The sequence below is a fragment of the Dryobates pubescens genome, chromosome 3, assembly GCF_014839835.1.
Source record: "Dryobates pubescens isolate bDryPub1 chromosome 3, bDryPub1.pri, whole genome shotgun sequence".
Taxonomy (NCBI): Eukaryota; Metazoa; Chordata; class Aves; order Piciformes; family Picidae; genus Dryobates; species Dryobates pubescens.
In genome coordinates this window covers 34268327-34407182 of record NC_071614.1, presented here as the reverse complement: position 1 = coordinate 34407182, position 138856 = coordinate 34268327, and the positions used below count along the sequence as shown (strand labels likewise).

The following is a 138856-nucleotide window of genomic DNA, read 5'->3' as shown; positions in this document are numbered from 1 at the left end:
TTTTGCATTGCAAAAGTATGACCAACTGTTTCTAAAAGCACAGGCATCGCCGTGTCTGGTAGCAAGAATTTTGAGTTTAGTAAAAGGATAGCCTGGAGACAGGAACATACCCTCTTGTCCTGGTGAATATCAATTTAATTTCTAAAATGTTGAGAAATGTGATTTTTTTTTAGCTATGTTTTCATCCTTTATGTTTGCCAGAGGCTAACAGCTAAGCAGTTTAATATTCCAGTTGCTCTGAGCAGACTTTGCAAGTTGCTCCAGTATTGGAAACAACACTGAAACCTACATCTGGAGCCCACATAACTCGATTCTGGTCACTGCTCCACAACAAACACTCTCAAAGAGCAAAACTTAGTGAGACACAAGAGTTCTAGAATAAAAATAAAAATTCATCCTTTAGGGCTTCAGACAATCTCTAAGCATTAAGGTTTAGGATGAGACCTCCTTAATAGAGGAATGATCCAACATCTCTCTACTCTAAGGGGCTTTTGCACCTTTGTGTAAAACATCTGGTGCTGGCTACCATCACAGACAGGATGCTGTGCTTCATAGATTACACATCTGATTCATGTGAATTTTATAGTATGAATAGAAAGTTTGCAGACTGCTCATTCACAGAGTGTTATCTGAGGGAATTCAGTTGTACCTGTGGCCTCTTGTTTCTACTAAAACAATGATTTCCATCAAGAGATCATTCAGCTAACATGTATAAGATGCTAATTACAAACATACCAGAACATACCAATTGTACCTGTGGACTTTTTTGTTTCTACAAAAACAATGAGGAGAAGACTCCAGGGAGACATTATGGTGGCCTTCCTGTATCCAAAGAGGGCCTAGAAGAAAGCTGGGGAGGTACTATATACAAAAGCACGTAACACTAGGGTAAGGGGCAATGGTTTTAAACTAGAGAAGTAGATTGGACATTGGGAAGATCTTTACTATGAAGGTGGTGGAATGTTCAAACAGGTTGCCCAGGGAGGTTGTGGAGGCCCACTCCCTGGAGACATTCAAGTTCAGGCTTGATGGGGCTCTGACCAGCCTGATCTGGCTGGGAATGTCCCTGCTTACTGCAGGGGGGTTGGATTAATGACCTCTAAAGGTCCCTACTAGCCCAGTGCATTCTGTGATTCTATGATATCCAGCAAGAGATCATTCAGCTAACATCTATAAGATGCAAATTATGAACATACCAAAATGTGATGATACTGGAATCTTTACCTTGAGCTTGACTGTATCCAGAAAAAAAAATCAAAATGATGAAAGAGAACAGAAATATGTAAAGGGAAAGGTAATTAGGAAATAATCAGCTTTTTAAAGTGTTTTATTGGCAAAAATGTTGAATAGCCAGCCCTGTTTCTTTTAGACAGAAGCAGATACGAAAATGTGGTAGGCAGAGTATAAATTCTCTTGCTGTTTATCTGTGTCGTGACTAGGTTTTATGAATTATCATATTAACTACAAAGAAGCAGATGCAATGCAGAAAACCTTTTAAGAAAACCAAGAAATAACCCTTGTTTTTCATGGTTAGATGTCTGAGTGAATCATTGCTATGGCATTTGAACAGTGATACGGTACAAAAGGAGTAAGATGAGCTCTTTTTAAAGGAGAGATCAAAGCCAGGCTTTAGGAGCAGAGGAACAAGTGGAATCTCCAAAGTTGGAAGCAATATTCTAACCAGAAGGAACAAAATGTTAACACTGATGAATGCTCCACCAAGAAAGGAATTGTGTGGAAAAGGCAAAAACAGTTGAAGTGCCTTTTCTTGTGGAAAACCTGAATCAGTGAGGTAAATTAAGGAGCAGATTCCCCACATGATGAATAATTCACTACTTTTATTCTTGCTAATCCTCTAGTCTGCCCAGGCAGATTTGGGAACCTTCTGAAGAAGCATAAATGGTCTGTTAGGGGTGGTAATTATTATATTATATTATATTATATTATATTATATTATATTATATTATATTATATTATATTATATTATATTATATTATATTATATTATATTATATTATATTATATTATATTATAAATGTGCTTTATCTGGAATGTGTGTGTCATGAGTTCATGTACTGTACTGCTGATACTGTAAACAGATGTGGAATACAGTAACTAATTAAAGAATTAAAGTAATAGGATTTTTTTTTTTCTGAGAATGGGTTTTAACAGTCTTTATGTGTAACACCAATGATTTGGGATTTTCAAAGCACAAACCAATGTGAGAGTCAAAGACGACAATGATCAATGAGATGCACATTCAGGATTAACTGGGCATCACTAAAATAAGTGGTGTATCCTATGTATTATGTAGGCAGTTAAAGAAAAAAAATCAATCAAACAAACAAAAAACCCCAAACCAATAAAAACCCCAAACCCACAAACAATAAAAGCAAAAAGAAAGTGAGGGAAAGTCTTATTTAAGAAAATTAATAAATCTTGCTTAAATAGACTGTGTAGATATTCTAAGAGAAATAAAGGGGTAGGGATATAATTGAAAACATATTTCCTGAGGAATGATATCTAAAACCAGTGATTCAACTTTTAAAAACAAACTGCAAATTATATTCCTATACCATTAAGAAAGGAAATTATTTGATTATTTGTCATCATTGCAAATCAGAAAAGCAGGACTTTTTAAGTAGAGTTAAAATTGAGTATGTCACATTTTTGCCTTATAACATAAAGACAAGGATAAATTTCATGGCAGGCAGAACATTTCAAACTGATAAAAATATTATTACAGTACATATTTAGGCAATTCATAACCAGTAGGGATTATTGTCTTTGCATAAGATATCATGGAAGCAAAGAGCTTAGTTGAATTCTAAGGACTAGTGTCCATAGAAGACAGGTTAATTACATGACAAGTATTTCCCCAGTTGACATTAGTTGGAATTAGAGAGTTTTGCTTAGAAACAAATGTAATTATTCATCACTGCTGAAGTTCTTATAATAATCAATGCATTGCAAATCTTGAGACAGCTTACTTACTAGCTAGACCTAACACCTGCTGTAGTTGTATCTTAATAGGCACATTACATGATAGCTTAATATAATGCTCAGATGTAAACAAAACACATTGTTTGTGCCAATATGTGATGTTATGTTTTTAATGTGAATAATAAATCATAATTTTAAAGGAAGACTTAATTTCTCCCTTTCACAGTGCCATAGCTAGGCCTTTCCATCTCTACCACCGCAAGAGCCAGGGCCATAGACAACAGCTGAAAGGACAATAACCATGACAACTTGGAACACTTGCTCAGCTGTGATTTCGCAAGAGGTAGCATGTCACCTAGCAACAGAAATAAAGAGGTATGAGCAATGATGTCAGAAGACAATAAAGTTGATAGATATGTGGCTCTGGTGAAATGAACTTTCTCCTGAAAGGGTTGCCTAGCAGTCATTACATAAAGAATATCTGGGCAACAAGGGACAACTGACTTCATGTGAGATATGACCCAAGACTTTGATAGCAGCTGTTCATTTCTTTGGGAAGGCTGTGGGATAAGTAAGCAGAACATCCTATTCTTGGTGCCACTTAGTACCCTGGAGAAGTAAGAGAGATGGCTACAGATGGTCATTGGCCTGGCTCCTTTTCTTACCTGTTTTTGGTGCACTGATCTGTACAGACATGTACCATCAAAGTCTGCTGATCTAACTTGCACTGCCTAAACACATTTGCAACATAAGCATCATCTTGGCCACAGAAGCAGAATTAAGGTTGGCCTCAAGGGAGAAAAAACACTTTATTTTCCTCATACAATAAGAAATCCTGAAATCCTCTGTAATGACAAAGTATTTGGTCTTTGTGCAGGCGTTGCGTGTAGGGTCTGGAGGAAGTCAAGTTTCCAGATGTTAAATTTTGCTCTTGGCCTGGCCTACCCTAATATGTCCTCACTGATAGAGGACATAATAGATGCAAAGCTCATCTTTCCATGAAGCACATTACACTGCCACCCATACTTCCTCACTTACTATCCTAAGAATAGGTATAGCATTTAGCACAGGAATTTCCTACATGAAGCTTCTGCAATAGAATACTCTAATATATCTTAAGATTATATCAGTGAACACCCTTGTATCTACCCTGGGAATTGATATTGCTGTCTATCACTACAGTGTTTGAATGCTTTCTATATAAAGTCAGTAACAATAGAAATGTCTCTACTTTGGGAAAAATTAAAGTCCTTTGAGGATGGAGTTTCTTGTTGAGATACAAGATTTTAGTCATTGTTGTTTATGTATATAAACTCACATGTTTATATGAATATGTTCTCAACTACTAACACTGGAAGCACTGCCATGACTGATGGTCTAAGGCTATCCACCAGAAGTTTGTAGGCAGATGCAGTATCTTTAATAAGATTAATCAATATATTCGGAAAAAACCCAAACAAATAGGTAATCCCTTGGGCACAGTAATCCTTCCTAAGTACATCAATCTTTTGCTACAGGGACTGGGAAGTTTACTACTTGAGAGATTATGCTTTTATGAAAGAAGTACATGTCAGGGTTATGAATATTGTTCTGCAGCTGTAAAGCTTCTTTAGAGAAGGTTTTTGTTAGTGGAATGAGAAGTTTAATGTTAGAAGAAACAAAAAACAAACAAACAAACAAACAAACAAACAAATCTGTTTTGTCTAGTCTTACCGGACTATCTCATAAGACAAACATAAAACTTTGTTCCTCTGGAATATGATCCTGTAGATTTCCATGTGTTCCTGTTAATTTAATGCTTTGTATGTACTTTTACAGCTGGATTCATGAGCTGAAGCTGTTAAATTTCATTTCTAGCAAGCTAAATAGCTTATGGTTGAATTTTATTATTCATATTTCTGAAATTTAAGCAATAAGACTTTGCCTGTAGGGATGTGTTAAACCAACACGAGACTAATCTGCCCCATGAGAGCATGAGTAAAGGAGGGGCCATATATCCCCAGCTGATCCCCAATGACTTTTTCTCATTATTCTTGCAGACAAAATAGTATCATTTTTAAATTAGTGCAATAAGAGAGAATAAAGGTTGGTGACTAACCTGATGAACTGTTCAGAAAAATTTAATAAAGCAAAAGAAGACTGAAAGATAAAGTGCAGCAGAAGGAATCCTCTTGGTATCATTCTTTACCTTTAACAGACTTATCTGCTGTGCAAGAAGATAAAGGACATTTCCCACTGAGATATAAAATTTTTAGACCCTGATTCACATGTCACAGAGCTTGGAAACTAGCTCTGAGGTAGGCCTTGATCTCCAACTGGAATCTATTTTAAATAATTCTGGAATATTGCAGACATATACTGGTTTGCATGCTTATATTAATCTTAAGTATATTTTCCCAAATGAAGCAAGCATTCGCTTTAAAGCAAGCATTCTTTCTTTTATATATTTTAACTCTACTTATGTATTTCTCAGCAAAATACAAGTTATGCATGTTTTCCTCATGAAAAACGACAGGCAGACTGCAGTTGTGCTATCTGATGCACAATTTACGCTCCAAATTACAACTGCTTTCAATTTGATCTATTTTGTTTAGGGGATGGCCTCCGTATGGATGAAGCCTCCCTCACATCACATACGTACTTCAGACGCTTGCCGCAAAAGTCTGAGAGCTCGGCGCATTTGGCAGGCTTCTTTCTGGAGAGGCTCAGGCCTGCAATAACCCTGGTGTGGCAGATCAGAAACAAAGTGCAAGAGGAAAATGATACCAGGAATGGTTGCTTAGCACATGTCTGCAATACATTGCTTTATACCAAGGTACAGCTGGTTGTGCAGCATTGTAAACTGGCCTCTTACTGTGAAGCAAAAGCGACAAACCTGAAAACAGCAAACCACCAAAACAGTATAAAATTGATACCAAGCCTGGAAAGTGTATGTTTATTGTTAGCATAATGAAGTGCAACTGTATCACTGTGCTGCTTAAGAACTCTGTTTTGAGAGCTGCTGAGCAGTCTTAAGACATATAATATTTTAAAAAGAGGAGCTGTACAAGGGAAAAAGGAAGGCATTTCATTATGTCTTTAGGTCTGATTACCCAAAATAACAGTGCTTGAGTGAACACCCCGATATCCTGTATGCAAACTTAATATGAAAGCTATTAAAACTTAAAAGCCACAATGAAGTTCATAGATCCCTCAACACTTCCAGTGTCTGAGCAGATTCAGTGTTATTACCATTTTATTCTATAGAACAATGTTAGCCTAAAAGAGCACTAGCTGCTTTGTTTAATGTAAATTCAGAAATCTAAATAAATGTAACAATTCCTACATGGAAAGGATACCTATTGATCCCCACTGGATATTATAAGCATGCACGTTAAAGGATGATACATAATCTATATTAATAATGTATGCCAAGTTGGAAGAAATAGTTCCTTCTCTATGTGTGCAAAAATGTGTTAGATTTGAATTTTCAATAATATATTTTCTAGGGAGAAAATTTGCACACATGCACATGTGCACATACTCACATGCTCAGATGTATATTTATTAATATTGAGACATGAACTTGTACAGCTTTCACAGTATTTAAATATTGATGCATCTACATCTGCTATATCTAAATTACACACAGGATAGTTGCTTACTCATGCAAGCAGCAGTAGACATAACCAGTGAAACATTCTTTATAAATATTTGCAAAGAATGCTTTCCCATATGGCTTCTTCATAATTAGTTCATCTGGGCAGTGATTCAGGTACATAAATATGGGTGATATCTTTAAACACTGTAGTTAATGAGACATTTGTATGAGGCGAACATGAAATAAAAGATTATACATGTTTTGTATGGGACTGGCAGATATATGAGACTGTGACGTATGCCTTTCTAGAATAGCCTGTGCATCTGGGATAATTGCTTAACAAGTAGTTTAAGGTTAAAGTAAAGATAAGCAGCTCCAGGACCTCTGAATTTTAATCTCTGTCTCATGATCTGCCACAACAGCTTCTGTTTTCCTGTTTCTAATGAGCAAGACAGAAAGGAAAGAAAGAGCATCCATATCTATCACCCTATCTTACTTATTCAGTGATGTATTTTGCATAATTCAGCAAGATGAAGCAGCTTTTCTGTCTTGAGATGCCTTCCATGTGTCAGCGGGAAGCACTGAAATCTATAAGCTTCTACAGACTCAGTCTTCCCATTCTGAGAACCATCCCCAGTGGTTTTGTTTACACAAAATTAAAAATGTTGTTTTGCAGTTGTATATTCTGGCCCACACTGCTACATTGAGAACTGATTTTGTTGACTCACAGCAGTTTCAAAATCAAACAAAAAATTACTTTTCCAAATTTAAAAAATATAACCCATAAAAATATTAAAACCTATAGTTTCACTTTTTTTAATCCACTGTTGTTTTTATTTTCACAACAAAGTCCATCTAACATACCGAATTTAACCAGAACTTCAAAAGCCCAAATTTGAAGGACAGCATATACAGCAGCAGAGAGTTCAGAAAGTTGAGCTCTTAAAACATTTCAGAATGGCTGGAAATATCATCTGCCAAAGGCACATGGAACACCTCTTAAACAGACGCAGATCAGTATGCTACAAAGGACACTGAATTCAAGTGCCCTTTAAAACAGTTATCCAGCTTTAAATACAAGCTGAAGTGAAAGCCAAAAGACATTCATGAGACTGACACAACACAGCTTGGACTTCCTCCGAGTGTGTGCTGAAGAAAAAGCTGGATTGTAAAAAAGTCATGAGCTGAGCTTCCATTGACCTTTGCTCTGCCTTCTTAACTCTGAAGAGCACAGTGCTTCAGGACTGTAGATAACCATAATCATGCTTCAAGAAGAGATATTCCAGATTCAGTATACCTGCTAATGTGCATATAAGTAGCAGAGAGGGGAAAAAAATAACATATCCTCAAAGGTAATACAGTTCTACTGGGTAATTAACCATAAAGTGGTTTAGGAATAACATTTCTTTCTGATAACAGAATTTTATTTATTCCCTTATTTATTTATTCCCAGACTCAGTACTAGTTGCTCTTTTCAGTGAGTGTTCTCCTCTGTTGGTTGCACTGAAAAATTACAGGAGGCTTAAAGATGGAAAATTATCCTCATTTTGGCAGTCTAAGCTTTTTACTTTAGGTTGAGAGCAAAATCTTGAGAGCAGAATCTTGTTTTTCCAGAGCTCATTTTGGAAGGAAAAGGGAAAGCATGCTCCACTTCTAACTTCTCCTTTTCCTCCTTTCTTTGCCCTTTTTCAGTCACCAGCCAATCCAAGTTATAGTCACTGCTGAATTATTGTATTCCCTACTGGTTCTTACCAGCAACAGCAGAAACAAACCTGTTATTATGATCTCAACTGAACTACCTAATCAATGACTTGAAATATCTTCTGCTGTAAATGAAGATTTTCAGAAAATCAGGAGAAAAAATATCCAGTACTACTTTCATTCTAGGTTTATTGTTGATACCATCTCACCAGGTGCAAGATGGAGCCTAATATAGGCATATAAACATGGCACATACGTGAAAGAAAGATTGCAGCTTCAGTGTATGCAACTTAAATTAGAACAGAATAGAATAGAATAGAATAGAATAGACCAGGTTAGAAAAGACCTTTGAGATCATCAAGTCCAACCCATCACCCAACACCATCTAAACTAAACCATGGCACCAAGTGCCTCATCCAGTCTCTTCCTAAACACCTCCAGTGATGGTGACTCCACCACCTCCCTGGGCAGCCCATTCCAATGGCCAATCACTCTTTCTGTGAAGAAAGATTTTACCAACTTTTGTGATCATTGCTAAAAAGGCAACTGTCTGCTTTTTTATTGTTGTTGTTGTTGTTGTTGTTGTTGTTGTTGTTGTTGTTGTTATTATTATTATTATTATTATAATAAATTTGGACACCAATCTTTCACAGCTCAAGACATTAAGAGCTGTGAGGAAGGTGTGGAGGCAGGTCAGCCAGTAAAATTATTAGGTAAGAGATAAAAGTCAGACAATGATGAATGCTGTGGCATATCATTATATGAATGCAAGAGAGCAGGTCAGAGCTAGGAATAAGTGACTAGTGTTTCAGAAGAGCTAGGAGGCAAGAATCCCACTGGAGTGAATGTGAGGCACGAATATGATAATTGCATTTATTTTTCAAGGACACACAAGAAATGTTGTGAGATGCTTCAGAGAATACACTGAAGAGAAAATACAGGTAATAAGTTGTTACTGGGAGAAATGTTTTCTCTGCCTGAGACAAGCATCTAAGTAGCACTCAGTCCTGTAAATTCACATCTGGAGCAACTCTGCTGAAATTAATGCCAGCGGCCTTGTTCCAAATCCAGGGAAGCCATAGACTTCAGTGGGCTTTATGTTCTCACTTGAGTGTGAGTTTAGGGGGGCAAAGGGGTGTTGTCAATGTTGGGGCTAGTTCTTTATTTTGTAAGCGGAAGGGTCCTGAGATTTAAATGTTTTTAATTGTGGAAAGATAGAAAGAGGCTCTTTTTCAAAAAGAATCAATTCAATGATATGCATCTCATGTCAGAACATCAGTGAAACTGCGTTTGGTCTCCGGCTAAGTTAGTAGGGGAGATATTGTCAATACACACCAGTCAAGAATTACAAGTATATTTTCTAATTTTCTAAACACAAGAACATATGTGAAACTATCCTGACTTCTTAATGAGGGGTGCGGGGTGTGTGTGTGTGTGTGTGTGTGTGTTTTGGTTTGGTTTAAAATTGTTACCAAGAAGGCAGATCTTTTAAAATGTTCAGAGTTCAGTGAGTTGCCTGTGTATTTTCAGTAAAAATACTCAAAGAGGATATTCCCTTTTCTGTCCTCTCCCAGTGCTACACCTTCCCTAAATTATGTCCCTATGCACGTGAAAGGCTTTCTTCAAGGTTAGATTAAGAGGGTCTGAAGCAACAGTAGGGGAAGGTAAACTCAGTACTCAAAGAGAGTGATAACAGTATCTGCTTTTAACATTCCTCAGCATCCTCTTTTTGCTTGAACCGAGGCACCTCCACTAGTTATTATAGCAAAGTTGTTCTCTTCCTGTAAGCTAAGTGTTTGATTGCTTCACCATACTGAAGGCAAAATGCATACTTTGAAGAAAGCACAGTTCATATTTTAAGGCATTTCATCACTCAAGGACACAAATGGCCAATACCAAACAATCAAGAGAGTAAGGACTGTCAATGAAAGAAGAGCTCTTTACATTACAGAATCAGAAACATTTGCACTCAATTAACACTTTACTTAAAAATAGACAAAGATAAGCCCTAAAGAGTGTGGTGCCCCACAAACCCATCACTATATATACAATAGCAACGCATAGCAGTAGTTATCATCATGCCTTACCACTCCATTTGCTATAGCAACAAAAACGTCCACTATCAATTCCTTATCATGTTTTGGATATATTTAGAGATAGTATCATAAAGCTGTCTCCCTGATATCATTAAAGAGATGATAGTCTAGTCAGTTTTAAAAGTGCAATCTATATAATCTCCTCTTTCACTTAAATTTCTTATTTCAGAATTTAATTCCTTCCTTACTTAGATTAAACTGTCACATATGGCTGTGAGTTTAGTGTTCTTGAGGTTCAGCAGAAACTATTTTGACTGTGGTAGAAGTTAGCTCTGCTTCAAAAATACCCAAATCGATGCATAGACCTCAAGACAGAATAATCCTGACAGAGGAGTGCAGGAATGCTCTGGACTATTGCCTCTTCAGGGAAAGCCCACTTCCTTTTCATGGCCAAAAGTCAGTTGGTATACAGCTATTCAGTCCTCTTCCATCAATGTGACACAGGGATTCATGCACGCAGGAGAATAGAAATCTGCATAGATCAGCTAGTCCTGCAGCTGTTTTGCAGCACCTGAGTAGTGCAAAGCAGAGAGAATTAGGCTGAGAAGAAAACTCATGTTATAGCAGGTCACAATTCAGTAAAGCATTCAGCCTCACCTCAAACGTTTCCATCTGCAAAGCTGTTTCTGGAGAAGGAGTACAGCATTTACAGAGCACTCAACAAAAGAGTAAACTCTGTCATTTTCCATAGCAGCTTTCTAGTGAAGGAAAACACTTGTAGAACAACAGTAATAACTTTCCTTTTGCAGAAGTGTGGTTCACTAGAGATGGTTCCCACATGGAGAAGAAATGCCTCAGATTTTTTTTTTTTTTTAATTTTTTTTAGCATTTACTTGGCACTTGGGGCCTATTTATTACTTCATATACTTGGATGTAATGGCAGTTAACACACAGTTATGATGGGGAAGTGATGTAGGATTCTAAAAGATACAAATTGCAGTACATATTAAACTTTAATTTGCTGCCAGTCTCAAGTTCTTCACTTTTTTAGGACTGCAGGGCCTCTCCAAAAGTGGTGGACCTGAGCTATATTAGCTCTTAGTTAAACAGTTTTGCAAGACTACTCGCTGAGGGAATAATACCAATACGTTCTCGTCTCTCTGTACTTCCCTAATGCTAGGGAGAAGATGTGTGTAAATAATTACAGTTTTTGCAGAAGCCCAAGTGTACAATACCTGGCTTCCATGCTTACCTTACAATATGTTCTTAAAATCCTTACAGTTTTGCTGATTACAGTAAAAGAAGAAAAAAAATCACAATTATTTTTAAAATTGGTGCATGATTATGACACCTGAAATATGTTTCCACACGCAATTGTCTCCTTGTGTGCTACACCCATGAGCTCCAGTGGCAACCAACGAACACAGCCAATGCAGTCCATGGACCTGGAAAAGCCCTTCCCACTCCAGGCACGAAGTGAATTAAAGCACTAGCTAGACTGTAACTACTATCACAGGAGTTCAGATATCTTTTTATGGCACTCAGTTGCCTAAGCATAACATGCCTGCTTATTAAAACCCAATGCCATTTGAGATGACATTGTCCCTAGCTGCCAGTGCAAATGAGTATAGGTCTCTACAGGACCTGTGGTATCTCTCACACATGCTACAGATGTCTTGGACACCCCTGAGCACCTCAAATTAAGTAGAAGAATACCTTCAGCTTCATCTTTTTTTAATTTTTTGTGTATTATTACAGATTAAAAAGATATTTTTCTCTGATGTTGTTTCACAGTTTAGAAACTGGGGGCAATTTTCTTCTTTCAAGAAAGCCAACCAAGTGTGTTCTGTTCAGCCAGTAGTCCAGGGGTAGTGTTTCACATCCTGCCTAAGCAGAGCTGAGTCCTTACATTTAACTGCTGAAGTTCTCATCCCTAGAGGTCTTTAAAAGACACAGAAATGTGGCGTTAGGGGACATGGTTTAGTACCAGACTTGGTAGTCAGATAATGGTTGGACTTGATGATCCTAAAGGTCTTTTCCAACCTAAACAATTCTATAGTAGTTTTCCCAAGAGTAGTAACAGTCAGCAGGCCATGGTGTTTCTGAATTTCTTTATCACAGCCACTGACTAGAAAACATGTAATCAGTCAATGAAAAACTTTAATGAACCAGAAGAAACTGACAGCTCCTGTTCCCTGAAACCTCTGAAGTGTAGTAGTTTAGAAACACTGTTGGATTCAGATTCTTTCAGCCAAAGGATGGTATTGAAAACACATTTACCATCAGTGAAATTCTGGAATTCAAGATTAAATCTCTCTCTAATCACTAAGACCGAGTCATCTGTGGATACGCTAAGAAATAAAATTTGCAATACATGAGCAACTTTGAAATCACAAACTTGAACACAGAGGAATTGTACAGTCTGCAGTTATCCAAGCAAGGAGTCAGAAAACCTGTGCTTGAGAGTTAGCCTTCTAAAGGGGCATTTAGGTGCATAAATTCTGCTTTAATCTCAGTTATCCTAGATCTCAAGCAACTGAATATTTTGACAAGAAGGTCATTTCTAGTTATAGTTAAAAGTTGGTTTAAAATGTTAAAAGTTTTAACAATCTGTTAAAATCAAGTTGGAATGGAATTATTGCACACATTGTGTATGTATCTGCTGTGCATAAATGTTTTTGTTTTCTGTCTTGTACCTTAAGTCATCATACTGCATAATAAAAATTATACATCAAATATAAAAACAAGCGTATTTTTCAGCAGTCTACTAAAACTTTTAAGTGCTAGCTTTTGCTTCTAGAACTTAAATAAATGAATGTATCTTTCATCACATTGTAACAGGATGTTAAATACAATATTTAATACTGATGTGTAAAACTACAAGGAAATGTCAGTGAGAGCTTGCTTGGGGTGAAGTCAACTCATCGCTGAAAAAAATAATATTGATTGCAAATACAAGGGAATCTGGAGAATGACTATGACTGGTTTTAGATCTAAAATGGCAGTCTGATAGCTTCATTTGCATTAATGAATACATTCATGCTACTGAAGGGATTCTCAGAGTTATATAGTACACGTATTTAGAAAATTAAACTAGAAACACTACTCAAGAGCAAAGACAAGGATACCACTTACAGTCCGAAATGTATTGTGCTCAGACTCAAATGATGGGCATTATCTTTCGGGGGGGGGGGGGGGGGGGGGGGAAGCCTGTTAGGCAAGAATGGATTAATTTTTATCTTAATCCAGTTTATAGAAAAGCATTTCCTTCTCTTTGATGTGGTACATGCTAAGTGAAAACATCATACTCTACTCATAAGAATCATGCAAGTGGTCATTCTTTCTTTTGCATTGATGTTACAAAAGGAGATAGCCTGCATGTCTGGAAGGTATCCATGATATTAAACAGTTCATGGGGCTGTGAAGTGCTGAGAGCAATCACGCAGAGCAACAGGCCACAGGAATGCAAATCATCCACAAAGCCAGAAGTGGAGCTAGCAGGTGGCCTCTCCTATTCATCTGATGTCAACACACTGTTCAGATCAAGCCCTTTTAACATCTGGGTAGGCCCACTATTGCTTTTAATTAAATATAATACAGCCATTCAACGTTCTTGCATACAAGAAAACCACACAGTAAAAAGCATATCTTCTGCATACTGAGGGTCACTATAGTTATAAAAATAAATAGTACCATTTAACCTAGATTGTAAGGTAGTTTAAATTTCATATACTTTCCACATACCATTCAGTGTTCTACAGTTAGAGTTGACATTTCAGTTACTGACCATATTTCCATGGAAAATGTTCCTGCTCCTTCAGAGGATTTAGAAAGGGAAAAAAACCCTTATAATTAACTTTTTCTACCTTTGAAAAATTTCCACTGTAAAAGATTTTGAGCAGAAACATTTGTTCTCAAAATTAGTTTACAGAGAGAATTTAACTGTGTTAACGTATAAGCCATGGAAACTGTCATAATATCTAATTAAATTATTACTGACGTTCCAATCAGTAGGAAAAAAACCATCTGTAACTGTAATTCTACTACAGAAAAAGTATAATTAAATCTATTCAGTAATGGGTAACAAGCTATTGCAGAAGTATACTGCAATGTTTTAGAAACTTAGAATACTTCAAATATCTTTTTCAAGTATAATAAACTTTTTTTTTTCTTTTTTAAGTGGGAACATGAATATATTCATTCTTCTGGAAGCCTCTTTATTAGGATTTAATTTCAATGCATTTATGATTACATTAGTTCTTCTGTTTGAAACAGACTGCAAAAAATAACCACCATTATTCAGAGTCCAAGACACAGAAGAACATTAATGTGTTTTCAGTCTGTCTCTGCAAAGGGCAAACGGTAATAGCATGCTTCATTTTAATTTCAAGAGATAAGTAAAATAAAGTTCACAGTGGAGTGCTTTCTTGAACAGAAACATTTTCCAGAATGTGCCAGAAATGTGTGACAATGCTGAAGTGCATTATTTTAAAATATTAGGAAGGTAGGTGACTTGAGAGAAAAGTAATAGGATATGACGCATTTAAACGAAGGTTGCAAGGTCAGCTGTTGGTAATGGTCTGAGAGTTTTAATGTAAATGATGGTTGCTCAGTAGCTCTGTGTAAAGAGAGACAGATGTCCAGCCCTTAATGGGCATATGTGATCATCCAAGAACTCCATCACAGCTGTCTTTTTTGTTACTCCAATCAGAAAAGACTGCATCAAACTGGAATCTCACTCTACAATGCCCATTCCCATCTGCACTGAGGCAGGCCAATGTTTGGAAAACAGATTTGCCTAAATTTGCCTACATTGTAGTTTTGTGTAGAACACGGATATTTTCCCTCCTTCCTCTAAAGTGGAAATTATCGCTGAAATGTGTAAGAGACAATAAAACCAGCAACATGTCAAACTTCCAACTCAGCCGCTCCCCGATATAAATGTCAAAGACTGAATTCCAAGTAGTAATGTTTTCCTGCTTCCCAAACTACATTTAATTAATTCAGATGCTTAATAGCAGCTATTACAAATAAAAAATGTCTAGTTTACATTCATTATTCTGAGATAAAGCCTCATATGTCTACTAACAGCCACAGCATGCACAAGAAGTGGTATCTTGATAGCATTTTCAAAGTGAATGTCAGGTTTCAGCTGCAGATTTGCAAGGGCTTGTATGCCTAAAAGCCCTATTAAATGCTTTCAAAATTTATGGCTATGTAACTTTCCCCAGTGTTAAGTTAGTCTAACTGTAGGCAAAAATGTGTGGCACAAATATGTGGCAGTCGTTGTGCAGATAAGAAAATTATTGGCCTGCTAGAGGAAAGAAACTTTAGAGTGTCACTCCTGCTCAGGTCACTGGCAAACCCTCAGTAGCCAAAATGCTGGGACTGGGGGGGAAGAGACTTTCTTTCTCTTTTATGTAACTTCTACCATGTGTTTGGGTTGGGTGGGGAGTGGTTGCCTGTGTGGAAAGGGGAGGAGGAGCAAAACTGCAGCTTTAGTGCTGGCAAAGGTCTTGAAATTTCTGGAAATCTTTCAGGATGGACGCCTATTCAGTAGATGGTTGTTGAAGAGTAAGTATATAGTAATCATGCAGATTAATCTATTCTGATCACCCGGCAGCTGCTATTAGGCAATAGGAGCCAACAAATTTGCAAACTGCATAGTTAAGAAACACCTTTAAGTGGTTATGCAGGTCAGACACCTAACACTAAATCATTTTGATGCAGAAAAAGGACACTATACTATTTCTTTTTGGTAATTGTATACAATCTCTGTTTCTTCTTATTAGTAGATGTTTCTCATTAGACATGAGGAAACATATTTAATGAGGCATCTTATCAAGCATCTGTCTTTTTAGCACATTTTTTGTACTTGTTTATGGTTCCTATAGTTTACAGTCTCTTTGGCAAAGAATAGAGAAATGCCATCTGAAGTTTCTATAAATATGGCTTTCCAACATTTTTAACTCTGAGAAAGACAGTCAGAAGTTCCAAAACTTCCAGATTCATCGCAGTTCTTTAACCAAATCAGCAATTGAAAACCTGATCAGAATTTTTCTGCCATAACTTGTAATGAATCATAGAATCATAGAATCAATAAGGTTGGAAAAGACCTCAAGGATCATGAAGCCCAACCAAGGCACAGTGTTTCTGAAAATAAATCACTAGAAGAATTTTCATAGACCATAGGAATTAATTTTAAAACCCAACTAAAATACTTCACTCATCTGTCTTAAAAGTACTATACCCACATTAAAACAGTTGATATTTTGGAAGCCATGACCTCAGTGCAGTATACCTCCACTTTGTAAAATGGTTCAGCTCTTCTTGAAAGGATTGGTCTCTCTCAGGTACTTCAATAAAATTGTGTAGCATTTCAGACTTTATTGAAGCCTCTGCACCTTTATTCTATTCATTTCATCATGAAAGTAATTATGTTTTGGAGGTGTTATCTCTGTTAAAAGACTATGTACATCTGTCAAATCTATTTTTACAAACACGATACTCTTTGGGGGAATTCTGAGGCACTTACACAGATTTCAGTTGGATTAAGTGCTGCAATGAAAATGCTGCTCAAGTGTATTTTATACTACAGTAAGTACTTATTTCCGAATTCAGTTATACCTACAGAAATATATTCTGTGTTTGATTATGCAGGAATGCCAAAGATACATAGTATTTTGGCAGAATGACTTCAACTCTGCTAACTAAATTAGTGCTTTTGAAGTGGAGATTGGGTGAGTGTGTTACACACAGTTTGAATTTCCTCCTCTTGTCTACCAAACAGCAGCATTTACTTGACAGAAGTGAGAATGTGAAGGCTGCTCTCTTTGCTCCTTCTCACATGTACTCTTCTTAAGCTTTTCCACTACATGATTGTAAATGTAGCTGTTAGACATTATTAAACTGCAGCTTGAGGAAAAAAACCAAAGGGGAAAAGAGCATTGTGGCCTCAGCTAGTATTTAGTAAGTGCTAGACTAAGACCCTCTCCCAGTACAAACAAGAAAGTATAGGCAGCAGAATGGTTGCCTTAAGATTTTATTCTACATATATTTTGAGAAATAGCAATCTCAAATCTTTACTCTGTATTTGATGAACACTGATTTCTTTTTTTAAATTTTTGTTTGCTATTTGCATCCGTCATTCCAAATCAGAATTCACAGATAGCCTCTTCAACTTTCTAGTTCTCGTGAGTTCTTTTGATGATGTCTTGATATACATTCAGTAGCTGGTTTCAGTTTACTGATTCATTGGGCTACTTGAAGACTTCACATGCAAATAAATTCAATTTTACCATCATTTTGAACTGAAGTTTGTTATTTTGTTTAGGTGTTTGGTTTATGAGCCATTTAGGACAGATTCTATTGCTGCTTATCTTATTATCTCTACATGCTGAATGATGATTATACTGTTGATTATATATTATATTGATGAATATATTTTGCTGTTGTGCACATAAATAACAAAATATACAAAATCATTAAGACTGAGTGTGTAATTACTGTTAGATATTATGATCATCTTATTTATAACTTTGTGCCTTATAATCTTTCAGTAGTTTTACTATGATTTTACTTACTGGTCCTTCTTTTTGTCTTCATTGAAAGCATATACATTCCTTTCTCCAGTCTTTGTGACCTCTTGATACAGTGAAACATTTTGAACTTTAAAAAGTCTTAAAATATGTTACATAAAAGTTCCCATATAGAATTGCCCATGCCTTATCTTAAAAAGAGTTTAGAAAACTCCCCATACTTAGCAGATGTCCAAAAAGAGCTTACAGACATGCTTAGAAGAGTAAGATCTCCAGCAGATCACTTGAGGCTGTGATTTTCAGTTACACATGGAGGGGGTCTTAGAGGGACTGTACTTATTTATTAGACCAATAATATCAGAAAAATAACTGATACATTTTTAGGAACACAGGACTCAGTTAATCTGAAATGCAAGCAGCAAAACTTCAAGCTATGGGCAAACTGATTGTAACGCTTATGAATTCATTGTGTTGCTCAGAATATTTGCATAGGAGGATGTCACCAGCAGAAGAAGTCCTTAAATAGTCAAAAGATACATTTTAGGGAAGCATGTTCTAAAAAGGATTGTAATCAGAGATGTATGTAAACACATTCATTCTTTTTTTCACATTTTCAGCTCACATGCTTACACCAAAAGCACTAGTTTCCAAGACTGCAAAGTAAACCATTATCCCTCGGGATTAAATATTCTATTCTACATATTGCCATCAACAACTACTCTTACAAGATTCCTCCAACACCATCTTGTTCAAAGCAAGCCAGTGGTTATGTCAGGTAGGTAGTTAAAGAAATCTGTCTAATATATTAAGGATAACAATATATCCAGTATAAGGGGGGGAAAATAGTTTGGAAAGCAATATAGCCATTGCTATGTACATGTAAAGATGAGTTCTCTAGTTGACCCTCTGCACCCAGCAACTTGTGCAGTTCAAACTCCAGTTCAGCATGTATACTACATGAGTATGACAGACACAGCCAAAGAAGAGTGTGCAGATTTCTGACTCTTGCACATACTTGCACATACTTTACCTGCTAAAGCATAATATCTGCTCTTTCAATACAAATGGTTAGCCTGTTCTTCAGGTAAGGAGTGTAGTAATTCTAAGACATAGTATTCTGCTGCTTAGGGTATGCAGCCAAGGTCCCACCTTAACCTCAGGTGATTTGAATCTTTATTTCATTCCAGAAAATGAAAACATTTATTGACTGTTCTGCTGAAGATGCACCACCAGGCTGTCAAAAACCAAACTGAGGATCATAAAGGAGTTCTATTTCTCACAATAAGAATGGTGACACACTGGGACATGTTGCCCAGAGAAGCTGTGGATGCCCCATCCCTGGAATTGTTTAAGGCCAGGTTGGATGGGCCTTTGCACTCCTTGATTTAGTGAAAGATGCCCCTGCACATGTCAAGGGAGTTGGACTAGATGATTTTCAAAAGTCCCTTCCAAACCAAACCATTCTATGATTGTGAGACTGCTTTCTATGTAAGATCAAGAACATGCTTTCGTTTTCCTAGCTATTTCCTTTGCACTTCACAAACAGAATAAAGAACATAATTTTGATAGCAAAGACTAAAATGATGCTTTTGGCTAGAGAACTACTTCTTAAATCAGTGTTCTGTTACTAATTATTTCCTCTGTGTGACTATGGAGTGAACTTCACAAATACAACCATCATCATTTTCACTTCATGAGGAACTGTGTTATAACACAGATTACAGGAATTGCTGAGTACACTCCAGTTAATTTTGCTGACATGACTAAAACCAGAAAATATGAGATCATGTCAGACAAAGTTCTATTTATTTTCAGATTATTAATACCTTTTGGTTTTGTTTAAAGTTCTGCAAAGATTTGAATAAGAAGTAGTAACAACATTGATTTGCAGTACATTAAAAATGTACCTATAATATTTAGAAATGAATTTGACTATAAACTTTTATCCTTTGAGCAAAAAACCTTGTGTTTAGCTTCAAGATCTTAGCACTTCTCTCATCCAGGCTCCTATAAAGTCCTCAAAATATGCAGAAGGATATATTGCATTGTGGTCAATCAATAAGCAAGTTTTTCAGATGGGAAAAATTGCTCTGAACTATACTTTTATAGTCTATATTTCATTACTCATGTCTAAACAAACACAGAGAAGCCCAACATTATATATTCTCTTAGTAAAAGAATACTATAATCAAGCTGATATTCTTCTCATTTATAAAAGAATAGGGTTTTTTCCTGTTTTGGAATCATCTTAGCTAACATAACCCATCTGTGACAGCTGCTGTTGATAAAAGGCCTCTAAAAGCTGCTCTGCTTGAAAACATGATGCATTGTTGTTTTTTTCTTTCATAACACTAAGAATTATTAGAAACAATTGATTGGCTTTTCAGTCTAGTATTACTTTGTATTATGCAATTTTCTTCTTGTATGATTGAAAGAATTCTTTATTGGATTAAAATTCAGGATACTTACATAAAGAAAATGTCGAAGTAGGAAAGTACATAAGTGATTATGTTCATTATTCAGGAATGGCAATTCTAAAAAGAAGAAAGCATCAAACTGAGGATTTTAAACTTTTTTTTAACAGCTGTTTGGAAAATATTAGGCAGAAAATAGAGAACTAAAAAAAAATTCTGGTTCAAGAAGATTTTGTAAAGCAAACACAGTAATAAGATTCCATATTAGGGAGCAGAATAATGCATATTATGACAATGAATTTTGTTTAAAAAAAATATAAAAAGTCTGATTGTGTAAACTAGGTAATATTCTCTATATTTAATATTTTACAAAATCACATTTTTAATAAATACATTAGCAAGTTGGAACTACATTTTATTCTGGAATTCCCCAAATTCTAAATATCCTAAGATGCTATTGGATTATACATCTTTTATATGTGAAGACGGTCTAAGGTGTTTTTGGTTTTGGTTTTGGTTTAATAAAGAATATGTAAAGGAAAAGAGCATAAAAACCTTATGTAACTGCCCTTTGATCTCCCAGTACATGAGACAAAAATTTTTCCACTTGAACAAATGAAGCGATTTGGTATCACACTTAGAGTGGTCGTCGTCTTTGTTGATTATCAATAGAAGAGATAGGACATACTGTTAGCATTTGCTGATAGCAGTGTGATAGCAGGGAGGAGTGCTGGGTTCTGGCTGGAGAAGAATAGCCTTTGGTAAGTAAGGACTTCTCAGCCATGTGATGGATCTTTCTGGCCTTTCTAAGGTGCCTTGCTTCAGCTTCCACCAATATAACTGAATATATAGTTATTGAACATAGGAGTTTTGCTGTCAATGCACTTATTTTTCTCTTCTACACAGAAATTTTGTTGTAGAAGATCTGCATTCTCCATCTGACTGTTTTGGTCAGAGAAATAGCTCTGACAGCTATTGAACACTGAAGAATATCCAAGTCATGGCTACTATGCATGTGCAGATCATGAGTGTAATGAATTCAGTACATCACAGAGAGCCAGCTCTGTACCGTAATTGTGGTATATCAGAAACAAAAACTTTTAGTTATAGATGCATGTATATATTGCACATATTTTGGGACCCAAGGCCAAGTGTTATGAAATATGGATGCAGCCAAGATACCAGGTCTCAGATATAGAGGATGATCCATGGCTCTTTTGAATCACTGAACGGTGACCTCCAGCGTAATCTGTAGTTAATGGGTATATTTGGTGAAAGCATGATGTCTTGTAAGGTATATCCTATGGACTTGTAGGAAAGGTATAAGACACGTAAGTTTTGACATTAATACATTCTGCAGCCCTGTCAATCAAGAGACACTAGAGAGCAGCCTACAACCAGTTCATGTTCTTTCATGTGGCTGCAGCAACAGCAAAGTTACAGTTACAGGGCAGTCTGCAGTTTCTTAATGTGCTGGTTTAAGTCTCAGAAAGTCTTGGAATATTATCACTATTCCCCTAGATTAGCAGCCACCAATATGCAGCTGGCAATCATGCCTGCTACTATGAAAGCATGGGCTTTCACCCAGAGAATTGTGGGGTTTTTTTTAACATGAACAGTGTAAGGCTTACAGAGCAATGCATCGGTAACCTTAACTTTCAGGAAACCACTGATAGAGCTTGCCTGATAACTCTAAATAGATGTTGAGTTGCTGGAACGTGTCCAGAGAAGGGCAACAAAGCTGATGAAGGGTTTGGCACACAAGCCCTATGAGGAGAGGCTGAGGGAGCTGGGGTTGCTTAGCCTAGAGAAGAGGAGGCTCAGAGGAGACCTTATTGCTGTCAACAACTACCTGAAGGGAGGTTGCAGCCAGGTGGGTTTGGTCTCTTCTCCCAGGCAACCAGCACCAGAACAAGAGGACACAGTCTCAAGCTGCACCAGGGGAGGTTTAGGCTGCATGTTAGGAAGAAGTTCTTCACAGAAAGAGTGATTGGCCATTGGAATGGGCTGCCTGGGGGTGCTGGGGGTGGAGTCACCATCATGTTTAGGAACAGACTGGATAAGGCACTTGGTGCCATGGTTTAGTTGATCGGTTTGGTGATGGGTTGGACTTGATGATCTCGAAGGTCTTTTCTAACCTGGTCTATTCTATTCTATTCTATTCTATTCTATTCTATTCTATTCTTTTCTATTCTATTCTATTCTATTCTAGCACATCCCTTACAGTCTTTTGAATCTGAGGTGCACTGTTGACTTGAAACCATCCAGATCAAATAGTTAAAATTTCAACAACTGGATGTAAGATTTTGTAGTGGAAAGTGTCAGGCGACTTTAAATAAACAAAGCTGCCAGCCCTGCTTGTAATAAAAAACTGCATACACACATGCATACACATGCATTTCCTCCAAAACCTCATTTGTGATCATGAGTTTGCTCCTGGACAGACTCAGCAGAGTCTGGCCAAATGCAGACAGGAAGAATAGAGAGTTAGGAGAGCAAGCATGAACTCCCTAGAGTTGAGCCAGAAAATAAGGCTCCTGCCACTGCAGGTGTTGCTCATACGTCACAATCGTGCAGTGTATGTGAGTGACCAACTTGAGAGCTATGAGTAATTAAGTTTATAGGTCATGTGTAGGCAGACATGACCAGAGGGCAACAGTACAGACTGGACATCGGTTCTATTGATGACAGTATGGTGAGTGGCACCCTTCATTTCTCATCAGCACTAAATTGGTTCCTCTGTAATATTCCTTGACTGATGAATAGCTGTTAAAATGGAAAAGATCCTCCCTAAGAAGCAAAGAGATGCACAGTTTCATTGCACCCATTGACATCATTCCCATTAGGCTAGCTGCTGTAAAGAATGTTTAGAAATGTGGACTATACTTGTAGGAGGGTTGGTAGCCTATTTAATACCTATAGTAGTTTGTGGTTATTTATGTATGGTCTCAGAACAGGAAAACTGCTAAAGCTGCATGTTGAGAAAGTTTAGAATAGAACAGAATGGAACAGAATGGAACAGAATAGAATGGAACAGAATAGAATGGAACAGAATAGAATAGAATAGAATAGAATAGAATAGAATAGAATAGAATAGAATAGAATAGAATAGAATAGGAGTAGACCAGGTTGGAAGAGACCTTCAAGATCATCACGTCCAACCTATCATCCAACACCACCTAATCAACTAAACCATGCAACCAAGCATCCTGTCAAGTCTCCTCCTAAACACTTCCAATGATGGTGACTCCACCACCTCCCTGGGCAGCCCATTCCAATGGGCAATCACTCTGTGACGAATTTCTTCCTAACATGCAGTCTGAATCTCCCCTGGTGCAGCTTGAGACTGTGTTCTGTTGTTCTGGTGCTGGTTGCCTGGGAGAAGAGACCAACCCCCACCTGGCTACAACCTCCCTTCAGGTAGTTGTAGACAGCAATAAGGTCTCCTCTGAGCCTCCTCTTCTCCAGGCTAAGCAACCCCAGCTCCCTCAGCCTCTCCTCATAGGGCTTAGGGGAGCTTCCATAGACTGACAGCTTCAAGGAATGTTTTATAATAAACATAAGTCCCTAAGAAACAAACAGAATAGTAATATATTATTAAAATTAAAACCACATTATTAAAAGGACTTTATGGTAGTGTTTGAATTGTTTTTCTGGTTTCCTGGCTGACATTTTCCTCCCTGCTGTTCCAGACTTTCCCATAAGCATTGTCACAGCTATAGGTTTCAACAACCCTTCATCTGCTCTTGAGGTTCTGACAACTTCTTTTTTTCTCCCCTTAAAAACTGCTCATAGGGCTTTTTACTAGTGCCAATTATTTTTTTTTAATATAAAAAAGTAAGTTAAACAGGGCTAATGGCTTTCTTGAAATGAGGAGTAACAGCAACAAACACTAAAGCAGAAAGACAAAAATGCCTCTGGCTTTCTCTTACATTACTTCTTGTGTTTCTCTTTTTACAATGGTGGACTTACCTTTTTCATCATGCTGGATTCCAATACCATTACTGATAGATATGTAGCAGAGGTATACTATGAGAGAAATAAAAATACAACCAACAAAACAACAACAACAACAAAAACAACCAAATGAACAAAACCAAAATGAAAGAAAAAAAACTAAACAAAAAAACAACCAACAAACAAAGCTTCAACACCACACACACACACAAACCCCCAACAACAAAACAAAGAAACCCACCACAAACAAATAAAACCAAAACAGTAACAAAAACAAACAAACAGAAACACACACACACACAAAAAACACAACAAAAAATCTCCAGCTTGGACAATAATCAAACCCATGACTTGGAAAAAATCATTTGCTGAATTGGGGAATTAAGGAGTGGATAAGTACTTGTTTGGGCTGAGGAATGTGTAAATTCTCTATTTTGGAATCAGTAATGTATCTATTAGCGCTTATATTTAGCTAGACCACAGCTGCTTGCCAAATATCTAAGCAATAAATTGGATGGAGATATTATTTTAAACTTGTTCTTACCATTCATAGTGTGCAGACTGTTGTAATACTCTGGAGCTTTGATAAATGGGTTAAAAATGAAAAGGATTGTGATGTTATAACTAATAAATCTATTGCAATTTAGTACTGCATTTAAATATCAGTGGGCAGAGTTGGAAAGAGATATTTCTATATAATTAGGTGTTCTAATTATAAAATGAGATTATGTTTTGTTTGTTTGGTGGGGGTTTTGAGGGTTTTTTTTGGGGAGGTTGTTTTTGTTTTGGTTTGGTTCTTTGTTGTTGTTTGTCTTCTAGGATCATGACAGTTATGATTTTGGTCCCTCTGTAAAAGAAACCATAGAGGAGCATTGTTCACTGGTCCTGAAACTGTTTAGGAGCAAACATCCATTACCATACTTAGGACATTGCTCTCATAAAGGTAATGGCTGTTGTTGGGTTATAGTTTTCCATAAAGGAACGAACGCATTACATTCACAGAGATCAAGCTGAAACACTAAATTTAACCTTGCATGCCTGAATGTGTTAACACTGTAATATAATGAAAACTGCTAGAAGAGTATCTTATTAACAATTTATAGTGATAAGATTTTTTTCCTTGGAAAAGTTCAACTTCAGTCACCCTAAAACTCTACATAAATTCTGTTTAAATCATGTAACAGTTTCATTTGGTTTTCTTCAAGCTAAATTTTCCACAAAGCTTCTTGTGTGGAGAGCCTTCCTCTGATCTTTTTATCCAATGGCCTGAGGGTTAAAGTATTAATCCAAACAGTGGCTAATGAATTCTCTGGATTAAAGGATCTTAACCATTATCTTTCAAGAAGGGCTTGAAATTTGCAAAGTCTTCTTGGGAGCAAGTAGGCAGACTGTTCTTTTGTCGAAGCTGCATTTTATGCAAATGCTCTCCAACTACATCAGGAACAGAAATACAAGCATTTACCAGATGGGTGAGTAACTTAACTAGACCCAGTGTTTGTACTGCTGAGTATCAGGAACATAAATCAGCCCTGTCCCATGCATTGCTGGATCTGGCTCCTTAGCCTCCTCCCTTTTCCAAACCAGTCACAAGATGGATCTGGCTTCTGAGCCTCCTCCCTTTTCCAAACCAGTCACAAGACCAGTATTGTTACAGTCCTGCAGAAACAGAGCTTATTAGTTTGGGCTTGGCAAACTGTTCATCTAAAGTTTATAACATTCATCTGGAGGAAGATGACCCAAACTTAAATTTCCTTGATTCAGAGCACATGTGGTAAAAGAAAGCATACTGCTGGAGGGTCAGCCCTAACTTGTATATTTCTCCTATCATTGGTAGGAACACAGGAATATGTTCTTCACTTCTTAATCACTGGAAAATTTTGTCATTGGTAAAATGTACCTTCTATACTGTGGTTTCAGCATATTCCTTCTTGATCAGTCTTTCACTGGCTGAGAAATTAGATCTTTTTTTTCCACTTCATTTATTTCAACTCCTCCCATAGGGTACATTTCTTTATGCTTAGCACTATTTATTTGTTCTTTCTGGACAAACTAAGTCTTCAAGATCTCAGATTACTCACTCTTCTCTCCATTTTTTCCTGAAGTATGAGGCCCAAAACAGCACAGCAAGGCTTGATCAGAATAGAAGGATTATTTAATGTGCCCTGCAGTCTGCCAGTCTCATATTAGAAGAGTCTTGATACTCCAGAAACACCAGAAAACTTCTTGCCTTACTGTGAATTGAGTGCAGTTTATAGAGACCTTAGACGCTCCTCCCCACTTCTGCCACAACTTCCTATAAACAATTAGGGAGTACCCTGAATTTTCTGGGACAGAATCCCACATTAGCCATGTGCTGCAGGCCTTCAGCAGTTCCAAGCCAGCCAGGACAGCTCACTCAAGTGGGTTCACAGGTATATCCCAGACCATGAGTATTACACTCAGTATTAAGGAGGAAGTTTGCTATAAAGAGGAGAATATTCTGCTTGGGTTTCTCTTCCCCTTACTGTTATTGAGGACTGCCTTCCTGGATGTTGACATTGCTGAGCTTTTGCTGGGTTGAATACGACTTTATCTTTTACTGACATTGGTATTAATTTAGCTATTCAATCAATTTTCATTTCAACCTGTGGGTTGCCTCTTCTTTTCCTGACTTCATCTGCTGGGGACACATCATCAGGTGATGGAGTAACTGTTAGAGTTTAGTCCCAAATAGAGGCTAAGTGTAGACAGGGTGTTAAAAATTAGTTGATCTCAAATGCTTTGGCTGATATCCTGTCACAATAGTTCTGATATCATTCTGTTACAACTGTGGAATTAAAACAGTCATTGAGAAAGCTAGGTTACCCTATAGAATGACCACTAACAATTAAGGAGTCCTTAGGACAGTGACTAACCCAGCCAGCTTTTCAGATCTTTTCTTACCCAAAATACAATATTACATTTCTTTATTAACTCACCATAATGTATCCAGGAAATCATCACCCAGAAATTTAGGATGTGGGTAATAGGTTGTACAAATAATTGCTTTTTCTATGACCACAGAACCAGAATACACAATACAATTTTTATTTCCTCTCTCACTAATTGAAGTAAAATGAATTATTTCTTTGATATTTTTGGGGTCTAAACAGGAAATTGCAGAGTGAAGAAAGAACCGTTATACTATATTCTACAGGAAGAGGCTGAAAATGCTCCAAAATAAAGAAGCAGGTGGAGGGCTTGAGTACGACATCTTTTAAGGAACTATCCAACCCAGCATGTTATATCCCAAGTATGAGTGTACTGATGGGGGCAAAATAGGTTCATAAAGGACACTTTAGACTAGAGAATCAAACCACAGGATTTAAAGCACTGGGAAAATTCTCCTTTCCAAAATTTGTCTTTTGGGGTTTTTTTTTTCCCTCCACTTAGTGAGAACAATTAAAGAAAGTTCAATTTTGCAACTGTTTTGGAATGTCTTCAATTTGTAGTTTAGAAAAGCATAGGGAAGAGTAAAGATATTTGTTACTGAAGAAAAATAATCATCCAATTTCAGTAGTTAAAGCAGAGCATACTTTCAAGTCTCTATTCAAAGCAAAGCACTGTAAAAAGCCCTGCAAATCTATCATGACAGTATAATAAAAACTTATACAATATAAACCACTTAAAACTACTATAAATAGTAACTTTCCAGAGGAATTTGCTTAATATAGAGGGCAGGAGATTAAAGATGTCCTGCCAGAAAAACAGAATTAAAAGATACAGTTCAAATGTATATTTAGGATTGTGAAAGATGAGGGATGGTAGTGATTACTTTCGAGCTCTACCAAGCACCTTTGTCCAATTAGTCAAATGCTTTGCAGAGCTGCTGGCTGGTGTAGACATAAGTACTGCTGATGGAGTCTGTTAATCTTTATTGTCTTTGAATTTGATATTCTGTAGAGTGAGAGACAAATACTAATACCTGTTCTAAAAAGGAGAATGCAAGAACAAACTGCATAAGCACAAAGTTTCCAGTTAATTATTTGTCCTTCTCTCACCTAGACTTTGTGCTTGATATTCCTTATTCAGAAAAAGGTTTGGGTCATCCTCCTGATGGGCTTAATTCCCTGACTGCCTCAACCTGCCTTGCATTCTTTGCAACTTTGTACATGAGTTTAAATGAACTAAAATGTATTTGTTATTCTGCAGAGATCCTCAGAATAATTATTTTAGCAAAAACTTTCTATAAAGCTGGGCATTTTCAAATCAAAAAGATAAAAATTAGAGAGTGTGACAACTCCATTCAAAAGTTACTGCTATTATTATAAGGGACTGATAGGAAAGCGTTCAATCATTAAAAAGGCTGAAAAACAATTATGATAATTGGTCCAATTTTCCCTCTCAGCATATGTGAGAGAAATTACCAGATTAAAACAGGGGTAGACCATTCTCTAACTTTCCTATTGGCAGAAGATGGTGGTTATTTGTATGTCAAAGAATGCTCAGAGGGTTCTAGAGTCCTGTTGCTTTTTTATTATTGCTGTCTCTTCAGAATAATTGACACAGTGATAGCTGGACTGCTAGAACAGTTTTTATCAACACAATGAATCAGCTGAGTATTTTTCTTAAATAAAAAGGTTGACTCTTTACAAAATTATTAGTTAGACTATTTTAATTTAACCTCTTTTCACTTAGAAAATGTTTCAATTAGTATTTTTTTCAAATGCAGGAATAAGCTTTAGCTTTGACAGTGCTGAATTCATTGACATCTGCTAGTTGTTTCTGCCCTCAACAAACTCCTGTTCTGGGTGAGTTTACAATTAAAATGCTTATCCAGAAGAGAAATACCAAGTAAGAAAAGATCACAGTGGTACTACTCTTAAGATGAAGATGCGTATATGGGGTAGGAAGACTATGGCTGTGGGCAGTGAAGCAGCTTTTCTGTGAACAGGTTCAGAGTACCATGCACATCTCACTGGAAGAAGTATGAAGTCTTGTAGACATTTAACCATTTTTACAGCACTAATTTCAGAAAGGTGGTGCTCCAGTTGCAGAAAGAAGCTGATATTGGATAAGAAGGAAACAGTTCCGGGAATGGGTGTCACTGAGGAAGGAAGAGAAAGATACGGAAATGTGAAGCTACCCATTCTATTTGATCAAACATATCTAATCCAATCTCTACATTTCTGTGTTTTGATTCAACACAAAGCATGTGCAGCCTTGAGGGCTCAGTGTGGGCTCAGTGGTATTACTTAATGGAAATGAAGATGGCCAGGAAATCAGCAAAGTCTGAAGCTACTGGAAGAGAAATGGGTTTAGTCTTCAGGTAAAAAGTGCTCCAGCATTTATGTCCCAATCCTCTGTCCATGTAACCCCACTGTATGGATCTTGCAGACAAACATCTTCCTCTGCTCAGTGCTCAAGGTCTCCACCCTTGTGTCAATCTTATCTTGGCAATTTTTATCTTTGTTTTATTGTTATTTTTTAACTGGCTTTCTGTTATTTCTGCACCCCTCTTTTGCAGCATCCTCTTCTGCTACAAATGCCCAGAACATCCTGTGCATAGAGGTGGAATGTCAGTCTTTCTGGTATGCTCTGGAAGATTAAAAAAGCTAAAAGAGAAAAAGAAATCCAAGTACCTAGTTTCTTTATCTTCACTATTTTGGAGTCATATTAGGAATTACATGTATCTTAAGAGTAGAGCACTTACATTCATAGACCATGACCACACTCATGTGTCAAGTGCCAGTGTCAAAGCCAGTTAAATCATACAAATTTGTTACACTCTGGTTTTGCTGCAGCAGACCATCTATAGTAGAAATTTGCCCCAGAGCACATCTAGGAGGCAGGACTCAATTCCATCTTGGGCAGGACTGAAAGGAACAACTCAAAGAGCAGTGGCCACTAGAGTGGAAACTTAACCCTGTTAAAGTCCATTAAGCATAGTGAGGCCAGGATTTCACCCCAGCCCCTCTTTCCCTGCTTTAAGTGTGTGATTTGGCAGGGGAAAAGGTCAACTGAAGGTAGACAGTCAAGCTATACATACAACAAAGAGAGAGGGAGGGGGGGAAAAAGCAACACAAAGGATTACTTTTAAAGATAGACCTCAGCTTCTTTAGCATTAAACAATGAAGGAGAGCACATAGGTTTCAACAGGATAAAAGCAGGCTTTACTTTGTAAAGAGATCTCAGGATGAAACAAAAGACTGTAATTGTACCTCCTATCTGCAGATCTGAGGTGGTGAAGGAAAAGAAAGTGGGTGGATGGTTAATAAGAATAGCTTGAAACCATGCTTTGTTAACAGAGTAAAATTAGCTTGCTGAGAACCTTTACTTTCCACATAACTTTTAACAGGAGCATTATTTTATAGATCTCTCCAGTACAGAGACCATTTACAAATTTGCAACAATTAACCACTGAACTTGAGCTAATTTTCTTCTGCTTAATTAATGATAGTATATTTGAGTTGGGTTTCTAGCACATCTATAGCAAAAAGCTTGTTGGCATTTTTATTCTGCACACCCAGGGCACTTTCACACTAGCTTGGTTTCTCCCCATAAAATACACTCAACTGAACCTGGATAACATTTAGAGGTGTTTAGAGTATTTAGAGTATATCTTTGCAAAGAAATCCAAATAATAATATGGTTACAGGAGTGTTATCATAGCCAGGCTACTTAACCTGGGAAACACTTGAAGAAACCTGCTCTCCTGAGGGCAGACAGAGTTCACTTCTCAGGGAAGGGGAAGAGCAAGTTTACCAACTATATCAAATTGTGTAGTGTGGTTGACATGCTCAGGGCAAGGGATGCCATCCAGAAGAACCCTCACAGGCTTGGGAGGTGAACCAATGCCAACCTTATGAAGTTCAATGCTAAGTGCAATGTCCTGCTTCAGAGTCAGGGCAATCCCAAGCACAAATAAGGCTCGGTAGAAAATGGATAGAGTCCTGAGAAGGACTTGGGGGACCTAGTTGATGAGAAGCTCAATATAAGTTAGCCGTGTAGGCTTGCAGCCCAGAATGTGAAGCCAATCCTGTGCTGCATCAAAAGCAGCATGGCCAGCAGGTCAAGAGAGTTGATTCTTCCACTCAACTCTGCTCTCATGGTATCCGGAGTACTGTGTCCAGCTCTGGAGCCCTCAACACAAGAAGGACATAGAACTTTTCAGAGTAGGTCCAGAAGAGGGCCATGAAGATGATCAGAGGGCTGGAGCATCTCTCCTACAAAAGACAGGCTGAGAGAGTTGGGATGGTTCAAACTGGAGAAGGCTCTGGGGAGACCTTAGAGGAGCCTTCTATTATTTGAAGGAGGCCTACAGGATTACTGGAGAGGAACTTTATACAAAAGGCATGTAGTAACAGGACGAGGTGTAATGGCATTAGACTGGAATAAACTTGGATTGAGAATGAACATTTAGAAATTCTTCACCATGAGGATGTTCATGAACTGGAACAGCTTGTCCAAATAAATTGCAGAGGGTCCAAGTGTTCAAACCCAGGTTGGATGGGACTTTGAGAAACCTGGTGTAGCAGGAGGTGTCCCTGCCCATGAGAGGGGATTGGAAATAAATGACCTTTAGGGTATCTTCCAATCCAAATCATTTGTGTAGTATAGAGCAGGGCAAACCAACTAAAATAAAAAGAGGAGTGGCCAATTCAAATGCCCTTTTTGTTTGCATGGTGTTGAAAATATGAAAAGCCAAAGGTCTGTCCAGCTCAGCGCCTGCCTGAGGGCAGAAGTTACAGCAGATGCTGAGGGAGAAATGATACCTCTGCCTTCTCCTGTCATACCTCCCACACGTTTGCCATATAGATGAGTCAAAATCTGTAATTTGTGCTTTTTTATATATACATTTTTTATAGTTACATTTTAGATGTATACCATACTTGACATCATAAAACCTGCTTCTAGGTGCAGTTATAGTACTGAGTGTCAATTCATTCTTCCATTTCTACAAACCACCTGCACATGGAAACATACTTTTATGCCTGAACATTTGCGTTTCTGTGGTGCCTAGCACCAAGGAACAGGCGAGGCCTGTCAGTGTTCCAGAACTCACCAGCCTGTTTTGAAAGTATGGCATCTCCTTTCTCTTAATTCTCAAATCTTTTCTGTGATTTTACAAATCCAGTACGCAGACCATCCCCTTCATTTGTTTCAAAACCAAATGGGCTTTTGACTGGAAGTGCCCACTACAACTCCACTCTCAAATTCAGAAATAGAATTTTTTCCACAAATTCTTTAGGACTTTTCTACCTTGCAGGGTGAATTTCATTGTGAGTTATGTCATGGCAGGTGTTCATCTCCCCTCACCTTCTTAATGCAGGAAGCATATGGGGCATTACCCACAATAATAACCCCACTGAATATCTCTACCAGGAAAGATGATGGGAAAGCCAATTAGCCAGTCTGGAGTTCCTTTTCATAAGGGAAATTCCATGGGAGTTATGGGGCTTGTGTAATAATAGCCTTATTCTAGAATATTTTCCTATATGAACTTCTTGTTCAGGTTATGGGCTCAAGGGAATGGTTTATAAGGAAAGAAGGTAACATTTCTGAATTACAATTAAAGAATACATCGATTCAGGCTTAATATCAAATTGTTGTGGGGATTCAGGCTCCTGATCTTATCAAGCTATGTTTTTCACTAAATTCTTTCTTCCTTTCAGTCCTCGAGTCCATTCAAATTTATTTAGCAGATCCAACTTTGGAGGAGGAAATCCCAACATTATTAAATTCAAAGGAAAAAAAAAAAAAGTAGGAAAAAAATGTATTGCTTGGAAAAATTTGTTGATTAATACTGAAGGGCTCGCTGACCAATTTAAACTAATCTGAATCCATATAATACATATAAAGTCATTCTGAAGTTGTAACTTGAGAAACTATATTTCAGTCTTGAAATGTTGCATTTTTTTCTGTTACACAAAAGTGAGTGTATTTTCACTCTAAATTATAGACATATTTAACTCTCATCCTCCAAAAAACCCTCTTTTGACAGTATTCATTAAGTCAATAGTAATACTCTAAACATTATGTACTAGCATTATTTGCAATACAAGAGACATGGTATGAAAATCAAGACAAACTAAATCAGATAACAACTTAGCTACAGAATATATACATGGGAAGGGTTTTATACCTTTCTTTTATTTCTGGAATATTTTCAAATAATTCTTTTGCACCTAACTTCCCTTTCTGTATATTTAAGGCATCATCCTCTTTTTTTCTTCTATGGTTTTAGCCAAACTGTGTGATGTTGTTTATAATGTGCTCTTGTATTTGGACTGCAATTTTAAAACAAGTTTCTTGTTGGGCCAGATAATGCCACCACACTGCACAGCACCAGTTGAAGATGGTCCCAAATGCATAAATTATGCAATGTTTCCATATTTACTTTTTTTTTTGTGCTAACCCAGTCTAGTTATTTTCCCACTCTCCTTCTAACAAAGAAATATTTGCCAAGCAATCACTGAGATAATATGTAAAAACCAGAATGTGAAACAAAATTTTTTGTTCTCTTTTCTCAAATGAAAGTACACAAAATAAAGAAGCATGAAAAGTAAATATAAGCATTTATATATACTCAAAGATGGTATCTGTCAACACAGTTCAGGGGCTTACAGTCAGAGATTCGGAGTCAAGCAAAGTATACTGCAGCTGAAAAGGAGACTGTATGATTCTGTGCTGGTACTCTCATGCGATGGGGAAGGCTGCAACACCAGACAACCCTCTGCAATAGCTCTGAAGTTACAACCAATAAACTTATGCAGAGGTTTACCTAAGTGAGAGTGCCTAAAATCTTAATAGTGTTAGATCCTGTGTTTTCAATCATACATAACTTTTGCCCTGTTATACATGCTCAGGTATTGTAAGAAAAATTTTATGAGCTATAATGGAAGAGGGTTGAAAATACCTTTTTTTCTTGAATCTGGAAAATTAACTTAAATCTCTTTGACTCAGATCAATAATCTGGTGTCAGAATGCTTTAAAAAATGAGAGCTGCATGGCTTAAGAGAAGCACAGGCTTTTTCCTTTTTTTTTTTTTTTTTAGTGACCTGAATGTGATGATGCAATGACTGCTAAAATTTTATGTTTAATAATACTATATATTTAATATACTCTCCTCAGTAACACTGTAAAGCAACCATGAATCGGTGAAACTAGGAAGCTAGGATGTTACTAGATTTCCAAGAAGAAAGCAAGCTTTTCCAAACCTGATGGATGCTTACATGTGTTTTTGTTTGGTTTGGTTTTTGTTTGTTTGCTTTTTCCCTTGTTTTGCTTTATCTTTTCTTTTCTTACCTTTTCCTCATTTTTCCTTTTATTTTCCTTTTTTTCCTTGTCCTTGTCCTTGTTCTTTTTCTTTTCCTTTTCCTTTTTTTCTCTTCATTTTACAGGTTTCCTCAACATTGTTGTGAAATCTGGCTTAGTACCATGAACTGTTTCACTTGCTTTCACCAGCTCTGGCCAACTAATGTGGTTAGTCTTTATTAAGTGACTAACAATGCTGTGGACTTTTATGAGCTTCTGTCACAAGATATATAACATAGGTAAAAGCATAGAGAAGAGATTAATCCTGGAAATCACAACATACATGGTAAATGTCCACCTTGTACTTGAGAGGTTAACTGCATGTGCATTTATTCAACATGCTTTTCTACATAAAGTGGGCATTGTGTGACTTTTTGAAAGCTAAAGATGAGATAATTTTTTCCAGAGTATCTTTTGAAGGTTTTGCCCTTTTGTCATTATGAAACATTTGAAGGAAAGTAATGTGGAATTTCTTTCTCTCTATTTTTTTTCCCTACTAGAAATAAACCTCTGTGGAATTGACATTGACACAAAACAAATTTCTTCAAAACAAATTTCTTCAGTCTTCCACAGAAGAAATTTTTGAAATACTGTTAACTGAGTAATAAGTATAAAATGAAGCAAGACATTAAAAATATATGTATTAGAATATTCTGAAAAGTAAAAAAATAGAGATAACAGGAAAAAGTTGAGCTTCGAACTCTAACAGAAGTGTTACAGGAAAAAAAACACATTTCAGAGGGTTTCTTTAGACGAATCTTGATAGTTGTAGACAAACCTTTTTCTATATCTACTAATCAGCAGGACTACTGATAACTTTTTCCCAATCTATATTATTTTTATAGTAATTTTGGCATGGTATCACAACTGCTGTCAGCAAAGCCTGAAAGGATATACCATAATTTGTTTCTTAGTGATAACACAGCAGTTACTGCACCTGGTACAATCTAGCTTTGCTGGATAGAAACAATCTTTGCATGCCCACAAACTATAGCTATTGATTTCATCATGCTCCTTCCTTAGCAATCAGACACTAAAGGCTGCTGGCACACAAATCTTTCAGTGTAGAAGGTCTTTAGGATGCAGATAAATAAGGAAGCTACAGTTTTGGTAGCTGAAGTTCTTGGCAGGTCAGCTTTTAATTATCTTAATCCTGTAATGACTGGTAATTTCATCTCTCTGATCCTTACTGTACATGCTAGTCTCTCTTTACCTGAACAAGAGTGGTGGTGGTGTCTCTTCTACCAAGCCATACTGTTGCTTATTTTATTTGCATTATGGCTCCATTTGTCCACCCCACCCCACTTGTTTAGCTACACAGAAATGCTATAGTTATCTACCTTCCTGAAAGATGCTAAAATAAATGTTATGTTAAGGCTTTGTAATCTAAAGAAAGGCTTGGTAGCCTGTCTTTCATTGGCTGGAGCTGATTTTCCCTCAATGAATTAAAAGTTCATTTGCTATTTTAAGGGAATCCAGTAAGGTTTTGTTCTGTGGGAGGGCAGTACAGTGGGGAAACAGTGAGGTTTGGCTTCCAGCCAGAATTAACTGGAGAATTTCTGGGGTTTGGCTGTATTTGCTATAACAGCAGATTAGTCTATGCTGAAAGATTTACTGAGGCTTGCACAAAATTAGAAAACCAAATCTGCTTATGGTGAATAACTTTTCTACTATGTCAAAGCCTGCTTAGGTATCTGTGCAGTCCACCACTACCTACCTTCTTTAGTCATCTGATGCCTGGATCATAGCAAAGCCATCTGAGCAGAACATATATTTTGATTTCTTGGATGTGCTTTCTTGCAAACATGAAAACAGAAACAAAGACAAAGAAGTGAAAAAGTCTAGAATGTCTTTCTCTTCCTTGTTTCTCCACAGCCTAGCAATTATTCAAGACACAAAGACATGAATTTTAATATACAGGACAAAATATCTTTCCAGCAATAATTGTGAATGAGCTACAATTAATAAATAGTTTCACTGGTTTTGATTGTTTTTGTTCAAACATCATCCAGACAGACCTATTTTCTGTCTTAGGAATCTGTGATAAACATTTGATGCTTAAGCATAAATTTAAGCTTTACTTTTTCATTTATTATTTTTTTATTTTACATCATTGTAGCTCATTTTAGCTCATGGCATTTTTCCTTATTTAAATCAGTACAAATCGGAGTACAGTCTAACCTAGTAAAGAGAACTAAGGTCCTATGGATAATGAAATTCATAGAGGTTTTTTTAACGTAAAATCTTTTATGCCCATGTCAAGATTATTGAAAAATGTTTCACGTCACAATACTTACGGAATAACTTATTTAAGTCTTGGTTTGCTCTAAGGGATCCCAATGTTTTCTTCCACATCACTTCTATAAATTTTTTCCACTTTGCCCACATAATTTGTCTATTTGTGTTTTATACTGTGCACTTTTTAACAGACAAAAGCTATTTGCATATAAAAGTGAAATTTAGGAAGAAGAAACATCAGAAAGCTGTTTCATGGATTTTTGGCCTGGTACCAGGAAACTGTGGAGAAGTAAACATTGCATCTCAGATACTGACTATGAGGTCATGGTACACTCAGCTATGAATAGTCATTTATAAACTACTACCTCTGTGGTTTTAAAGAGGGTGTGGGGTCCATATTCTTCCTTTGTACCTTGAAAATAATAAACCAAATGGATTCACTCCCATGGGAAAAAATCTGTGAGTAGAACTCGATGCTGTTGTTAGAAGAAGGGTTTATTTTTAAAAACAAACCAAACAAAAAAAAAATTTTAAAAAGGGAAAAAAAAAGAAAAAAAAAAGAAAAGGAAAAAAGAAAATAAAAGAAAATAAAAGAAAATAAAAGGGAAAAAAAGAAAATAAAAGAAAAGAAAAAGAAAATAAAAGGGAAAAAAAAGGAAAAATAAAAGGAAAAAAAAAAGGGGAAAAAAAAAAAAAAGAAGGAAATAACCAAACATGCTAGGACAGGAAGAACAAATTATTTGCACAATAGCAAGAAATACTCAGATCAAGCAGCCTCTTTTCAAAGTGTGATTGTGGAATATAATGGCTGCTCAAGATTCTGCTAACTTGTGGGAGATTCATGACCAGTAGATTAATTTGCTTTTCACCAATTACAATTTATCTTATATCAGGACTATTTACATTTTCTCTGTCATCTACATGCATTAGCACCAGGTTAATGTGCAAACCATGTACTAAATTATGTCCTGTATAAATCTTTCCTGCTAAATACCACAGTCTATGTCCTTACTTCCTGAGAATAACCTTTGATCTTCACATCAACAAAAAAAAATAATTACCATCACTGCCCAACCCAGGACAAGTCATTTCACTCCTAAATAGCTGCACAGCTGGAGACAGATGTGTTCTTCTTCCTGGATAGACCCTACAGGGTCTTCTGTGAGGCTTTATATCATAGTTGTCATTCGTTTATCAGTGTCCAAATGTTGTACACTGCAAATGTGTGTAAAACATTCTTAGAATTTCAAACAATAACAAATCAGAATGGGGGGAGGAGAAGAAAAGGCAACAGGAAAAAATAGAAGTCTCACAGCTGTGCAAGCTTAAGTAGCTCTATTAGCAGCAAATGCAGTCCATAAGTTACAGAAGAAGTTGTTTTAAGAAATACATTGTCAGTTTTCAAATCCAGTGCCAGGCTAATTAAAATGTTTGAAATCTTCCATTATCATGTACAAAGACCTCTGGACTGGTCTTCTGTAGAGGACCCATGCAAGGGGTTTTTTAGAAACCTGATTATTTTCTGCCTGAAGTGGAAGACAAAAGACCCCTAATATCTTTCCTTTTTTTCCAGGTGAGGAAGATTTTTCTGTAAAGCATATGCCTCAGTGTTTCATTCTGCTTTTCCCTTATTTTGACCACTGTGTCTCTTTTAGGCATTGATGTTTTTTCCCCCCCTAATCATATCAAAGATTGTCTAATTTCTGCTACATTCGAAAAATAATATTAAAATAAAAATTACAGGGAAATATGTATTTCAGTTAACTTTGTGATGCAATAAAGAGCAAGAATTTAAAGGAGAGCAAAAAAAAAAGAAAAGGTAAAGAAATATTTTTAACATTAACTTGTGAAATGCAATATCACAATGGTATCACAACCCATTATACAGTTACCCAATGGGAATATAAAAACCTTCAAAGTCAATTTAATGAGATCAAACATCAGGCAACCAGCACCAGAAGAAGGGGACACAGTCTCAAGCTGTGCCAGGGGAAGTTTAGGCTGGAGGTGAAGAGAAAGTTCTTCACTGAGAGAGTCATTAGTCATTGGAATGGGCTGCCCAGGGAGGTGGTGGAGTCACCATCCCTCGAGGTCTTCAAGAGGAGATTGGACGTGGCACTTGATGCCATGGTCTAGTCATGAGGTTTGTGGTGACAGGTTGGACTCGATGATCCTCGAGGTCTCCTCCAACCTTGGCGATACTGTGCTACTGTGATCATATGAATTTGTTTCAATATGACATGTGCGACTCAAAATGGAAAATGAACAGAATATTAATCAGTCTGAATAATTAATAAAAGAAAATATATTTTCTTTTAATTAAAAAATCACTAAGATTCAATCAGAAAATATCATCTCTAAATGCCCAATTATGTTGATTTTCTTTTTTTCTTTTTCCTTTACAGCTGTCTACTCTGTCATCAGTCTCCCCTGGTCTCTGCAGGAAACATGGACAGTTGAGTTGCTGCTGCTTTGTTCAGTACCACAACTCTTTCCACCTGGGAATAGCACTTCTCTCAGCAATCTTAGTTTAAAAGATCAGACTGAAATCAAGTGGGAAAATGGTCTGGATGGAAAAAAATTACATGGCCTGTAAACAAATGGCCATGTTCATTTGGATACTCTTTCTATACTCTGCAATTTGATAGGCCTGGATGGATCTGTTTTCTCTGGATGAAACAAAGATCTCATCCTTGCCAAATGCTCTTTTTCATCCTGGAGGTGGGTCTATCTCCTTCTGTCAGTCAAAACTACATTCATAATAATGAATAAAATTACCAAGGGTTCACCCTGAGGCTCAAAGGCTTGGCATGATGCATTTCCATAGCGCTAAATTCGCCCCACTCTCCCTATGCAACATGGCCCCACCCATTCTGCCCTTTAGGAACAGTCCCCTAGTCCATACCATCCCAGAACTGACAGAGTACTAAGTAGCATGAATCAAAACTCTGTCCAGAGAGAATATTAGCAATTATTAATCAGCAGTTTGGAGATGGACAACAGGACAGATAGAGAAACATGTCCTTGTTTAAGTTACAGTAGACACAGTGACTGAAATTGCCATTCGGTTCTGAGATATATTTCAAATATATAGATGCAACAAATAGACAAAGTTTTTGTAAACTTACAAAACATATCTGTTGTGCATGATTGCAGTATTTCTTAGTCACTGTCCTGGAACGAGCATTAGCAAGCCAGCTAAACCTGTTTAGCCACTGCCCTTTCTCCTCCTCCCCAGCTGCAGGGTCCAAGTTTGAGGTTGAGAAGCCAATAGGCAGGTGCCTTTGAGGCTGCCTGGAGGGGGTGGAAGCTGGACCCCGAGCCTCATGTTTCAGAGAGGCAACTGCACGTGTCAGAGGCTATGAGAGAAGGTATGTGCAGTTTTGCCTGCCAGACAATATTTTGAACTGATTGGTGGGATTTGACTAGCTAATGTGCCATTGGGCCGTTCAGTTTTCAAAAAGGAAATTTATAGGGGAAGATTGCAGAGCCCACATCTTCTCTCTCACTCATCTTCTCCCCCCCTGTTCGTTAATGGGATTCAAGGCAGTGACAAGCACCTACTTCATGCCCCTGTCTTTAGGGCAATTAGCTTCTTTTGTCCTAGCAGCATAGTGTTTAGATCTCCACGACAGCAGTGTGTCTCCCTCTCTCTCACTTCCTCTAATTTTGGATACTACCCTTTGGATTACAAATACAAACTCAGAGCATGGCTTCATTCAGCAAAGGTTTTGGTAGTTAACAGCTTGGTGGTTCGTGAGAAACTTATGCTAATTTACCTGGTTATTTCAGAGGTTTATAGCTTGTTTACCTGTTGTGAACCCGAGGAGGTCTGTCTCACCACCCAGGGCAGTATTGCTGTTTGTTCTGCGCTTATAAGAAGGTTCCAGTTTGTTCCTCTGTATTCCAAGTTCTGATGTTTCTAGATTGTTATTCCACCATTTATTAGCATCCTATCATGTGTAATTAACCTATCATCAACCAGGCAAACAAACCTGAATCAAATTGGCTTGGGAAAATAATACTTTATATTTAATAAATAATATTCATATTTTATCATATTTCTGGCTTATCAATTTGATCCAAAACTATATCAGCCACAGACAAGTCTTAAGCACTACAGACGAAAAAATATATGTCCTGCAGTCACATGAAAAACACAATTCTCACTGGCAATCACAGAACAGAACTAAAACTGACTATGCAAGATAAGGAGAAAAAGCTACTGCACTTTTGTTTGCTGAAATAGAGTTGTATAAGTGATTCTCTTCTGAAGTAAGATTCCCCAAAATAGTGAGCTGAATCTGATGAAAATTAGACCAGCTACTATGTGAGGGTCTCACATTACATTCACAAGAGAAATGCAGGAAGCTTTCTTGGTCTACATCTTTTTAACGTGTCTGTGAATGGGAGTCTTCACAGTGGCCACAAGGTTCAGACTGCAGATTACATATCCTGAAGCAACCAGGGAGTATCACATTCTGTATAAAACATTTTTCAGCTAAAACGGCAAGCAATGATACTTTCAAAAGCTTCTGAGGGACTTAAAAGTGTAAGTCAGTTTTCCATCCAGGATCCTGGTCTGTACAGACTGCAATCATCAAAAAGCTGAGAACCGTGACCCCAGTGGTTTACATATATCATTCTCCTAGAATGCTCAGGAAGAGTAAAGTTGCTGTCTCTAGGGTCCAGAAGCTGAATGAAGAACTGACTAAGCTAATGAGCAGATAGCGCTAAAGCAGTTTTGAAAGACTTGCCAGAGAAGAAGGCCCCATGTAGCTTGAATTCATGCCACAAATTCCTTTGTGAACTAATATTTTTGTAGTCTTAGGCACAAAATGCAGTACTGGTGGTAAAAGGTAACCATGTGAGTGTTTCCTTCTGCCTAAAAAGCTGAATGGAGACCAAGATGTGGTAATGTGGGGTTCAGAGCAGCTTGAGGGAATTATAGCCCACATCTCCCACGTGAGTTCTTCAGCCATTAAGGTAATGACCCTAATAATCATAAACATATTTTCTCTCCCACACAAAGATTTAAGTATGCTACTGAAAGAACAATTTCATGAGACAGTACTAAAACCATGTAATCCCAAAATATCACAAGCCACTTCATAATCCCTAGTTAAGGCATAGATGTCTGAGAATGATCAGTTGCATGCCATGTACCTAGTAAAGTAGAGATGAAAAGGAAGAGCTGCAATCCATGGGCAGAAGATGACAGTGGCTGCCCAGGCTGGGCAGGGTGCTCAGCTAGGTCACAGGAAGATCTAGCAGTGTCCACTTCAGTTCTTGAGTCATCTGCTACCACAGAGCCAATTCTGGATGTGTACTAGCTCATGTGATACAGTCAGGTGATCTGGCCTCCAAATAGGAGCCCAACTTAAACTGTTCATGTGCAAGTAAGAACAGAAGAAAAAGCAAAAATTCAAATCTTCCACAGTTTAAGTGACTGGAAACTTAACCTTCACAGCTCTTGGGGTGGAGAAAACATCTCAGTTCCTGGGTTTTTCATGTCATGTAATTCAGCATGCTCTGATGCTGGGTTTCTGCAGCAGTCTGAGGCAACTCATGGTTCCACCCACCCTTGGCTCCCACCCTTTCTATTACAGATCTGAGCATCTGACCTGCCTTTTTTCACATCCATTTTCTGTTGGATTTGTATGCTGCACTGACTCAGCACCAAGAGGGCCAAGCAAGCTTTGAAAGGGAGAGATTGAGATGCTGGCAAAGGGTGGGACCTTTGCACTCAGTTGTTAAGTCAGGTTATGCTTGCACACCAGCCCACTGAACCAGCCAAGCAAACAAGTAGAAACTATTGGGGTTTTGCTTTAAGTGCAATGTGTGTAAATACTAAACAAGTGTAGTCAGTCTTAGAGCTCTCAAGGGGAGGTACTTAAGCACTTTTAGGAACTTCACCAGGAGAATTTAGACTTTAGGCAACCTGAGGATTCGATGATGCCTACATTACCATTCTTTTGAATTTATACTGGGATGAAGATGGTTTTTGTAGAGGTTAAATAGTGTTTGGTTTACCTAGATCAGTTTGAGATTTCTAACTCCTGGTATCAAAGCTACTCTGGAAAATGTGATGATGTCTCTTAAGTTGCTTTGATAACTTTGAGAATTTTATACTTTGTATTTCCAAACTAGTCAATGATATTTTTTATATGCTGTAATAACTTCCATGTTTTACAAGTGACTCCTGCTACAGCATAATACTGAATTCCATGTTACATAGTACTCAGCTAGAGCTTTTTTAAAAAAATTGATTGCATTATGATTGCCACAAGTTCTCTCAGAGCAGTCTTTTCTTTTAACTATTATTACAGTGTCAGAAGAAGTGGCTGAAGTATATCTTTCTATGAACCTTTTAAACACTTGTATAAAGTCTTAAGCTTATTTTATTAACTTAGTCTCATACAATATTGCTTCCTGCTTAAGAAAAATTATAAATCCCCCCAATCTGTAATGCCTTATTCTCCATAAAGCACTTCCATCCAAACCTTGAGGACATTTCTCTCACTCTGTGATCGGACATGGGCATCCAGCAAAGCCAGCAGATTCTGCCATGCTCATACCTATTCTTCAGACATTTGTGAAGAAGTGCATGAAATGCAAGTACAACTTTCACAGCACAAATGTGGTGATGGATCATGCCTTTATGTATTTTCATGCATTTTAATTTATCATTAATCATACCTTCATGTGAATGTCTGAACCTTGAGATGTGAGAAAAATTCCAAATATTAGGAAAACACCCCAAAAAGCAAGAAAGAAGCCAACAAACATAAGAGGAGATAGTTCACCTTCTCAAATCTTTCAACAGCAGTAAAACAGAAAAAAAAAAATATATAGGAGCCAGAGGGAAAAAAGTTTATACTGGGATTCTAAACAGATTCCCATCACCTTGTAAAATCACTTATATTTAGTTGTTTATCAAATGAGTAAATTTAGCAATCACAGAAAACCAGAAACTTTTCAATTGCTGGTGCCACCCATGGGATTAAATCTGGGATTTTTGTGTTTTTCCATTTTTTATCTTTGAGGTATATTCTGGCTATTGGATGAATTCCAGATCCAGGGTTTCCTGTAGCAAAATGGACAGCTGCATTGCCACTCTGTGTATAATAACAGATGATGTTGCATTTCATAGAATCATAGAATAGCTTAAGTTGGAAAGGACTGTAGAGATCATCCCATTGTGGGCAGAGGTACCTCTCAAACAGACTCGGCTGCTCATGGCCTCATCCAGCCTGGTCCTAAACACCTCCAGAGAGGAGGCATCTACAACCTCTCAGGGCAACCTCTTCCAGAGTCCCACCAATTCCTCCATTCTATCCTCCTTTGAACTTTGTGCTGCAAAAAAACAACAAACAAAAAAACCACCACCAGTTTTCCCATAACTTTTCTCCCTACAAAGCTTATCTCGAAGAGCAATTTGATGAAAAGGGGAGGCAGATTGGTGGATCATGTCACAGAGAACTATGATAAGAAAAGGTACAGAGATATCCATGTGAAAAGTAGGTAGTTGAACAAAATTGCATGCAAGGTTGGCATCTGAACAGCTAGCATCAGGAGAGAGATGCTAAGAAATAAGAAGAGACTGGTCAGACAAAAAAAAAAAACAAAACCAAAACCCAAACCAACCAACCAAAAAACTATTTAAACAAACCTTAGTATGGAAGGTGGCCATTTTTTATTGCAAATTTGACAAGAAAGTGACCTAAGGTGTGGTAGCGCAACAGAGATGCACATTGGAGATTTTGGTGGAGGTTTCAAGTGCTCAGATATCAAGGGCATATGCATGATAGAGTCCCCGATGCAGATGTATTGAATATACATTATGGTTCACCAATGTAAACAGGGTTAGAGCCTGGAAAGTTAGGATGAAATTTAAGACAAAAGTTTTTCTCAGGGCACCTATGTTCTTCCTTAAAGCCTTTTGGTCCTTCAGGATGTTCTGAGTCTACCATTTGTTCTGCAGGAGATGAAACAAATATAGATAGCTAGAAATCAAAACAAGAACTAAATCCATCTGGGGATATTATCTCACCAATATTCTAATTGAATGCACAGTCTTCTTGCTCTGAGCTATTTTAAGACACTTCTCTACTTTCTCATGACCTTTTAGAGGAGGTTTGCATCCACCTTTTTTTTTGCCTGAATACAGATGGTAGCAGGGAGTATTCTGATCCAGTACCTTCACCATGATTTTGGAGACAAGCTTTCAGAGTGAAAAACTGTAGATGTGTGTGTAAGCCCTTCCATTTCTAGTGTCACTCAATAAATATCCCAGCAGATCTATGAAGTAAAGAATATGACTATAATTGCCTGTACTTCTGTCTGGCCTACTCACTCATAGATAACATCATCAGAGAAATAAAGATCAACATATGACAATGCATGTTTAGGCCTTTATTTCAGTTCTCTACTGTCCTACTCATTCCATGAGCATGAAAACCCCCATAAAGAATCTGCAGTGTAGCGAATCATCTCACTGTGTCACTAATTAAAGACAATTCATCTCAATTACAATGAGGCATCAGATCTGCACATAATATTCCTCAGACTTTTTCATGATATGTATAAAATTCAGGGAATGAGAAAATTAACATTTTGGAGACTGGAGAGAGTCACTGGAAGGGTATTAATAAAAAACATATAGCCTGAGTAAATAAGCTCCTTTATTCACAACTAAAGATGTTCTTTATGATGGAACAAACTATTAGCTTGAATTCAAGTGAGCACATTAGATAAAATTTAGAAGAGCCCAGATAAGTAACAGGGGTAATTTTCTAATGAGGAAATGTGTTTGATGCCATGTATATACAAATAATACATATGCACTTACATGACTATAGATGTATCTGAGTCCCTCATTATTACCAAGGTATTTATCTTCTCAATTCTCAGCTATCTCCAGATACACAATACCTATTTTTTCTAAGTTTTGTAGTGAATCAGTGACAGAAGCCGAGAAACAGTCCAGAACTTCTGAGGCCTCCTCTTTCTCTTGTACAAATGAAACACATGACTTTGTTTTTACAACCTTGAAACTATACCTTAAGTTTTAATAATTTAAATTAAGTGGACTGGATATGTGACTTCAAATATCAATTTACAGCCTTTCCAAAATTAATTGACTAAACAGTTATGATAATCAGCTGTTTCTGCCACTACTGTTTTTCCTTTAATGTCCAGATAAAAATGGGAAGACTCACGTACTTGAATATAGTTAAGGTAGATAAGATATGAAAAAATGGACTCTTCTAGTTGTTGTGCATAACAAAGCAAAGGTTAAATAAGGTAAAACTGGACTACATTTATGCTGTAGTAGACTTTTCAAAATATTTAGCATACAATCTTGACCTTTGAAGAGGTTGAGAAGACAAGTGCTGTCAAGTGGCTTTTACTCATACAAAACTGAGCCAGCACCAAAAATGTCAGCAGAATATTTTTTATTTCAATTTAATACTCTTGGCATTTTCATTGGAAATGCGAGTACATTTTAATACCAGGCTGCCAAAGCTAAGGAATTCTCAACTCTGCACGGATGATTTTACTGCTCAATATGTAGCACAGTTAACCACTTCTCTAAATTTGGAGCGCTATATGAAGGAGGGGAGCAGTCACCTTTTCACAAAATTAGAACACTCAGAGATGCAATAAACCAAAGATAAAAATACTCAGAAATACTTCTGGCAGGACAGAAGTCAGAAGATGGTGCTATTATAACAGAACTTCAGAGGCAGCTGGGACTCTACAGGAAACCAAAGCATACAAGTCAGGCTGAAGAGAAACTAAACTCCAAGTCCAAATTGAAAGCTGATTTCAATATAAGTTGATGCTCAGCATCTCACTGAATACATCTTACAGAAATGTACTCACTGAAAGGTCCTTTGATTGCACACTTTGGCTTGCTTGAACTGATCACATCAAAGGAGAAATGCACAGAAAATCATACACTTTAAATTACCATTCACAAATTTCTGCAAATTTATTCGAATCCTACCAGCTCACTTGATGGACTCTAAGAGGAAAATTGGAGGTTGTCCAGCTTTTCATAAACAGACTACTAAATTTTCTGCAATATCAAATGATTAAATTGTGACTGTGAAGGAGAAAAACCTGATATTGGTGGGAAAATGGACAAACAAAAATATAATGACCAAAACATTTGGTTGCATGCAAATGAGCAGAGTAATTACCCACATAGCAAGTGGGGGATTAGAAATTCATGAAATTAGAGTAGTCCACAGGAAGGCTAATTGTAATAATTGATATGAAGAGTGAGATGGATTCTGCAGGCTTTGGGCAATTATTGAAACTAGATTAGAGAGAAAAAGGCAGAATCATTAAGCAGAAAACACCACAGATGTGTTCAATTGTCTGACAGAGTTTTCTTTCTTGCTAGAAAAGCCATAGTGCAATTTTTGATATCTAGAATATAAAGAATGTACATTTATATTATGGAAGTCCAACTGGGGATAGGCATCCTCATCATGATCCAAGCATGTTAATGAAAGAGGTGGCAGTCCCTGGCTACATTTCTGTACCTTTCTGAAGGATATTATTCTATTGTGTGAATGTCTACTGGAGCAATTTGTTAAAAAAAAAAAAAAAAAAAAAAAAAAAAGAAAGAAAAAGGACAAAAGTCATATCTGTGACCTGAAACAGCTTGATTAGCCTGGCATTGCATGAACACTCAAGCAGACTCTCCTGGAAAGCTACAGTGCTTGGACATGCACATCACCTGATTCCTGCCCTGACAATCATTATTTGACTCATTTCTTACAGCATTTTCAACAGCAGAGGTCACTTAAGGGAAAAGTCAGAGGAGTGAGGGAAAAAAAATTGCAGGAAGCATTTTGCAATGATGCTTAGTTGTTCTAGAGTAAATCTGGGGGAGCACTGCTGCTTCTACTGCAGTGTGTGTTTACATCATGGGAAAAGAAGAGAATGGTAAAAGACTTAAAGACAGTCAGTGGAAATGGGGTGTAACATGATTGAAGAGAGGGGTCAAATTCTTTCCTGCCAAAAATGAGTAAACCTCTGTGAAAATGTCAGTGAAGCTTCACTCAGAAATGTCAGGAGAAATTTTAGCCAGTGTGGGAATTTCCCAATGAATATTTTTCTGTCGTTGAAACAGAGCCACATCTTTAAGCACTTCTCTGATTAAATGCAGGCATTTTCAGCAGGCTCCACCATGCAACGTTTTGTTCGACACCTCTCCTGTTTCCCTGACTTGGATACAAAGATGCAGAGCTCCCGGACAGCCGTTATGTCTGGACTGTGTCAGAGAAGGGAACCCTGCAGCTTCCAGGCTCCTTTCCACAAATATGTGAACTCACAGTCCACAGGCCTGCTGGCTCATTGTCAGGGTACATCGGCATCCCATGGCCACAGACCTTGCCAGGCTGATCAGGCTTCTGGCAGGTGTGGACACAGTCTGGGCTCCCCCTTCCCTGGTGGCCATTTCCACAACACTGGTGTGGGTTCTGCAGATCAGCAACAATATTTTTAAGAACTGTAAAAAAAAATGCAAAAAAAATGCTTTCATGATCCTTTTTAAAACTTCCAGTTGAACTCTGGGAATTTTCACATTCAGTTCAGTTCTGAAGCATGAAATTCCTTCCCTGGAATTTTAAGTCATGATCTTCACCCATTCTTTGTTGTGAATGGGTGAAAAGAAAGAATAAAAGGTTTTTTGCTTGCTTGTAAGAAGACGACATTTAATAATCAACCAGTTAATAGTATTCTGGAATCAGTAACACTCTTATTGCCTCCCTGCCTAATACACATAAGCAGAAAGAATCAGAAATATGTTTACTGGTATGAAATGGAACTGTTAATTTTTATAGATTTTGTATTTATAATATATCTGAAAATGAAAACCTGGCCCTTGAATATATGTCTTGAGGTAAACAATGTAGGTCCACCTAATTAACAACTCTTCAATTTTGAATGAATTAAAAGATTTCAAAAGATGAAACATAGTCTCGGTAATTTGCCTCCAAGTTTTTTACTAGCTACATCAATTCCATTTTTAAAGAGGAAACCAATTACAAAGTTTTGTTTCTTGTGAAATGTACGTTTCACAGAAAGGTTTTGTGGAGATCTGTGCACTTGCCTACATACCTTTCTCCACAAGAATTTGTGTCAAGATAGCAAATCAGAAAAAAACTAAATGAGTATGTTAAAAAAAAAAAGTAAACAAAAAGGTTTCTCAAAGAGTCGCATCCCAATTAAACAAGTAGCTGACTTGACAGGTTTTGTCTTTGTTCCATCCCTACAGCAGTCTATGAAAGAGCATTCCCTGTTGGGAGCTGTTAGTCTTGAATAATAAAACAGATAACATGCAGAGAAGGCTGAAAAAAGCCATTGCAGAGGTTAAGGGAGAAAAAATAATTCGGAAAAGGAATCCCAGTGGCCCGAGTAAAGGGGAAGGCACTTTCTTGTGGCAAGTTAATATGAGACAGCTAAGTAACCAAGAAAGTAATCACGCCTGAAAATCTTTGAAGTGTTTGATATATGTGTCGTGTTTCTCTACCATTTTTTGTTCAACTTTTGTTCTCTGTGCAGTTGAGTTAGCTACAGGTTTGCGCCTGGAATTCTTTGTGAAAGAATTTCTGAGGGGCTGAGATGCCAGAAGAAGCTCCCTCCAAGTTTTCTCCTCACAATTTAATCAAAGATCTTTCTAATTTTTACAAAGGTTTCTGCTCCAAGTAAGAGACCCAGAAGTGACCAGGACAAGTTACACAGAGAAAAATCCTGCTCCCATATCTCTGCTTCAGCATTATTATCCGAGTTGTTCCCTAGAAAATGTGTTTCTTTCATATCTCCAGCCATCTGCTCTGAGATCCTGTGGTACAGAGATCTTAACACAGTCTCAGTCTTAACACATTGCTGAACTTCCCGCTGAGCAGGAGGAAGATGTAAGGAAGAAAAGTCAGGGATGTATCACTGCCTTCAACTCTACTGGTGCAGATTTATGACAGTGCTGAAAAGGTGCTCCAGGATCTGCTTCAAGGAGATCTTGGTCAGTTTCCAACAAAGCTTTAAAATATGATAGCCTTCACATAGAAAAGATGTGGTCCGCATCCTGCATGTGCTCCAATTTTACTGATTACTGTCCATATTTCCGCAGTCATGAAACTAGAAAAGTACTTGGTAAATGCACGTCATCCATTAAAGTTATGAGCTGCAGGGACAGGGCTGTCGAGTGTATGCATCACATAACCAGAGTGTGGAATAAGGATTAAAGCACTGGGATCCTGGAGATTTGTTTGTCTTTGCTCTACTGCCTCTCATCTGCTCTTCTTCCAAACAAGTCTCTTCACTTCTCTGTACCTGTAAAGTAGCAATACTAACAACACATACTTCTTTTGTAAAGCATTAGCATCTGCTAAGGCAATGAAAATATCTTCATTCATATTAATAATAACTGATGGTGCCCATCTGGAAAGAAAAAAAGTTCAGGAACAGAACAGAAAGTATTTAGTTGGAAATATAGCAGTCGGGAAAAGTGTCTGTGTCATGTGTTGCAAATATGGAAAACAGTATACAAAAGACCCATTTAATTCACATGAGATTCCCAGTCCCTCATGTACCACGTTTGGCACTGATTTAGTTGAATTAAGATGGCAAGAAAACCTCCTCTTGCTGCTTTTTGTTAGATTTTTAGTTTAGCTTTCTTTTGTTTTTAATCAAGTTCTTGCTCAAGCCATGTGAGTAAGAATTGAGCAACACATTGTAAATCACAGTTTGCAAGTTCTGTGACTGTAGATGAGATAGTAAAAGATAATGCTATATAATTCACATGTGGCTTGTTCGTCATTCAGGCACCACATGCCAGATTCTTCCTATGTACAGCTGAATGTACGAGCAGCAAAGTTAGTAGAGATTGCAAAGAGCAACATTTTAAAGTCCTGGTTATTAGAAGCCTTTGGTTATTGCTGAATCAATTCAGAATCTTAGAAGGACAAACCCAAGTCAGTTTCTTAACCATCTTTGAGTCAAAGTCATTTACCATGAAGCTGTTCCAAAAGCAAAGCTGATAAAAAGAAAATCCCAGAAAAATGATGCAATCAGCAATCAAACTTTTTCCAAGTAAATGGAAGAGAAAATTATATTCTACGATGGAAGTGTCTGACATCCCATCATGATAACAAAAAATGTCTCAAAGCTTTGCATCCCAGTTAAAAAATCCCAGTAAAACTTTTTTCAACAATGTAACACTATTTTAAAGGTACCAGGGATTGTCATTGACTACAGTTGGTCAGACAAGGTCTGTAACTGAGACGTCCAAAACCTACTTTGTAGTCTTTGGAGAAAATATAGCAGAATTGCAATCCAAAAGAGCAATTTATGTTGTCCCTAAGGAAAGTCTCAGTTTGAGTTTCTACAGTATAGATGCTACTCACAGCAATTTCATATATACCATTTAATAAAATGACACCCTAGATTGACTGAAAATTGACTCCTATCACAATATAAAGACTACCTACAATTCCATAATCCTGTACCTGCCAGTGTGCAAAATAAACAGCTGTGCATTCCTGTGCAGTTATAAGGACTGGTTTCTTATTCCTGGAGGTACCTGAGCTCCTTATATTGCTCCATTTATATTGCCTACCAAATCACACAACACAAATGCATATCTGCCTAAAAGTCTAAACAGGCCACTGCAAAAATACAATTCATGAGGTTGTAAAGAACATCAGTCAGGACAACCTTTCAGACAGAAACACAACAGAATAAGGAATGATCATCCTTTTTATTTGAATACATGAGTGTTGATTAGATATATTACCATGTTGTCAGCTACCAGATGGTTTTCTATGTATTTGATTTTGAGCTTGATCTTGTATCAGCATAGTCCTAATGCAATCCAAACGCGTGTTTTTTGGCTATCAGCAAGTGTCTCCCACTCTTGCTCTGTCATTAATGAATTTGTAACTATTTGCCATATATGAGTATATAAATATATGAAGTCATTGTCGTGCATCTCAAAAGCAAAATCACAGAAGAAAGTAGTATTTCAAGTTTATTGTGTCTCAAAATATAGAAATATATTCCAACAGCATATTTTAAAGAATAATATAATAATAATCTTCAATGTCTTATTCTCAAAATGCTACACCATTATTTAAAAATATATTACTTAATGTACCGAAAATTCAATTTCCATCAAATTCCATTTAGAACAAACTGATTTCAGAAAAGGATATCCACTTACCCAATTTATACAGAAACCAGTGAATTTCCTGAAGACAACCCAGGAATTTACTTACTCCAGAATGGCAATTCTGTTGAAAACACTAAATTTTACCATATATCCTCGTGCATGGACTGCCCATAAACATAGATACGTAGGTAATAGCAGTATAAAATGGAGATGGAATTGGAAAATTGAACTATTGTATTAAGAGGAAAGAGTTCCCCAAACTGAAATCAGAACTCTTAATTTAAAAAAAAAAAAAAAAAAAAGAAAAAAGTGAGTGTACACATAAAGAGGCATTTATTTATTTATTACTCCAATAGCAGGATAAAATAAATTAGTTTCTGAAAACAAACAAAACAAAACCAACCAAAAAAAAAACCAAACAGTTGCACATTCACATGCATGTACAGAGTCATATGTACATGTTGATTTTATCAGTCTGTAATAATCTGAGTTTTTTGATATATGCTTTAAATAACCAGAGAAGTCAGAGTTTACATGAATAGGTTATCTAAGGAGAAATGGATGCCTCCTGTTCATTTTTTAACAGCTCTTTGAGAACTATTTAAATGAACCCTTTTTAATCAAGGTAATTTATGATAAAAGCATATATATTATAGTTAGCCATGTAATAAAGAGAAAACAGAGTTTCTGTTTTCCCATTATCATAACACTAAAACAAAGGAGTGTCCAAAAATATTAAATGTGGTTGATTGAAAATAAGCATATGGGTGGCTGCGGTGGGAATGATAATCTGCGATTAATTGTGCAATTCTCAACCACAGGATTTAATTTATTATTTGTATGGATTTAAGAATTTTCTATGTTACAATAGTTGATGCTAAAAAAGGGAAATATATCCCACCTTACATCTTATGATTTAAACCAAACTCCACTTGACAGAAAAGCAGATGTATTGAAAGAAGACTGCAAAATACCCAATGGCTCATTATGAAAGGTGATTTTTCAACTTTGCCTGAAAACAGCCACCATCAGGGACAAGATATCCAATTAAACAGATAACAACTTCTGCATTCCCCGTGTCTCCCCTTGCACGCTCTGAAAACACATACAAAAATGGGAGCTGAATAAAGCAAAGCCTTTCCATACCCTATCTTCTGTATATTTTGTGTGTATAGTAGCTCCTGTATATAATGGGAAGGCTTGCGTGGGTTTCTTTGTTTGATTTTACCTTGTGCTGTAATTGTTAAGACATTTTCTGGAGCAATATAGTGGATAATAAACTGATGTGGTTTGAGGTAAGAATGTTGTAGTTCAATTTTTAGTCTTAACTTGGAAAGTCACAGATAGAGGCAAGAGTCTGTCTGCACAGAATTCCCAAAGCTTTGAGCCTTTTGCAAACTGCAGCCCACAAGCCAAGAAGTAACATACTCCTCCAGTTACACTCATCTTGTTAAAGAAAATAGAACAATTATGTGCAATCTTTTCACCTCTATTTTCTATCTACTATTTATTTACTTAAGCACTGTTCAACGTTTCACTTTTTCTAATGGAGCAGAACATCTGAAAGAAAAAATATGTTTAGACAAGCAGTTTTGTTTAGTTTTTTTTTCTGTGCCTTTCTCTAAGTAAATACCCCACCACAGTTTTCATTGGCACAATGTGACCAAATTTTTAGTTCCTTTAACAATACAAAGCAGTTACAGAAGTTCTGGAGTTTCTACCTTTAAAAATTTCTCTACAAAGACTGTACTTTAAAATATTGAAGTGGAATGAAATGGATTCCATTATGGTCAATTGGAAAATTAGTGAATTTCTACTGCATAGTGAAGTGACCCATAAAATAAATGGGTTTGGAATTTTGTTCATACAAAAGAAATGATATACTTTTAAATAAATAAAAGCTACTATATACATTATACTGTACATTTAAATGAGAGATGACATGAAATGGAATAAATTTAGGATTGCCTTTTCATCAGCAAGTCTCATATCTTGACTTTATTACAACTCTGAATAAAACCCTGTGCTTTAGATTAACTTATTTTTTATTTTAGTGGCAGCCACATGAACGCACCACCATATTTCTGTATTTTTTTAAAATGACATTGGAACTGTCATCAAAGTAGAGCACGGAGATTGCGTTCAGTTTTGTTGGTGCACAGCATGGCTTTGGTACATGATCAGGGAACATCAAGTGAACCTGAAAGACAGATAAATACATAGCTCATATATCAAACAGAGAGGTACAAGGACAACATCAGTGCAAAACATGTCTTTGCAATTCAGAGAGTGCTGTGGTCACAGATTTTCCTCAGTTAGCAACTTTAAAGCACAGCTTACCTCCAGAACATTGCTCTGATTTCAATTGCATGGGTAGAATTATACAATAATAGCAGATGGAGAGATAAATGAGGAAGGCCAGCCAAGATGGAAAGCTGAGTTTCACATGAAATTTAGAAAAGGGTTGGAGTCAGGCGGCTGCTCAGGAAAACACTTAAACGTATTGTTAGTACCAGCTGTGCTGAGGACAGTGCTTAACATGAAGCACAGGCTCAAGTCCCAGGTCTCTTGGGGCTCCCAACACATGCTGAAATGCTTTCCTCGGTCAAGGTCTCAGAGTGGAGTACAGTCTGTTGCAGACAGCAAAGGTTGCACAGGCAAAGGCTCATACTGAAATTGGTTTCAGCCTATGAAACAGTAAGGCATGGGTTCTCAGACGGCACAAGTGCATTAGGTCTTATCACACAATCTGACGTACTTCCACTGAAGGAAATATTAATTCATAAGGTGGATGCCAGCTGGACAGAAGGTTTGGGGAAAGGACTGAGGCAGAGAAGGCTTTGTGTTCACAAGACTGAAATATATCAATGAAAGGTTAAATAGAAAGAAAAGAGTTTTGAACAGTATCCCAGAATGAACAAGATCTAGTGGAAATATCTGAAAATGGGGGAAATAAAAGTTCTTTGTACTTGAAGGAAGGCTGAATGCAATGTTCTACACATGCTGAAGACTTGGAAACTGGGGAGGTCAGAAAAGAGGGAGTTGTAATAAAGAGGGCAAAAGATTATTAAGGGATGGATGAAGACTTCAGCAGTAATAGGTTTCATTTGTGCGTTAAGTCTTTGTAAATAAGTTAGAGCCATCTGTCTTACAGTGATATAAGCCCAGAGCTTTTGCCAGACAGCAGAGAACAGTCTACCAGGAAACAATTTTTACATAACTGTTACCATGAGATGGTTTTTTGAAATAAGTAATAATAAATCCTGAAGTAGCAGTTTAGTAAGAGTTTAAACACACATTTAAAAACAGTTTAACAAATGGATAGCAAAGCACTGGAGAAAAGAATGACTGTGCTTTGTCTAGGCAGATGTTTGCTCTGCTGTAATGCTTGGTCTCACCAGCCCCTGCCACTCTGCCTGGAAGCAACATGGTCCTGCAAGCCCCACATGACAGCAACGCCCACAGCCTTTTCAAGAGTGAGCCTGGAAGCCAGTATGATTCAACATACTGATCCACTGACTTGTATGTCCAGGAGGTTAATGCCAGTCCAGCACCTGTTCTGAGTGTGACCCAAAGTGAGAGAGAAGAAAAAAACCTTACATAAGGGGTGTTGGACCAGGTGACATGCAAAGGTCCCTTACAAATCAAAGCCATCAATGATTCTGTAATTCTATGATAATTCATTACATGCAGTCTGTCTTGTATTTAGATACATCTCTGTTTTCTGTCTGCCTAAGTGCAATCTAAGAAAAAGAAGAGGCAGTGAGGCACTGGCCCAGCATTCCTCCTATTGTTGTTGCAAAAGGGAAAAAAAAAAAGCCAGTAAAATTTGGAGGGGTACCAAGGAACAATCACTTCCCAACCCAAAGAGTGGGCTTTTTGAGAATGTTGTAATCAGTATGGCTGGGAGATTATTACATTTGAGTTAGGGTGTGGTGTATGAATAATTGTTCAACAAGCCATCTCCATGTGCACACCTTGTGTAAATCTCAATTTTGTATAATTTAAACCAGAAAGCATTCAACTACTGTTATCTCATCTAATTTATGTGCAGTTAAAATTTAATTAGCTTCATGATTTTTTTGGCTGCACAACTGAATGCATGTACAGTACATGCAGAGGGAGATACACAATTCCAAAAAGGCCGTAAAAAGGAGGGGAAATTTACGTATCCAATATATAAAACAGGAAAAACTACACAAATTTCTTAACATTGGGAAATTAGCCACTTTTGGAAAGGGCCACTTCTAATTTAATAGTCCATAATTGCAGTAGGGAACTCTAACTTGGGGATCTCACTGATATTGGCAACTTTTCTGGACAGCGTTCACATAATGTTAAACTATTGCTTGCTGACCTGTTTCTTTTTCCAAGTCAGAACTGCCTATGTGCTGTTCTTGATCATCTCCTAGGCACTTTGCTATATTCCTTACCAACTGACAGTTGCTGTTCACTTTCACCTGAACTCCTTACCACAGTCCTATTTATTTTCAGCCTCTGACATTTACCCATCTTTTTGTAAATCTTGCTGACTTGCATTCTGGTGTAGAAGAACGATTCTTCATTGATGGCTGGACTTTGAAGATGCATGAATGAGAAGTTGAATGGAAAGGAATAGTTCTCAGCACATTGCTGAGGTTTTAAAAATGTCCCTCTCCTAGAAATACTTGACAACTTTTACAAGCATAATTTGAAATAATCAAACTTTGTTTCTGGGTGGTGTTTTGGGGGTTGTTTTGTTTTGTTTCGTTTTGTTTTGTTTTGTTTTGTTTTGTTTTATGAGAGGTTTTGTTTGGAAGGGTGTCCTTCCAGGACGGTAGTAAGCTACACACATTTCTGGAGGGTAAAAGATTTTTCAGGCCCAGATTTTTTGTCAAAGTCAAAGAAAAAGCTCAACGTCCCTGGACAGACTCATCAGCACAGTGTGATGATCAGGACACCTCCCTGTCACCAGTTTAAATCAGGAGGAACTTTAAATTCATGGTTCTTTAATTGCAGTAAAGTATCTTGACCTTTCCAGAAGCTAATAAGTTATGGCAACTCTTTCCTGTTCTGAATTTTCACTCCCACTCCCTCCTTGTGCATTAAGTCTCATTCCTCTGCTTTTTAATCCTTACTGATGCTGTTCAGAGCCAATTCTTCAGCTGGCATGGGTGAAAAATCATGAGCAGATATTGGACTAATGGCATCACATTTAGGCATAGTCTAAAGGTCTTAATTTCTGTAGCTGAATGATGCTGGAGTAGAGGAGGCCTCGCCAGCCCCTTCAACTAAGATCATCTTTTTGGCTGCTATAGTTGATGCACAAGACTAACATAAAAATTAGCAGAGGCAGAAAACTGGCTGCAAATCCCCTTTTGCATGTACCAGGCAGAGTTAACAGATCCAAATACACTTATTTATAAATTGCATGTTAGCCAAGAATGACTGAACACAACTTCTTACATGCAAATGCATCTACTTGCAAAGCTTCATGTTAAATTCCTTTTTAAGTATCCCTGCCAACATCTGACAACAGAGGTCCACAGAGTGGCCAACTGTCAAAATTTCTGGAAGGTATAGTATGGAGATGTTAACAAAGTTCAAATAAGGTGCAAAAAAAGCTCTTGGAAGTGGGACTAGAGGGCCTCTTTGGTTCTTGTCTACACAATTCTCCAGGAAATATGACACAATCTTCTCACGTATTAAAGAGAAATTAAAGAGAAATCTACCACACAGGCCACTCTGGACAGTTCTTCCTCTCTCCAGCATAATCATCAAAGCACATCTTTGAAATGGGTCATCATTTACCCATAAATAATTGAAATTCAATAGTAGTGTATAGAGAGGAAGAGACAGCTGCTGTGCCAAAACACTTACAACTGCAAAACAGGCAACTACAACATAGGCAGAGGCATACCAGAGTCTGAACAATGGCATGGTTTGTTGCATTCATGTGGGCATTGAGAGGGAAAGAACACTCTCCATCGCAGTAAAACGCAGCATAGCCCTCCGGTGCAATAATCCAGTCCTAAAACAAGAATAAATAAACCCACTCACTTTTTTTTTCTTTTTCTTGTCTTTTTTTTTTTTTTCTCAGAGAATTTAAAACTGTATTAAATTAATATTTGTCCAATGATAAATGAATTTCAGAATGTGGCGTGCTAAATTAGATCTTTTGCCCCAAATAAACAAACAGAAAAGTATTTGCTTTGTTCATGAAAAACTCAGATGAAGATTAAATTAAGTTTAGAAATCTGTACTTAATACCAACTAATGAGGCTGTAAAGGGTCTAAATACCTTTGCCAGAAGACTTTTCTTTGCAGATCAAAAATCTTGGGTTCAAAAAAAGTAATTAAAATTAATCCTCTTTCTTCTGGGTACTCAGTACCATTAATTGTACTATTGCATGAGACGGAGGGTTGCTTGACATTACCAGTTGGAATGTCACTGAATCATGCATTTTGAGTATTTCTAGCAACATTGCATGAGGAAAAGACCACAAGAGGGGAAATATTTTTAAATGTTAATGAAAGCTATGTGTTTAGTTTGATGAATTCCTCTTTTGCCAGACAAAGGTAATGGAAGTGTTGTGGGAAGGACAGAGTATCAAGAACTTAATTTGTGGGTTTTGTTTCTTTTTTTAAATCTCACTTCACCCTGCATTTCACTGATCAGATATTGTACAGTGTAGTTTTGGTTTTCCAACTGAAATTTTGAAGTCTCCAAGTATTTTTCCTAAAGAAAAAGGAAAAAAATTCTTTTCTCTATGGCTGCTTTGAATGACTGATCTGAGAGTCTCACACATCACAGGGTTTATCAGAATTCACTGTTTATAAAAATGAAAAATCTGTTGATACCTGAAAAAAATTCTGTGCTCTACAGAGAGACAATGGTTCACTTGTTCAGCAGACTGAGTTCAGGTCAGTACCACAAGCCTGCTCTGTGGCTGTGGACAGGGTTATTATGCTCTACAGACTTGGGAAAACAGTCTCTGCCTGAGTCTTTGGGCTACTGTGAGGATAAATATACTACAAAGTATCAGGCAGAGCCATAAGGCCAAATGAGAATCTGAGGTAGATATGTGAAGTATGGGCTGTCACTAAAGAGACAGCACACTCCTTCTTTTAGACTTATTCTGTTCATTCTGTTGTTTTAAAGTAATTGAGAGAAACATGAAATGTCCAGACAGCCACCTCTGAGGTCTTAACTCCATATGCAGTATGTGTAGGTTATAAGTTGTTGATGGCCTTCTTGTTCTTGCTTTATAGAGAGCTCCTTATTTACTAGATGGGGGAACCACCAGCACCAAAACAGCTAGACTGATCTTATATTGCTCTACCTCTTTGCTGCTGACAATTACTACAAATACTTACTTTTTTTTTTACTTTTTTTTTTTTGCTGCTGTATGGCAGGATGAGTTTTTCCCAGAAATTATATAAACTTAGCATGGTGTTATGAAGACCACTGAACAGTGATCCAAGCTCTAGTTCCCTACAGATCCTACTCCAGTGAAATCACTCTGACCTGGAATAGACTGCACTGAACCCGGGAAAATTCAAATGTTCCATTGCTTGCTGTGGGGATTTTGGTTTTGTTTACCACAGATCTATTAATATCTTGAGTAGCAGTTCAGATTTATCTGTATGTGAACTAATCCAGATCTTAAAGCCATTAATGAATGCAAACTCTTTCAGAGAACAGCAGCCAAAAAAGGTAAATTGTCGGTGACATGGATTTGTTACAAAATGCATTTAGAGAATTTCTCTCTCATTGGTAAAATGCCAATTACCATGAAGAAAACAGACTGTAAATAATGGGGTGCTGTAAAACAAACTGTCCCAATTTGAACAGAAAGGAAACACCATTTGATGGGGTGCTTGGTACCGTGGGTTAGTTGCTTGGGTGGTGTTGGATTGCTTGATGGGTTGGACACGATGATCTTGAAGGTCTCTTCCAACCTGGTTTATTCTATGTATTCTATGTATTCTATGTATTTATGACTTTCATACCTGCCATCCTAAGTCTCGGAAGCTCACATAAAGTTCATGTTTCTTACAGGCTTGCTTTTGCTCGCTTGTATTATAATCTACAGAAAGAAAATAACAACAATAGATCAGATCACACAAGATTTAGCTGTTTTTGAGCTCATCACCAAACTGTGCAAAGGAAAGGGACAAGCATACTTTCAGTTATATTTCTAGGGATTTAAAAAGGCAATGTAAAATTGGAAATGCAGAATCAGCAGTGTTGGCCTGATATGATTTGTACGCATGGACAAAACAATGCACAAAGCATTAAAGGAAAGAGGTTTAGAGGTTGCCTGGTTGCTGGCTAGCTAGATAACAACTCAGATAATATGAACACAGTTGATCAAAGCACAAGTGAGAACCTGATCCAAGATATGAGGAAGTCTCCTGTATGTTTAATTTCCAGATAGTAAGAAAGTGGCCTAATTCAAAAGAAATATTGACAATTATAAAAATCTTATTGAAACAACAGAATTTCCATATGTCTGTTATTTAAATATTGGGACATTTCATACCTACTTTTTAACACTATTTTCTGGAAATATTCACCACTTGATGATATTTAGTTGTTAATACTAATGTAAACAAGTAGATTAACTGATGCCTGAATGTTCCTGTACTGTCAGTGATGTGTCAGGCTAGGACACAAAGAACCTTCCATACATCCTTCTCCAGAACACTTAATCCTGGAGAAAATCTGGTACTTTTTGCTTACTGCCTCTGAGAAACAGGAAAAGAAGGGAACAGAGTCATGCCTTCACCACATTAGCACTCCAGAGTTGGTTTATAGTGCTATTTAAGTGACACCATCAGTGAGGCATGCAATAGAGCAGGGATAACAGGCTGTCTCCTCTGGTTCCCTTTCAAGAATGCTTAAAGTAGCTTTTTTTTTTTCACCAAAAAAAACAATTGTGGAAAAATACCAAACCAAACCAAACCAAAGCAAAACCACAATGGTGGAAATTCACAGTAACAAAAAAAAATCCCTTAAAAACATGGAAAACACTGAAAAAGAAAGAAAACATTCATTTTTTTAGGATTTTTTTTTTTTATCATTAAACATCTTGAGGATGGGATGGGAAGGTCTCTATTGAAAAATTCCTAGAAAGTTGAGAGGCCTTTTTGACATAAAATGAAAGGAGAGGAGTTCTACAGTTTGTGAGATAACCCACTGTAGTGCTTCATCTGCAAAAAACTCTTCCAAACAGCTGACCTAAAAGAACTTTTCTGCAAATTTACCAACTGTTCTGATCTGCTCTATCATTCTTTCTCTGGGTTCTCTTCAGATTCGTTCTGTCTTTCTGTAGATGTGACAGCCAAAATTGAGTACAGTGCCAAAAAGTAAAATAATTATTTCCTATGATATCCAGATTATTTGCTAGCAGTAGATTCCAGAACGGGAGCTTTGTAGCAAAACCACACTATCAAATGATTAGCTTCAGAGCCCTTTTTATATACTCCTGCCTCGTTGTCATAGGATTATGTTGTAGATTAGGTCCACTCTCATATGCAGGTCAAGCAAATATGTCATAAAACCATTGTGGCTGAGTAGGAAACTTGACTGAGCTCAAATTCAAACAAGACATAGATGTAATGCGGAACTGGGATGATGTACACAGAAATAACATAAACATAGTGCCTGGGCATTCTTTGTCTTGTTTTTGACTGGTAAGATTCATCCTGGGGACTCCCACGTTCCTGAGCCTAGTGAAGCTGAACCCACAGTAAAAGAATTTGAAGATATATGAGTCCATGTGAGCATAAGGAATGAATTTCAGGGTGGGGAATGAGCTGACCAACATTATTGTGAAGTCGCTTCCTGCTGGGTTTTGAGTATTCATAGTGACTGGATGATATTTCTGATGAGTCAAAAATGGAAAATGTCACACCCGTCTTCAAGAAGGGCAATCAGCTTAACTTCAGTTTCTGGGAAGTCTGTGGAGCAAATTGTCCTAGAAGCTATGTCCAGGCACATGAATTACATATTTGGGAACAGTGAGCAAAAAGTTACTAGTTCAAACTGTGCCTAACCAACCTGATCATTTTCTGTGATGAGCTCACTAGCTTTGCAGGCTCTTGAAGAGCACTGAGTGTTGTTCACTTTGCTTGTAGGAAAGTTTTTAATATAGACTCCCATAGTATTCTTAAAGCCAAACTGGTCAGATATGGTTTAGATAGGTAAAGGTAAAGGATAGGTAAAGGATACAATGGATGGGCTACCGTGAAAAAAAAAGGGTTGTGATCAGTGGTACAAGTCCATCTGGAAGCTGGTTATTAGGGATGTCCCTAAAGGATCAATACTGGTGCCAACAGTGATTAATATCTTTGTTAACAACCTGGACTATAGAACAGAGCATGCTCTCTGCAAGCTCACAGACTATACCAGATCTGGGAGGAGTGATCAGTCGGTCAAATTACCAATAAAATGTTGGATTGATTCAGATCCAGATGAGACTCAATGAGATGTCAGTCAAAATACCCATCCAAATTTTAATCTTATTAGTAATGTAGACTTTGGATGTGATTTTTACTTTCTTTTTTTTTTTCTTTTTTTTTTTTTTCTTTTGTAAACAGGCTGCATACCTACTTTCTGTTTAATATGCCTGAGCCCCATCTCCTGAAACTCTTTCAAAAGCTATGCACAAATCAAGATATAGCCATTTGCAGTACTAAATAACTTGTTCTAGTACCGCCAGGGATCTTAACTTGAACAATATTTTTAAAAAATAATCAGTTGGAAGGGAAGAACTGAGTTGCCCAGTGGGCCTTTCTTGTTGCCATGCTGAGAATACAGTAAAAGGTAATTGTGAGGTGCAAGAAATTAGAAAATAAGGCGGCAAAGGACAAAATGCAAGACACAATAGGAAGGTGGGGGAAAAAAAACAACAAAAAAACAAGGGAAAAAAAAAAGAAACAGAAGAGGAAGAAGAAAAATCAAGGAGAAAAGGAAAGCATGACTGTAGTGAAGTAAAAAATGATGTGTAGAGAGAAGTGTAATCAAACTCTGGTGTATAAATGATAACTATCTGAGTTTGGGTGCATAACATCTGGCTGTATAGATGAGCATTTTTCACTGTTAATATCTCACTTAGATGGTGTAGAAACAAGATTATGGAACAAGGCTGGAAACTGAAGATCTACATTAGACAGAGAGATTTGTCCATCACTGTGTCATTTACATCAACAGTGTCTCACATCAGGGAGTGAATGAGAATTGAATATGGCCTGTTGACAGTCCACCATGTGGAAGATGAAGGGTAGAACATTTTGGGGGTTTCTGTGGTTTAAATATGGAGAGATGAATTATACTCCTAAAGTGCTGCTCATTATCAGAAGCTGTAGAGAACTAAGAGAATCAGCTTTCTTGCACAAGTCTGCAGGGATGTAATCTATCCTTCAGTTCCTGGGGCTGGTGAATAGGAGGAAAAGGGAGTAGTTTTTTCCTGATAACCACACTCCCCATGGAAGAATTGTGTTCTTCAAAGATGCAATGACCTGGGTAGTAAAAATGTCTTCTCCCCTCCACATGTTTTTGCACACTGGAGCATCTGGCTGGAATTTGCATGTTGCCTTTGCCATCAGTGTGCTCATCTACATATTTTAATGAATATTGTTCCAACAGTTATTAAAACAGAAAGGATTTGGAATCACAGTGTGAAAAGTCTCATCACTGATCATTAATGGCAGGAGGGTTTGTATTTGCAATATGAGAAATGCTATTGCAAACTGCATGGCAACAACATAGAAGCTCATTTTTTTTGTGGTGCAGGAGCTGCTCCTCCACAGAGTTTTGCTACAGAAGATGTTGCTCTATGAGGTTGTGTGGTTACTTACGTGCTTTCAGCTTCACCACTAGTTCCAGTGTGCCTGTATCCTGCTGCCTCCACCTCCAGTCAGGGTTCAATGTCCCTGCCTTTGATGCAACTGCACGTGCAATTGCTCCATAACTTGATTTTATTTTAATACTACATTTTTCTTGAAAGCAAATGTTTTTCAACAGAGATCTGTCATATCAACATATACAGTGATGTACCTCTATGCATATTCAGACCAGGGGCTTAAAGAGTTTAGGAGAAAATTTGTTTAATAATGCACATTTTACTACAGATGCTCTGATTTTTCTCGTTTTACATTTCTGGAGCATGGCTGGATGCATAGATGAGGCTGACCAGTGTTTTGAGACACACAGAGCTCTTCCTGAGGTGACTGTCATACAAATGCAACTTGCTGGCATGTGTTAGAGTTGAGTTTTCGCAGGGGAGTTTGTGTTCTGCAATAACCAAGAAGCTTAACAAATCTCTTCAGTTCTCATTTCCTTGTCAGCTAGAACCATAAGATTCAATCTGAAAGCGTGACATTCATATTTAGGTATCTTGTATATACCATGTACTCAGATGATTTTCCCTTCTCTCAAAATAATGATTCTCAAAATATGTAGATACTTTCCAAGAAATGTGAAAAATCTTTCTGTGATATTCTTTGTGCTGAATGTTACTTACCCTTGAGATAAGAGATTGTGTTTTGGATTTAATGCAGTTGCACAGATCATAGTTGAGTGTATTTAAAACAGAAACAAAATCAATCAAACAAACAAAACACACACACAAAAAAACCCCTCATGCCATGTCATTCCATTCAAAGCCCTTTTATGAAAATAGAGAAGTGCATCATAGAGCACCAGCAAAATAGAAGGAACAGTTCCTGCAGGAAAAGAAAAAAAAAAAGTTGATCATACTAGAATTACACCAAATGCAGATTCCATTTGTCTACTGATGTAAATTTAGAGAGAGCATCAGCTAGCAAGCCTAACTGATGTATCTGTTTGAGCCACATCTAAATCACAAGATGCTAAGGTGATTTTTAACTTGCATTGCTACCAAAAAATCCGAAGAACTTTGAAGCAGGTAATGAAAAGAAAATGGTTAGTCAATATAACTTTATAAATAATAAACAGCTGAAAAAATCCCCTTTGCTACATATATGTAACGATTTTATGTTTTTTTTACTAACAAATAGCTAAAGTTGTCCCATTTGGGATGTCTTTCATTATTTCTTTAAAACTCCTACCATGAAATATTCCTTAGTAAGGGGTCAGAAGTTAACTGTGCAGATGAGTTTTGTTGTATAGTCATACAGAACGTGTGAGAATTTTACAATACTCAAAAAACCCCCCAAAAAAACAACCAGCAAACAAACAAACAAAAAAACAAACGCCAGAAAATAGAGATCCCTAACACCTTAAAAGATGTCAGGGGCTTTTCAAAGGTAATGTCCTCAGGGAGATCATGTGCATCTCTAAGTCATGTACCTCGAGGTTCTCGCTGGAAACTAAAGAAATTGCACAGTATTTTTTCTACCTAAAAATCATATACAAATAAACTGAGACCATTACTGAGACAGTAATAATTTCTCCTCTTGATCAAGCCCTTTTTTAAGTTTCTAAACATGTTTAAATACTTATTTTTAACATTAAAGTGGATTTTTATTCCAGTAGATCACAAGGTAATTTTCTGTTTAGAAAGAAGAATTATTATAATAATTTCTATTATTTCTTTAGTTTCTCGATAACAGTTTGTCCTTGTGAAGGCAAAATTCATCCTTGTACAGAAGATCAGGAAAAGCTTATGCATTACATTAAAGGGGTTCTCTAACCTGCCACTATTGAGGTTCTGAGATGGATAGTTCTTAAATAAATTAATTCCACTCCAGGGCTGAATTTTTTCCACTAAATACTAATTTGTTTATTTGTAGACATCCATGTAGCTTAATAATAGTGCCTATAGTGAGGTTTTGATGTGCTGGTACCAGGTGGGTCATGGGTTTAGAAAGATAAAGACACTCTTCCCCCCAAACCAGAAATGTTTGATCAAAAGGAAGAATATTTATAAAATGACCTTATGCCTCTAGATGAAAGAACAGGTATAAAACCTTTTCCAGACTCTAAGGGTCTTAACAACATTTTCACATGCATTTTTTTCAGTACCTTTCAGGTAAATAATGCACCAAATGACATTTGCTGGAGGGACAACGCAGCTAGGTACCAGCAATCCAGGGTTTTCCTGAAACGCATAGATGACAGCTTCCTCCTCCAAATGGTAGAGGAACCAACAAGAAAAGGTGCTATGCTGGACCCTGTTCTTACCAATAGGGAAGGGCTGGTGACCAATGTGAGGCTCAGGGATAACCTTGGCTGCAGTGACCATGAAACGCTAGAATTTAAGATCCCCAGGGCAACTAGGAGGATGTGTCCCAAGCATACAACCCTGGACTTTAGGCATGCAGACTTTGATCGCTTCAGTGATCTGCTGGCCAAAGGGCTGAAAGGACGATCAGAGGGCTGGAGCACCTCTCTTATGAAGACACACTGAGAGAGTTGGAGTTGTTCAGTTTGGAGAAGTGAAGGCTCCAAGGAGACCTTATTGTGGTCTTCCAGTATCTTAAGGGGGCCTACAAGAAAGCTGGGGAGGGACTGTTTAGGGTGTCAGGCAGCGATAGTACTAGGGGGAACAAAGCAGACATAAAAATGGGTAGGTTCAGATCAGATGTTAGGAAGAAGTTCTTCACCATGAGGGTGGTGAGATACTGGAACAGGTTGCCCAAGGAGGTGGTAGAAGCCCCATCCCTGGAAGTTTTGAAGGCTAGGCTAGATGTGGCTCTGATCAACCTGCTCTAGTGTGAGGTGTCCCTGCCAATGGCAGGGAGGTTGGAAATAGATGATCCTTGAGTTCCCTTCCAACCCTAACTCTATGATTCTATAATTATAAATTCTTTCAATTCAGGGATAACCTTTGTATTTACAACAGCAAGTGTCAGCTGGTCTGAATTCTGTCATAGGTTGAGTTTATGCTTTCACAGATTGGTTAAACTTCCACATTTGCAGTAGTCAGGTAATTGTGTTACATCTTGACTTCTTGCACTCGAACAGTCTCTGGCTGAGGCGTCCTAGATGTGCAATTGGGGTGCAACACTTTACTCTCTGGTTTTCTACTCTGTGTAGCAAAGATTTCATCTGCTTTCTTACTACCTAGGACTAATTTCAAGCTCACATACAGCCTTACCCAAACTACTTGGTCCTTTCACCTTGCAGGAGTCCATGATGGCTGTAAGTGATCTGACTCATGGTAGACCATGTTCAGGACCGACACAATAGAAGAGGTTTAAAGCAAAGCTAGAGGAGTATGTAGAAATAGAGTTGGAACACACTTTCTGACAGTTCCACCAGGTACCAGTATCTTTGAGCTGCTCTTACTCTGGTGCATTTGAGCAGGTGCCCACAACTCCCATAAACAGGCTAGTAAATCACAGCTTCATCTTACCCCCGATACTTGGCATTCTAGAGGATTCCTGATGACTACTGGATTTGTTGCGGTTTTGATTTTTCCTTTTGTTGGCTGCTCGGACAGAACGGAAAAGCACTTCGCTTGCCTTGAAGAATGCAACCATGAATGGCTGCTTTGACTGAGGCCCATGCCTTCCAATCAGGCCAGCAGATTTAACATTGATACTTCGACCTATAAAGTAATGGAAATTATAAGTTAAAAGGTGGACTCCTGCCTCTCTTGAAGCCATGGTGAGAGTTCAGCTGCTGACTGAAGCATGGAAAGGATTTTGCCCATAATCCTATATATATATACGTGATTAAAAAACCTAACAGCATTTTGTTGAACGGAACATAAAAGAAAAAAAAAAAAAAGCAACAATTTGCAAGTTCCAACAGCTTTACAGCTAGTTTGTCATTGCATAAAATTGCAGTCCCTTTGTGTTATATGTCTCATTCATTACACAGATATTTTAATTTAGTCTCATGCACACATCTACAGAATTGAAAATTAAATGAGCCTCAGTAATTCTATAGGGTCTAGAAAGGATAATATAATAAGGCCATCTAATTTTTGTGTCACTTGAGTGTGAGTTGTGAAACCTTATAGTCCCCAAAGCAAATAGGTAGCAAAACAAGTGTAGACAATAAATATACTTCTGCTTTAAAAATAAATATTGTGAAGTGTTACTCCAACTGATATTCATTCACTAGCAAAGGTAGAAAGGCATTTAGTCATTTAAGAGAACCGAGTTTGAAATATGTACATTATTGACTCTGGTTCTGTTCCCAGGGGGTGTGCATATTTCTTTAAAATATTTGTTTAGTCAAGACTGTGTGATAACCTCACTATATTATAGGATCTAAACCTCACTAAAAGAAAAGAAAGCAAAGCAAGTCACTGAAACTGCATCAGTGACATTTTAGCAAATAAACCCTTGCTCTTAACAGAATTTATTTTGGCAGCATTAACACTTTTGTGCGTACATGTATTATGCAGAGCCCTTCAACAGTCAGAAAATGAGACAGTGTCATGTGAAGCTGTGCAGCTGTGCTGGGTGGGGGACACAGAGGTCCTTTAAACGGGAAGGTACAGACACAGGCGTTGTGTGTGCTGTGTGGCATCGGGACACCTGGGAATTCTTCCGAAGGAACTGGAAAAGTTTGCCATGTGCGTGACGAAGGTGCATCTGCCTCACCAACGTGTAATACCTCTAACACAATCATCCTGGAAAAGAACCCGCAAATAAGCGTAAGAGCAAACCTTATAGAATCAAGCATATAGGTTTCCTTTTCAAACACAAACTTACAGTGGCTGTAAGCCAGAGTCTATATTTCTTAGAAAAACTCTATCACTGGCGTAAATGAAAGAGGCAGTTTGATTTGTGGTTAAAGTAGTTTCCATTCTACTTCCACTGTAACAAATGTATTAATTCAGCTCAGACTTCCTCCTTCTGGCAGCCCTTTTGCAGTAAAAAGAGAAATTAGAAGTTCCAGCCAAATACCATACCTTGAACTGACCCACTTCAATACATAAACACTTTTACAACATGTTTATTCAGGTGTAGCACTTTAAATTGGTTTAAGATGTTTCCAGTGACAGAGAACCCAGCAAAGGCAGGAGAAGAACTGAGAAAGTTAGTAGTTATGAAGCAGAGTAATTGGCAACATATTCTGAACCATTTTGATAATTACTTTTTTGACTGCAAAGGAAAAATATATTTGTTGAAGCTTCTGATTTCATTTTAAATGGCTTTTTAGTCCTGTGTTTCTTTAATTCTTCTTTTCATGTGTTTGAGTTTCTATTAAATAATTCAGTAACATTAGTTTCTATATGTTCCAATCTTCTGTTGCCAGTCAGATATGAAAAACTGTACAGACTATTCTCTATTCATTGCAACATGGACAAACTAGTCTCCTACCACAAAGTTCCAAGTTTCCCCTCATTTCTACAGGGAATATTTTTGCTATTTTTCTTTATTTTTTGTTCCAATATCTTTCAGAATTTTAATTTTATCTATAGAAGATTAATACCTTACTGGTGGACATTTTAAGAATACTATTAGATTTATATACTGAGGGCTGTAAAGATGTGTGGAGCTTTTCTGAATTTAAATCTAGGGCCTCTGAATTTACAATGGTGGATATTGTGAGTGAAGCAAAATATCCTTCAAACCAATGTGAACTCCCTTTAAAATAACTTTTAATATTATTAAGTTTCCTCTGGGTTTCCTTTAGACTTCAGCAATGAGATGGCTATTAAGATTCCACAAGTTAAGACTTGCTTGGTTATTCAAGGTATAGAGATATACTATAAAAAATTAATCCTGTAACCCACAGCCTTTTTAAATACAGAAACAGCTTATGTGACTTTATTCCTTTATTTGCTTGATCTTTTAAGCAGCCAGCCTGAGTTTTCAGAAATCATTTGTTCAATTCATGGCTGGTATATGCACTGGATTTACTTCTAGTGCAGTGAACAGGAAAACTTTTATTGACTTCTGTGTGTTCATCATTAAACTTTTTTTCTCTTGGTTTATCATACACGTTAGCTTAAGTGCAGCTTTCAAAAAATGAAAACAAAGCTTTCAGAAAATGAAGACAAAGCAATCAAAATATACACTGCCCTTGAGATGCTGTATTTCTTCCAAGGAGGATCTCTGAACTATTTGGTTTGGAAATTCAACCAACATATGCTGTCTCCATTTTAGCTTGAGAAAGAAAGGCGGGAGGAAGGAAGGAAGGAAGGAAGGAAGGAAGGAAGGAAGGAAGGAAGGAAGGGAGGGAGGGAGGGAGGGAGGGAGAAAAGGTAGGTACATGTGGGAGATTTTCTTCAGTCTAAAAACACAAAGCTATGTCCCTTCCTGAACAGAAGGTATTTCAAAGCACCCTGCCTCTGAACTGCACCAAGATTTCTACTACAGCAGTAGTAGAAATCTGTAGCACTCACCTTTGTCTGTAACGTGGATTTCAGAATGCAGTAAGAAAAATCTTACCCTTATCCGAATTGGCCTTTGTAGCAAAAAACTTTCACAGACTTTATTTATAGCACACAGATTTAGTCTATCATTTCTTGTAAGCATTTACAAAACTCTTGGTTTCAATGACAACTGGAAATTCAGCTCTCTCCAGCACACAGTCGTTCCATACTGTTGTGTTAGAGAAATGTTTTCTAAAATCAGCTGAATTACTTGGGCTGACCTGTTCAAACTACACCTTCCTTCAGAACTTCATGCACATGAAACTGGTAAAACCAAAAGAGCAAGGTGTGTCTCTCTGTTGTTTTGTTGTTGTTTTTTTAGCATTTCTGAACAAGAATTTAATTCTGAACAATGGGTTTGGTTTTAACATTCCATCATATCTTTAATTCTGAGGACAAAAAATAAAGACAAGAAAAATATAAGAAGAAACTGACAGAAATCAGCACTCAGGTCATTAATTAATACCTGCTTCACTGAACCTAGCTACTGCAATTGCCCCTGCACCTAAAAAAAGAGAAATAAGCATCATGGATTTACTCTGTGCAGGGGCAGTCCAAAGCCTTTGTATCCCTCACGTTCTGTCATATGCTTCACTGTCCCGCTATCCTAATTTATTCTCTGTTCATATTGACAGCTATGTTTGAAGACTAAGACTTAAAGCATTATGCTCCAAATCTGCTGAACTCCTTATTCATATAATTTTGAGTCTTTGGCAAGATGCATTTGTTTGACTTGGCATTTAAACTTATTTTTGGCTTTTATTCTTTTTGATAGTAAAGTGCCCCTAGCAGTCTACATAAAAGCAAGTAGGGAAGTGATGGTTTGACTGACTGAGCTGAATTAATATTATTTGCCTTTTCACAGTCTGTCCCCTTATAATAATAGAATCGCTGCTGCAGAAATTCCTATGAAGTTCAGTTTATGTAAATGTCCCAACTTGACAATCCTGATGATTTTTTCAGTCATAAAGCAAGAATAACACTCAGAATGATAACTGTGGGGCTATTTTCTGTGTCGCTATGTCCACTCTTCTGCTGTCACTTGCAGTGATATACAATTTTTTTCAAGAACTGTTCAAGGTCTATCTTAAAAGTTCATTTTCCTGCTCAGCTGCTCCAAATGGAAATGTAAGACCCTTTCGTGCTTTCAATAGCAATCTATCTCACAGATCTGACCTGGAGATATTGCCTTGTTTTTCATACCATTCAGAAAGCTGACTATTTCTGAGATCATCACTGCGGATGCCAACAACAGTGGTAAGATTTGTGACTTGGCTGTCTCTCGTCTGGCAGTATATGTTTTATGTAAGGCATTGAGCAGACACTAATTTTGCAAGAGCTTTCAGCCATTATGCATCTTGGCCAGATTTGCACTGGCAAAACAGAACAATGAGTGTTTCCAAGGTCCATAATTTTGTCCTGAGTCATCAAACTGCAGCAAACCACTCATATTGTTATGAAAAACAAGCACTTATTTACTTTCAAAAATGTTCTACAAGCCACAAAACACATTTTACAGATTAACTACTACTGCTAGGTCACAGTAGTTATTTTGGTTAGAATTTTATATATTTATAGATAGATGTGAAAACTTTAGTGATGCTGAGTGCTCATTTCTGGCTAGCTGGAAAAAAATAATTTTCAATGTCACACCTATGGTTTCCTTCGCAAGGAGACTGATATCTGAAATGAAGATCGTGAAAGGCCTTTTGGAGAAAGACCCTGAGCATACAAGGTCAAATAACATCTAATATTTGAGCAAAGAACTGTCCTGAGGCTTTGAGTCTAAGAGTTTGCAAAATAATTTTCAAAATTAGACAGAAATTTGTATGGTTTCTCATGTCTGAGAAGTGCTTTTGTGAACAATGGGATTTCACAGAAACAAAAGAATTGAGGTAGAGTTTGGCCACCAAAGCTTAAATGAAGACTTATTAAAAATGGAGAAGAGAAAACCTAACAATGTGATATGCTTGTCTATATGTGACATCCTCAAGGGTTCAACTTCAAATTATTTTATGCTGTCCCTACTGCATCATCTACATAAACTTTTAAGCAAACTTTTCCTTTGGTGGACACATTTATCTATAGCAACATAAAATATGCTTTTGAAACCAGCTACCTGTGTTTTATTAACTCTTTTGCTCCCTGGAGGCTTTAAGGAATTCTGAAAATGGACAGTCTTGGATGGTCTGCTGTACATTTCCTAATCTTCAAAGCTTTAGTTAAAAGTAAACATTCAGCCTTTTAAAAAGAAAAAAAAAATCTTACATTATGTGATTTTTATTCAATTCATTTGAAGGACTTTTGGATACCTTTTTATCATGATTTTGATACTCATAAAACTATTGAAGAATGCACTTTGTGTTAGGAGCCATGGTATGATGTATAATGTGGGAGTACCATGTATGCTTACACAAAAATCAGTGTAATTGTACACAAATACACTCTCTAAGTACTTGATTTATCCTTTCAATTTTATGTACTGAAGAGTATTATGAATGGCTCGTGGGAGTCCTGGAGATCTTCTGTGCAGATAAAAATGTGTTCATGTAGACAATTAAAAAAGGGGAGATTAGATTAATTGGTCATCCACCAAAAATTAAAATGGATAAAAGCCATCTGAATTAAATGGAACACAAATGCCATTATCTCTCAAATACTGGTCCTGAGAAGCATATGTATCCTACATCTGTCTGGGGAGCAAGGTAGGGGCTGTTATACAGCTGTACAATCAGGACCAACATGCACTAATATGCAGTGGTGGCAGAGGAAGGGGCAGAGACCCATCACATCTCCCTGACACTTCAGTTTAAATTAATTGTGCCCTTACTAACAGAGTGTGTTCATATCACTTGCTACAAGCAGACATGAGAAAATACTGACTATATTTCTGACCCAGCTGGAAACAGAGGTTAACTATCTGAGTAAATCAGAGTGCCCAGAAGCACTCAAGCTGGTGCTTAAGCTGGGTCTTACATGCTGCTCAAGATAGGAAGGTGCTCCTGATGCACTTACGCCCTGTGCTAGCTCCAGTGAAGAGTCCCCAGCACCCCAAGGCAGTGTAGCAGGGGCATGTCCCAGAGAGGCAGCTGCCATCAGGTCACCCCGTTTTGGAGACAGAGACCCATTCCTCTGGCTCATTTCACACCACAGTATTCCTGAGCATGTTTAATTTACTAGTGTAACTTTGGCCAAAGTCAGCTCTGAACTAGAACTCATGTAGCTGTACTTAGGCAGTGCTTGAGCCCAAGCTAATAAAACCTGCTGAGGGGCAGGATATATTAGCTTGGGTTCAGTGCTGTGCTAACATGCCTATATGGCTTCCAGATGGCTCAGAATTTAGGCAGATCTGTTGCAGGCCCAAGTCCATATAGATATCAATATAAATATAATATATCCTAAATTCCCTCATTCTAAGGGCACTAATCAAGGCAAACTCACTCCTAATATTTTGCCTTGTAAATACCAGATCCACCAAAAAACTTAAGTGTAATAACCTTGCGTCATCCTTCAGAGTACCTGACAGTTAACATGGTCATGTAAGCTAGTTGTCAAGGTTGACTGGGAACTATAGGATGAGACTGATAACATTTAATGTTGTAAAGGTGAGGCTGAGGCCAATGTAAAGTAGTCAGCCAACTACCTGAAGAAGCCAGAGTACAGCCACAGGTTCCTATGTGTTGAAAGCAATCCAGCCATCCTGTGTGATACAATGAATGTGTCCATGCTGCTTCTATGAAGGCTTTGTTGGAGCAAGGAATCTTGGAAAGCCCAGGTTGAAAGGAGGAGAGGCTAAGAGAGAAGAACCTCACCAAAACTTCCTGCAGGATTATGAGACAAACCCCTTTCCAGTATACCCAAATCTGTGATGAAGAGAGCATTGGCTAGTCAAGGCTTCACTTGGATACTTGGATCAAGGAGCCTATTTCTTTTAGGTTTCCCTTTTCCCTGAGGGGAAAAAACAAACAAACAAACAAACCCCAAAGAAACAAACAAACAAAAAACCACAAAAAACCAAACAAACACAAAAACACAACAAAAAACCCCAGCAAACTGAAGCCATTTGGTAACAGAAATCACCTTAGTTAGCTTGGACTTTTCCAAGATAGCACTGTTTTCTTCCCCTCTCATGTGCAGGCTGATGGAAAACACTGAGAACTGTAGTAAACTAAGAAAAGACACAGAACTACATGGTGGAATACTAGGGTATTATATTGGGTGCTGTGTATTTGGAACCTGCTTTATACGGTGGATCATCAACAGTCATGACTGCACATTATTTCCCTCTCCCATTTTCTGTAGACAGCATTAGGTTCCCTTCAGCAGTGATATAAACAGCGGAAGGAATATTCTTGCTGCTATTTATACTCCTTCAGGAAAAGTGATGTTCAAACTGATGCTAACTTCCAATTATAAAGATGTTAAATGTTTAATACAAATGTGCTGATTCACTGGAACATGTTTTAAGCCTTAGGAGACATGTGGTATATATACAGCAAAAGTGTTGCATGGAGTTTTTTGAATTGTTTCTGCATCTGCATTGATTTTATGCTGCAATTCATCTCACACACACACACACTTCCACCAGTGTGAAAAGGATCACCTCTCATTTTAAACACCATGGAGAGTTTTGGTGTCAAAAGGATGGAAGTAGCCAAAAGGGGATGCTGCAGAATGTTGAGGAGACATTAAAAAAGAGAATCAAAAAAACCTGATCCCTAATTTACCAGAGCCTCAGGGAAAGAGTGCATTATATGTTGACAGCTTCCATATGTGTCATGCAAACCTTTTATTCTTACTGTTCAAAATAAAATGTTCCATTAAGAGAAAAAGTCTACATTTCATGCAAAAATGAGATGTATGATACCAAATACTGTCTTAAAGAAAAAAAGAAAAAATACTCCAATGTCATGTGGCTTTTTGTACTTTTTCAGCATTTTCAAAGGGGGAAAAGTATGAATTATAACAACCAGACATTCTTCCATAGCTATTTTTATCACACTGTTATATTTAGTTAGTTTTAAAATTATTATTATTAATGTAGACATTATTATTATTTATGCAACATCTTCAGAGGTCACTGAAGAAATATATCTACAGAAGTAGCTGCCTAAAAAGTCACTGAAGTAAGAAAGTGCACTCTTAGTGGATATAACAATGTAGTAGCACCTCGGTGTCTCAGTCATTATTAGCACCCAATTTTAAAGGTGCTGTGTGAATAAACATGAAGATTAATATGTGTTTACTGACTTGATTATCCAAGGCCTCTGCGCAGCATCTGAATACCTCAAAAAGAATCCCATTTAGGTTAATGGTCTGTTGAAATAGAAAGGTCGACAAACCAGGTCTTATCATGTGTCTCCAGTTATGGGGGCAGTTCTCTTCTACCCCACATAAACACAATGGACAGCTGAAGGCATGGAGAAATGTGCTTCAGACCTGCACAACCTAAAATTCACTTGAGCCAAGAGAAGTTTTTTTTCAGCTGATTTGAACCAGTCTCTGAGCTTTCATAGAAAATTGGTTGGAGGGAAGGTGGGTGGGGTTCTCTGGGTTACAAACTGCGTCCACTGCATACTGAGTCATGTATAAAAATTCATGTTCCATCTGTACACAAACGTGTCATTCAACTGCTGGTGTTTCTAATAGCTTCCAGAAGTAACAGCAACCCAATAAAAATAATCAAAGCCTTAAGAGCAAAATTGTAAGAGCACGAAAGGACGATTTTCCTTACACTAAGATGAAGTGGTATGGCACAGGTCTTCCCTGCAGTTTTGAAAACTTTAGTCCCTAGAAGGGCATTCTTCTTGCATGAATAAACTGAAAAGGGAAAAGAAAGTGAGGGAAGATGGGATTTCCCTCTTAACTCAAGCAGCTGTGTAGAGAAATTCAAGTAAGTGAGGTGCAGAGGTAAATCTGCTTGTGGCTTTGGAATTTAAAATAGAAAATTATCTGTTACCCTTCTGATTTTGGGACTAGGATTGGGAAAATGTTTAAATAAACTATTATTTTACAATTTCTTGAGTGTATTAACCTTAAAGTTTCCTTTTATCCATAAAGCTTCCTTGCTGTTTACTGAATGGATATAATTTTAAGGCTAGAACAAACAAACCACTGGTTCCAGGTTTCTTAATGAATGCCTTTCATGGATATATCATTTTCCAAAATTTCTGTATTTGAATCTCCTGGAAAAAAAGAAGTCAAGGACAGAGTTTATTCTGGAGCAGGAAAGCTGGCCAGAAGCCAGTCCACCTAATTTGGATGCCTGGTGGAGTTGTCACCTCTCCAGATATTTAAGGCCTTAAAAATGGCCTCACAAAACCAGGCTGCCTAACAGAGCCACCCTCCATCACTCCAAACTCAGGTGTGATGCCTTTGAAGACTGTCTGAATGCAGCAGCATGGTCTGCTTCACATTGCTACCTCCCTTTTCCACTGACCATGTAGGCAATATTAGGCGAAATGGTTGTCTGCTCTCATTCAAGCCTGCCATTTCCCTTTTTAAGCATCATGCCTAAAGGAGGACAGTTTTCTCTACAGCAGCCAGAGAACTTGCTGAAAAGGTATCAGAGGCTTTGTTCACAGCCCAGTTGAGCCTGAGGGAGAATTCAGATCAAAAACAATGAGAAAATGTAGCCAGAACAAAGGAAGAAGAAGGAAAAAAATTAATCCGTACACCAGGGCTTCTTCTGCTACTCATTAACATTATGTCAGCTAAGGTTTAGATTAACTGGCATCATAGATCTCTTGACCTCTGACATGAAAAGCTTCTTGACTATAAAGAGCTAAATCCAAAAGTTTGCTTGTAATGTAGCATGGACTGAGTGAACCATCAAAGAAAAAAGACAGTACATAAGTCTCTCTTTATTAGTTTCTAAAGTCTAAGTAAATAACATTTCCTCTAAAACTATTATTTTGCACTGAGATGCATTTTCACTTTTTACTGAAGAGCATAACTGTGAATAATGTAGTAGACAAATAAGTCTGCACTAAAACCCCACAGCTCCTGATTGCAGGTTTGATAGTGTTCTTTCTCATTTTCAGCTAACTAAAATGTTTGAGATTTCAAATTGTTAACAAATTTCAAAATTAAAACAAAAAAAACCCCAGACGTTATTTTTTTCCTTTTTAATTCTGGAAAATGTTATCCTATTGTTAACCTTTCTCCAGCATCAGTACCAGTAGCTATGAGACACCTCCTAAACTGTCCTGAAGTTTTTTAATACCCTTCTCCACAAAATTTTCTAAAGCAACCCACAAATCCACTTAGGTTTCCTGGATGTAATCACCAGTGGAAGAATATTAAAACGGAACTTTATTTTGTATGTAGGAGCTTTTATCCAAAACATCATTTGATTATAACTTGTTTCAGTTAGATTTATAATTACCATATTCTATGAATTTAAGAATAATACAAAGTTTGTAGACTATAGCTACAGCACCGTAAGACTTGCGTTCTTTGTTTATAAACTCTGAGTTGTCACCTGTTATAAAATAGTTTTTATATAGATTGTAGATTTACCTTAAGCAACGCTTCTGGGACAAGATGTAGGCAGGCAAAGATGTTTATTACATTATACAGTAAATTTATATAGTCTATCAGAAGGCACATGTGTCACATCTTAATTGGTCATTTTCCTACTGGCATGCGTGTAATTAAGGCATACAATAGGTCAAAATAACAAAGCAATATTTTAACACATCCAACCAAATTCTGCCTAATTTCTCTCCTTCAGTTACAAGGTGTTTACATTCCCATCAGAGTCAAAGACAAAACATAGCTTTCTCTAATTCGAGCAAAGGCAAATCTTCCCTATAGCCTTCCAAAGCCATCCAAAAACAACCTCTTCCCACATCTCCCCCTTTCTGTTTTCTAATAGAGCAATACTTTTGATTGACCTTTCTAAAATTCTTTGCATACATAGAAGCAAGCAAGTTAAAATTAACTATATAGCAAAAGCTAAAGTTCTATAACATAATGTTAAAAAAACCCAACACCCTTTCAGAACAGATTCCTAGGAAGTAGTGACAAAAGCATATACAGCATTATGATCTACAGTTATGATCTTACCGTCCTCAGTTTCAACGCAGAGTTGCAAGCCCAGATTGTTCTGTGGATTAATCACCCAGTGGTTGCTGGTCACAGTAATGTCAAACACAAACCAGCCTACATCAGAAGCTTGAGCCTTTCTTGTGTCTAGGAGGAACAGATCTGCATCCCTAAGTTAATGAAAAAAAGAGAGTTAAGACATTCAAATATTATTATTTTTTGACCTTAATTTCCTTTATGACAATAGCTTCCTGGAGTCTAAATGAATAATCCTTTGACATATCCTTATCACGTACGCAGTACATTATGTGCTGTAGCTAACAGGCAATTGTTAACTATAATACAGCTATCTCCCCGAGAAGCATTTCTGAAATGAGTCTCAGCACATAAAAACTACAGCTCTAAGGAAACAGAAAAAAAAATCAGCTTCCTCATATAAATACACAAAATATATAATGGAGGTTTTGTATAAAGGATTCATCTTTCAGCACCAGAATGTCTCAGGAAGATAAAATTTTATAAGCCATTCTGTGTAAAAGACAAAAAAATGTCAAAATCATGTTCCAATTTTAAGTAGAACTCAAAGGCATACTGTTGCTAAAAAAATCTATTATTAATAACATATGGCAGCAGCTATATCATATGACAAAACATGAGTAGATGGCAGTTTTATATTAGCACAGATGTTTAGAAAATAAGTCTCTATATCAAAGTAGAAATTATCTATTTATTCATTAATGAAGTTATTGCATTTTAACCCTCAGTTCCCTGGTATATTCTCAAATTTGTTCCCATGAAATCTTTCAGTAATTCAGAAGGGCTGCTCAAGAGAGTTAATATAATTGTGTTAGTAAATGTTTAGCATGGATTGTTTATTGGTTCTGTTTTCACATATGTCCTGACACAACTGGTTCCTGAATCACATCTGTATTGCAAATAATTTAATATAATGACCTCACTAAACCCAAGATATTTAACTCTCATCAGTTTTGTTTTACATGCCTCTACAAAACAGCATGGGTTATTGAAAACTGGTTTGACCATTTAGCCTTTTAAACTTACATCTACAGTCATAGGAACTTATTTCTTTTCTGACCTGGACAGTAATCAAAACAATATAATCAAACAATTGTAATCAAAACAGACAATACTTTTTTCTAAGTTTTAGCTGTCCAAATGAACTAAATACAGACTTGGCTTGCACAGTCATCACAGACTGCATGAATATATGCTTAAAGGGGTAAAACAGAAATAAGCAGCTTTGTATATAAAAAGTGGATTTACAATGGTCCTTCCATTATTTTCTTATGTTGCTTAATTACAACGACATCATAGGACATTACTGTTTTATTTAGACTAAACACTGTAAATGCATCCAAAAGATCTGATACTAAAAAAGACATCTTGTGTAGCTCTGTGATTGTTCAACACTCAGGGAAATAAGACCAAATGAGCTATGATAAGCATATGTTTACTTCCTTACATATGAGAAATAGCTGCAGAATCAAATTAAAGAGCTTGGGAGCTAAAAAGCAGGTAGGAAAAGAAAAGGAAAATAGGAGGGAGAGGAGAGGTTCAGAGATGTTTGGAGAGGAGAGGTTCGGAGAGGAGAGGTTCAGTTCAGAGAGAGGAGGGGAGGAGAAAAGAGGGGAGGGGAAAGGAAGGGAGAGGAAAGGAGGGGAGGGGAAGGGAGGGAAGATAAAAGAAAAGGGAGGATAAAAGAAAAGGGAGGATAAAAGAAAAGTGAAAATAAAAATAACGAAAAAAATATGAGAAAAGAAAAGAAAAAAATTTGAAAGGGCTTTTCTTCAAGTCACTTCTTTTCTTCTGTTAAGGGATAATCTTTTGCTGAGTTCTTATCACTGCCATTCTAGTGGGACTGTGCCAGTGACCACGCAAGTAGAAAACGTACCTTCTCCCTCTGGAGTTAACATGAAAACAGTCTTACCATTCAGAAGAGCCTGGCCTACTATGCTAGTGCTGAACAAATTAACTATGTACCACAAGCTCAGAAATAGTACTCTCCAGAGTTTTGAAGGCCAACTTTTTTCTCTAATAGGCAGTTTTATCAGAGCTTTAAATCTGAAAGGCTTCATTTTGAATGTGGTAGTCTTTAAAATTTTTGTTTAGAAATACTTATTTTATCATTCAATAGGTTTAATTTAAAAACACTAAAAATTGTATTTAATATAAAATATTACAATATTGCAGTGTTGTAATTTCACATTTGTCTTGGCTCCTCATAGAATATAGTAATTGTTTTCCAATGCAGATTCTTTCAGCTCTAGACTTTGCTGGGACTGATACAAAATGTTCACAGAAGTCAGACTGCACAATGTTTCATATGCTAAATCAGAAGAGGGCACTGCTAATGATACCATCCAGAAATCCCTATAAAGTACAGATTTTCCCCATGGATCTCTCCACTATGTGACTTTTTTACTTTGTACTGCAGCAGAAACTAACACCAAAGTATCTTTGCCATTAATACCTCAGTCTTCCTGCCTACCTTCGTGCTAGCATAGTGATCTGGTTAAAGTAACAGACCTGACAAGATAGTTCTTACCCATCAACTCATCAAATGAACTGAAATTCAGTTGTATCTGGAGAAAACTGGAACTGATTCTTGACAAAGCATAGTAGAATTGAGAAAATATCTTCACACCAAAGCTAATGATTTAGCCCACAAATCAGCAATTTACTACAGAAATTCAAAGTATTTGTCAGGAAAAAAAAAATCAACTTTTAAAAAGATTTATACAAAGATAGGTTGAAAATCTGCTCCTTGAGAAGGCAGTAAGAGCTCTGAGATTCCCATGTTAGCTGGTGTCTTTCACACATACTTCTAATCACATTTTGTGTCATTTTTAATTTAAAAATTCTCCTTTATTCTGTGAAAAGGAAAAAACAAACAAACAAAAACCCCAACCAACCAACCAACCAACCCAGCCAAACAAACCCCCAAAAGATCAAATTTAAAACGAAAACCAGTTGCACATTTTGGTTCTAATTTTAAAAATTATTCTGTTTTAATAATAACTTGCCATGCATAAAGAATGACGTAGTATGAAACTTACTATGAAATAGTACGGCACTGTGTTGTAAATAGCCTGAAATGCAGCAGTGAACAACATGTTCAGGCAGAGTACAGCTGATTAACTTTACCTTTGAGGAGGCTGGTTAAGTTTAGTGATCTCAGTCTGGTCCCAAATGGACAGTTGTATATATCAGAAATGCTACCACAGTCAAGAATTTCAGCAAAAAGGCTCTAGGCAGACCATCTAAGAAGCTTCACATCCCTGGGCTACTTAAGGAAGTAAAGGTGGAATGAACCATCTATACCTTCCTTGAAAAACAGCAAAGTTTTTGGCCAGTTACTATGTAATAGGGCATCCCAATAACACTGTTTCACCTCTTGCCTCATTCCAGAAAGCTGCTTTAGTGTCTTAATGCCACTTGAGGATTCCCTAATGTGGGAAAAATTCTTGGGGTTTAGTTAAATTAGTGGCTCGCTGCCACCAGATCATGAACAAGGATTTGGCCTGTTGGACTATATTACTTTGGTCATGAGAAAAGCTCTGGTGTAGGAGTACGTTGTCAGGGCTGTGCAGGAAAGTTTGCCCTGCCATGGGCTGCGCTTTGCACACTTCCTTAGAACAAATAGAAACCCTCAGTCCCAAGGACTGTAATTTCAGCAAACTGCATTTGAATTCAATACACGCACATTTCAGTTGCCTCTGCCACAGAGACAGAAAACTGTCTGAGACTACTTAGTCTGCAACTTGGAAACACTAAACCTAGACAGCTCCTTGCCTGAAAGCATAGCAGGACTGCATTTATGGTTACAGAACCCTGTCTGACATTCATGTTTCCTGTTCAGAGCAAAGAAGGGTGGAGAAGCAGGGCCAAACACAGCATTTTGTTCTGTGGTATGGCACTAGTAAGGAGTGTGGGACATTACAGAATCCTAGAATCATTTAATGGTTTCTGTTGGAAGGGATCTTTGAAGATTATCAAGTCCAATCTTCCTGCCACAGGCAGCCACAACTTCCACTAGACCAAGCTGCTTAAAGCCTCATCCAACTCAACTTTGAATACTTCCAGGGAAGGGGCATCCACAGCTTCTCTCAGCAACTTATTCCAGTCCCTCACTATCCTCACAGTTCTCTCACCCTCACATTCTGCAGTTCCAGCTTCTGAAAATTTAGCACCTAAAATTTCATGTATGTATGTAGGACAAGTTTGAGTTTACAAAGTCAAGAATAACCTCAGTGATGTCTGTCTGGGCACCAAAGTAAAATCTGTGGGGCCTAGATTAAAAAACAAACAAAAAAAAACCCCACAACCAACCAACCAACCAACCAAAACCCCATATAGATAGACAGATAGATATATTCCTTGTTTCTAATTTGAATAATGAAGAAATTGAGAGCTCGTGGGTTTCTCACATCCTGTCCCACTGAGGCATGTGCTCCATATATCAGTAAGGACTGGCAAAATCAACAACAGACAGTAGGAGGAAATAGTCTAAAGCTTCTGTAGCTATACTGATGAAATCAAATGGATGGTACACAGTTGCATGTCCCCTTTTCCAGCATCACACTTCCATGAAAGGACATGGGGCTTCTATGGCTTTAAATGGAAATTAAAATGCGTGTAAGTTTATGTTTATATACTGAAAGAAATCAAAAGTATTCTTTAATGGTTTCACAGGGAAAGTTTGTATTTTAATAAGTCTGATAATATTAAATTGTGATAGCAATGGTGTCTTATCAAGGGTATGCTTATGATCAGTTATTGTGTCCTTACTTAAGATAGAAACATGAAAGGTTATTCAACATCCATGCCAAGAGGGTACCTGTTTGGATACTCCTTGATGATCTGATATATGCTGATCTGAATGGTTTCATTCTCGAAGCGGCTGTTGCTTCGATCTTTGTATATGCGGAATTCAGCTGCGGTCACTGCCTCTCCATGCGGGATCTGAGTAAGGTCAAAGCGAAACTCTTTGTAGTGCCTTCGCTGGTGGGAGAAGTCCTTGTCCCTTTCAACTGTGAGAAAAAGAGTTGAATGTAAATTTAGGAGATGAAACGAATGTCCATTTCCTATGATTAATGGGGTGTTCCCTATGCTTGGGAGTAAACAAACAGGACAATATAAAACTGTGCAAATGATAAAACCACAAGCTCAGACATACTTCCAGTTAAAAGAAATTCCACCAGCCCAGTGCCTTCATTTCAAAAGAAAAAAACAGCTCAGTGGCTTTTATACAAATTCCAGAGGCTGAAGAGGAAAGAATGTCAAAAAAAGCTGAAAGGAGGTATGTTGTAAAGTAACTGGAAATATGGATAAACTGAAAGCTGTGAAAGGGTTGAAGACTTCAGTGTAGTCGTAAACACAGCAGTAGTAATGTCAGTCATAGATGACTTTGGAAAACTCTAATTGCCACTAATAACCAAGTAGGTTAGAGGGATGCTGGTTATTTCTACATAACATAATAAATTCTCAAGTGGTATTAGAGCACACTGTGACAACTACATATTCAGGAAGCATCTACATCCTGTAAATTAACACATTGTACTCTAATGGCATAAGCATTACCCAGCCAGAAGTCAGAAGGAGCTGTCAATCAGGGATGAGTAATTCTGACACCCTGGCAGCAAAGGGACTGCACTCCTGTCTTGAGAAAGCCCCTCAGACCTGCTGTGGGTGGATGGATGCAGCTCCCACTGCTTCTGGCACTGCCACAATTTGAGGTAAAAAAGTTAACCTCATAATTTCTTAATTCTGGATTGCACAGGATTTCCAAGGAGAGTAAGGTTTTGTTTCTTTCAGTTTGCAGATGATTTGGTACTAATTCCACTGCCTGGTGCAGTGCTGACCCTGAGTGTCTTTTACAATCGAACACTCATTTTGAAATGGCAGCAGAACCTACAGGCCACAGTACTGGCTAGTGACCATCTTATGGGATTAATACTTCATATTTTATGAATGTGGAACAGAAAATTATCCATGATTTTCCACTACCATGGAGTCCAAGATATCACTGACCTGTGAAAATGCTGTGTTCTGTGAGAAAAGAGAACTTCTCACTTCTGAAGAAGTTCTGCCTGCCTTGTAAGATAGATGCTCTGGTTTGCTGATGGTACAAAAAGCCTAAAATACTCAGAGCTGGGATTTGTTTTGAATAACCAGATAAATATTTGCACTTGCACCCAATTACACTAAGTGCTCCCTCCTATAACCCCTCTCTTTTATTGTGTTGTAGTATTAACTGTCCTTGGTCTGAGGGAAGAACAATGTCAGTTCTAAAAAAGCACACATTTAGGTTACTAAAAGTTACCTAATTGTGTATGCTACTACTATATATGTGTATTTATACCTATGTGAACTTGTATACGTGTACACCTAAGTAATTTTGTCTACGTGCACAATGTGTATGTGTTTGTGTGCATAAATATGTATATTTATTTATAAACCTGCACATGCATATTATAACATATATGTGGTATTACAAAATAGAAATGAACAGACACAGAAAAGTAAGAACAATTGAAGAAAAAGTATTTACATTCTTTTCAGAGTAGAAGTTCCTAGTAATGTCACCTATGGCCATGAAGCTAGCCCCTTACGGTGTACTTCCCTTCCACCCTTCAAAAATGTAAACTACTCTTGTTTTCATTAGTACATATTCTTTTAAAGTGTACAAATCTATGTTGCCTTAAGAGCCACCAAAAATAAAACATAGGATATTGAGAACACTTTATCTTCAGTGTAAATGAGCTTTTTCCTGGTTGACAAAAGGAAAATTGTCTGCTAACTGTGAGGTTCACTTGGCTCAAGTGCATATTTAGCTTACATGGGTTTGCCATCATACACCGTGTAGAAAAAGTAAAGCAGAAAAGAGGCAGAAACATGTGAACTAGCTGCTCAGTACCTGAAGATGAATGGGCTGCTACTGAAGAGAAACAGGATACAGTCTATTTAGCAGCTCCACTGCCCATTTCTAAACTGTAAGATATATTCAGAAATCTGACTTGAGGTTTGGAGATTATTTGTTGGTTGTTTTGTTTTAGTTTATTTTAATATCCATGTAAAGCCATTCATTTTGGAGAGAACTTGGCAGAGATTAGCATATGCAAATACACTCAACCAGAGAGGATTTTTTTTTTTTTACTGTAGAGTCTGCTGCAAGTTTCTAAGGTTATAACTGAGCATTTCAAACCTGACATGAAGCACATATGTCAATAACTTTCAAGCAAGAATATATTCAAGGCAGATTTAATGCGTCAACCCTTTCTGATCTCTCTTCTTAGTATTTATTCAACAAGTATTTACTAACATGTATGGGTAACCAAGTATTACTCACTATGAGCAAGCATTGAAGAATCAAGACACCCAAAAAAAGATCTAAACACTCCTGGCCTGTTTCTTTTTTGTTTGGATTTGAGGTTTCCTTTTGCCTAGTTTCTTACACTTACCTTCAAATTAGTAACATTAGTTTGGAAACAGCAGTTCTCTCCTTACAGATTATAGTTCGGACAGAGAACTTTACAATACCCTGCGATAGCATCAGTGGGGTTCTCTCAGGACTGCTCACAGCTGCTGAAAGAACACTGATAACTTCTTCCTGATGGGCCCAAAACTAATTATTACAGCTCACACAGATAGCACTTATCTGTGTTTCCATATATACCCAAAGAAGAGACAGCACTGCCATCTGAAAAGAGCACAAGTTCAACATTTCCTCGGGTCAAGACAGCATTTACAGGCAGGACTTGGGAACAGGAACAGCAACAGCCTGCAGAAATGAAGGGTTGTAGGAAGCAGGCACTGAACACTGTGAAAAACTCTGAGGCAAGGAAAGTCCCATTGTCTGCAATGAAGCCAGAATCTCTAACTGCCAGCCAGTGAACAAAACATGAAAAATGTTTACAAATTTAGACAAGCTTAGATCTGGCATCATATGGCAGTCTGCAAAAAAGAGCAGTGAGGGTGATGTTGCAGTGATGGCTAGTATGACAGCCAAGTTTTAAAAGTGAAATGTTATTTCATTATATTGAGTATTTAATAGTGAAAATAATACACAAGTCTTGATCCCTTCTCCATCTAATAAATACTTTCTCCGGGTAGACAATGAATGCTCAGAAGGGTATCTCTCAGGTCTTTTGTCCTGCTGAATGGCATGAAGTGTAGGGGAGTACCATATATCAAATATTTTTATTTCACATGTGAAAGCTTCTCAGTGCTAACAGTCTGAAATATACAGGTTGAGACTTTTAAGTATTCAGTTCTTCCACAGCATTCTCATGTCATTCCAGCTCTCCTCAGTTCATCTGCCAAAATGCTTCCCTGTGGGACCGCTCACAGCATCTAAAAATGGGTTGGTCAGAAAATCAGGAAGTTCTTTTTTAACCATTGAAGGAATATAATTTTTCTAAGTAAAAATAACTAGAATATTAGGGTTAATGCTGATTACAACAAATTTTTTCATTTGCTCTCATTGATCAGGATTCTTGATATCAATTTTTAAATGTTATTTTTATACCACCTGAAAATAACATAGTCGGCCCTACGGCTACATCAGACAAATCATGGCTCAGGGGAATATCACAAACACCTGTGTGTAAGATGGGAAAGAATGAAGTTTTCCACCCATGTGGCAAGCTGATGAAATATTCATACTGCATTAACACTAAGCCTAACTCTAAGAAAAATAGAGACAAACTTACACCAAAAAGATATCTTGGAAAAGAGGTCATCTTTTACACCAAGACAAAATACGGTGCACTAATTTTCATTTAAAAAAGTTAATGAAGTTCCAATTGCTGGAAAACAACAACAAACACAAAAAAAATCCAACTATAAAACACATATATGGTTGGACAATATAGTAAGCAATCAGCATTTTACCAGTTCAGCTATAAATGTCTAATTAACTGTTGCATGAGCTTAAAAAATGTGAAAAGTGCTAGCAATGAGTTTAGATCATAGTGCATTAGATATTCTCATTCATTAGTGGTTAGCTACCCACTGAAAGTGCTTTGCTTTTCCTGAAGAGGTTGGTATGTTGTGACATGTAGGGAAAGTGAAAGCTTCTTTGGCAAACCAGGGAACAAACCAAAGATATGTTGTAATAAGTTGATTGTACAATGAAAGATCCCAGGATCCCAGTAGGATTCACAAATAGTGTAGCCTCATTAATCAGCTTCATGTCACTGTTTAACTACTAAATATATATGTCAAGGAAAAACGGAGGTTCTTACTGACCCCATGTAACTATAAGAGGCCATTTACGCTAATCTCACTGAATTTCATTGTTTAACTCTGAATTCTTTGTATAAGCGCTAAGTAAACCAGTCAGTTTTAATCACTTCAAGGTGATAAAGGTTACAGTAAGCTGATACACTACAAACGATGCTAGTTTACATCTTGAATATAATGAAATGATAGTTTATCTGCAGCGAACGCTCATAGTTATCTGACAAAAACAGGTCAAAGGTTCCAGGAGTTTTCTCCTGAAATTACTCATTGCTGCTTCTAATGACTGTTAATTGAAAGCAGAGGCTGGAAATATCAAATGTGGTAGGTGACAGATAAGCAACAGATTAATGCAAGTACTCTGTTACAGGGCACTAAAAGGTCAGAGGCCCTAAGAATTAGCTATTGTGCTACTGCAGAAAGACAGACATCAAATAGCTGTTTACCTCATTCTTACTCTTCTCTCCAACATTCAGATTCTGGAAACTTGTGTTCTCTCTTCCATGATTCAACTATTTAAAATGGCTCACTTTTTACAAAATAAGGCAACAAATGTTTTGCAGGGCATGTGGATAGGAGGAAAAATGTGATCCCCAAGAATGGAGGATTTTTGTAAAGGAACAGCTATGCTATGTGTAAATAGTTTAATGAAGCACAGAAGAGAGAAGTTAAGAAGCACATTCATCAAAGCATCATTCTCAATTGAGGAGACCAGATGACAGATTTTAAAATACACACTTTTAATCATCGGAACTTTGCTTAGGCTTTTACACTGTATAAAACTAACATTAACTTTAGAAACTTAGATTAAGCTTATCTCAGCAAGTATATCTTTCATCTTCTTACTCTGGAAATCCTAAAAAAGCAACATCTAATTCAGTTTGTTGAAGTAAATGTCAGCCTTTTGGCTGCCATTTTCCTCTGATTGAGGACTACAATCTTCTAACAGATTTTAATTCAAGAGGATTTTTGAAGTCCAAGTGTGATGAAAAATACTCTTCCTGAAGTGATTACTAAAAGAGGCCAAGACAATGTAGCTATTTGTCTATGCACTACTTTAGCAGGTTTAATCTGTTTTACAGAATGATAAAAATCCTAATCTGGACTCAGAAAATCTATTTTGAGTTAGACATTTAAATTGATAAAAATAGTCACCTGTCCTTGAAAGACTGTTTCAGACATCAGTCAGCTGCCAGATACAAGCAATGGAGAGATACTTCTGTTTGGTAAGGGTCCATTGTCTTGCACCAGCCAGTAAGAAGAACAGATGAGTTTATCTATGATTCCCCTTTAGTCATCTGCAACTCCAGAGAATAGGACTAAGAGATAGCCTTTGTTCAGTCAAAGGGCACTTCAATCCCTATTAGCTGCTTTCAAGGACCATACCCTAACTGCTGGGATGCTAAGTAGCCCATCACTGGGACACTCTGGACCACTGCACAAAAGAAATGCAAGGTTTGGGGGTCAAAATGAGAGTTAAATAAGGTTTTTTTCTGTGGCTGATTTTTTTATTCATTTGACTTCAGACACGTAGGTAATCATTCAGGCCAGTGTTTAAGTGCAAAGCTTCAGAGTCACATGCTCCCTTGCTTGTTCTCCTTTTAGTACAAAGTCTTATGCATTTATTTTTACCCATTTTTATCAGCACAGTGAAGGAGGACTGGTGACCCCATGCATATTCCATAGCCAGTAATAAGGGAAAGTGGGTGTTCTAGGCTTAAAAATCCACCCTTTCACACCCCATCTCCCTCCCTAGGCTGAGGTGAGAAAATACATTGCACAGGCTTCAGTCCATATGTCTTGAGGATGTTCAGAACTTACCTTCTGAACTGAGATCTTTTGGGAACTCATCTTCAATCAAAATGGATCAGCCCATACTCAAAGCTCAAGAGCAGGCTTATAAGGATCTGGAAGAAAGCCATAGCCTCCCTAGGCTTTGCACCCACACAACTGATGCAGCTGGCCAGACACAGCTCCAGTGGGAACATGCTGTCACCAAGGTGCCAGGCTGCAGGGTGTGCTGTACTCTTATGCCAGTATCAGACAGCAGCAGTGAACATCCCTGGGGAAGTGCATGCAGGTAGAGGAACTCTCCACTTGGTGACAGAGCTCTGGGAGGAGATGACTAGGTTGAGGAGTATCAGGGAGTGTGAGAGAGAAACAGCCTGATGTAATTGTGCCCTACCTTCCCTGGAACAGGTCCAACAGGCAGACATGGTGCATGACATGGGGGATTCCCTATCTTCTCACTGCCTGGCTGAATATGGTAACTCAAGGGACATCAGGCAATGGCAGCAAGTACCTACCCAGCCCAACAAACACATCTCCTCTGTGACTTCCAACCTTCCCAGGTACACTTGCACAATAGGTATGAGGTCCTGCAAGTGAAACCAAACAGTGACAAGGATGATGCTTCATCTAGGTTGAAGGTGTCACCAAGGTTAAGTCAACCTATGCCCTGCACCAAAAATTGCTTCTAGAAAGATAGAAAGAAAAAAAAGAGGAAAAGAAAAATAAAGAGAGAAAGAAAAAAAAAAAAAAAAAGAAAGAAAACCAAACCAAGACAAAACAAGAAGTGGATTGTTGTCATGGTGTCATGGGAGACTAACTTCCAAGAGAACTGAGGGCTCAATATGCAGACCTAACTCTTCTTAGGGATGTGTGCTGCCTCTCTGGGACCTGAGTTAAAGATACAAAGAGAAATTTTCCTGCTCTCAGATTGTTATTCATTATTGACTTTCCATGTAGGCAGAGATGGAAGTACAAGGGCAACCAAGAGACCTCAGGGCTTTGGGATGAATGAAAGGGTCCAGGAGAACAAGCATTGTCCTCCTTTATCCTTCCAGTTGTAGGGAATTATGAGAGAAAAACCAGGAAAACCCATCAGATTCTGGCTCCAAGTGTGCCGTCACCAGAAGAATTTTGGTTGTTGTGTTTTGGGGTTTTTTTCCTATCATTGATCAGCCTACATGACACCAGGCTTTCTGACAACTGATGGGGTACACTTGTCTCAAAAGGGAAAAAGAATCTTTGCACAGGAGTTTGCAGGGCTTATCAAGAGAGCTTTAAACTAGGCTTGAAAACGGAAAGAAGTAAAGCTAGGCTCACTATAGAAAAGGATCAGGGCAGCATGCAAATGTTTGAGGGACAGTGTGATAGTGAGGTCCTTTTGTCTGTCATCTCAGTGGAGATAGGGGATGGAGACCCATGTACTAGCAAAGACACAAGGGCAACAAACAGGAGAAGATGTAAGTTGTTATGCAGCAGGAAGACTATGAGATATTTTCCATCACAAAAAGATGCTGGGCTAACTCTCACAACTGGAGTGCTACAATGGATGATTATAAAGTCTTCAGAAGAGAGAGGCAAGGAAAGAGGGGCAATGGTGTAGCCCTGTGTATTAGGGAATGTTTTGATTGTCTGGAGTTTAATGATAATGATGACAGGGTTGAGTATTTATGGATAAGAATCAGGGGAATGGTCAACAAGGCAGATACAGTAGGAGTGTTTTTGATCACCTAACCAGGATGAAGGGGCAGATGACATATTCTATAAGCAGGTGGGATAATCACACTATCACACAAAATCATATTGGAAGGGACTTCAAGGATCATCTGGTCCAACCTTTCTTGGCAAAATCACAGTCTAGACAAGATGGCCCAGCACTATTTGCAGTAGATTCTTAAAACTGCTCAATGCTGGGGAGGCCATTACTTCCCTGGGGAGGTTATTCCAATGGTTTATTGTTCTTACAGTGAAAAATTTCCTCTTGTCACACAATTGATAGCTCTTGTTTTCATGGAGGACTTCAATTTGTCAGATGTCTGCTGGAAATATAATACAGCAGAGAGAAAATGGTCCAGGAGGTTCATGGAGTGTGTGGAAGATAACTTCCTGACACAGCTGGTGAGTGAACAGATCAGGGAAGCTGTGCTGCTGGACCTGCTGCTCACGGACACTAAAGAATTTGTGGGTGATGTAGTGAGGCAGTTGTTGGTGTCATCTGCAAAGTAACAAGCAATAGGACAAGAGCAAATGGCCTCAAGTTGCACTAGAGGAGATTTAAGTTGGATATTAAGAAAAATCTCTTTATAAAAAGAGTTACCAAGCACTGGAGCAAGGTGCTCAGGGAAGCGATTCAAGTCACTATCCTTGGAGTTAATTTAAAGATGTGTAGATGTGGCACTTGGGATATGGCTTATTGGTGGACTTGGCAGAGCCAGGTTAAAAGTCAGACTTCATGATCATAAAGGTATTTTCCAATCTAAATGATTCTATGCATCTGTGATCCTGCAAGTCAAAAATGTAGGCAGGATTTGGCTGTAAGTGTCCCCAAAATTACATTCCAAACATATGATATCTTAAACACAAAACTCATTGTCAGAAACTTACTTCAAATTCTGATCCCCTTCCAAATGAGGCAAAACTATTTCCGCAATCAGTGAGAATTTTGCTTAATTAGGGAGGGTAAGTCTGCAAAAACTTTTTTTATTCATTGCAACAGCTCTGTTCTTAAGAACTGCTTTATTGCAGAACTGCATATTTTAGTTTCTCAGTATTTATTATTATTAGACTGGTTGTATTTAAAGTAATTATAGATTTAAAGATGTGGCTTTGAAAGAATGATGTAAATTGCTTTCACATAAAATATACTTTCTTATTAAAATAAAAAGCAGAAAACTTGATAGGTCACATTCTGAAGCAAGTCACACTGCTGTAAGTTGAGAGTAAATTCTTTGTTTTCTTTGTTTTCACGTCAGCTACTGACATCAATGAGCAACTTTTAGCTATTTGGCTTAACTAAATTAGGGACAGTTTGAAAATTATTTGATGCAATACTGGCAAGTTAGTGGCAGTTTCAGTAAGTTAAAAATCATCCCTTGTATATTCAATCCAGACTTCTAATGGTAGACCATCCCTTCCACAATTGCATAGAATACTGAACTGCATGAATTGCTTAGTAATTCAAGTCAAGATAAATTCAATTAATAAAGCCTTCAGTAACTGCAACAAGAATCTAGACCATTAATTAAAAGGAAAACCGTAATTAAAAAAAAAAAATTAAAAAGTTAAAAAGAATACATTGCCTGGACTTATTTTTCAAGCACATATTAATTTTCTTTCTTTAACCTACACAGAAAAAATGTCCTTCAATATCCTATTAAAAAATAAGTTACAATATTCATGTATGTTCCAAAAGCTAAAATTTAGCATGACATCTTTTGAAAATGCTCTATTATTGACATTTTAAGTTCTTAATGTTGTTGTAGTCAATAAGATCTGATAGTTTCTTACCAGTTAACAAAACAGATTTTAAAAAGCCAAAATTATTTGAAACAGTCAAGGTGGACTTTGAAATGATCTGATATCTACTTTCCAATCCTCACAAAACATAAACACAAGGTATTCAAACTTAACAAGTGGTAAGCAACAACTGGGCAAATAATAGAAGTTAAAAAAACATGGAAGAATATAAATGAATATATAAAAGTTTTTGTGGTTTGGTTTTTTCCTTTTTTTTAATCATTAATTAAAGAATTAGAGCTCAGTACTTAAAAGATTTCAGCATTCACCCTGAGCAGGAAAGCATTCCCATGAACTGTACAACAGTGCCTGCCAGGAAATCTTTTAAGCGGAGATCTAAAACAATGCCTTAATCAAAGAGGTATAAACTGTGCTTTGCTTTATCACACGCAATTTCCCAGGTGTTCTCTACACTGAGACTACCTGTGATGCCTTCTTGCTACTTCACATTAAAATATGGGATATAATAGTTGTTTTAAGCCAATTGCTCGTCTTCATTTACTAGCCAATGGTTTGCTGTACATTTCAGTGGTAAACATGTTTTTCATTCAATTTACTATTGTTCCAAGTCAAATGCACTTGGTCAACAAGTTGAAACAAGTGTTATGCTTCAGCTGCTCCACTAATAAATAAATACAGAAAGTCTTTCAGTTGTTGATATAGAATAAGTGGAAAAGCAACACCCTGCTCTTCTTATGCTGATTTGATCCCAGCCAATGCAAGAGCAGGAGTAAATAACCACAAAAAAGCTGAGTTTTGGATGAGAACAGAACTATAAACATCTATATCTTGGTATTATCACAATCCTAATATAAAAGATGGTTAACAAAGTGATTCTTCAATATTTCATTTTCATTCTGTTTTTGGCATTTATAATGCAACGTGTTCTTCAACATTCAAATGCAAAACTTTCAGTCCAGTTGCTCAGCTGTAGCATGAAGCACCACTGCTATCAGTGGTAGAATGATTCTTAGGTGAATCTTCTTCCATAAATTTTAATGCTGTAAGTCCAGCTGGTAATAGCATCTAGGATTAATAGTAAAAGGTTGGGTGTGGACCTATTTTGTGCCGTCAGTAGTAACATGTGCCAAAAGAGGGAAGCATCACAATCAAAATTCTGGGAAGAGGCAATGAAGGAAAAATCACATGCAACTTGCTAGTTTGGATGTATTAACTAAGGACTCTGTGATTTCTTCATTGTTTTAACTCACACTGCAAAAGTACTGCAATCACAAATACCTTTATTAACAATATGAATACGTTAGAATTTTAGTTGTGTTCATGTTCATAAGTGATAAATCTTTTCTTGAAGGGATACAACAGATCAGACAAAAGATCACTGTATTTATTATGTAGCTCTGAGCTAATGCATAGATAAATTAGCTAATCTTTACATCACCATGGCTGAGGTTGTTAATTCTGTCTGGATTTGCAGTGATGCCTGTTTTGCCTGATCTTTGGCAGAGACAAATTTGTCATTGGAATTCCTTTTCTTTCCCACATTTAATTTTGTTTTTCTCTAATCACAGATCATCACAAAGAAAACTAACAATTATTCCCAGGTTTCTAACTGTGTGCAGAAGTCAGGATGTCAGATCAACACAACCTCAAGGTTAACAAATGACAGAAAAAAAAGATCTCTCTTGGGTTCAGCTGCAACTGACTAGGAACAGAAGTTATACCTCTGGGATCCAATGGTCAGAAAATAGGTGTAAGTTATAACTGTTTTGACACTGTAAAAGTATACAGACAGAACATAACTTCAGAAGAGGGTGAAAGGGCATATATCATCATAGGGCAACTGGCAGGGGAGTAAAAGCTAAACATTAAAGCCTATTCTATCTTCCCACATCTCCTTAGTTCCTGCTCATGTTAACTCTCTGCATACTTCCACCCAGAGGTGTCAAGACACTCCACTATTTACTACTCACACATGCAATCTAACAAACTCCATTCATTTCTCACCATGGAATTTGTCAGAAAAGTTTCCCTGGAAGTTGTGTCAGCATGCCAGATGATGTTGCCTGGATAGGCGCTGTTTACTGCTTACCCTGTGCTCACAACTATTTTAATATTACCTATACACATTAACACTGACCAAACATTCCATAAGAAATAGTCCATCTGTAACAACAATAAAGAAGATAGCTTTCAAGAACAGCCTATTTAGAGAGCAGAAAAATGTCATATTACATACAATATATCCTGATATGATGTATTAAAAATAGGATATTAAACACATTTGGAAAAAAAAAAAAAAGCTGGTCACAGGCCATGTGAATAGCAGGTATGTCAGCATGTCTCAAATAATTTCAGAGTTCAGACTGGAATTCCATCCTACACACTCATTTTGAAGGTCTGCCCTGTAAATGCCCACTGTTGGCCAACACCAAGGACCCACCTATGAAAGCATAAGCAGTGGTGCCGAGAAAGAGAACTACAGGGGCAGAAATACAGCAGGGATGGACCCGCTCAGACATGTACAACAGATGTCAAGGAGGGAGGACCCAGGAGACTGGCAGCAGTGGTGAGGAGTGGAACTTTCAGACAGCAGGTTTTAACAGCCATTTCGGGAGCTGGCTGTGATTTTAACAGCTTGTGATACTGATTCAATACCCATCCTCTCCTCTACAGCTGTACTAGTCTAATCTGATCATTATTTATTCTTGGAAAGATAGATTATTTCAACTATCTATAAGCCTCATACAGAACAAATTCCCTCAACAAGAAGGAAAGAAAACACCTGTAATTTTTTTGACTGAAAGAAACTTAAAACTTACCAAAGTTAATAAACATTTCAAGCCTCTGTCAAGGGCAGAAACCAACTGTCAATGAATTAAAAGATCTCTGGGTTAGCCATCAAGCATTACACCTTCACTGATGGAAAGGAGAGTAAAGGAGGAAAAGTACTCATCACAAAAATATTTTTGCCACAAAAAGATTAGCTCTATGTAACATGAAAATAGATGGTGATCCCTTATGGTAGGTTACTTTAGCCAGAGAGTCTTGAGATAATCAAAGTCTGAAGGACTCAGAAGTGTCAAAATGGCATAAAAAGAAAAAGAATAATTTCTAAAACAGCAAAAGCATGACACTTTGAGCAGACAGAATTGTTCATCCAGCAATTGTCTGAACAAAATCATCACACCACTCAAAAAAACAAAACCAAACAAAAACCAGAAAGAAAAAAAAAAGGAAAAAAGAATGATTGGTGTCAATGTGTAAAATAAGAGTAACATCCCTCCTCTGATTTTTCACTTATATTCTGCCTGGGACTGCATTTCTGTATTTGTCACCAAGTTATTTACAAGCACAATACTTAGGCTGATTTCAAAGGTGTCTATAGGTGTAACAGAAAACTCTGGAGCAGCAAAGATATCTCCTGAAGCTCGTTTTATTTGTTATAATACTGGCTTCCCTACACTCCTAATAGTTGAGCTGATATCTCTCAACATTCTGAAAAGTAAGCCAGCGCTTCCTGAAACTTTCATGTATTTGTATGATTTCAGTTATGGTCACAGTTGTTTAACTCCAAAGAGAATTTAAGTATGTCTTACTATGACATTCATCAAATTCTATATTTTATTTTTAATCATGTAAACTTCTAACTTAAATCAACATGTAAAAAATTTAACTATGCAAATATAATTGTGTATAGTTGACATGTAGATTTAACCTTAGCTACCTCTAAGACATAGTATAGGCTTTTAACTTCTTTCTCAACAATATTGTTTAGTTCATGGTCAGAATCATGGACAGTACTGTGTCAACCTAGAATCTCTCAACACAGCAGTAACTTCTCTATTTTGTTTAGAATATGACTCATGATGGGTGTTCAACCATTTGCAATAATTCCATAATTATGTGTAGTTTACTAATACAGACAATTCTTCATAGCACTTCATTCTCCAATAAGTCTAATTATCAGTGTTTTAACTAAATAAAATTGAAGGCGTCTTCTTAAGCCTTGTGATCGCTGAAGTCTTGGGTCTAGATTTTCACATGGTATTTATCATTCCCTTTTGTTTTCATTTATCATAGGAAATTAAGTTTACTGTAGTCTTATAAATCAAGTTTATGGAAAGTGAGCTATGGAACAACAGCAGTAGAGGAAGTGCATAAATATATATATAAATATATATATATGTCATCCTTAGTGAAAAGAAAAGCAATATGGTTAAACCCATGTGTTTCAAAAACTGTCAGCTATATACAAGCACTATCAAATAAGAAGTGTTTGAAGTTGTTTTCTGAGCCTTTAGAGTACCCATTTTCAAAAACTGCATCTGTTTCTGGCTGTTGATTTTTTTCCTCTTTTTTTTTCTTTTTGTAATTTTATTGTGACTGTGGGGGATAATTGCTGCTCTTGAATAAAATCTAAGGTATGTCCATAATTCATCGATGCACACAAAATCTCATAGTAAAGAGAAGTCTCAAAAAGCTCCACTGTGAGAAAAGCAATCCTAGAGAAGCATAAGGACCTCTGAAGTTTTGGAAAACAATAGACATAATTTGTGGCAATAGTCTTGTCTCTTATATCGTTATATGTGAACTTCAGCCTCTGCAGTACTGTTGATCAGCTTCTCACTCCTTCCTTGATCTCACTGGAGAAAGCTCCATGATGAGATCAGAGAGGAGAAGACCTTCTCACAATGAAGAAAATGGTATGATTTGATTCTTAGAAGTACCAAGGATCCTAAAAGAAAAAGGAATGGTTTAAGGATCAAATTTTGCAATGAACTGGACAAGGCGCAGCTCTTGTTCCCCTAACTAGAGATTACTCAGCTCCTCATACCACTGAATTCTGCTGCCGTTTAAGTCTTCAGCTTTTTGGAGCAGATCCATAAACTCTCCTCCTTATTTCAAAATGTCACAACAGGATGTAATTAAGTACAATTAACAAGGGGGTCAAATGGTCATCTGATAAACACTGGCCCAAACAGGCAGCTTGAAAGGTCAGGGCTGCTAAAGCCACATAGAATTGATGGGAAAGAATATTGTGATTTAAGAGGGAAAAAATCCCAATGACTAAAACTAAAGATGTGCGTGTTTTCTATGCTATGTACACAAAGCCATACTCACAGATTGATAGGCATGCACACGTCTCAGGGAAGCACAAATCTATATTCTGAGAACAGGAGCCTAACAGGCCCACATGCCATCCCTCCATTGCACCAGACCTCACATCTCAGCTTTGGTGCTCTAATTCCAGTGTTTCTTTTTCTTTTCCATTATTTTGTAAGTGTCTGGTTTATGAACAGGAAATAGATTTGTTGCTCACTTTTTTAACCCTTTCTAAAGTAACACTTGAGATCACCACGAGGAAATGTGAGGTGCTGCAAGGCTCTTAGGAGTGAGGTATTCTACAGTGTGCATAGCCAGAATAAAAAGGCTTCACAAGAGAAAAGCTATTCCAATACTCCATAGGGTCAAACACTTCAGGTTTTTCATGTCTGGCTACTCAGACATTTCACTCTCCAGCTTTCACATTTAGGATAGTCTGGGGGCAAGATAGACTCACTACAAAACATTGGCACAGATTTAACATATGAGGCAGCAGGTGACCTGGTCAGGAGTAGCAGCTTAACCTTCAGGATCACTAGCATGTTATGACTTGTAGTTATTGACAGATACTCCAGCTGAGCTAACCTTAGGAACAACCTTCCCCAAGCTATGTTCTGGCTGGATCTCAGCCATCATAAATCATCACAAAGACTATAGCTGTCATGGAGTTGTATGCTGGGCTCACTTTTGCTCCCATGGCTTCATCACCACATGACTATTTGCCCATTCTTTTAATTTTTCAGCTGACATTTTAGCAAACCATACCACTAGAATCCTATGGCTCCAGGCTCTAGGTGCCATTAGGTGTCATCTATCCACTGCCAGGACAGAATATAACACCTCTACCTCAAAAACTGATGCCATCCATATGGTAAAAGTCAAACACAGTATGTTTTTGAAATTATTTTGAAGTACATTAAAGATGAGTGGCCCACCCATATTTCTCCCTCACTTTAAAGAAAAAAGAAAGGATGTTTTAAATGGATATGCCTAAAGAAATTTTTATCAATTTACAATTATTCTGAATTATGGGTACAGCTTTTCCAGATGAGATGAATATAGCTTTATTAATCTGACTACAGTGAATTAAATGAGAATTAGAAAAACAATTGTATTTAGTAGACACAGTCTACAAAGCAATACAATCAGATAATCATTGAGGCTGGAAAAGATCCTTAGGTTCTCATGGGGTCTGAATGGGTAATATTGCTCAGTCAAAGATAACCTAACAGAACAGCTATTCAAATTCCCACCTCCTCCTGATTCTCCTCCAAAAAGAGATTTAGGTGGAATTTTGCTTCCGCAAAGTGCCTGGTTGTTAGCTATGGATATGCACCAGCACCAGCTGTCCTGATTATCTTTATAGGCTTTGACTCATTAATAATTGTTATCTCATTTCACCCTGAATTACAGTGGAAAGAAAAAGTAAACCGACGTTCTGGCAAGGTACATTCTGGCCATAGAGCTGTATAATAGCAGTCGGTAAAACCAAGTTCTCAATCTATTTCACCAGAGCATTCACTCAAAAAGAGTTGGAAACTAAATGTTTAGATTCATCTTTTGGAACATCTCTAAACAGTAGTGAGAAGCTTCTCAGTGAAGAGATGAGCTGTAAAATCTCCTCTTTCCTATTTGTTTTACTGTCATTCTTTGTACAGAAACAAATTCATAATTCAATACAAAACACAAACCAGCTCCTGCTTGGTGTACCCCACCCACAAACTTAAATAATGTAGTTGTCAGGGTTGACATATTCTGCCTGCTGTAGCATTTCTGTGTTTTATAGGAAATTTTAACCAGGGGTGTTATTTTAAGAGATGAGCAAATGGGGAAACCCCATGGCCCGGCCAATAAAATATGAACTTAAGGTGCAATGGAGCACTCATAAATATGACTCCGAACAAGGGGATTCATTGTTTCTCCCAACCCCTTTTAGCTGCTCCTCTGATCTCAACCTCTCTGTGTGCGTCATGGCAGCCCTCATCCTTTAACCTGCGGTTTTTAAAAGCTGGTTTCTACGTTATTTATGGCTGCAAGTGTTAGCAGCCTGTCTGTGTACTCCCTGCACACATAGTGAAGGGTGGGGGAAGCTGCATTTTATTTTGCAAAGACAAAAACTTTTGCCCAGGGAGCCAGGTGCCTGGGGAAGTTGAGGTAGTCATTCTGCCATGAGGGACTGAGAAGAAAACTTCTCCCTTCACCTGCAAGACTTATTTGCATAAACCCATATGTGGACTCATTTTCTCTTTTGTATTCTCATTATCTATACTTATGATGTCCTTTGCTCTTTCTCTGTCTGCAAACACCTTCTCCCTACTATGGTGAACTTTCCTCTGCTTTTGTAGCTCTTCTGGCATGAGAAATGCTCTCAATGCTAAAACATCATGCTCCCTGTGAGACACAGAGGAATGGGACTTAGCACCCCAGTAACACTAGTTCCTGCAGAGGCTGTTTCTCTGTTGTGAACCTTTCCCATGCCCAGCAGGCCTGTGTCTAGCCCTGCACATTCACTGTTGCCTGTTAAGAAAAGGGTTGTCCTCCCTGTAACGCTTGTTCTGTGCTTTGCCATTTTTCTCTCATGCCTGCTCTCATTCCTTCCCTTTCCATCTCCTGCACTGTCACCTAGCCTGATTGCTTCTCAGCCTTTAATCCCTTCTGTAGCCAAATGCCATGACACAAAATTAAAGTTTGGTGACCCTGCCTAGACAATGGAGATTAGAGACAAGAGAAAGGACAAGTGGAAGAGGATGGGGAAAAGTGTGGGAATAAGTCTGGTAGCAGCCAGAGCTCTCCCGAAGCCCTGGGGAGTCTTTCTTTTGCTGGAGGCTGCAATTGGCACTTCATAAACTGTTCATTCTCAGCTATGTGGAAACACCAGATGACACCTAGACAGATCAGACTGTAATCAATCAATTTTATACAAAACTCTATTAGTTTGGGGGCCTATGAAAGCAAGCTGAAAGGAACTACAATGGCTAAACAGAGAAGAAAAAAGGAACTGTCCATGTCATAATTGCCTCCATAACTCAGGCAGCAAGTAGGTAGGTAGCCACGGTAAAATTCTTTGCATAATTTAACATTCAGAGAAAATAACAGAAGCAGTAAGTGTGGGAGATCATGTATGTGCCAAAGTTGTCCTGTGATTTAAGCAAAAAACCTGGGTTTTATGAAGAGAACCAAGAGGCTCTCTGTCCACTGAATGGCAGGCAGATTCATCCTGTAATATCCTCCATGCAGGGGCGTCTCGACAAGCCTCCCTCTTTCTCTTTCATGGCTAGCCAGTGTCTCGCAGATTGTGTTTTCCTGGGAAAATATGTACTGTACAATACATACAATCCCCACAACCCCACCCAAAGTCTGTGTTTAGTCTAGACAGGAGCACTTTCTAAAGAAGAAGCGGAACTGGGTCAGCCATTCTCCCCAGTGGGAAAAATATTAATATTAATATATATTTTTATATATCCATACATATATATAGCTTTTCACCATGCACGTCTAACCATCTGCTAAATCAGTTTCTCTTCAGTTATCTGCAATTTCTTTCAAATCTGTCGGCAAGGAAAGTCAGACAGTTTTATACCCTGGTTAATGGAGAGCTTGACATTTTTTTGGCTGGGTAGATACAATAATTTACGTGGATTTAAAGTGTTAACTTTGGCAAAAAAATTAATTGACAGTTATAAAAACATTATTTTGTTAGATGATATTTATGGATTGCACAGAAACCTATTTTGAGGTAGAGCTACATAATTCATAAGGTTCATGTAACATCAGAGAGATTTCAAAGGAAATACAAAGTACATGAATATAAAACAACAAATGTGGTGTAATTCCAAAAAGGAATATGGAGAATATTTCTTGCTCAAAACAAAAAACAATTCCTAACAACCTGCTCTGTCATCACATAAAATTTGTAAAAGCTTCCTAATAAATCATAAGGATTGGGAGAGGGGTTTTAGGGAATGTCATCCCATGGATAAAGTCCTTTTGTTCTTGAAATAAATATATGTAGCAAAAAGCTGTGTTAATATTTAATTTGACCATCAAAAATAATTTAATAATTAATAGTTATTTCTAATACATCATTGCATATATAGGTCACAAAAATATTAGTTTGGCTTGCTGATTGGGTGACTTAAATTTTATTGAGGTTAAAAAATAAATAAATCAGGATTTCAAGATGCCAGTGGGGTCTGCTTTGAGTGAAGATTAAATGAGACATGCTTAATCTAATCTATTTTAAACTTATGTAAAAGAGTGAAAAATACCATCTTTTGTCTTTGCGTTGCCATTCAAAATAACTTCACAATGTTTTCTCATTTTTTTTCTCAGTATTGATCCAACTCTACAAATAAAGACATGGGGTCTATTTGTTATTTAACAAGTTTTATCTCTGTAATAGCATCCCTCTGTCCAAGGCAAGATAATAGCACTATTTCCGTCACTCCGGTTAAGGCTGTGTCAATATTTTCATTGGAAGCCTGCATTTTACAGACTAAAACTGTACCTCAGCCAAGGAAATCCACGTAAGGTTAAAATTAAGGCAGCAACATCTGAAATCCAGTGGAAAAGAAAGAAAGTGTGCTCATTCCTAAGCCTTGAGGAGAGAAGTTAATGATCCTGAGGCCTTTTTGTGTGTATCCTTCAAACCCAGCTCCCCTTCCACAGCTCCTGGCACTTTACAGCTTAGCACTCCATATCCCTTGCTGATGATATGTTAACTGTGAGTAGAAGTTTGTAGAAACCGAATTAGTCTAATTTAAGAAACTAACTACTATATACACTCAAGGTCCAATTGCAGTCAAGAATCCTTTTTTGTTTTGTGTGCAGCGAGAGTATGTTTATATTTTGTGTGGATTGTTGTACTGTAGGTTTATCAAAGTAGATGTATGAAAGTTGTTTTCTGCCATGTTAGCATTCTCCGATGAATACAATGGCTGTAAATCTTGTGAGCTTCTGTATTTGTGTAGTGACTCAGGTTTTAAAGAACATAATCTCAAGACAGTGTACATACTTGAGGCAAAGAAGCTGGAGAAACGTGAACAACCCTCTGTGTCTCAAATAAGCAAAATTTCCTTTGATTTCCATGTCTGATTTAAGAACTGATCACAGCAAATGTGGTTTGAGAATTATTCTAATTAAGATTGTGGAATCACCTTGTGTGTGAAGAATGCAAATTGCCTTTCAGTTACTTTCAAAACTCTTCATAATATTGTATCCTTTAAATCACCATGTGTAGGTCAGAGCCACAAATTTTACAGTGATCTTCACATTTGAGTTCTTAAATTAATTTCATATTACGAGAAAGGAAACATAACAGAAAACCACAAAACTTGCATATATGCCTTATCTTACAGAAAGTTCATATCAACTCATAGGAAAATGCGGAGAAAGAAAACCATTGCAGCAAACTCTTAGGAGCAAAAATTACAGAGATATTGTAAACAAATGAAATACAGACCATTGGAAGTGCATGAGAAGGAACACTTAAGTACAGAGGATTTAATGATCACTTTGATACTAATGGAAAATTCAATCCTTGAAATTTTTAAATGTAGTTTATAGAATTGCTGCTGTTTCTCCAAGCCTGAGTAGTGTACATATTTTTTCATTCAAGTCCCACTCTTTTGGTGAGAGGCGAAGAGTGAGAACACTAACATTTATCTTTAAAAATTCCTGCCCTAACTAGATTTTGAGTGAATAGAAAAGTGAGTAGGACTACATGTGTATTATTTCTCTGTTCTCTGAGGAAAAAGGTATCCTATATATGTCATTTTGGGACACTGGCCAAAAACAAGATACCAGAATTCTAAACAGCCTTGGCTTTGCAACAATACAATAAACAGCATTAAAACAAACAAACAAACACAACCCACAAAAAAAACGCACCCTAAATAAAATCCAGTAAGGAAAACAAAGTCCTGAACTTGTAGGTGATATAATCAGATCTTTGAAAACTGCAGTGTATTTAGTGAAGGATTTATTCTTTGACTGCTGGACCAATCCCAGTTAACTCTTCTGTTACACTCATCAATACCTATGGCGAGCTGCCAAAACACACAGCCATACAAAAGACAGGACAAGGCATAGTCTCAGTCTTGTCATATCTTTCAAGAATGAAAGAGTTGGAAATTCTGGTATAAATTCCAGTATAAAGAGCAGGTGTTTAGAATTTTAACTTCAGAAATAAATGCAGCCTTGTTTTTCTCCCTAGCTGCTTGACAGAATTATAATTGCAGTTCCCTTGATGAATATTTTGTAAATTTGCTTTTGAAAGAGAGGCATTTGCAAATCTGACAGGTTGATATTTATCAAAATTAGCATATAGGTTTCAAATTTTATTCTGCAATATAAAATTGTCCTTCTCAATTTTCTTACTTTACTTCTTAATCTTGTTCAGCTTTTTCAATCTTATGCTTAATAATTCCCATCCAACATCTCAGCTACATATATTTCATTTGAATATATAGGTCTTAAATTATTATAACTGGCTAGAACTATATAGAAAAGTTTCAATTTACAATATCATGATGATTAATAAAGCTTTATAATTACACCTTATGTGACTAATGGTGTGCAAGTATGAACATGGTGAACATTATTTTCAGCACAGATTAATTTGATGCAAGTTGACTGATGCTTCAAATCTAAAACCAGCTGAGTTATTACTGTGCTGTATCAGTATTTATTGATTTTAAGGTACAGTGTTAGCATTCACTTATCACTGCATATTTTTCCCTATTGTGCATTAAAAGAGCTTGCCCTCATCTGTCACGATCTTACACTGCATAAATCATATTAAATGCTTACCTATCTCCATGATTTACTTCATTTTTATGTTAATTATACTGAAACATAGGATTGTTTAATAAAAACGTTGAAGCTAATCTAGACTGGCCATCAATATTTCTTACGCATGTTACACAGTGGAATGTGTGATAAACCACAATATCCAATGTGTATAGAAGGACATTTAAGTGAATTAAGACTTAGATTCACTTAGAGCTGAGACGTACAAACCCGGTATTTACACAGTCATTTTTAATGAGTGAACGGTGCCTATTAATCATAACAACTAGAAAAATTAAGCATCGCATCCTCAGTTTTCACAGTTTAGTATCCTTTAGCTTCTTGAAATTTCTTCCTTAAGGTACCACTGGCTTTCTGATAAAATGAGAAACACACTAGAAACTTCCCAGTCAAAGCAAGGCACTCAGTGGAAATTTGCATTCTTCCAGAGAGGGTTTTTTTCTGGGGAAGCGTGGCAGGATCAGACTAGGACATATCTGACACTGAGCCTTCAAAGACCTCTACTCATGTACTGCAAGAAGTCCTCTTGAAATCAAAGACATTTTGTGAAATCAAAGGCTAGGTCACATTGTAAATAGTCCTCAGGGCCACTGATAATATGTTCTGTGACTTATTTACTGGTGGTATTTTTCAGGACACACGAGGAAAAATTTTGCAGGATTGGGGCCTTGGCTAATACTTAGATCAGAGTTATTTCCTATTTTCTTTTGTAACATTGCCATTTTACATTTAGCTGACTCCAGATATTCTGAGTAAAGCAAGGCATACAACAATAACTTCAAAGTAACACACTGATAACATGCAATTCTTTCTTAGGAAGAGGAACACATTTTCAAATAACAGAAATGTCTTTTTTTTTTTCCCCCTGGTCTGCTATTTTAGGAGCAAGAGCAGAGAACAAATGTATTTAGAGTTTTGGACATACGTTACTCTTAAGCAAAAATAAGTCAGAACTGAACACCTCTTTATCTGACAAATAACCGATGAAAGATAATTTTACTGTTATAACTAAACTCTGGAGTGTCTTTTTCCTAGAAATGTGAGTTGTGGAGGACTTTACTTTTTGGAAGCAGTTTTAATCCTGCAGCAAGCATTAAAGTAGACATAAAAGGTACAGAATATGTGTGACAATCTGAAGGTATCTCAGAACATGAGCTGTTGTTTTAAAAGTTTCTACAGAAAGTATTATCCAAAAAAACCCAAGAGTTCATCAGATTTTTTTTACCAGATTATGGAGAAACTGAGTTTTCAGTTAAATTTCTTGCTCTTCAGATCAAATAAGAAGGAATTTTTTTTAGCTGACTTTGTGAGTCTTGAAGCATTTAAAATACTTATAAAAACTTATTTACAGCTTTCTTAATAAGACTTAAGTTGCCTTCTACTAAAGGAATCTGTAACTACTTTTTTACCCACAGTGTAACTGGTAAGCATGTTTATTATACTGAGAAGCTAATATAATTTAGTTTCATTGATTTTTGTATCTGAATTTATATAGTTTTCAAAAGCATTCTTCGCTTGCATGTTTCTGCTGTTTAATACCCTATTTATTTCATTTATTTATTATACAGAAAATAAAAACTATTGCAGAGTCTGAGCACCATGGCAGTGTACTAAAACACAGCCTGTGGTTATTGAAGAGAAATAACAAAGAAGCAACAACAGATTATTTAAAATCCAGCCATCCAGCTGAAAAGATAATAAAACTCTGACTGTTACTAACAGAAAAAGACTACTCAAATAACCTAAGAAATTGTTGGGGTTTTTAAATGGCTTGCTTTTCACTTTCCCTAACATTCAAGGCTTTAAAATATTAAAAAAATCTGTTTGTTCACGTTTGAGCTTTAAGGAAAACAGTGAGGGAAATAACTGAGCAATAGGTGTAAGTATTTGATTTTTTGGAGATTTAGGAAAAAAAATAGAGTTAGTTGGCCTAAGGCTAGAATTTTCATTACATGAATGAAAGAAAGAAAACAGAAGCCAGCAGAGGGGAGTTATAGAAACTGACTTTATATAAACAGTGAGAAAAATCTTTTTTCCATGGCCACCTACAACGTAGCCACTTCACCACCAGTACAACTTTTACCAGTAGCACAGCAGCCTGGGCCCGATCCTGCTGTTTCAGGACAGGCTACGATCCAGCCAAGAGGTGTGCCCCTTGCAAGATCAGGCTAACAGTTTGTCAAAGAGAGCAGAAACAAAAAAATTTTCCACGTACCTAAATTGACAAAGCTCATGACCATGTCAGCATCATTCAGAAAGTTGGTGTCGTGCAGGCTGGCTAAGGGCGGATTCTGTGTGGTCAGGGGGGTCATGCGAGATAATTGTATTTTCCGTGCATATCCATTTGGAGAGGCAGGGTATCCTTTCCGTATCCCTCTGCTCTCCCCTGCCATTGATCCCTTCAGTGAATACTCCAGCTCCTCAGTATCCTCTTCATTTGTCATGGCATTATACAGGTCCAGCATGAAGAGGGGTGCAGAAGAAGCCTGCTTTCCTGGTGAAAATGGTCTGGGTCTGTGAGGTAAACCCAGGATAGAGAGAATCTCTCTCTGAATCTCCCTTCTCTCATGATTCCGCAGCCTCCTGTAAATAAAACTTGAATGGACATGATTGTCTCCTAAACCTCCCTGTGCGTGACCCACCAGAACCCAGCAATTCCAGAGCAAGCCCACGAAAGCTTTGAGTGCAGTTAGGTTCATCTTTGAAAAGGAAAAGAACCCGGGGGGGAAAAAGTAAATGGAAAAAAAAAAAGAAAAAAGAAAAAGAAAAAAGAAAATTTTCTCCTACTTGTGCTGAGTTCCTATGAGGTCTGCTTTCCCAGTGGCTGAAAAACAAAATTTACCTATTCTTCATGTCAATGTCATCTCTAAACGTAACATCTTTGGTGACTTCTCTCCCCCCACCCTGTTTAAATATTACAGAATGTGTCAGGCTGCAGTTATTTCTAAGAAAGCTGAAATTCAGACTTCCAGTTTTCCACTGTTGTTATCAGGTTTTCTGCATTTATGGAGCAGAAGATAAGTATTTTGTCAGCTGACCTAGGCATTCCTATATAAACCTTAGATAACCAGGTCTTTGGTGGGGAGCTGTATTAGCAAGAGCTGTTCTTCTGACACATTGTAGTTCCCAGAGTTATCTTCACTTGTTATTCTGATTTCTTCGTACACCTTGTGCTCTTCCCAAGATAAAATCCTGAGTCACGGATTTCTCTTGATCTGTACCTTGGTGATGTAACACATATTTGTCCAGCAGCCTGGTGATAACTTTAACATCTTTTGAATCGCTTGAGTGTAAAGTAATTCTAAAGCATGTACTAATCAAATTAATGTGTTGCCATGAATTTACTTGCAAGAAAAAACCTTCTGTAAATCCATTCAACACTTTGCAGCTTCTGAACTGTTATTTCCAGCTCTAGCAGGCACAAATATAACAGCTCTCTTCAAGAGAGATCTAAAGACTAATGTAAGCACAACCCTGCTGGGAAAGAAGAGGCTTCTCATTGTAATTTGAAACGGGTATAGCAAAAAAGTCCTTAACCCCTCTCTTGCCAGACAGAGCTTTAAACCTTCCCCCCCACCACTCCAATTTACAGTAGTATACCTAATTTTGGCTACTGGATGGTTTGTTGTTGGGGTTTTGGGTTTGTTTGTTTTGTTTTGTTTTTTTTTCCTGAGAGCTTGCAGAATTTGTTTTAACTTCAACAATTTTTGGAAAGATAGATGGATAGATAGATAGATAGATAGATAGATAGCTAAAGGGTGGCGTAATGCGGACACTCTTGTGTGTCTCCTTAGAAGTTTATGGTTCAAAAAATTTGAATAGGAAACTCTCATAACAGATTAAATAGAATCTCATTAATTCAAGAAATGCTTATATTTTAGGCAAGTATATCAAAGAAAGGTGACCTTTTCAACAAACTATGTAGGAAATTTTGTCTGCAAGGCTTGACCCATTCTTCTCTAAAAATGCTAGGAATACAACTTGAATGAAAACAAATTTATTCAGTAAGCAAGATTTCCAGTTGTGCATAGCCAACAGTGTAATTATAACTGTAGTCACAACTTCCAAAAACTGTAATTTGCAATGATAATTTATTCAAATTATATTATGACTCATAAATTGCTATGCTACATTTCCCAGTAAATATCAAAAGCTAACATTTAATCCCACAGCCTATTATGAACTGGAGAAATAAACAGCTTAATTGAAGAAATAAGAAGTATTAAATATATTTTAAACCTGCTGCCCATGAAGTTAAGGTTCAGTTTACAATTTTTTGACTGCCAGCAGCTGGTGTCTTCCTCTCACTAAAACAAAATCACAATGTAAAACTTCACATAGCTCAGATTATTGGTAGTCTTTCTGCTCGCTCCTGTAATTTGCCTTTCGTCTTGAGGAGACTTTACTTTGAGGAAGGGAGGCAGGGGGGAAGGGGACAAAAAAGATTAATACATGATGGTGAGGGGAAAAAAACAGGTACATAAAAAGCATACTGTCGTGTTTTCCCTTACATGAGTAGCACCTACTCAGCAAATCATGCAGTTGTTAAGTAAATTTGGGAATGTAATAGCCCTCAGCCAGGAACAATTTATCTAGTGTATTAAGCACAAATGAGCTTTTCTCATATATTGTGAGTCCTAGTCTTTATTAACAGTCTATGTCAATTATCATTAAAATGCAGCTGATTCTCTCTCGTAAGTCAGCACATGTAATGGACAATGCTTCTCCCAAGGAAGGATTTATTTCATGCTAGACCTGTGAAATCACACTAAAATTAATTTTGAAGCTATTCAGCAAAAGTTTGGTTCTTTTCAAGCAGAAGAGAGGCCAGAATCAGAATATGTTTTCTCTCCCCATTGAGATTTTCCCTCAAAATCCATTTGTTACAAGAAAAGCATTATTTCCTGGGTTTGTTTTGCTTTCACTTGCCCTGCTCAGACAATTGCAATAATACATGAGACTTCACTATACATGTCTTTTTTAATATTTTTTTTTTTAATTTGACCATCATGTACTTTGCAACAAGGTTTATTTCTCTTTTCTAGCAATGTATTTCATTTTTTTCCCTAATCATTCATAATAGCCAGTGGATTGATTGCTCAGAGGATTTAAGTCCTCAGCCCAACAGTATGTCCAGCAATAGAAACTCCCTATATTATCCCACTAGAGTGCCTAGAGTTCCACATTCAGTTAATCTTTTCCTGTTTAAAAAGCCAAAAAAAACCTCAAGTTTGAGGATGCTTTTATGTAGTAAACATTTTCCCAGACAGAAACCGAGTAAGAAAACATACAAACTAGTAATCATATGTTTGACAAAAACTGCTCCTGTTATTTTCAGATGGAGCCACGAGCAAATGTGTAACCTAAATATATAGGATTTATTTTACATTAACCTACCCTACACTGAGGCATCAAATATCCTTGACTAGAAGAAAAAAATAAAAAGAAAACTTGTTTTTATGAATAGAAACGTGATGTCTTTTTGTGATAAACCTGTGTTCCATAAACAACTGTTGTTAACATGAGTATATCATACATGGAAGAGATAGGCAGTTCTAAAATTGAAAGCCTTTGCTAAAGAAGTTAAAAAGATCTGTAATATGTGATAGGTTCCATTTCACATTTCCAATATGAATCGATTTAATTCTAAAGAAAAAAAAAACCACATGCAATTTCAGCATGTCAAGATACTTTATTTGATGAGATACATAAAAATAAACTGGCACAGATTATCTGGACACAGTTTAGGTTAGGTCCCAGTTTCAAAGTCACCTCAGATTTAGATTTTAAGTTTTAAAACAAGGAAAGTATTCTGAGCTGTTTGCATAATATTGAAGCTTTTTGAAAATGACCAAAAATCAAAACCAAGTGCTTGAACAAGATGCTCCAGAGTTTCCAGTATTACCTCGTGTCTCAAACTGGCATTTTGAAATACAAAACCTACCTACTGATAGGCCTTCTTTCTTCCCCAGATGTTCATAAGGAATATGATAAATCACCTGATAAGCCTTTATCCTGTCTTTTAAAAATAAGAGGAAAATTAAAATTACTTCAAAAGTGAGTTCCCATTAGGGATAGATATCTGACAGACGAGCATATTACCAGTGGAGCACCTGAAGAGCAGGGTTTCAGAGGCAAGAAAGCAACAGAGCACTATGCAGGCACCCTTAGCAGCATGAGATAGGAAGCAGTTGCATGAATTTCTTAAAACAGTGTGGCATATATGTACACAATGAGTGAATTCAGAGTGCTTTACATTCATACTAACCTAAACATTACAGAACAAATATCATAAGGGAAGTAATGAAACCCCCGAATCCAGATCTTGCCAATCTCAGATTCCAATGGATAGTAACACGGGGCGGGGAGGGGAATGGGGGGTGAAATTTAGGACTGCCTATCAGGTCACTGCAATCACTGAGAGTGTCATTGTTTTTATGGGCAAGGCCCACTACTCAAAAAATATTTAAAATAAGTGGATGGCTACTGAACGCAGAATTCCTCTGGGTTCTCAATATCACCAGCTGAGAGTGATTTCCCACAACAGTGGTTCTCTATTAGTAACAAAATGCAGCCCCTCTCTAGGATATTTGCATTCTAAGTCTAAAACCTACTTGCAGACACTGGACAATTCAGCTCACTTTTCCCCTCTTAATGACCAGATAAATTTGGCATTCAGATCAATATTATACAATAAATATATGCACCAGTACTAAGCATGTGTCTACCTTTGTTCTACCTCTGCAAGGCTTTTTGTGTCAAAGATACATGGAGAAAGATTTTTGTGGAAGGGTTTTAATGAAAGCAGGAAAATCATTAGTGGTTAAAACTATAGATCCCCCGGCAAAAAGAAGTCAAGGCTCTTCCAGGACAGAATAATTACACAAACACTACTTAGATACATGGTATGCTACCTGTATTCTAGTCAGATTTACAGTAGTATGGGCTGCATGAGATGTACATTCAAGCCTTTGATCCTAAGTATGTAGGTGTTCATACGTTCCAAATGGTCAATCAACAAAATACTTCTCACATCTCTCATTCTTTTTTAAAAACTTTGTTGAGCTGGGTGTTGCAATGATAGTTGTACTCTTACCTTGAAAACATAAGACAGAAGCACCGACATGTTCTTCAGTATCAGTCTCCTAATGCAAAGGGGATCCCATTTGTAATGGACACAGTGTGAAAAATGATGGAATTTGACAATTGACACTGAAATTGAGGATGATATTTGTAAATGTTGCATATCAATATAAACCCCTTCTATTCTGAATAATCTCACCACATTTGCCAGCTGATCAACAGAAATAATTTCAGATGTAGAAACACTGTTATTTTTGGAAGTAACAATTTATTCCGGGTTATTTATTTAACTTCATATCAGGACGGAAAGATAGCTGTCCCAAACCACAAAGATAGCTGTGCTCCCCAACCTCAGGGGAATTTTAGGACAACCTCTGGGGTTTTACCTGACATCTATATGCTTTACATGTAACTCTGGGGATCGTTAAAGATTATATAAAGTGTTTCCATTTTATGCTGCATGCAGAGGAATGCATTACAAAATAATACGTGCCCTGTGGAAGTGTTCAATACTTAGATTATAGTGCTATTTATTCAGTTACCAACCAGTTTCCTGTTGCAAATGAGTTTTTCATCCTAGATTTCAAAAGCTCAAGCAAAATCAGAAATCAGCCTAGGAGGTAAGTCATCAAGCATTTTATAGGTGGCATTTAATAGAACACTTTGGTTAAAATTTATGGAAAGACCTCAAGCTTTAAGTATAATCATCTGTGAAGTTTGTTCTATTCATAGCACAAACAAAATGTTGTAAAGCTATCAGCACAGAATAGTCTGTAACATTAAAAAATATGCTCTTCTTTAATACTAAGAAAAGGGAGAAAATTAATTTTGTAATGTCTGAAGATTATTTTTTAACTCACTATATTCAAGGACTTGGGGAAAATAAAAGAATGACTTGTTTGACACATACCCTTCAGAATATGTGAATCGCAAAGAATATAATTAATAATATGATCCAACATCAGAGTGCTGTAATTTGCATAATTTACAAACCCAAAATGCTCCCAGAAATCCACTTTGGTTTACAACAAGCCTCTAATTAGTTAAAAAAAAAAAAGGGAACCGAACTGAGACAAATACAAAACACTTGGACAACAGCAACGTTTGTAAGTAGCAAAGCATAGCACTTTTAAAGATTACTCTTGGCTCAGATTGCTGAAGGGTTTTATTGTGCCCCAGCTGCAGACTGGTACCTTCTGGTCAACTTGCTCTCTGTCTGCAGCACAGCCATAAGCATTTTGTCATGTTCCTGGGCTGATCCCACAGCTTTTTCAGGGAACTTCTTTTGCCTCTTGCTGGTGGTTTTGGGTTTTGCTTTTTTTTTTTGTGGGTTAGGGGGTTTTTTTGTTTGTTTGGGATTGGTTTTGTTGTTGGTGGTTGTTGTTTCATTGTGTTGTTTGGGGTTGGTTTTTTTGGGGGGGGTTGGGGTGTTGTTGTGTTGTTATTTATTTGTTTTGCTTTGTTTTGTTTTGAACTACAGTTGCATATAGAAACTCATTCCTAAACAGATACCTTCTAGGTAGCTACACTGTACTACTGGTCATGTCATGCAACTATCTGTCTAAATACAGGAACTGCTTTTCCCCTTGAACGTTTTGCTACTAAATTCTATAGCCATGGCTTTAGCACCTCTACTGGCAATTAGATGATGCAGCAGTCTCTCAAGGGCTGTAAATTAGGTTTGGGGAGGTTATACCCTTTCCCTGTGCTTTCTTTCATACACATTTTCCCTCTCTTTCCTATACTTCCTCCCATGACACCTCTTTAGTTTAGTTTACCACTTGGATGTGCTAGAGTTTTTTGAATTTTAAACCCATTTCCCTCACCATCTATGTTTTCACATTTCTTTTTTCCCTGGCCATACCTCTATAGACAGGTGTTATTTTTTCCTTTCAACATTACTTCCTTTAAGTGTCCTCAGATACTTAAGATACTCAGATCCTCAGATACTCAGATAAGAGGAGCTGCTGCTCCAGTACTTTCAATTAAGTGAGCACTACCATGAATCACACAGTTCTTGAGAGACAAGTCATCTCTTGCTGTTGGAGAAGGATTGCAAAAGGAACTGTTGTGCGTGGGACCATTGCTACACTACGCACATCCCAAAATCTTTGGTGTGTGCTAACTGATCTTTCTACATAGATCTGCTGATGTATTTTCCAGGTGTAGGGATCCATCAGGAAGTCAGGCCAGACCCAGATGAAGAACTGGCAACAACACATCTACAAAATGCTGCAAGGTTTTCACCACAATGGCATTTTCAGGAAAACAGACAGCATCAGTCAGATAAGAACCAGCAGTATGATACTAGGGATTTTGTTAATTATCCAGTAATATCAGCAAATGGTCTTCTGCTGGCACTGTTTCCATACTAGCTCAGCCAGAAAGGACATTATTTGTATCCTTTGTGTTTGTAGTAAATTATCAACAAATGTATTCTGAAGATGGTAGCAACCAAGCGTCACCGAGACAAGTGTGTCAACACATCACAGAGACCATTCAAACTCTCCAGCCAACATGCAGTAGCAGTGTGGTGGCAATGGCCATAACACAAGCCATGAAACATCTTTAAAATAAAATACTGGTTTTATTAATTTCTTTTGTGAGACGACACTCCCTTCTAGTATGTAATGCCTTTATCTTGCAAAATGATTGCAATTTGCCACAGCTGATGAAATTCGTTTAATCAACAGTGGGCAACTGTTGCCACTACAACAGTCTGTTCAATCCAATATTTGTTTAGCTGGCAAAGCAAAGTTAAAAAGCAAAAAGCCACTTTATACTGCTGGCCTAGAAAACCCATTTATTTGCCTCAGAGCTTTGTTACAATGGTTGAGAAAAACTGAAATATGGGAGAAGGTATATACTTCATTTGCACTAAAATCAGTACATTGAAGTTGAACGATCACTTCAGCTGCTAAACTCACCTTTATGCAGCCAGAGGTCTGAAAACATGATGTTAAATAGAGTAATCCATGTCCCCTGTGATCCAGGCTTAAGCAAGAGGAACATGATTTACATTGCAACCTTTGAATCTGAAACTGCAGTGTAATCTAAACATGGTAGAGACACACGAGCAGTCCTTCATTTTTGTTTCTTTAGCTTTACTACATTCAATGATCCTTCCTTAGCCTTCAGACCTTAATTTAGAACAAATGGTATTTCCTGGAGGAATTCTAGTTACGCCATGTAAATTATAAGACAGATAGAAATGCAGACTGGGACTGCAGAACAGTCTTTTCCTTTGGGAAAGGGATTCACAATAGGTTTTACTATTTGTTGTTCGGCGCTACTCATCAAAAACTGTAACTGGCTCTCTAGAAAGTTAGCACTCAATCATAAAAATAAACTGGATTTTATTCATTCATAGTTTAGACTAAGATGACACATGGGAAATTTCTTTAGTTTACTCAGTTATATCAACAGCAGCCAACAGGTATAGTTTTCTTCTACAAGCACACTGGGGTACCTTCTCACAGTAGTTTCTCAGAACAGCTGCCCAATATTTTCTGTGCTCATTTTCTCCTCTTTATCATCTTTTGGTGATAAAATGTGCACTGGGACAAATCAATGAAAACACTCTCTGACTTTCAGGCAGGTATTTCCCATATGCTCCTGTGAGCATTGCTAGAACAGGAAGAGGCAATGGGCTGCAGGGAAAGATTAGGCCTCAGCTTTGTTAAGCACCTTTGAGATTCTGCTGCCCCAAAATGTGCTCTGGCCACATCTTCCACTGGCAGGAAAAGTGGACTGGAAATCTGAGGTCAGTCTCATGGCAGAAACATTTTGCAATGATTTATTTTGGGGCCCAAGTTTAACTAATTTCTATTTGTTCTTATTTCTTTGTTGTAATTCAAAGTCAATCAGTCTTCACTATTTCTGTAAAGAATCTTGAAGTTTGTTTTCCTGTATTTATGGGCCATTGAAGAACTAAAATCCTCTGCTTCCAAGCAATGAAAGATCCTCTTGATGCAGATGAAAAAAAGAAATATATTTATACTACAGGATGGCCAGAAAGCTTCAAAACCATAAAACTTCTGGCTTGTTTAGTGCTCTCCTAAAAAACATAAAGATGACCAAACAGATTATTTGTACTAAAAGAAAAAAGAAACAAAACTTTTCAGTCTAAGAATGTCTTTGCCAAGTTTCAATCTAAAATTATATTTTTTTTTTTATGGTTACATTAGAAATTGCTTAAAAATGGGGTTTATAATGGAAATGGTGACAAAGTTAACTATGGCGGCACTAACAGGCGCCAGCATAATTACAGTCTTCTCAAGACATAACTTATTACGGGCTACACAGCAGAGCCAGTATTTTGTATTTTAATTAAGAAACCTGGATTTTGTTTGTAATAATTGACTGTTATGCCGCCTCTCTTGCCAGGACCCTCTTGTAAAAGAGACTCTTGCCTCTAGTAGTCTTTCTTTGGTAAATATTTAAAATGCAATTTTTATTGTTGACTGGAAGATTGCATGCCTTTTATAGGTCATTATTAGCTGTCTTTTGGTGACTTCAGTTGTTCTACATTTTTTAATGGATATTTTTGTTCCTCTCATCTCTGACCAGAGAAGGTTTACAGTTTAGGTCTCTGAGAAGTGTAATATTCTAGCATCCATGTTATCTGCCTCTAGATTAGATATTAGGAAAAAATTCTTCACTGAAAGGGTCATTAGGCACTGGAACAGGCTGCCCAGGGAAGTGGTGGAGCCACCCATCCCTGGAGGTATTTAAAAGACGTTTGGATGAGGAGCTTAAGGATATGGTCTAACAGTTGTGTACAGGGAGATGTTAGGTTATGGTTGGACTCAGTGATCTTAAGGTCTTTTCTAACCAGGCGATTACATGATTCTTAATCTGTACCACACAGGCCTTCCATAAGAAAACAAGTTCTTTGGTGACCCTCCTCTAATGCCGTAGGCATATAATACAGGCTCCAATGATCCTGAAACACTCAGATCTTCTCCATGCTGCCCTGACCTGACATCGCCGCGGTTCCAGCCGCAACATCTCCGCTGAGATGCTACAGAGAATGTCAGTTTCTTGCCACAGAGACGTATCTGCTCCTTGCAGACAAGCTCCTTTTATTGTACGTGATTGGAGTAAAAGCCGGAGCAAGCAGGAGCCCGGGACAGAGCGGCTGTGTGCCCGGGTAGTACCTAGGGCTGGGCGGCGGCGAGGCGATGGCGCAGGGGATGCTGCCATCTCCCGGCGTCTCGTCCCTCCGCAGCGGCTGCTGCCGCGAGCAGCACTTTGGGCTTCGCCTTTACTGCTTGGTTTGTTTCAGTTTACTCTCGCGCTGCTGGAGAGTGTGTCCGCCTATAGCTAACACCGTTGTTGGTGAACACCGTTGTTGGTCAACTCCGCAGTTGCCTTACCGCTCTTTACATGCGCGATAAGGAGAGAGATGGGGTTGTCTGGTCTGGAGGAGAGGATGCTGAGGGGAGACCTTGTCACTCTCTACAAGTATCTGAAAACAGGTTGGAGCCAGGTCGGGAGCAGTCTGTTCTCCCTAGTAAAAAGTGATAGGACAAGAAGAAATGGCCTCAAGCTGCACCAGGGGAGGTTTTGGTTGAGCATTAGGAGACATTTCTTCACTAAAAGGGTACTCAAGCACTGGAATAGGCTCTCCAGAAGGTGGCTGAATCCTCATCCTTGGAGATGTTTAAAAGACGCAGATGTGGTGCTAAGGGACACAGCTTACTACCAGGTTTGGTAGAGCTGGATAATGGTTGGAGTTGATGATCCTGAAGGTCTTTTCCAACTGAGGCAATTCTATGATTCTAAAATCCACAAGCACTGGGTATCTAATTTTAACAAGAAAACTGTGGTGTTAATTAGGCATGCAGAGAAGGACATTGACAAGTACATAATTAAGTATCTCACACTAGCACATGTGTAATTGAACGTGCTGTAATAGTAGTACTACGCAGGCATAAACACAAACAAGATCAAAAGCAGTGTTTAACATTTTTGACTGAAAAATGAAATGTGAATTTAGGCAGCCCAAGACTAAAAGACTATGTTTGCCAAATTATTAGTTTTATTTTTTCCTATGCCTGGTTGGCCCTGGGTTCAGTGAAGACTAGGCTGAAAGGAATGCTCACAGTACCTTTTGCTCTGGCCTTGGAATGATGCTGTTCTAACAAACACTGTTCAGTCATTTCCCCCCAGGACTATTTACCAACCAGAGACATTATCGAAGTTAGTTTTGTCACTTCCTTTCTTTTCTTTTCTCCAACACACTCTCAGGCTAAGAAAAATGATAAAGGAGTCAGGCTTACCAGCCAACCTCTCCTTGCTCCCTCCTACAGAAGTTTGCCTCCTGCCAAGAGAACTTCAACAAGTCTTTGCTGCCTTTGGATCTTCCAAGTAGAACACAGGGAAAAGAAGATGGGAAATAATCTACCATTACATAGTCTGGGGGAAGAAAAAAGAAAAAAAGAAAAGGCAAGGAAATGATGTCTTTTTCTTGTGACTTTCTTTTGGGTCCAGAAGCAGCTATTTGTATAATATTACCAATGAGTTATAATTATGGCGAAAAAGCTGAATGAAAATAGATGTGCAGTATTTGTTTTGATTTTGTGTCCCTTTAGAGCAAATTAAAAAAAAAGAAGGAAAAATTTAAGGAAGGAAATACATAGAAAGAAAATGGATAGAAAATGCAACTTCTCAAATATCTGTATTAGTCTTCACCAGCTACACGAGGAGAAAAGGCTGGAAAATATAGCTTTAGTGGTAATGGTCAGACAGAAAAACTGGTGAACAAGGAAAAATCTATGGTATGACTGGAAAGGCTGCTCTCTGAGCCTAGGATGCCCACTTCTAGTCAAGGTCCAGTGAGGTCCATAGAACAGCAAAATCTGATCAATGCCATGGTGGATCACTTTCTGGATGCTGATTTTCACTCTACTTTTAAGCATGAGAAAGAAAGAAGTATTTAACATGAGGCTTAAGTAAGTTCCAATTAGCTGATGCTATATAAGGGAAGGAGCATCCTCAGCTGGGTTGTCCATAGGGAAAGGCACCCAGGACTGCCCAAGCAGGGTTGTGGAGGTGAAAGCAAAGAATCAGGGTGGGATGTGACCACAGAGATTTATAAAGGACTGATAATGAAGAGCTATTGCTGTAAGTGCTAATGTAGGTTTAGTTCCATAATTTTTTCTCTGCTTGGCTATATGCTAAAACACTTCTTTATCAGACCCTACAAATAAAGCTCAAGTAATATTTCATCACACAGGAAATGAGAAGGACCAACAAACGGACTCTACGTGACAATGAAAAAGAAAGAGAACACCAGCTCCATCATCTGACTCCTTTATCCAAACTGACTAGACTGATTGCCTCGACATCATGTTTATCAGTTCCACATGTTTGGGGGGCTTGGGGCCTTTTTGCAATTCCCAGAAAAGGATGCCTACAGAGGTGAAAGCAGAAACCAGTAGAGTCCATCTCCTAGGAGTATGCATTTGACTGCAGTACTTTGTTATTTTGTACTATGGAAGGGAAGTTAATAAGGTCTTTTAAAAACAGAAAAATATGTGAAAAGGAAGATGCATTTCAGAAATTAAATTTGCAAAAAGAAAGTCTGGCAGAAAAAGCAAATAAAGAGGATGATTCTGTCTTCTGCAGTCAAAAGGAGGACACTGACAAATAGGAATCTTTGAAAACCAAGAGATTTTCCTCTGGAAGCATCTTGTAATGTGAATTTGAGTTAATGTCAAGATTTAGGATAGTGAAGAAGAAAAGAGAGAGAATCAGAAATACTATGGGGAATGATTGCTAGAAACCAAAATTAGCTATCGGTCTCATAAGGATGATACACAAATAAGAAACTGATGAAACTAAATCTCTGCCACCAGATATCAGTAACAGAAAAAAAAAGTACAATAAAAGATGCAGGTTTTCTATTGGAAATAAATTGTTATTTTTGCAGGAATTGTTGAAACAGAACTTCCTATACAAAATATATGACAGCTAACAGCAAAAGCTTAATTTTGTTTAACAAACAGGTCATTGTGTAAATAGAAGGGTCATTAAATCTGAGAGATCAACAGGAGCTGAAGAATGAGATTATGTGATATAATTAGCTATTGTCAATCCCTGTGCAGGTTCTGCAGTCATCTTCCATCTGTTCTCTGAATGAACTGTGGATCATGACTGCTGCTCAGCTGGAACTGTTCTGGTGACTTCTGTCAAAACACTGGAATGATAAGAAATGCTGGCCAAATCATGCAGACTTTAGTCAGGCAGTTTGCCTAATTAAGCCAGTGGGAGATTTTCCCTTCATGCAAACTGTGGAAATGGGCCTGGTTTCTTTATTTACTTTCAGATCTTGATTCCTACTTTCTTCTTCTTCTTCTTCTTTTTTCCCCTATTTTTATTTTTTTTAATGCAGCATTGGGGAGTTTAAACACTGTTGGGCTGTTTAATGTGATGTACTGACTTGATCTTGCGTACAGATGGAGTTAGATTTAAAAGTGTGGGTTACAGCATGTGAACAAACTAATTCCAGGTAACAGTAAAATGTGCTCTGGCCCCCTCCCAGCGGAGCATTTCATCACATGCCTATCAGTTAAAGGAGTGAGTTATCAGTTACATGGATGATTCAAATACTTCAGATTATGAACACACTTTCATGCCTTGTTGCATTACACCCAGAATGTTTGCACCATTAGCCCAGAATAGTATGAACCAAAGAGTGAGAGTGATGAAATGAGGGAAGGTTTAGAGCAAACCGACATTCCAAGCGCCGTAACACACAACTGTGATATACTCTTCAAACTGTTTGTACAACCACCTGCTTAACAGATGAGCTCTCTGATTAGACACTTAAGTCTCTGATGTTCAGAAGTACTAATTTAAACAAAACAAACCAAACCTTTTTTAAAAAAGTAATCCCGAACCATCCAACTTGTGTTTAAATTGGTCTCAACAATATTTTAGCTACCTGAGCTGCATACGAAGAATATCCTAAGGTTTTTCCTTTTTCTAAAACTCTTCCTCTTATTTGCTGCGGATGATACCATATCAAACAAATCAGAAGCGCCTGCAGATCTATAACACAAGTCCCAGCTGCCTGTGGTTAATGAGCAATTGAGATTATAGACAGTTCTACGAAGCAGTTTGCACTCTGACACATTTTCACAGCCACACACCTTTTGCCTTCTGAACCACATCCACCTGTTTCTAACGAAATAATACAAGAAGCATGATAAAGATTTGTACAACAAAGTAGTAAAGAATGGAGGGCTTTCTATAGATGATATAAAATAAGTTAATTTTTAGTTACTGTGTTGTTTGATAAAAGGTGATAAAAGGTAATATCAAACCAGAAAAATTCAGGCATTGAGACAGGCAAAAGGTAGTGGTTACCAACAGTTCCAGCTGTGCAAATGCATACACAAACAAGAGACAACGATAAATGGAAAATTACTTCAAATGGGAGAGAATCAGAAGTCTGATAGAAGCAGAAGCAGGACAGCTAAAGCCAGGAGGGACTCTGATATCTTTATGATATTGTAGAAAATGTTTTTCATTTTAACTCAAGAAAACACAGGGAAGGACTAACTGCGTAAATAATTGATCGGTCTAAGTTTCTCAGGAAAAACAAACAAACAAGAAACAAACCAAAACAAACAACAACAACAAAGAAAAAGAAAAAGAAAAAAACAACATCCAAAACCAAGTAAATCATAGATCACATTTGGGCCCAAAATTTTGTGGTTACTGTCACTCTGCATAGATGATATCTTTAGACTAAAATTCACTAATTTTTTTTGTATACCCTTAAAAAAAAAATATAGAAAAAAAGTTAGCAACAACTTGTAAAAGCAAGTCCCTACCATCACCTTTAATGGTAGTATGAAGAAGATACTGACAATGTGTTCATTCCCACGCTCACTAGACATATTTATCAAAAGTCAAGACTAAAAGCAAAGACATCCACTTACATTTCTTATTTTACTTCCACTTACAGCAATGTGAAATACTTGCCATCTCTCTGGAGGTGGCCTGGGGTCATATGCATCCAGCCTAATGGCAAGCACTGCATGGGGCTAGCACTTTATAGTCAAAATGAACAAAATGGGTTTAGCTAGGATATATGTCACAGTATCACTGTATGTTAGAGGTTGGAAGGGACCTCCAGAGATCATCAGGTCCAACTTCCCTGCCAAAGCAGGATCACCTAGGCTAGTTTGCACAGGAATGCATCCAGACAGGTTTTGAATGTGTCCAGAGAGGGAAACTCCACAACCTCTCTGGGCAGTCTGTTTGCACAGGAATGCATCCAGACAGGTTTTGAATGTGTCCAGAGAGGGAAACTCCACAACCTCTCTGGGCAGTCTGTTTCAATGCTCTGTCACTCTCACTGAAAAGAAGTTTCTCCTCAAGATGAGGTGAAATCTTCTGTGTTCAAGGTTGAACCCATTGTTTCTTGTCTTATTACTGCACACTACTGAAAAGAGATTGGCCCCCTCCACTTGACACCCACCCCTCAGATATTTATACACATTGATCAGATTCCATCTCAGTCTTCTCAAGGCTAAACAGTCCCAGGTCTCTCAGTCTCTCTTCATAGGGGAGGTGCTTGAGTCCCCTAATCATCCTTGTGGCTCTCTGTTGGATTTTTTCCAGCAGGTCCCTGTCTCTCTTGAACTGGGGAGCCCAAAACTGGGCCCATGGATTTCTGTATCTTCAGTTGGTATAAGAGCTCTCTAACCTGGTCCTGACTGACCAGTGTAGTGTCTTCTTCCCTCCAGTTCTGCTCCCTTGCTTCCAGAGACTGAGGTTCCTGAGGAGCAAAGACTGAGGCAAAGAAGGCATTCAGTAACTCTGCTATCTCTGCATCATCAGTTACCATATCTCCTATATCGTTCAGCAGTGGGCCCACCTTTTGGCTGCCCTTCCTTTTATCATGAATGTACTTGAAAAAACTCTTGTTCTCTTTCACTCCCCTGGCAAGACTCAGTTCCAAGACAGCCTTGGCCTTCCTTGTTGCATCTCTACATTCTCTGGCTATATTTCTGTAATCCTCCAAATGACCACACCTTTTCCCCACATATTGTAAACCTCCTATTTCTTCTTGAATATTTCTAAGAGCTCCTTACTTATCCATGCAGGTCTTCTGCCTCATTTACTTGATTTTTTTTTTTCAAGGGAGTACATTTTTCTTGAGCTTGGAGGAAGTAATATTTGAATATTAACCAGCTCTCTTGGGTCCCCCTTCCTTATAGAGCCTTACACCACTGGATATTTCTAAGTAGAGTTTTGAAGAGGGCAAAGTTAGCCCTCTCAAAGTTCAGGGTTGAAATTTTACTTATCACCCTGCTTCTTTGTCTGTTGATATTAAACTCTAACATGTCATGCTCACTACAGCCAAGATTAGCCCCAGGCCCATCTACAGCCAGTCCTTCTTTGTTAATACCAGGTCCAGCATCGCACTCCTCCTTGTTGGCTCTTCAACTACCAGCAGGAGAAAATTGTCATCAATACACTGCAGGAATCTTTTGGACTTTTTATGCTTGGCTTTGTGATCTTTCCAACTAATATCAGAGTTGGTGAAGCCACCCATGAGCACCAGGGCACTTGATCTTGAGGCTCCTTCCAGCTGCCTATAGAAAGCTTCAGCAGCAGCAGCAGCTTCTTCCTGGTTCAGTGGTCTGTAGTAAATGCCCACAAGCATATCACCCATGTTTGTATGCCCCTTCTCTCTTACCCATAAGCTTTCAACACTTTATCATCTCCCCCTGGGTTAAACTCAATGCATTCTAGTTGCTTATTCACATAGAGAGCAACTCCACCACCTTGCCTTGTCAGTCTGCCCTTCCTGAAAAGTACATAGCTGTCCATAACCACATTCCAGTCATGGGAGCTGTCCCACCATGTCTCTGTAACTGTGACAAGATCATGCCCTGTGACAGCACCCAGATTTCTAGCTCATCCTGTTTATTTGCCCTGCTTCTTGTGTTGGTATTTCATGCCTCATGCATCCTGTGCTGGGTTACACCCATCCTGGGGGAGGGCTGCGAGAGCCCTGCTTCCCCAGAGGACAAAAGAAACCTGATCCAGGTGAACAGAGAGGGACTTGGTTTACCCCTCCCAGGAGGAGGGGTCCCCCGGGTCTATTCCACTACCCCTTCCTGTCCAACAAGTCTATAAAAAGAAAGACGCTGCGGCCATTGTTCTCTTTGCTCCTGCCTCACCTGTTGGAAAGGACCAACAGCTGCTGCCAGCCTCCTGGTTCTGCTACGGTTTTGGGCCTGATCTTCTCCCTGCCGCATCCACACTTCTCTACAGGACTGAAATTCACATACATCAAGGGAGATACAAGGCCATCCAAATTTGGTTTTGTATATATTCCTATTCATCCTTATTCCTCACCCTTGTAAATCCTCCCTGTTACTGCTATATATATATATATCTATTGTGAGAAAATTTACTTCTCCTACTTCCAAATCGACTCCAGATTATTTTGTGGTAGATTTTCCTCCATCTCTTTTCCCCTGCCCCCTCCTCCCCCCCCCCCTTTTTTTTTTTCCTTTCTCTTCTTTTTCCTTATCAGGAAAAAACAGGAAGGGGGGAGAGGGGGAGGAATTCTCAGTTTGCTACCATCTGAGCTCTTAAACTCCAGTTAAGACTCAAACCACTACACATCCTCACCTTTATCAAGAAATTACAAGCCACTAGAATTCTGTGTTCTTCAATTCTCCTAAAAAGCAGCATTTCCCCTCTAACACTCCTCAGCTTTTCTTTTTAACAAGAAGTGTGTGAATGATTCATGAAAACAGTTGTGCATGAATTATGATCACCCAATTCTTCCATAAACACAGAGAAAAGGGAACTAATGAAAAATACCACATCAACAATCTGCAGCAGCAGAAGGCATCGATCTGACTTTATCCAATACACCTAGAGGTGATTTTCAACACGTGTGCCATTTATTGCTCACAGTACTAGCAGCAGTGTTAAAATGACTGTGGTACCCTTACAAACTGGACATGTCTAGAAGACAGAATACTACTAAAGACAATCTCTCATAAAAGTCAATGACATTTTGATTAAATTGAATGAACAATTTACTAAATATCTCGGTGAATTATTAAACCAAATACACCAAGAATCTAAAAATCTATAAATAATGAATTTAAAATCTGTCAGAATATGGGTTAAATTTATTGCATGATAAATATTATTCAGCCCCACTAATAAATTGTCTTGCTTGCTGGTTTATACTAGAGTAATATATAGCAAACACCGGAGTTTCCCTTAGAGCTTGGTTTTGTATGGTAACGGAACTCACCTATTTTTTGAGAAACATAGATTTATAGCCAGAGGAGACAGCTATAGGACAATCTTGATAGAGAAGCTGGTCATATTGTGGGCAAATTTAATAAAGAAATAAATCAAACATTAAAATAATTCTCTGAGGAAACTTACTTCATTTGAGGGGAGAAATAAAGGTTCACCAGTAACCATAGTGAGTTCATATTATTGCCATTGTTTTTATAAGTTGTTGCCATGACTTTTTTGACTTTTGGGCTACATTGGACTTAAAACACAACAGATGGCTACAATTATGTGTCTGTAACTTTTTTTTTTCTTTTTTTTTTTTTTTAGAATAACTAAACAGAGCACAATAAAATAAACAGGCTTATATTCCAAAGAGACTCTTGCAGTTTAAGAGAGCTGTACATGGTTATTAAAAAAAAACACCAAAAAACCCAACCCCCCCTCAAAAAACAGCAAGCAAAACACTCTAGACTCTCTCTCTATACAATAGGAATAAAGCATAAATGAGAAATGAGTTTCACAGTAATGAGTTTTCAGTAAGCACATGATTCATTCCTATCATCTAATTGATTAGCAATTTCAAGCACACTGAATAAAATGAAATCACATTATAATTTAGTGATCATATGGGGTCAAAGTGTGCTTAACCTTTTCCCTAGCATTGCTATTTGCTATTTTATTTTTAAATAAGGCTTTTAATTTATTTCTTCTTTACAACATTCCAAGCAATTTAGGCATTTATAATCATATAGTTTAGACACATAGGTAGGGTACTCAAGACTTTGGGCATTACTAGCAATGTCTTGGTCATGCTCTGTCAGGGCGGTAGATCTGCAAGGAATCATCCACAGCACAAGAATGAGCTTTTCTGCTCCTGTCACACCCCAGGCTGCTAAATCCATGCCACACAACCCATACCAAATCCTACAGTTCAGCTGCCCACCTATGAGACAAAACCAATTTTTCAGAAATCATTGTAGCCTGACTACATGACCATATATGTCAAGATGAAGTTTTGCAACCTGAAGTCAACAGCTTGCACTCATTAACAACATAATCTATCTGGACTTCATGACTGTGGATCCTATAGGCAAATGTAGAGTAGTATGAAAAGCAGAGATAACTTGCACAAGAAGAATCCAGGGAGGGTCTGGATCCCTAATGATGCAACATCTTCATTTCTGCATGTTTGGGGAACTCTATTATCACGGAGATTAAAAATAATATATAGATTATATACATAGCTCTTCCCTTATCCACTGATGTAGTCACTCCATCATAGAAGGCCACTAGGTTGATTAGCCAGGACATGTCCTTGGTAAAGCCATGCTGGCTGTCTCAAATCACCTCCTTGTCCACCGTGTGACTTGACATAGCTTCTAGAAGGATATATTTCATGGTCTTCCCAGGCACAGAGGTGAGGCTGACAGGTCAGTAGTTCCCAAGGATCTTCCTTTCTATACTTTAGAAAATATCTATGCAAAGTTTCCCTTTTTTCAGTCACAAGGAACTTCACATGACTGCCAGGATGCTTCGAGTATTGTGAAGAGTGGCTTGGCAACTAATCAGCCAGTTCCCTCAGGACTCAGATGCATGTCATCAGTTTCCACAGGCTCTTGTATGTTCATGTTCCTCAGGTGGTCACAAACCTTATGTTGTCTTACAGTAGAAGGGTGAGAGGAAGGAGCATTGTTTAAGGCCAGCTAGACCAAGATCAAGATGGACACTAATTAAGTTTCACCACCAATAAATACTGGAATTTATAATTCAATCAACATGTGAGCGTGGTTCACAGAAATGATCTTGATGAAAGATATTCACAAACACTGTATAGTTGTTGGTTTTTTTAATTATTTGTTTGTTTTTGATTCAGCATTCACTGAATTATGAAGAGATAGAGCTTTTTGCTTAGTTTGGTTAATTTTTAGTTTAATGCTAATTTCTAATTTATGGAACATGTTTTGCTTCTTGCTTCAATGGTTCCTTTAAAGTAATTTCTTCCTTTCAATTCTGGCTAGTTAAACATTTCCTAAGAATCTTAATGAGCAGCTGAGGACTACAAGAAAAAACACTGAGGACACCACATGAAAAAGAAAACTCTACTCCAGTTCTTTCAAACCAAATGTCAACAGCTTCTGTCGAAATCATGAACACACCACTCGCTCGTAAAGCTGGCATTCATGAACCCAAACACCCCTCAGAATTTTATAAGATTTGATGAAGGATGAAACAGTGAGGTCTTAGATTTGTTTAATAGGTGAAGAGATACAACCACACCAAGTGTAAATGGCAATTGCCAGGTTGGTGGGAAGAAGTGAGTTGAGTCCTGCAGCACTATTTATACGAGACTTTTCTCTCTCCTACAAGAAAACTGATGGGAGAGTTTTCTGCAACTTGCTCAAACACTTCATGGAAAGGAGATTAGTTTGGCTTTAATTTAACCAAGTAAATTGAGTGTTATTACTGGAAACAGCTCTAAGCTTTTCAGTTCCCCTAATGAGGTCCAAACTTCTATGGATGCTATCACCTGAGACTACTGTAATATTTTATTTGGATTTAAATCTTTAACTTGGCAGCACTGCTGTGTCTCTATGGACACCTCTCATTTTAGTTTTATATTCTCCCAGGTGGTTGATTACTTATCCCCGTAACAGGATTCCTTTTCATATCGACGGAACTCTGACCTCCATTCCAGCACCATACTGAAGTTTTAGCAGACATGAGATGTTGGGTTTGTTTGGTTTGTTTCACTATCAAGACCAAACAAACCACTGTATTGAATTTATTTGACAGATTTTTCAAAGTACCTTAATTTCCTGAGCTTCTTTATTTCTTAATGTCATTTGCAACTGATCTCTTCTGCTAACTTGTAAGCAAAATAAAAGCCAAGATTTTATGGGAGATAGGAAACTTGCATTTAAAGGAGTTCTGTGTTATCTTTTATGGCAGTAACAAAGGGAATATAGATCCAAATGACACAGCTGATTTTTTAGCTGCTTTCAAGTGCAAGACTTCTTGGACTATTTGTAGAGTACCAGGAACATTAAAACCATAATCACAAGTAACATTACCAGCTACCCTAACCTGACTCCAGTGAGTCTATGATCAGTTGGGAATGTCATCAGAAGAAGCTACTTCACAGAAGGAACTATTAACACTTTCCCTGAATACTTTCACTCTGTTTTATGTTTAGGAACAGAAAAGTAGGAAAATAATCTAGACAACTATTTTAATATATGTATATAAAATAGAATAGAATAGAATAGCATAGCATAGCTTAGCATAGCATAGCATAACATAGCATAGCATAGAATAAACCAGGTTGGAAGAGACTTTCAAGATCATCGTGTCCAACCTATCATCCAACACCACCTAATCAACTAAACCATGCAACCAAGCATCCTGTCAAGCCTCGCCCTGAACACCCCCAGCGACGGCGACCCCACCACCTCCTCGGGCAGCCCATTCCAATGGGCAATCACTCTCTCTGTGTAAAACTTCCTCCTAACCTCCAGCCTAAACCTCCCCTGGCAGAGCCTGAGACTGTGTCCTCTAGTTCTGGTATTGGTTGCCTCGGAGAAGAGACCAACCTCTGCCTGACTACAACCCCCCTTCAGGTAGTTGTAGACAGCAATAAGGTCACCCCTATTTTATATATTCTCTCTTTTTTTTAATATATAAAACACCCAACTTTTCATACACAAGTAAGGATGTTTTTAGACCACTATACCATTTTGCATGACACACCCCACTAGAAAAGTTCCCTAAAGCAGTATAGGAAGAAATACTATACTGTCCAGAATATCTTCTTCCTATTTTGGAATAAAATGTGTTTATATAGATTGACTAGTCTCTGTGAGTAGTTGAGGGTAAGTTGATGTCTACAGTGCCATTAAGATACTGATATAATAATTATTTCTTGAGATACACTATTTGAAAAGCAGTAGATGGTATCTGATAAGGCAAGGGAGAGCTCATGTAAGATAAATAATTAACAATGTGTTGCTTCAACAGAAGAAAAGCGACATCAGTTGAAGCAGAAAAAAATTTAAATGTTCATATTTTCTGCCTAATAAATGGATGAAAGAAGGAGAGCATAGCACCCTCCTCCCCCAAATATCCATCATAAAGGGCAAGCTCTAATGAATTAAAAAATAATTTGCTTGCAAACAGCACATGGTTTTAGTAGTTTAAAGTAATGCAATGGACTTCCTCAGACCATGCAGCAGGGAGAAGGATACCTTTGGAGTATCCATCTGTGTTCTGCTCTTCCTTTAGATGTTTAGGGTATCATTAGGGTAGTTTTCTCAGGCTTCATCCTGCACAAGACAGTTCTTGCAAGAACACATTCTCCTTCCAAAGGCTCATGACGAACTGGAGGGAAAACATCTTTGTTAAATTCCAGCAGCAGATCACTGTCCTGTCTCTTGGTAGCTGCTTGCTTTCACCCAAATGAATCCTTAACTCTGTCTTAATAGAATAAAAGAGACTTCCATTCCTGAACATCTGGGGTAGTACAGGAAGTCTTAAGGAACAGTGAATTCTTATTCAGAGTTGGACCAGCATACTCCAGGCAGTCAAGAAAACAGTTGGGGTGTTTTGGGAACTAAGGGACAGGATTGTCACTAAGCTGCAGGAGCTTAGTGATCTGGGGACTATTCCTGATGCCAAAAGTGGAGAGGTGCCTCTGGGTACTGTTAGAAAGTCTCCTCTGTCAAGCAAAACAAGGTACCTGAAACCAATTTATGCTGAGAATATGAAGACTCTGTATGCTCAGTTTCCTCCTCCAGAACTGCATATCCTATTCTCTCAGCGGAGTTGACAGATCAGATTCAGCCAGATTAGAAGTTTATATTTCTTAGCTAGGTTACCCCACCCCCTGGCAGTGGCTGACATAGATGCTGACATCTGAACTGGGCAGTGATGAATACAGCCTGCACCTTTCCCATCTCTGGATGCAGTCTGTTGGACTGGCATGTGCTTAGTCATGTGTGAGTCACTACACAGACTAACCTGACACAGCTGGGAGCAGTGACAAAGGACAGCGTTCTCATCCATGCTGCATGGGTGCTGTGCACCCTTGCTGGCATAAGTGCGTGCTCTGGAGACAGGCACAACAAAAGACGAGGGAATTACAGCAGCTGCATTCAAGGATCAGCCGTGCAAAAAGCTTGGAAGAGATCTTCCCAGGAACAGCAAAGGTTGTATCCTGACTGAAAATTGCCTTTTCTTACCCATTCCTCTCTAGAGTAATTTCAAATTCTAACTTCAGAGAATCAAACAGCAAGAGTTACTCAAAGCAAAAAAATCCCAGTCGTTGGGGTTTTTTGGTGGTTTTAATTTGGGAATTTGGGGTTGGTTTTTGTTTTGGTTATGGTGGGTTTTGGTGGTGGTGGTGGTGTTGGTTTTGTTGTTTGGGGGGTTTTGTTGTTTTGTTTTGTTTTAACATGGAATATATAGCTCATTTTCTTTTGGCTTTTTTGGAAATGGCTGAATCTTCTTAGCCAAAAAATTCCCAAAAGTTCAGCCTGAGGCACAAGCCAGGATATAAAATACTGCCCTGAAGAAGTGTTACAGCTCAGAAAATTATAAGGGCCTGAAAACACAGGTTTAGAAGTGGAAAAATTAAAAGCAGGCATGATTCTATTAGCCACAGTAACATACAATTTAACCATATCTAGGAAGCATTTCAAATCACAAGGACAAGTTAATGAATTAGTCTGCCTTAATTAACTTCTAACTGAGGTGGTTTTTTTTTAATTTGGAAACCTCATCTATTCTGTGGATATAAAACAATAGGGTAAGTTTTGATGGATTAATGTCTTTTGCTTCCCACTGCATGTTTCAGAATATATTCTGTCACTCTCAACCTCAGAGGCAGCTAGATTCTTCATTTTTCACCCATTTTTCACCCTGTAGATGTTATTGAAGCCAGACTTGTGTGGAAAACATTCACAGTAAAACAATGGCATGTCCAACTGTGGCACTTGCCTGTTGGTCAAAGAAGCACTAAAGGAAAAATAAGTCAAAATTTAGATACATATTTGCACACATGTACGTATGCTAGAGAGGGGAGATTTCTCTGCATATGTGCAGAGAAATTGCATTATTCAGTGAAGATTGCAGCTGCTGGAGCTGCAAATGGTCCAAGAAGAGGTAGCAAAACAAGGATTACTGCTTTGTCAGGGTGCTGTAGCATAACTACATTAAACTGAATACTCATGAAAATTTTAGTGAAAACTATTGCTGGGTAAAATGTCTATCATACAGCAACTCAATAAGCTACATAATATGCTTAGACACACTATATACAGTCACAAAACATAATACACTTAATAATGGGCACATTATAGTAAAAGTATTTGCATTAGTTTTATTGCACCTTTGCAGCTTCTCTTGTATAAGTAGATTTTAATACATATTCATATTAAAGAGATGTCTTTAACCAATGTATGATTTCAATGCCACTGAAGTAGAAGATAATTTTGTAATCAAACCTTTGTAACTTAACATTTATTTGCAGAGAGAGAAGGTCTACATAGTCAAAGCATTACTTCTAATAAAATCTCTGCAGTTGTGGGCAAACCTCACAATTTTTGTACAAATTGCTGCAACGCTGGTTCAAAGTATCTTCTGCCATCTAGTGGGCAATACGTGTCACAGGCTGCCTTCAGGCAGGGTTCTTCCCCGCTCCTCTGAGAAGCAGAGTATTTGCACTGATCGGAAAAACAATTGTATTTGTTATGGAATCTTCTTTAACTACAAGTATTTCGCTATCAATTTTTCATTCATATTTGATTCTATGAAGGAAAACTTTAAATGTGCAACTTGATCTAGGTGTACCTGCGTTAGCTGAGGGGTTGGACTAGCTGATCTTCAGAGGTTCCTCCAGCCCCTACCATTCTGTGATTCTATGATTGTATGAAAGGAAGGAACAGGCAAAGTTGCATTAGCTTAGATCTCAAATCTGCCGTCCTCTCAAGTCACACAGGAAGGTATACTTTCCACTACAGAGCTTCTCAAGGAATTTACAGTTACTGTCATTCACAAAGGTAACATTATAGAAAACACCCAATTTGTTAGCAGAGTTCAAACCTACAGACTTGTTCAGAGGAGACTTACAGTCAAAGGTCAGAACAGAAATATCTGGGAGATTCATCTAGCATGTGAATATGTACTACAGCTGGTACAGCTCATGCTGGATTTAGAGCAGAGACTCAGCTGCCTGTTTTCCACATCCATGCATTTAGTAGTATTTGCTAATTTTCACTGGCAGGAAAAAAATAAATCAACTTTAGCTAACTAAGAAGCTGTCCTGAATTAGGATTTTAACTCCAGAAGAAGAAATACAGATGAGGAGAGGTCTAGACTGGCACAAGCCCAGCAGATTAGGAACAGCACTGCAATATTAAAGTTCTTTCAAAATACAGACAAGATGAATTTAAAGCTAACTCTACTACCAAAACACAAAAGGGAATCCAAGTTTAGCATTAAGCCTGCAGAAAAATCACTATTTCTTTTAACATTATCAGAAAATTCAAACACTAATTAGCTGAACTACCTTGCCACTCAAGGCTGATTACAAATCTTTAACAGAGAAGAAGAAATAGCTACTATTCACTGATGACATAATGAAGCAAGTAGATTAAAAACATGTCTCCCAGAAAACTATAAGGAAACAAAATAATACCACCAACAATAAAAGACTGAAAAAAAAAATAAAGCCAACTTGTAAATTTCAGGACCTGGAAATTTTTTCAATTTATGCAACAGGATTCTGGATGGACACATAATTTCAATTTTTCTCACCCCTGAGATCATTGTTAAATGTAGAATCTGATATTCTGTGACACTTCATTAAGAGAATCCTTGATCATTTATTAAAACTGACCAACAAGAAAAGGATGGAAACAGAAATCGAGACTTCCTAGCTTCCAACTTTAGCCTTCATCCCGGATGAAGAGGCAGTTCAGTGGGTAAACAAAATGTACCATTTTATCTCTTGATTAACTTCCTATGATTGCAGGGGTAGATTGGGAAAACACAGATTGCAGTCTTATTTAAAAATTATAATGTGATCATAGAATTAGAGATAATGTTGTAAATCACCCTGATGAGGAAGCAGAAATAAACATCTGTACTCGATCTTAAACCTGACATCTTTCTTTCTTGATTCTTTTACCTAATTAGATAGCTTTAGCCTTTTCTTACTTACATTTATAATTAAACAACTCTCTAAGTTGTAGCATGTTTTTTCCTTATTTTCCTGACTCACCAGCATTCAGGTGCAAAGCATAGCTTAATAGGAAGACAATAAAGCTGTCAAGGTGAGATGAGGATCTAAGTAGCCTCTTCTTTCATTAGGAGGTTCAAATATTCAGTGTCTTCCTACACTTGTACAACCATTTCTTTACATCCTCATACACAGCAGGGACTATCTTTCCTTGAGGTATTAATTGTCCCACAGTAGAACGTAGAAAAAATCAAATCAGCTCTATCTTTCTGCAACATTTGCAAAACATTTCTCAGTGTTAAAAATGACTGTCTTTTTGAGGGTCTTTTCTCTACTTTGAGTTTCAATCTCACTGCAGTGAGCAGCTTCAGGATGAAAAATAGGAAGAGTTGCAAAATGCAGTTCACTAGAGGTTTACTTTAGACAATATCTATTTTTGTATAGGGACTTGAAAGGATTATTCTATACTTTTAAAATTTTATTTGTGAAATGCTTACTTTAGCATACATGTAACAATTTGTAGTAACCACTCTAAGCAATAGCACAGACTGACCTTTAAGCTCCACAAGAGTCATACCAAACATGAGCTAGTCATAACTGTACTTTTAATTACATTCTTATTTTAATTAGCATTTAATCAAAAAAATGACTTTTATAATGCTACTCACATTCTCTTAAGCAATCAGTCCTTTTTTTTTTTTCTTTTCTTTTTTTTTTTTTTTTCAAATATACAACCTTACAGAGAGGTCACAACAAAAGTAAGCCATTAAGTTATCACAGATAAGCCTGGAAGTAATTATGTAAAGCCAAACAAATCCTGACAGAGGAATTAAACAAATCAAAGTTCATTGTTAGAAGGACTAGAGCCTGACCCAGTAACCTCGTGTGTTTGTTCCTCAGATTCCAGGAGAAGAGAAAAAGAGGTCCTCAGAAACCCAAGATAAAAAAGATTAGTATTAAACATGTTTATTAGCATGGCAGTCCTTCATGACCAAGGAGAGTTGGACTCCATTATACTAAACACTGCAGAGGCATCCAGCAGACAGTATAATGTCATCATCAGAAAATCAATCTGCTAGTTTAACTAAAGTTTACCCAAACATCTGCTAAAGAAAGGCAGGTTTTGAACACTTCCTTAGAATAATAAAAAGACTTTACATAGAAATCCAGAATCAATCCCCAAATTAAGCTGGAAATCAAGACTGTTCCATTTCTCATCAGACTAGATGTAACTGTGGCTGGGTGTAGACTGGGTTGTAGGGGGGCTTGCAGTTTTTTCTTTGCTCTCAAAGATACTTTTTATCTACAGTTCAGAAAAATGTATGCATTTAAGCAACTTGAGGTTTGGGAGGTTTTTTTGGTGTTTGGGGGATTTTCTTTGTTGCTTTCCTCCAGATTGCCTGTGTTTTTAGCAGGAAACTCATTGCACAATGCCTGCCTAACATAATATTTGAGAAGCCAGTATTAGTAACCGTGACAGTTTTAGGCTGATACCTAGGAAATTTTTCCACAGATTGAGTAGAAAGTGGTAGAATGTAAATAATTTACCATTGGATGTAAAAAGAAAAACAATGATAAAGTCTAAATAATCCCACTGGTCTGATAACTAACAAAGTTAGTTGTACAAACTAACTCTCTTTCTTGGTTTCTTCAGTCTAGCAGATACTAGCTGGTTGCTTGTGCTGGCTTACTGACCTTGGCTGCATTCTTCTTGTGGCTAAGTACTAACAAGCTACTCTCTGCTCTTCACTCTCTCCTTTCCCTTGTACAGGGCAGGGGAAGGGAGCAAAGAGGGGAAAGCTGTTAGTAACCCCCTGGTTTTGTCCAGGGGGGTTCTTGTGTTGTTTATAAATTGTAAATACATGTAAATATTGTATATTTTGTACATATTAATTGCATTTCACATTTCTATATTTTAGTGTGCTTGTAAATACAGTTTCATTTGCTTCCAACTGAGCTGGTCTGGCAAATTAATTTTAGGGGATAATTCTCCAAATTAGTTAGGGGTGATTTCAACCCGGCACAGTAGCTTTCATAATACTTTTCTTGATCTATTTAAGAGCCAAAGACATATTCTAAAGAGATAATACAAACTTACAAGTTGCTTATTATTGAGACCAAATGAAAGTAGCTATTCAAAATCAGCTCCTTTTTTGGGGTCATGGTTGCAATTTAATCAAATTAGGAACTGGAAATTCAACTTCTATTTGATTTAAAACAGTGAAACATCTCCCAAATTCTTTAAGATCTAGGATGAAGATCCACCTCTATTTTTAAACTTATCTTTGGACAACCAGTAAGGACACTGCACCCCATTGCAGTGTCTGTCTTATTAATATATGCATGAATATAAACAATAAAACAAGAGAGGTATCTCAGGTCCTCAGGGAACCAATAACCCCTAGATGTAACTAGTCTCTGTAAAAATTAAATGCATTCATTGCATTGCATGAACTCACAAAGGTTCAGAAAAACCTTAAAATGCACTTGCATTGAAAGGTAACAATAGGTTTTATTTCATGGAGGTAAATAGGCTGGTTACAGAAGGTGTGTTTCAAATGATGGAAGATTTTCTGCTCAAGGACATTAGATTTTGTATAGTAGACAAATAAATTGAGACTTGTGTACACCAGATGGCAATGTATTCTTTAAAAAGGCAGAATTAACTGGTTCATAGTGATCAAGAAGTCATAAGTGCATTAGACCATTTCCAAGTAGTTTATCTATAAGACTGTATTGATTAATGCATTGCAGGATGCGAGATCAAACCAGAGGACACTTATTCAATTGCTTTGATGAGCAGACCTGACTTTCCACCAGAAACTCTCACCAGAGACTTTTCAACACGCTAAAATTTCAACTTCCTTTCTAAAAGGCTGTTTTCAGTACCAAGTACTCCAGTTGCTTAAGCTGAGATTTCAGATTTATATGAGTAGTTGCATTGCATTCACTTTTCTGTTTGAGAATTACTAACACAGTCTAACGAAAAAGGATGCTTGAAACAAATTGCTGTAGTAAAAACAGCATTAGTGTTCAGCTGCAAGTGAAGTCTACAGGGGTTCATCTGACAACTTTCAACCTTGTACTAAACCTTAAAATCTCTACAAAGTTGTCAAAGAAACGTGTCTAGCACTGTTCAACTGAAAGAGAGGTGAAGGCATATATGAAAACCTGAAAATCTCCTTATATGGAAAAAGAAATATAAAATAAACCATCTTGAACACATTTCCTCAATTTTTCTTCTTAGTAGTAGTATAGCTAACATCCAAATTTAGCTAAGACACACTGAAACAGGCTCTAAGTGGTGACTGTGTTTTAAAGTCCTAGAAATAGAGGCTTAAGCCTAAAAATCATGTAAGTATGTACCATCCCACTATAATAATTAAAAATGTTTCTCATGGAATGCCTTCCTTAGTCTCCATGCAGTGGATTTTTTCAGTCATGTTCTTCCAGCAGGGAAGAAAACTGAAATGAGTCTCTAAATACAGTAGTGAGAACTATACTCTTCCCCATGGAGACAAATCCAAACAAATGTTTGTTCCAGCACTGAGGGTTTCACCATCCCAGACACGAACATTCCCTTACAGTTCATGTGATCTTTGCCTCCCAGTAGCAGGACTTGTGTGTCATCAGATTTTCACCAAGCTCTCTTTCAGGGTCTTGGTCAGATCTCAGCTTTCTACGGAGATGTCTGGGAAACTTCCTGATTCTCTCTTTTAAAGGTCACCCAGATGGAAGACAGTATTTGTCCTGCTTATCACAACAGCTCTTGTTTTGTGCAGCTTCAGGTTCCTGTCTTCCACCAGCTTCTATCAGCTCCACCCAGCTAGACCACAGCTCCCCTTGCCAGATTTTCACTTCATTCTGTTATCTAATTGCATATATTTACATCTTTAACAAAATCCCTAAGAAATATGTTTAACCTGAAAGTAGATAGTCCTGGCACTGAGGGCTGGGGGATGGCATTTTCCAGGTTGTCCACATTGCTTTCAAGCTATGTCTCTCCTGACACGACTTTATGTGCTGGGTAGAGTAGTAATGTTATGAATGTATGGTTATTATTAATATTTAATAGGCAAAACAAGTAATAAAAATATTAATAACTTTATTAATTATTTTTTCACAGAAAATATTGATAAAACTGGTTCAAAATATTCAGTTGTGGAACAGATACCGCACCAGCAAGAACATGTAATAATTAAAACAACATTAGCAAAAACACCCAGAAACAACAAAAAAAATTAAACTATAAAGAAAAATAAAGAGACCATCAGCAACATGCCTGCTTTTCCCACAAGGGGGGGGAACTCTAGAATTCTCTAGGGCAACAGACCTTTTAACAGATGCTTATAAAAATCAAATTTTGTAGATTACTCACTGCAAATCACTTTAGTCCAGTATATTCTGTCACAACGTTTATAATCCACAGATCACGGTACCCCGCAGCACACGTGGGGATTTAAACAAAACCAAAATGACATCGAACATGTGAAAGCTGCAGGAATACAGTTTCACTTTCTGTTGGCTTCTGTAGCTTGGTGCTGTAGCACATACAGGGTTTGTGTCCGAAGGCTTCATAGTTGAAAGCTTTGTAGAAAAGAGGTTGCTGCCAAGGTTTGCAGGGCTTGTCCCCTTTGTAGCTTTGCCTGTTTTGGAAAGGTTCTTCAGCTGCAATCTTCACAGTGGTTCTTGCTTCTTTTTCCAATAAAATGAAAGTGTCCCGGGGTCTTGGCTCCTCCAGGGCTCATCTCTCAGGTGCTCACTACAGCCAATTATAAAGATAGGGAGCTTAACTTAGCAAAACCCAACAGCAAACGTGCTTTAAAATGCAGGCAGTTGATATGCACTGCCATCACCGCTGACGCTGCTGGGTCTAGTTTGTGAAAACTTTTCCTACCTCTCAGGCATGGGTTTCTATATTAATGCTAGTTTAATAGTTCCCCATAACCTTATTTTGCTGCATAAGTAAAATTGTAAATGCTAAGAAATTAGCAACTCCAATTAAATCAGCATATCTATTAAAGATTTTATTACCAAATAAAACATCTTTAGTAACAAAAGTATTGATCCTGATGCTCAGGGGCATGGTTTGATAAATTACATCCTGCCACACAGCTGCTTAGTTGAAGTTCTTGGCCAGAAAAAAAAATGACCCTGAAGTCTATGACGCATTAAGTGCATCCTGCAGGTCAGACAACAAAGTTTATATGCAGCAAACACGTGTTTAGTGCATAATATATTAACTGTACATTGTTAAACATAGAGCAATGGAAACGTGTGTCTAACTATGTATGGCTAATTAGAGTTTATATTTCAGTTCATTTGCAAAGTAAGGGAAAAGGAAGAGCCTACAATAAACACTTGTCCATGTTGTTAAGCATCATCAATAAATAACAACCATACTGCTGGGTCATTTAAGGGTATAATGTTCTTACCGTCTCACAACAGAACAAAGTCAAATAAACATGAGGCCACTACACACTTCTTTTGTCTCCTATCACTCTTCTCTGTAATGCCCACATACAACCACATTGGTGCAGGGAACACCTATTGTCCAGGGTGTGATTGCTTCCCAGCACAGTA

At 37.6% G+C, this 138856-nt stretch overlaps 1 protein-coding gene across 1 annotated transcript; it reads right to left on the bottom strand.

Moving 5' to 3' along the window:
* Nucleotides 1–53044: 53044 nt before the first annotated feature.
* On the bottom strand, nucleotides 53045–107363 carry BMP5 (bone morphogenetic protein 5). Its single transcript, XM_009911652.2, has 7 exons — nucleotides 106880–107363; nucleotides 83084–83276; nucleotides 78247–78395; nucleotides 67195–67389; nucleotides 59861–59937; nucleotides 57768–57878; nucleotides 53045–54068 (listed from the first exon to the last, which is right to left on the bottom strand). The coding sequence occupies exons 1-7, from the start codon at nucleotides 107361–107363 to the stop codon at nucleotides 53919–53921; spliced, it is 1359 nt and encodes a 452-aa protein (XP_009909954.1). The 3' UTR covers nucleotides 53045–53918.
* Nucleotides 107364–138856: the final 31493 nt, after the last annotated feature.

What these genes read in the sequence shown, in the direction of transcription:
- BMP5 (XM_009911652.2), bottom strand. Translation starts at nt 107,363, where the DNA reads ATGAACCTAACTGCACTCAAAGCTTTCGTGGGCTTGCTCTGGAATTGC. An exon ending in ATCAAGGAGTATCCAAACAG is followed by an intron (nt 78,396 to 83,083) that starts GTACCCTCTTGG and finishes TCATTAACTTAG; the next exon opens with GGATGCAGATCTGTTCCTCC. An exon ending in CTGCGTTGAAACTGAGGACG is followed by an intron (nt 67,390 to 78,246) that starts GTAAGATCATAA and finishes ATTACTTTATAG; the next exon opens with GTCGAAGTATCAATGTTAAA.